A 144,179-nucleotide genomic window follows, 5' to 3' on the forward strand; every position below is an offset into this window, starting at 1 on the left:
GACCCGAACACCCACCATCCGGTAACGCTTGTTTACCAATGGCGTCTCAGCTACTTATGTCTCTTCCTTGTATATCAACTGACTGTTCTACGTCTATCTCATTCTTGTATCGCCCCTGACGATGTGATCATTACACGAAAGTGCACTTGGGAACTTACCATGTTTCATTTTCCCGTGGTTTTATGCATATACTAGATCGACCATATATATATATATATATATATATATATATATATATATATATATATATATATATATATATATATATATATATATATTTATTTATTTATTTATTTATTTATTTTGCTTTGTCGCTGTCTCCCACGTTTGCGAGGTAGCGCAAGGAAACAGACGAAAGAAATGGCCCAACCCACCCCCATACACATGTATATACATACACGTCCACACACGCAAATATACATACCCATACATCTCAATGTACACATATATATACACACACAGACACATACATATATGCACATGCACACAATTCACACTCTACCTTTATTCATTCCCATCGCCACCTCGCCACACATAGAATAACATCCCCCTCCCCCCTCATGTATGCGAGGTAGCGCTAGGAAAGACAACAAAGGCCCCATTCGTTCACACTCAGTCTCTAGCTGTCATGCAATAATGCCCGAAACCACAGCTCCCTTTCCACATCCAGGCCCCACAGAACTTTCCATGGCTTACCCCAGACGCTTCACATGCCCTGATTCAATCCATTGACAGCACGTCGACCCCGGTATACCACATCGATCCAATTCACTCTGTTCCTTGCCCGCCTTTCACCCTCCTGCATGTTCAGGCCCCGATCACTCAAAATCTTTTTCACTCCATCTTTCCACCTCCAATTTGGTCTCCCACTTCTCCTCATTCCCTCCACCTCCGACACATATATCCTCTTGGTCAATCTTTCCTCACTCATTCTCTCTATGTGCCCAAACCATTTCAAAACACCCTCTTCTGCTCTCTCAACCACGCTCTTTTTATTTCCACACATCTCTCTTACCCTTACATTACTTACTCGATCAAACCACCTCACACCACATATTGTCCTCAAACATCTCATTTCCAGCACATCCACCCTCCTGCGCACAACTCTATCCATAGCCCACGCCTCGCAACCATACAAGATTGTTGGAACCACTATTCCTTCAAACATAGCCATTTTTGCTTTCCCAGATAATGTTCTCGACTTCCACACATTCTTCAAGGCTCCCAGGATTTTCGCCCCCTCCCCCACCCTATGATTCACCTCCGCTTCCATGGTTCCATCCGCTGCCAGATCCACTCCCAGATATCTAAAACACTTTACTTCCTCCAGTTTTTCTCCAGTATATATATATATATATATATATATATATATATATATATATATATATATATATATATATATATATATATATATTCATTTCTATTATGCTTTGTCGCTGTCTCCCGCGTTAGCGAGGTAGCGCATGGAAACAGACGAAAGAATAGCCCAACCCACCCACATACACATGCATATACATACACGTCCACACACGCACATATACATACCTATACATTTCAACGTATACATGCATATGCATAAACAGACATACACATATATACACATGTACATGATTCATACTTGCTGCCTTTATTCATTCCCGTAGCCACCCCGCCACACATGAAATGACAACCCTTTCCCCCCCGCATGCGCGCGAGGTAGCGCTAGGAAAAGACAACAAAGGCCACATTCGTTCACACTCAGTCTCTAGCTGTCCTGTATAATTCACCGAAACAACAGCTCCCTTTCCACATCCAGACCCCACAAAACTTTCCATGGTTTACCCCAGACGTTTCACATGCCCTGGTTCAATCCATTGACAGCCCATCGACCCCGGTATACCATATCCTTCCAATTCACTCTATTCCTTGCACGCCTTTCACCCTCCTGCGTGTTCAGGCCCCGATCGCTCAAAATCTTTTTCACTCCAGACTTCCACCTCCAATTTGGTCTCCCATTTCTCCTCGTACCCTCCACCTCTGACACATATATCCTCTTGGTCAATCTTTCCTCACTCATTCTCTCATGTGACCAAACCATTTCAAAACACCCTCTTCTACTCTCTCAACCACACTCTTTTTATTACCACACATCTCTCTTACCCTTTCCTTACTTACTCGATCAAACCAACTCGCACCACATATTGTCCTCAAACATCTCATTTCCAACACATCCACCCTCCTCCGCACAACTCTATCTATAGCCCATGCCTCGCAACCATATAGCATTGTTGGAACCACTATTCCTTCAAACATACCCATTTTTGCTTTCCGAGATAATGTTCTCGACTTCCACACATAAATACATTTATGTGTATTTATGTGTATATGTTGATATGTATATGTGTATGTGCGTGTATGGGCGTTTATGTAAATATATGTGTATATGAGCGGATGGACAATTCTTCGTCTGTTTCCGCGCGCTACCTCGCCTTGAACCATGAACCTGCTGTGATGAGACAGTACTAGATAGTGTTGATCCCAGGACCAGCTGTAATTTACGTCAGTACATGCAGTGTTGACTTCCCCAGGCGGTTGCCGCTTCGTCAGCTGGGATGATGCTTATGGCCATGGTCATCACCTGGGTATTCGCCGCTGTTGCCCTACCACAGATGGAGGAACCTGGATCAACAGTCAACTTGGCCAAGGAGGAGGCCAGCTGGTTCGGTCAGTAATTACCTTTCTCTTACATATACCATTCCTGTCTGTTCCCCCATCTGCCTACCATACCCTTACTATAATCCATCATCTGTTCCTCAGTCATCTCGCTCTTTGCTGTGACCTATCGTCTGTTCCCTAGCCAACATGGTGTTACTGTAGCCCATAGTCTGCTCCCCCAAGCCATCATACACTTATTGTAAACCCACGATCTGTTTCCTAAAGAACATAATTTTGCAGTGGCCCATTGTGTTCCCATGCAACATAGTCTTGCTTTAAGCCTGCATCTATTCTGCAACCACCATACTTTTGCTTTAGCCCATAGTCTTTTTCCATCTTTCATAATATCTCTGCAGCCATTCGTCTGTTCCCCAGCCACCTGCTGTAACCCATCACCTGTTCCCCAGCCACCTGCTGTAACCCATCATCTGTTCCTCGCCTACCTGCTATAACCCATCATCTGTTGCCCAGCCACCTGCTGTAACCCATCATCTGTTCCTCGCCTACTTGCTATAACCCATCATCTGTTCCTCAGCCACCTCCTGTAACCCATCATCTGTTCCCCAGCCATCTGCTGTAACCCATCATCTATTCCCAGCCACCTGCTGTAACCCATCATCTTTTCCGCAGCCACCTACTGTAACCCATCATCTGTTCCTCAGCCACCTGCTGTAACCCATCATCTGTTCCTCAGCCACCTGCTGTAACCCATCATCTGTTCCCCAGCCACCTGCTGTAACCCATCATCTGTTCCCCAGCCACCTGCTGTAACCCATCATCTGTTCCTCAGCCACCTGCTGTAACCCATCATCTGTTCCTCAGCCACCTGCTGTAACCCATCATCTGTTCCCAGCCACCTGCTGTAACCCATCATCTGTTCCCCAGCCACCTGCTGTAACCCATCATCTGTTCCTCAGCCACCTGCTGTAACCCATCATCTGTTCCCCAGCCACCTGCTGTAACCCATCATCTGTTCCCCAGCCACCTGCTGTAACCCATCATCTGTTCCCCAGCCACTAGACTCTTGCTGTGGCCCGTAGTGTATTCCCCTGCCACCAGACTTTTGCTGTAGCCTTCATTCTGTTCCCCTAGTCACCATACTGTAACCCACCATCTATTCTCCAGCCACCATAATATTACTGTAAACATCCTCTGTTCCCTCAGCCTCCTTGCCGTTATTCCTGGGCATTCCCGGGTCAGCGGTGGTGGGGATGCTGTGTGAGCGTTTCGGGCCAAGAAAGCTGCTGCTGGTGCTGTCCCCGCCTCTGTGTGCGTCTACAGCGATGATGGCTGCGGCGTCCTTGGAGGCGATACAGGCCGCAGGGGCGGCAGAGATACTGCTCCTCGTCAGTAGGGTTCTGCAGGTACGCTCTCTCTCTCTCTCTCTCTCTCTCTCTCTCTCTCTCTCTCTCTCTCTCTCTCTCTCTCTCTCGTCAGTTCGGACCTCAGGTATGGTATCACCCATCGTAGGAGAACCCATCACCAAATATGCTCCCCACATCATGTCCCTTGCTTTAAGATGGCTTACCCATACATAGGCTTCAGTATGGGTAAGGTACTCAGTCGAGAGATAACGAGAAAGATACATATCGTGTGTATGTGTGTGTGTGTGTGTGTGTGTGTGTGTGTGTGTGTGTGTGTGTGTGTATGTTTGTGTGTGTGTGTGTGTTGCGGTTTATTCCCGAAGTTGCGTCTAGAATTTGGGATACACCGTGTGCTTTTGAGGCACATGAGGATGAATAATGGATCGCTCCCAAGAATGTGTACTTAGAGGAAAACAACTGTAACTGGTAAAGTAGACAGTTTAATGCCTAACATCTGCAGCCATGTTCAGTAGACAACTTCACCAGTCTCTCAAGAAGCTTGTGGATTTAGTGTCGTGGCTGCGGTCGCCTAGACATTATAACACTGGATTACTGAACCAGCGACTCAGTCGAATGTTCTAGAGCGTTTTAGATGGTCAGAGGTGCAGTTACCTGATGTACACAGCATGAAACACACATATCAGCACAGTCCTCCTCATGTCGCCTCATAATCAAGGCCTCCTCCCATCTCAAACCTCCACTGACTGACGTGTCATCGCAATCGCCTTGGACCAACCAGTCCTCCTCGTACACGGTTGCGAAGATGGTCCTGTACCTACTTTTGCCAGTGCTATTGTTGACCCATGAACAAGTGCCCAGCTAAGCAAGCAGATCGCTTCATTTTTCCTTAATTATGCCTATGTCAACTACCATATTACTCTAAGTCGACCAGCGTGGTACTGTTCATCACTTAATGTTTACGATCATGATACCGAATGTATGTCTGTACTACTGTGATTCAGCTAACACGTAACTTTACACGTCACGTATGTTCAGCTGATCACCACTAGATGCATAATGTATTTTGATATCGCGATTTTAATCCATCCCACCAGAAATGTTTACGTGACAGTCTACGTTGCCTATACTAATTCAGTGTTCAAACATTTTTCATCGCGACCCAGTTCGCTCTTATGTCTTATCTCCACGACCCTGTTTGCACGTCTGTTGTACCTTTCTCCCTCCGGCATGAAAACGTTTAACCAACGCATACAGACATACATACATACATTCATATACATACATACATACATGCATACATATATGGATTAAATATAATTGCGTATGTTGAAAGTATGCTACTGTAAATTTTATTTATAGAAAAAATAGTATTACAAAATATTTAGAACTTTTTTTTTTTTTTGCCGCTGTCTCCCGCGTTTGCGAGGTAGCGCAAGGAAACAGACGAAAGAAATGGCCCAACCCCGCCCCATACACATGTATATACATACGTCCACACACGCAAATATACATACCTACACAGCTTTCCATGGTTTACCCCAGACGCTTCACATGCCCCGATTCAATCCACTGACAGCACGTCAACCCCGGTATACCACATCGATCCAATTCACTCTATTCCTTGCCCTCCTTTCACCCTCCTGCATGTTCAGGCCCCGATCACACAAAATCTTTTTCACTCCATCTTTCCACCTCCAATTTGGTCTCCCTCTTCTCCTCGTTCCCTCCACCTCCGACACATATATCCTCTTGGTCAATCTTTCCTCACTCATTCTCTCCATGTGCCCAAACCATTTCAAAACACCCTCTTCTGCTCTCTCAACCACACTCTTTTTATTTCCACACATCTCTCTTACCCTTACATTACTTACTCGATCAAACCACCTCATACCACATATTGTCCTCAAACATCTCATTTCCAGCACATCCACCCTCCTGCGCACAACTCTATCCATAGCCCACGCCTCGCAACCATACAACATTGTTTGAACCACTATTCCTTCAAACATAGCCATTTTTGCTTTCAGAGATAATGTTCTCGACTTCCACACATTCTTCAAGGCTCCCAGGACTTTCGCCCCCTCCCCCACCCTATGATTCACTTCCGCTTCCATGGTTCCATCCGCTGCCAGATCCACTCCCAGATATCTAAAACACTTTACTTCCTCCAGTTTTTCTCTATTCAAACTTACCTCCATACATATATGGATTCAAAATAATTGCGTATGTTGAAAGTATGCTACTGTAAATTTTATTTATAGAAAAAATAGTATTACAAAATATTTAGAACTACTATCGTATAAATTACAACAGACAAAAATAGTTTGGGGTTACGTGCTTAGCTTGGAAGGTCCCAGCTTAGCCTGCAGGTGAATAATACCACACGTGTTACGGCAGTAGGATTAAGTCGATGTCTTTCTTTGTTTTTATCTTTGTCAGGGTTTAGATGAGGAAGGTCATTTTCTTGATCAGTTGTTAGGTTTGTCTGCAACAGCCTCTGGTCTTTCAGTTGCGTAAGTGGTCTTTTAAAAACCCTGTGCTTTTCTGTCATATCTTTAACTTTTCTATAGTGATGTTCAAAACTCGCCTACAAAGAATGAAGGTGTAGCTGTATATCGCATTCAATTTTCTTCAGATTTTCTTCACCGATGCTGTTTTCTTCACTATGCTGCAGAAGTGTTGGGAACTTGTAGTAAACAGGGCGATCAACGACAAGCCTAGCATGCCACAGTATTAATGATTTTTTTTAAATGTCTCTTCTTCCTAACTGTCGAAATATAGTCGTTTTCTTTCCCTTGCAGCTTCAGATTAAGTTCATTTAGCTTTGAGAAACTGTCTGCTAACTATGAAACAAGTATACCATGCTGGATTTTTTTCTCCAGAAGGAATATACGAATCTCCATCCTTAGGTCGTAAACCCTTGTTAAATTCTGCTACGGAAAAGCCACCGAATTTCTGTATGATATAACAGTTTGAATGATCAGCTGCCATCTCCAGGCACAACATTTCAAACAACCGTCTGTTAAGTGAACTTCCTTTGATTATGATGATAATTTTCACCGCCTCATTCAGAACACCTCTTTGGCAGCCAGCACTTTACGGTGAATGAAGCAATGTTTCAGGTAATATCATTTAATCTGCCGCTGATATTTTTGTCCAGTTCAATTTGTGTTTTCCAACTACACAGTCATTCAACACTGTATATCTGTGATCCTGATGTGTGTAGGTAAGGTTAAGTAACAGAGCAAATCTTCCAAGAAGTCATCTTTCCATACCTATCTCACATAAACCGAGAGTATTGCACACTTAGATATATCAGTAATTTCGTCGAGCTGAACAGCAAATTCTCCAGCTGAAATTCTAAATTTTCCGCATCATCACTTTTACGCCGTGACAAGTGTGTTTCACGATGGACACATTTGATCTGGTCTGTCGACTTCTCTCATCAAAAACCTCACACAATACATCCACAGCATCGGATTGTAAAATAAGTTTCTCACCGTACGTGCGTATATGATGGTACTTTCTCTTTTGCAATGCGATAGGAAACTATGCAATGTGCCGTTGTGCTTTGTCTTTAAGAGTAATGATTGCTTTACTGAGAACTTTCACTGACATCTTCATTTGCTTCTTTTTTTTTTTTTCTCCTACTCGAGTGGTTTCCCAGCGAGGTCAGCAGCTTTGTCTCATGATGTCTTTCATTTTAATGGTTTCAAACTTTCATTTGCAAAAACTTCACTGCAAATCACACACTGTGACTGGTTTTCCTTTTTTTTTTTGTTCACACCTAATAAAATAATACTTCAGAAATCCATGGCAGTACCGCCTTGTACACAACAACATTCTTCTTGGTAGGCAGCTCAGAGGAGGAGGGAGGCTGATGAGGATGAGGCCTTTCCCACACACGCCTCTCTGCTTGTGTGCATTGATCAGGTGCTGCACATTACATACTTGACCGAGCAACCACTTGACTTATTAGAAATCGATCCATTCCGTCAAAGCTCTCTCTCTCTCTCTCTCTCTCTCTCTCTCTCTCTCTCTCTCTCTCTCTCTCTCTCTCTCTCTCTCTCTCTCTCTCTCTCGTATATTATGACTATTTTTGGACTACTACTATGATGTTTATGATTATTATTATCATTTTTATTATTATTATTAGTAGTAGTAGTAGTAATAGTAGTAGTAGTAGCAGTAGTAGTAGCATCATTACTGTTAATGCATTTCACTTATTATCTATGTATCTTTCACGATGTGGCGACCCGCTGGGTCGCGACAAATACTTTGAAGAACCCTGGCCCTGTATAGTGTATTACATTACATCGCATGAAATTCACCATATATGTTTCCTTGCGCTACCTCGCAAACGCGGGAGACAGCGACAAAGTATAAAAAAAAAAAAGAAAAAAAAAAAAATATATATATATATATATATATATATATAAATATATATATATATATATATATATATATATATATATATATATATATATATATATATAAAGAGTATATGGTGTGGGAGGTAATTTGCTAGAAACTGAAAAGTTTTTATCGAGGATGTAAAACGTGTACGAGTAGGAAGAGAGGAAACTGATTGGTTCCCAGTCAATGTCGGTTTGCGGCAGGGGTGCGTGATGTCTCCATGGTTGTTTAATTTGTTTATGGATGGGGCTGTTAGGGAGGTAAATGCAAGAGTTTTGGAGAGAAGGGCAAGTATGCAGTCTGTTGTGGATGAGAAGGTTAGGGAAGTGTCAGTTGTTGTTCGCTGATGATAGAAGCGCTGGTGGCTGATTCGGGTGAGAAACTGCAGAAGTTGGTGACTGAGTTTGATAAAGTGTGTGAAAACAGAAAGCTGAGAGTGAATGTGAATAAGAGCAAGGTAATTAGGTTCAGTAGGGTTGAGGGACAAGTTAATTGGGAGGTAAGTTTGGATAGAGAAAAACTGGAGGAAGTTAAGTGTTTTAGATATCTAGGAGTGGATTTAGCAGTGGATGGAACCATGGAAGCGGAAGTGAGTCACAGGGTGGGGAAGGGGGCGAAGGCTCTGGGACCATTGAAGAATGTATGGAAGGCGAAACGTTATCTCGAAGAGCAGAAATGGGTATTTGAAGTAATAGTGGTTCCAACAACGTTATATGGACATCAACAAGTGATCAGAAATCCCACCTGCTGCCCCTCTCATCACATTCACCAACATTCTTCCTCTATTTCTTTATATTCAGTGTACATATGATACCATAAACCATATACTCTATTGCAGTGGGAGATGCCTGTTAAATGATTTATGCATGTTATTGTATCTGTCCATTAATTTGTGACGAGTTTCGAATCATTATATGTTCTGTTAGGAAATTTTGAAATAAACCTAATTTTGTTATTCAGAGCATAACTGATGTTCTACCTATAGTTATTTGAGTAAAAGCCGATCGAAAGTACTTTTAATTTTTTTCAATGTATGTGTTGCTTGCTTGATCATTTCAGCTACCATATCGCTCTTGCAAAAAAAAAAATTATGGTTGATCTCTTCTCATAAGAAATAACTTAATCACGAAAAAATAGAACTAAACTATGAAGGCAATATAGATCTGGAATAATTATTTGGAAACAGATGACACTAAAATCTCTATTAAGTATATAATGAAAATAAAGCTGTTCAAGATTTTTTTTAACTGTATGTGATGTAAATGATGTTCCATGTAAGATTTATGCTTTTGATGCAAATAATTTGTCTAGTCTGTTACATGTTTGTACTGAAAGAAAAAAACTTGAATAATTTCATTTATTTTTAGGGAGGAATTGGATCACTGTTCCTTATGCTGGTAATAGTGTACACATACGAAGTGTGTGACCGCCATCTACGCGGAACCTTCATCGCCATAACGGATGTCTGGGCGTCTCTTGCATATATATTCTGCTACTTATCGGGGGCCTACCTGCGTTGGTACACGCAAGCTTGGCTTCTCCCTGTATGTACATTAGTGCCTGGCTTCTGTGGTGCCCTGTTGTCTCCAGAGTCTCCCATGTGGCTTGCAAGAAAGGGGAGGGACGAGGCGGCCATAAAAAGCCTGACGCTTGTACGGAACTCAGTGGAAGAAATGACAGAGGAACTACAAGTTGTGCGGAACTCCAACACACAAGAAGACAATACAACACTCTACAAGTCACTTCAGCTGTGTGGGAAGAAGTTCAATTTAATACCAATTATTCTTTCCTCAACGATATTGATTCTCAAAGAATTATGCGGCGGGATGACTTTAGGGATGTATATTGTATTTATTTTTCAGCAAGCTGGGGTGGGCTTAAGCCCCATTTGGAGTTCAGTAGTGATAGGGTTGTTAAGACTAATATGCAATGTCTTCGCCAGCACTCTCCTGCATAATGCACCACGCAAACCGACGTTGTTGGCTGGGAATATTCTAATCACCCTTTCTCTGGTAGCACTTGGCACATTCTTCTTCTTGCAGTCTCAGGGTCAAGACTTATCCCGGTTAGAGTGGCTGCCATTATGTGGGTTGGGTATTTATATAGTCGGGTATGCTGGGGCATTGGGACCCACAACGTGGATTGTGGCTTTAGAGATCTTGCCCGGTGCCGTTCGTTCTCTGGGACTCAGCCTTTCTAATGTGTGTTTCTTATTCTCTGCTTTCATTATTTCGAAAGTGTTTGATGCTACAAAGGACCAGATTGGTATGCATGGGGTGTTTTGGAGTTACAGTGTAGCCAGTCTTCTCTATATGATACTGATTCTCGTTTGCATTCCAGAAACTCGTGGACTCTCCCTCGAAAAGGTAGAGTCTTACTGGAAAAAGATATAAGACAAAGAATCAAGTATAGAACTCTTATCACTCTACACATGAGTCATATGTATATGTTGTATCTAATGAATAGTAATGACATGTGCATATATTCTGTATTTCATTTTTTATTGTATCTAATGAATAGTAATGTCAGAAATGTTTATAGATTCAAATTAATGCTAAATTTGGAAGACTACTGGTGTGGCTCATGTAGTAGTAAAGTTGTTATTTGCTTTCACTCCAACTGGAAAATACTTATAACTTTTATGCTTTGGGCTTACCAAACTATGAAGTTTATGCAATACAGTGAAATTATGAGGTAAAATGTTCCTATTGTTGTTTAACAGCAGATTACCAAAGTTGATCACACAGGTCATTGTCAGTACCTTATAATTTTGACTTCTCTAGATTCCAGCAGGACATTTCATTTTTCAAAATACATGCATTACTTTTGAAAAAGTTTATCATAAATTTCAGAAATATGAAAATAAATATCTGATTTGAACAATACTTGTTGAAGCATGAATATAGAAAAGGGAAAGTTGTACGAATGTTAGCTAGGAGATTTGAAAAACTATCTCTAAACCAGATCTTTAGAGGATTAGAGATCACTTAGTCAGACGAGCTTAAAAACTACTTTACTCCCTGAAATACAATATCTTTGCCAGGATTTCACCACCTTTGACCACCATGATAGTCTATCCATCTATATACCTTTTTCTTATTTTTCATACTTGATTGCAATTTCCCAAGTTAGCGAGGTAATATCAAGATCAGAAAGAAAGGCTACATTCATTCACATCCATTCTCTACCTTTCTTATGTAATGCACAAAAAACATAACTTCTTATCCACAATCAGGCCACACGAACCATTCCATGGTTCATTCCAACCACTTTACATGCTCAGCTTCAGTCCACTGACAGAACATCAACATCTGTATACCTCACTGTTCCATTTCATTGTATCACATGCATGCCTTTCGCCCTCTTGCATGCTCAGGCCCTGTTCACTTCAAATTTTTTCACTCCATCCTGCCATCTCCAGTTTGGTCTCCCCCTCTAAGCATTCCCTTCACTTCCAACACATTTATTTGTTAACCATTCCTTACTCATTCGCTCTGTATCTCCAAACATTTCAGCACACCCTCTTCAGCTTTCTCAACCATGCATCTTTTATTACCACTTATCATTCTTAATCTTTTATTAATCAAACCACCTGACACCACATATTTTCAAAAATTTAATTTCCAACACAATTACCCTTCTTTGCATGTCCTCATTGTCAGCCCTTGCATCCATATAACATTGCTGGGACTACAATACCTTCAAATATACCCATTTTTGCCCACTTAGATAATGACCTCACTTGCCACATGTTTTTCAATGGTCCCAGAACCTTCTCCCACTTACCAACCATGTGACTTACTTCCCCTTTCGTGGTTCTATTTGCCATCACATCCTCTCTCAGATATCTAAAACGTTTCACTTTCTCCAAATTTTCTTCATTCAAATACACCCAAACTAACCTGTCCTTCTACCCTGCTAAACCTAATAACATTGGTTTTATTCACATTTAACATCCTTTCTCATACCCTCCCAAACTCAGTCACCATCTTCTGCAGTTTCTCATTCAAATCTACCAACAGCATTGTGTTGTCAGCAAACAACAACTGATTCACTTCCCAAGCTTCCACAACCCCTGCAGACTGTATACTTGCCGTTCTGTCCAAGACCCATGCATTTACCCACTTCAACATCCCATTCATAAACAAATTAAACAGCCATGGTGACATCACACATCCCTACCACAGACCATCCTTCACTTTGAATCATTCACTTTCCTCTCTTCTTACTCGTATACATGCCTTACACCCTTGATACAAACTTCTTACTGCTTCAATCTATCTATATTTATCTATCTGTTTTTCTTTCTCCAACTTTCTTTCTGTTTGTATGTCTGTCTGTCCATCTAAGGCTTGTGGTTAATACCACTTGTGTATATTAAAGATGTTTCAGTAGATTAAAGTCCTAGTTGATCACATTGACAATATCATTAGCCTTGAGGATTGAGTGTACACACTTCGCAGCTAATGTGATGGCTGAGGTAGAGACAAGAGTATCTGAAGAAGTTTTCATCAATGATGTTGCTAATACTTCCCTTGCAAACATTGATTCCAGCATGGGTTTCCCCATAGGCATGTCTGTTATGCAATTCAATCACTGTTGAGATGGGACTTAGACCAGGATTTTCAGCCAATATAGCTGGAATTTAATGGGGTGAAAAAGCCTCTGCAATCCATCAAACACACCCTCAACCCATGTTTAGAGGGTTAAAGTGAAAAATGGACTTCTACACGCCCATAAAAATGCTTCTTACTTTTCACTGCAATTTTCCCCACACTTCCTTCATACACAAAACACTTCCATTGTAGCCAATCCTCAGTTGTTCGTATAGCACCTTCATCTGAAATATTGTAACATTACCCTCTTGATCTAGGATCCCCTTCTGTGGGAACTCCCAACTAGTAACATGAACCAAGTGAGACCCTAGGTCAAGAAGTGTGGTGATTTTGTGATTTCATTTTTGGTGCACAACATGTGTGAAGTAAAGGTTCAGCATCTTCAGTGTGGAGGTTGTGTCTAAGACATGAGGGATCTTGTGGTATGTTAAAACAATGTGATGCAGAGATGATTGGTGTTCAGAATGCAGATGACAAAATTGCAATTTTGATAAGTTTGGGAAGTGTAGTTTTTGATGGTTGCATGTCTCATGGAGTGATGTTGAGTGGTGTTTAAAACTGAGTTAGGGAGGGGGGATGCTGCATAGTGCTTTGCCAGGATTTTTTTTGTTGGGAGAAGGGGGGGGGGGATATTCAAGCGTAGGTTGCTAAAATTTAAGACTAGGGTGTTCGTTCATTTCTGCTTGGGTGGGACAAGTGTTATTGCAAAGAATTGGGTACCAAGATATCCTAAGTCTTGACTAATTATTTCATTAGTACACAGTCAAACCCACTTCTTAAGTTCTGCTGTACTACAAGACATCGCATGGGACAAATCAGTCACTGTCCAGTGCTACCCATGCAATGTCATTATCAAAGCTGTCTCTCTCAAAAAAAATTACTTTCAGTTGAGAATATGTCCTTAAGACTTAATGACATGCCTTTCGGCAATCTTGTTGGGTCCATGACTTTGATATGATGCAAGCTGAATGTGATGAATTTAACAGTTTGTACCATCATGCTTGAGCCAAGAAACATTTGATTGTTAGCTGAACAAACTATGAGTGATATTGACGAAAATTACAACTAACTTCAGAGAACTTATCAGTGATTCAATAAAATCATGGGCCTTCTAATGACCGATTTAATATATTTAATATATAGAGAACATTGTCTCGGAGATCAAAAATAGGTATGTTTGAAGGAATAGTAATGCCAACAATATTATAAGGTTGAGAGGTGTGGGCTATAGATAGGGTTGTGTGGAGGGTGGATGTATTGGAAATGAAGTGTTTGAGAACAATATGTGGTGTGAGATGGTTTGATCGAGTAAGTAATGAAAGGGTAAGAGAGATGTGTGGTATTAAAAAGAGTGTGGTTAAGAGAGCAGAAGAGGGTGTATTGAAATGGTTGGACATATGGAGAGAATGAATGAGGAAAGGTTGACAAAAACGATATATGTGGCAGAGATGGAGGGAACAAGGAGAAGTGGGAGACCAAATTGGAGGTGTTAGGATAGAGTGAAAAGGATTTTGAGCAATCAGGGCCTGAACATACAGGAGGGTGAGAGGCATGTAAGGAATAAAGTGAATTGGAACAATGTGGTATATCGGGGTCTATGTGCTGTCAATGGACTGAACCAAGGCATGTGAAACGTCTAGGGTAAACCATGGTAAGATCTGTGGGTCATGGATGTGGATAGGGAGCTTTGGTTTCAGTGCATTACACGTGACAGCTAGAGACCAAGTGTGAATGAATGTGACCTTCTTTGTGTGTTTTCTTGGCTCTATCTTGCTGAAGTGGGATTAGCACTGCTGTTTCCTGAGGGACGGGGTGGCACCAGGAATGGATGAAGGCAAGCATGTGTGGATATGTACATGTGTATGTATGTATATGTACACATATGGGCTTTTATGTATTTATATTTGTATATGAGTGGATGGATCGTTCTTCATCTGTTTCCTGGCACTACCTCATTGACGCAGGAATTGGCGATCAAGTACAATAATAACAAAAAAAATTCCAAAGCTTAGGTGTAAAACACTTCTGTTTCCCTAGCTTATGTTTAGTGAATCAATATAATCATGGCATACTAAGCAGTGATTTCATGACTCACCAGTTATATTGGTTATATATTTCTTCTTAATGTTTTTTCAAGACCCCTATATTCTTGTGCAGAGGGTCTGTCAGGTTCCACACTACTCTTTTCTGGAAGAAGGCACCAATAATTGCTTCACTAGTCATATTTTAATGATCAGTGAAAAAACACAACTGATTTTAATGATTTAGAGTGATGTTATTGATCTGGTGTCCATTGAGCCTCTGAGCTAGATGGGTTAGCAGGGGGAGAACCCTCTCAACTGCAAAGCAACCTGCTACCCTCTACCCTCCCAGTGAATTGTGCAATGAAAGTACCCTTGGTGACAATGTGTAGGGAGCCAGCACTTTATTGGTTGTTAAATTGCACTCCTCTGATCCAGGTAGCTCTCTTTTGTTTCTGCTTCACCCACACATGGACTGCTGGCATTCTGTCCAAAAATATGCATGTGTCCTTGTCATTTATAACGCTTGATAAAACTACACACACAGCTCATTCTTTGTAACTATGTTTTCCTGTGGTGAGCACTATGCACTATCCCTGCCTTTTAGCAAAATGGTTAGAGCAATAGAGAGTAGTAGTAGTAGTATGTAGGAACATTTAGGATGGAGCATTTGGTAGAAGTGGTAGGTAAGAATATTTAGACAGGGGCATTAGGTAGAAGTAGTAGGTTGGAACATTTGGCAGGAGCAGCAGGTAGCCACAGGTAGAAGTAGTGTGTATGAACATTAGGTAGGAGCCTCTAGAACACTGCACTAAAGTTGTCCCCAGCCAGTGGCCTGTTAAGGGTGAGGCACTAAAGGCTAAGAAGGCATTGGAGTTCACCAGCTATGGAGACTTCTTTTGTTTTTTTACCTTCATGAACTTGTATTTCCCATCCACACTTCAGAGTTAGGACAAGTACTCCTTTGTGTTAGCACCAAATTCTTATCTCTAGCATGACTACTCTCACTCCCATCCATAGTGAATTTATAATGGACTTTACTTCTAAATATCTAAATTCGTCCATAGCATCATAGCAGTAACGGAAACCTAGGTTCATGATGCAAATATTCATATTTAAGCAGAATTAGCAGCATCAGGACATAAACTTTTCAGAAAATTAGATTACATATTAAGTTTTATGATTGAAATTCTTATGTAACTGAGCTACATACGACTTATAACCCACTTTGCATGAAACTGATATGTGTGACATTGAAATAGGTATTGGAGTAGCATGTAAGACCCCCAAAACAATTTTAATAACACAATTTACTTTATAAAAATAAATGAAAATTGTCCTTGGGTAGGGGAGAAAGAATTCTATATCCATTATTCCTTGCACATTTTAAAGGGTAACTAAAAGGATAGGAGAGAGGGTTGGAAACCCTCCCCTTTTTGTATTACAGTATCTAAAAGTTGGAACAGATGCCAAGTGGGGAGTAATCATCCTCTTCGAAGACTGAGGCTGGGTTGTCTACATGTATGTGGATGTAACTAAGATGAGAAGAAACATGGATGTTCTGGTTCTGATTGAAGCAAAGCTTAAGGATAAAGTGGAAGAATGGATTGGAAATGTCTTGTTGGTAAGAGAACGAGCTACGGAAGGGGTAACACTACTGCTGAAGCCGAAGTTGCGGGAGTGTGTGAAAGAGTGTAAGGAAGTGAGCTCCAGACTGATGTGGGTAAATATGAAAGTGCTAATACACTTAGCCATGAGAAGAAAGATCATGAGAGGCAAGACCTCTCTACATTTCAGTTAAGGCCCAGCCTTGATGTGGATATTTGTCTATAACTGGAAAGCCATGAGAAGAAAGATCATGAGAGGCAAGACCTCTCTACATTTCAGTTAAGGCCTGGCCTTGATGTGGACATTTGTCTATAACTGGAATGTCCAACTTAAAAAAAAAAAAAAGTATTTCAGGAGCAGGTGATTGAGTCTATTAGCTGTTTTGATGCAAGAGACCAGGTATGAGTGATGGGTCATTTAAATGTGAAGTGAGTAATATGGCAGTTTAGGGTATAATTGAGGGGCATGTGGTTCAGGTACACTACCAATTTTCTGGCACTCTTTGTTCCAAGGCCTTACCGGATTAACAATTTTGCCGGACAAACCGTGGTCACGTACTGATAATTCATCAACACACTTCTAACCCACTAATTATACATCTCCCATGTGCATAAAGTATACCATGGACTGCTAGAAATTTGAATTAAACAAATAATAAATGTTTGAGCACCCTAAGATGGTAAGTCTGTCCTTAGATTGTTTGAATCCTGTGGGGTCTTCTTCGTCTTCTGTTGTTAGTGTTTTCCTAGGTGTGCATCTCCAGAGTAATGCAGTTTTATATAATGTATGCTCAGGACTGAGTTGCTCGTCAGCTACAAGTTTTGCAAATTCATCAACATACTTGGCAGCTCCTTCGTGGTTTGCAGAATGCTTTTCTCTACACACTTTATTCATGGAAATTCCATGATGCTTCTTGAATCTTTGAAGCCATTTTTCACTATAGTCATGCTCATGTTGTAACTTAAGTTCTTTATGGAACAACTTAGTCTGGTCCATTATCATACTACCTGACAAGTCCACTCCATCATTCCAACGCTGTCAAAACCATTCCAGCATCACTTGATTGTGCTCAGTACTATTACCATCTTTCATAGTTTTTTTAATCTTCATTTGCTACTTGGAATCGCTGTCTGCATAGAATTTCAATATTTTCTCCCTTTGCTTCTTTATATCATAAACAGTTGATGAACCAATACTGTAGATGTCACACAGTTTACGCACCGAAACACCACGGTCCATATGGACTGGTGTTTACGTTTGACACCACGACTGACACTCTCATATGTCTTAGAAGCCATAGCTAGGGATAAATTTAAGCAAAATGAGCTAAGAATCTCGCAGAATTGCGGTCTCACCACCAATAAGTGCTGTGTAAAGAATGTGAATAAGCGTGCCCTACACACAGTGCCATCTGTGGCCACCCATGTAAACTAGTCTGGTGGCCACGGAAATTTCAAGTTCCCTCACCTAATTTTGTCTGGACTAAAGGAGGCACTGAATCATCAGTTTCTGGAAAATCAGTGGTATACCTGTATTCATTATTGTGAATGGAAATGGTGAACAGCTTGTGGTGCTGTATGCTGGAAAAGTATTGAAGATTTGGAATACCTAGGACATTCACAAGTATATGTATGTGAGTTGGAAGGATGGTCAGCAGGCATTCTTGGATTACATACCAATTGTTAGGCATGTTAAAAAGACTTTTGTTTGTGAATATACTGAGAGAGGCCAGCTAGTGGATGTCTGATCATTACTTTGTGGAGGTAAGGTAAGGGTAAAGGTTTATAGAGGTTTTTAGAAAAGATTAAATGATATAAAAGAGAAAATGGTAGGAGTAAATGAGCTTGGAAAAAGAGATGTGTGAAGAAATACCAAGAGATTGAGCATAGAATTGTAAAAGGACAACAAACAAAGCTTGGGGAGTGGGTGAGGAATGGGAGGTATTTAGGGAAGCAGTGCTGGCATATGCGAGAGATGCATGTGGTATGCATGAAGTTGGAGGGAGTCAGATTAGAAAGGATAGTGAGTGGTGGGATGAAGAAGTAAAGGTGCTAGTGGAAGAAAAAAGAGAGGTATATGGGAGGCATTTACAGGGAAGGAGTGCACATGATTTGGGAGATGTATAAGGGAAAGCACCTGGATGGCAAGGGGAAGGTGCAAAGGTGGAAAAAGAGGGCAAATGTTAGTTGGAGGGAGTGAGTATCAGTAAATGTTAGGATGAATAAGTGTTTGGAAGGATGTTAAATAGTGTGTGAAAAAAAAAGAATTAATGGGAACATCAGAAAAGGGGGCAAATGAAGAAGTGGTAACAGGAGTATGTGGAGAAGGAGTATTTTGAGGCACTGTTGAATGTGGATGATGACAGGGTGGCATGTGTAGATTCTTTAAGTTGAGTTGATATGCAAAGTGATTAGAGTCATGGAGAGTAGTTTAGTGAAGAGAGAAGAGTTGATGAAAGCCTTTATAAGATGAAATGTAGCTATGCAGCTGGAGTGGATGGTACTGCAGTTGAATTACTTAAGGAAGGGGATGGCCTTGTTACTGAATGTTTAGTTAGGATTTTCAGTGTATGTATGGATCACAGCGAGGTGCTTGAGGAATTGCAAGGGGGATAAAGGTGTGTTCATACTTCAGAAGTATAAGTTTGTTGAGTGAACCTGATAAGTTATATGGGTGGGTGGTGACTGAGAGGGTGAAGGCATGGACAGAGCTTCAGAATGGGTAGGAACAGTGTGGTTTCAGGAGTGGTAGAAGATGTGTGGATAAGATGCTTGCTTTAAAGAATGTGTGAAAAATACGTAGAGACGAAGGTAGGCTGCAGTGGATACATGCATGGGTATGGAGGATGGAAAAAAAAGGACACAAGTATATGGGCCTGTAGTAAGAAGGGAGGTAAAAAGGGCAATAATGAGGAAGGTTGTAGAGGCACCTGGAGAAAATTGGATTACATTTGAGATGCTGAAGTATAGAGGAGAGAAGTGTGATAGAGCAGATACTTTTAATATATAGTTTAGCATGGAAGCTCCATCTCCAATTTGGTCTCTCCATTCTCCTTGTTCCCTCCACTTCTGACATATATCCTCCTTGTGCCAAAGGATTGGGTGAAAGCTATTATTGTTCCTTCATTCAAAGGAAAAGGTGCTAAGGATGTATGTAGCAATTATAGGGGAATATGTATGGGAGATGTATAAAGGAAAGAGGCAGGAGGTTAAGAGAAAGGTGCAAGAGGTGAAAAAGAGGGCAAATGATAGTTGGGGTGAGAGAGTATCATTAGATTTTAGGGAGAATAAAAAGATGTTTTGGAAATAGGTAAATAAAGTGCCTAAGACAAGGGAACAAATGGTAACTTCGGTGAAGGGGGCTAATGGGGAGGTGCTAACAAGTATTGGTGATGCGAGAAGATGGAGTGAGTATTTTGAAGGTTTGTTGAATGTGTTTGATGATAGAGTGGCAGATATAGGGTGTTTTGGTCGAGGTGGTGTGCAAAGTGAAAGGGATAGGGAGAATGATTTGGTAAACAGCGAAGAGGAAGTAAAAGCTTTGCGGAAGATGAAAGCCAGGAAGGCAGCGGGTTTGGATGGTTTTGCATTTGTGTGCTGAAAAAGAACTGTTGATTAAGAATACCTGGTTTAAAAAGAAAGATATACATATGTAAGTGGTAGAGATGGCCAGAGAGTGTTATTGGATTAAGTGTTAATTGATAAGCGCATGAAAGAGAGACTTTTGAATGTTAACATACTGAGAGGGGCAACTGGAGGGATGTCTGATCATTATCTTGTGGAGGCAAAAGTGAGAATTTGTAGAGGTTTTCAGAAAAGAAGAGAGAATGTCGGGGTGAAGAGAGTGGTGAGAGCAAGTGAGCTTGGGACAGAGTCTTGTGTGAGGAGGTACCAGGAGAGATTGAGTGCAGAATGGAAAATGTGAGAGCAAAGGACGTAAGGGGAGTGGGGAAGGAATGGGATGTATTTAGGGAAGTAGTGATGGCTTGTGCTAAAGATGCCTGTGGCATGAGAAAGGTGGGAGATGGGCAGGTTAGAAAGGGTAGTGATATTGGGATGAAGAAGTAAGATTGTTAGTGAAAGAGAAAACAGAGACATTTGGACAATTTTTGCAAGGAAATAATGCAAATGACTGGGAGATATATAAATGAAAGAGGCAGGAGGTCAAGAGAAAGGTGCAAGAGGTGAAAAGAAGGCAAATGAGAGCTGGGGTGAGAGAGTATCGTTAAATTTTAGGGAGAATAAAAAGATGTTTTGGAAGGAGGTAAATAAAGTGCATAAGACAAGAGAACAAATGTGACCATCGGTGAAGGGGGCTAATGGGGGGCTTTTACAAGTAGTGATGATGTGAGAAGGAGATGGAGTAAGTATTTTGAAGGTTTGTTGAATGCGTTAGATGATAGAGTGGCAGATATAGAGTGTTTTGGTTGAGGTGGTGTGCAAAGTGAGAGGGTCAGGGAGAATGGTTTGGTAAACAGAGAAGAGTAAGTGAAAGCTTTGCGGAAGATGAAAGCCGTCAAGGCGGCGGGGTTAGATGGTATTGCAGTGGAATTTATTAAAAAAGAGGGTGACTGTCTTGTTGACTGGTTGGTAAGGATATTCAGTGTATGTATGGTTCATGGTGAAGTGCCTGAGGATTAGCAGAATGCATGCATAATGCCATTGTACAAAGGCACATGGGATAATGGTGAGTGTTCAGATTACAGAGGTATAAGTTTGTTGAGTATTCCTGGGAAATTAAATGGGAGGGTATTGATTGAAAGGGTAAAGGTATGTACAGAGCATCAGATTGGGGAAGAGCAATGTTGTTTCAGAACTTGTAGAGGATGTGTGGATCAGGTGTTTGCTTTGAAGAATGTATGTGAGAAATACTCAGAAAAACAGGTGGATTTGTATGTAGCATTTATGGATCTGAAGAAGGCATATGATAGGGTTGATAGAGAAGCTTTATGGAAGGTATGAAGAGTATATGGTGTGGGAGGTAAGTTGCTAGAAGCAGTGAAAAGTTTTTACCAAGGATGTTAGGCATGTGTACGAGAAAGAGAGGAAAGTGATTGGTTTCCCATGAATGTCGGTTTGCGGCAGGGGTGCATGATGTCTCCATGGTTGTTTAGTTTGTTTATGGATAGGGTGGTTAGGGAGATGAATGCAAGAGTTTTGGTGAGAAGGGTAAGTATGAAGTCTGTTGTGGATGAGAGGGCTTGGGAAGTGAGTCAGTTGTTGTTCGCTGATGATAGAGCACTGGTGGCTGATTAGGGTGAGAGACTGCAAAAGTTGGTGACTGAGTTTGGTAAAATGTGTGAAAGATGAAAGCTGAGAGTAGACTTGAAGAAGAGCAAGGTTATTAGGCTCATTTGGATTGAGGGACAAGTTAATCGGGAGGTAAGTTTTAATGGAGAAAAACTGGACGAAGTGAAGTGTTTTAGATATCTGGGAGTGGATTTGGCAGTGGATGGAACCTTGGAAGCAGAAGTGAGTCACAGGGTGGGGGTGGGAGCCAATGTTCTGGGAGCGTTGAAGAATGTGTGGAAGGCGAGAACATTATCTCGGAAAGCAAAAATGGGCATGTGTCAAGGAATAGTGGTTCCAACAATGTTATGTGGTTGCAAGGCATGGGCTATAGATAGGGTTGTGCAGAGAAGGGTGGATGTGTTGGAAATAAAATGTTTGAGGACGAATGTGGTGTGAGGTGGTTTGATCAAGTAAGTAATGAAATGGTAAGAGAGATGTGTGGTAATAGAAAGAGTGTGGTTGAGAGAGCAGAAGAGGGTGTATTGAAATGGTTTAGTCACATGGAGAGAATGAGTAAGGAAAGATTGACAAAAAGGATATATGTGTGAGAGGTAGAGGGAACGAGAAGTGGGAGACTGGCATATCTAAGGTATGGCAAGTAGGGCAGGTACTCTGGACACCACTTGAATGGGGTCGCCACTCAACAGGTTTGTTTTTTGACATATGCTACCCGATTGACATTTTTTATGGTTTGGTTTTGTGACATAAAAAAGAAAATTGCCTACTTTTCAATTATAGGAATATTTTGCTACTGTCAGTTGCATTACCACTTCTACATGACAATTTTGATCAAAAAAGTCTTCAACTTTAAGTCTTTAAGAGTTTATATAAATTTAAGTTTGGCCTAATTCTTCAACAGTTTATAATTTCACTGTATGTATTTTTATATACATCCACTGTAGGTACATTTTTAATCAAGCCCATTGTGTATATCCGGTACATTATTCTTAATATGGCAAATATCATTTGGATTATAGTTGGTTTTGTTCAAAATATACTATCAGCTAATTTGTAGAAGGATTAGATAAAGATTTTGGCAGTATGTCTGGATCTGTTCTAGTTCTAGGTAGTAATCTGCAGGGCCTGCAGAATCTGAGACTTGAGTAGTAGTATGACTATGAAGTAAAATTTTACCATGGAACCAAATATCTTGAATTTGCTTCTGTGAGAGATACCACTTAGTACAAATGAAATGTAATGTTCTTATTGAAAAGTGTTACTTCTTTATTTTAGGTAATTTTAAGAAGACCATAAAAAAGTTTTTTCACAGAGAAGAAAAGTGGAGCTGAAGGGTGAAAGAGATGAAAGTTATTTTTTTTTTTTTTTTAGTTAATTTTAAGACCATGGAACGTTTTTCACAAAGAAGAGAAGTGGAGCTGAAGGGCAAAAGAGACGAAAGGTGGAGGCAGAGGAAGCCAAAAAATCAGCCAAGTTCTTCATGCCCTTCTTTGAAGTGCCTGGATCAAGTAGTTTGACAAGTTCCATGGAGACAACTGCGCCTGCTACAAGTTTGTTGGAATCTGGAGATGGATCGAGTGCAAATGTTTCACAAGCTAAAGAGGAAGTAAAGTCAGATAAAACTGAGTATGATGAGGTTAAGAATGAGGGTGCCAGAGAGGATGTTAACATGACAGGAAGGGAAGACAATGGAGTTGGTGATGATGTTGAATGTTTTTTTTTTTTTTTTTTTTTTTTTTTTTTTTTATACTTTGTCGCTGTCTCCCGCGTTTGCGAGGTAGCGCAAGGAAACAGACGAAAGAAATGGCCCAACCCCCCCCCCCCATACACATGTACATACACACGTCCACACACGCAAATATACATACCTACACAGCTTTCCATGGTTTACCCCAGACGCTTCACATGCCTTGATTCACTCCACTGACAGCACGTCAACCCCTGTATACCACATCGCTCCAATTCACTCTATTCCTTGCCCTCCTTTCATCCTCCTGCATGTTCAGGCCCCGATCACACAAAATCTTTTTCACTCCATCTTTCCACCTCCAATTTGGTCTCCCTCTTCTCCTCGTTCCCTCCACCTCCGACACATATATCCTCTTGGTCAATCTTTCCTCACTCATTCTCTCCATGTGCCCAAACCATTTCAAAACACCCTCTTCTGCTCTCTCAACCACGCTCTTTTTATTTCCACACATCTCTCTTACCCTTACGTTACTTACTCAATCAAACCACCTCACACCACACATTGTCCTCAAACATCTCATTTCCAGCACATCCATCCTCCTGCGCACAACTCTATCCATAGCCCACGCCTCGCAACCATACAACATTGTTTGAACCACTATTCCTTCAAACATACCCATTTTTGCTTTCCGAGATAATGTTCTCGACTTCCACACATTTTTCAAGGCTCCCAAAATTTTCGCCCCCTCCCCCACCCTATGATCCACTTCCGCTTCCATGGTTCCATCCGCTGACAGATCCACTCCCAGATATCTAAAACACTTCACTTCCTCCAGTTTTTCTCCATTCAAACTCACCTCCCAATTGACTTGACCCTCAACCCTACTGTACCTAATAACCTTGCTCTTATTCACATTTACTCTTAACTTTCTTCTTCCACACACTTTACCAAACTCAGTCACCAGCTTCTGCAGTTTCTCACATGAATCAGCCACCAGCGCTGTATCATCAGCGAACAACAACTGACTCACTTCCCAAGCTCTCTCATCCCCAACAGACTTCATACTTGCCCCTCTTTCCAGGACTCTTGCATTTACCTCCCTAACAACCCCATCCATAAACAAATTAAACAACCATGGAGACATCACACACCCCTGCCGCAAACCTACATTCACTGAGAACCAATCACTTTCCTCTCTTCCTACACGTACACATGCCTTACATCCTCGATAAAAGCTTTTCACTGCTTCTAACAACTTGCCTCCCACACCATATATTCTTAATACCTTCCACAGAGCATCTCTATCAACTCTATCATATGCCTTCTCCAGATCCATAAATGCTACATACAAATCCATTTGCTTTTCTAAGTATTTCTCACATACATTCTTCAAAGCAAACACCTGATCCACACATCCTCTACCACTTCTGAAACCACACTGCTCTTCCCCAGTCTGATGCTCTGTACATGCCTTCACCCTCTCAATCAATACCCTCCCATATACTTTACCAGGAATACTCAACAAACTTATACCTCTGTAATTTGAGCACTCACTCTTATCCCCTTTGCCTTTGTACAATGCACGCATTCCGCCAATCCTCAGGCACCTCACCATGAGTCATACATACATTAAATAACCTCACCAACCAGTCAACAATACAGTCACCCCCTTTTTTAATAAATTCCACTGGAATACCATCCAAACCTGCTGCCTTGCCGGCTTTCATCTTCCGCAAAGCTTTTACTACCTCTTCTCTGTTTACCAAATCATTTTCCCTAACCCTCTCACTTTGCACACCACCTCGACCAAAACACCCTATATCTGCCACTCTGTCATCAGACACATTCAACAAACCTTCAAAATACTCATTCCATCTCCTTCTCACATCACCACTACTTGTTATCACCTCCCCGTTTACGCCCTTCACTGAAGTTCCCATTTGCTCCCTTGTCTTACGCACCCTATTTACCTCCTTCCAGAACATCTTTTTATTCTCCCTAAAATTTAATGATACTCTCTCACCCCAACTCTCATTTGCCCTTTTTTTCACCTCTTGCACCTTTCTCTTGACCTCCTGTCTCTTTCTTTTATACTTCTCCCACTCAATTGCATTTTTTCCCTGCAAAAATCGTCCAAATGCCTCTCTCTTCTCTTTCACTAATACTCTTACTTCTTCATCCCACCACTCACTACCCTTTCTAAACAGCCCACCTCCCACTCTTCTCATGCCACAAGCATCTTTTGCGCAATCCATCACTGATTCCCTAAATACATCCCATTCCTCCCCCACTCCCCTTACTTCCATTGTTCTCACCTTTTTCCATTCTGTACACAGTCTCTCCTGGTACTTCCCCACACAGGTCTCCTTCCCAAGCTCACTTACTCTCACCACCTTCTTCACCCCAACATTCATGTTGAATGTATTGACAAAAATTTATCTAGTGAAGTGGATGGTGCCAAAGAGTCTCAAACCACCATACCAGAAGTAATTAAACAACATGACATTGGACTTCTGAAGTTTGACAGGGATACTGGAAAAGCAATTCTGTCTGATGCACTAAGAACAGAAATTATAAAGTTGGGTTCAAAGTATTTCCAGAAGTGATGGGCCTTTCCTACCAACAAACAACCTCTCAATGAACAAATCTTGATTCAAGAGAAAACTGGGAAATGGTCATGATGAGGAAGTGACTCACTCATGGCTGGTCTATTCCCCTTCTAAAGTCAGCATTTTGCATGTTATCTTCTCTATTCCAGGTCAGACCATCAATCCTCATTGGAGCAAGAACATGGATTCCACCAGTGGAAAGCACCTGAAAGGTTTAGTACTAAGTTCATGAAAATGCCATTAATCACCAGAAGTGCCTCACCCAGTGGAAATAAATTTAGTTGAGAACAGAGTTACTGACATGGAACTTCAATCACAGATTGAGAAGGAAAAGCAGAAGTGGCGTGATATCTTGACAAGAATCCTTCATGGCATAAAATTCCTTGCAACTCAGACCCTGTCTTTGCGAGGACACAGAGTCACTAGCTAGACGATGATCATGATGCCAATGTGGGAAATTTTTTCAGCTTAGTGAAACTACTGGCCATTTTTGACCGTCATGAAAGAACACTTGACCTATGTGAAAGGTCATGCTGGATCCACATCTTATCTTTCACCAAGTGTTCAGAATGAATTCATTCACCTGATGGTATCCACTGTTTGCCAGAGTTTAGTGAGAAGCATTCGTAGAGCCAAGTACACTGGTCCCATGTTCAACTCGACCCCTGATCAAGCACACTGTGAGCAGATGTCAGAAGTAGTGAGGTATGTGGAAGTTGATTTTGAGAGGAAAGTAGTCTGTGTTAAAGAGTCCTTCCTTGGTTTTATCCAGATAAGCCAGAAGGATGCTGAGAGCTTGGTCGAAGACATCTTGAAACAACGAGAGAGGGACGAAATGGAGCTCCAAGACTGTCGGTCACAGTGCTGTGACAACGCTGCTGTGATGGCTGGGCACAGAAGTGGTGTCCAACAAAGAATAAGTGAGAAAGATAAGTTGGCAGTGTATGTCAGTTGTGATAATCACTCGCTCAATTTGGTAGGTGTACATGCAGCTAAGCAGGATCTAATGATGGTCACATTTTTTGGAACTATCCAAGCTCTCTGTGTGTTTTTGTCTTGTTCAACACAGCATTGGGAAAAACTCAGAAATACTCTTCTCATGTTGTTAATTCATAGTCTGAAACCAGGTGGAGTGCAAGGACAGAAGCAGTACACCCCTTCTACAAATACCTTAAGGAGATACTGCAAGTCCTCCAGGATACGATAGACAATAAAAATTAGACCAGTGAAACAGGAAGTGAGGTGAGGCAGCTGTATAACTGCATGTTGAGTTTAGATTTTCTGACTGCTAGGATTTGGTGACAAAATACTCATTTGCATTTACCATGTTCGAAAGAGGCTACAGGATCCTTGCATGAACTTTCATGATGCTGCCCTGGATTTGAAAGCCCTTTGAGATCATTTTGATGATAAACAAGAAGTGTGGGTCAGTAAGTTGAGTCACTTGAAGGACTTAATCTCTGTCAAGAAAGGAATGTCGAAGTCGAAAAATGTTGGAGAGGAAAGAAACAAATGGCTGATAACTCAAGAGATGCTAGGTTAATAGACAAGGAGGAAATTGAAAGAGTCATGAGGGTAACGCTTGACTGTCTTCACAGAGAAATGGATGAAAGGGTCACTCATATGCTTGACACAGATGCCAAGTTTGGGTTTCTTCTCGATGTCGAGGGACTGCATTACAGCGTCGACAGCAGTGTCCTAAAGAAGTGTGAAGGTTTATGTGAACTGTACAGCTCTGATATTGATAGACAGCAGCTATATGAAGAAATTTTCAATTGAAGAATGCTGCTGTCAAGTCATACCAACATAAAGATAATTCGACCTGAAGAACTTCTCAAATTCATTGTTCAGTATGGAGATGAGTGTTTTTCCTAATCTTCGCATTTCTATTCAGATAAAGCTAACCATTGCAGTTACCATTACCAGCTGTGAGAGGTCATTTAGCAAGATGAAACTTTCATGTCTGAGAGCTTTTATGGGTCAAGACAGACTCTGTGATCTTGCTCTGCTCATTGTAGAAAAAGGAGAAACTAAGAAAACTGACTTTGAGCACATCATAGACCAGTTTGCATCAGTAGAAGCAAGGAAGATGCAGTTGTAGTTTTAATCTCGTGTCATGATTTGTTAATCAATGAGCTGTTAATTTGGTCTGAAAAGAAATGAAAAATTTAATGAGTTATGAGAGTCAAAATGTGAGTACATGTTTTTAGGACACCTTGTATTTTTATTTGAATATCTTTATACATATATTTCCAAAAATACTTTTGTGTTACTAATACTTTTTTATGTACTATTCAAAGAACCAGTGGTTTTCAGCATTAATTTTACAGTGAAATTTTCATAGTTTGGGTACCTATGGCTTAAGTAGGTTATAGTTTAATTTATGTTCTGGTGAGTCTTTCTGCTTAACCTAAATATTTTTTTTTTTTTTTTTTTTTTTTTTTTTTTTTGCTTTGTCGCTGTCTCCCGCGTTTGCTAGGTAGCGCAATGAAACAGACGAAAGAAATGGCCCAACCCACCCCCATACACATGTATGTACATACATCCACACACGCAAATATACATAACTACACAGCTTTCCATGGTTTACCCCAGACGCTTCACATGCCCTGATTCAATCCACTGACAGCACGTCAACCCCGGTATACCACATCGATCCAATTCACTCTATTCCTTGCCCTCCTTTCACCCTCCTGCATGTTCAGACTCCGATCACACAAAATCTTTTTCACTCCATCTTTCCACCTCCAATTTGGTCTCCCACTTCTCCTCATTCCCTCCACCTCCGACACATATATCCTCTTGGTCAATCTTTCCTCACTCATTCTCTCCATGTGCCCAAACCATTTCAAAACACCCTCTTCTGCTCTCTCAACCACGCTCTTTTTATTTCCACACATCTCTCTTACCCTTACATTACTTACTCAATCAAACCACCTCACACCACACATTGTCCTCAAACATCTCATTTCCAGCACATCCATCCTCCTGCGCACAACTCTATCCATAGCCCACGACTTGCAACCATACAAAATTGTTGGAACCACTATTCCTTCAAACATACCCATTTTTGCTTTCCGAGATAATGTTCTCGACTTCCACACATTCTTCAAGGCTCCCAGGATTTTCACCCCCTTCCCCACCCTGTGATCCACTTCCGCTTCCATGGTTCCATCCGCTGCCAGATCCACTCCCAGATATCTAAAACACTTCACTTCCTCCAGTTTTTCTCCATTCAAACTCGCCTCCCAATTGACTTGACCCCTCAACCCTACTGTACCTAATAACCTTGCTCTTATTCACATTTACTCTTAACTTTCTTCTTTCACACACTTTACCAAACTCAGTCACCAGCTTCTGCAGTTACTCACATGAATCAGCCACCAGCGCTGTATCATCAGCGAACAAACAACTGACTCACTTCCCAAGCTCTCTCATCCCCAACAGACTTCATACTTGCCCCTCTTTCCAAAACTCTTGCATTCACCTCCCTAACAACCCCATCCATAAACAAATTAAACAACCATGGAGACAACACACACCCCTGCCGCAAACCTACATTCACTGAGAACCAATCACTTTCCTCTCTTCCTACACGTACACATGCCTTACATCCTCGATAAACACTTTTCACTGCTTCTAACAACTTGCCTCCCACACCATATATTAATACCTTCCACAGAGCATCTCTATCAACTCTATCATATGCCTTCTCCAGATCCATAAATGCTACATACAAATCCATTTGCTTTTCTAAGTATTTCTCACATACATTCTTCAAAGCAAACACCTGATCCACACATCCTCTACCACTTCTGAAACCAAACTGCTCTTCCCCAGTCTGATTCTCTGTACATGCCTTCACCCTCTCAATCAATACCCTCCCATATGATTTACCAGGAATACTCAACAAACTTATACCTCTGTAATTTGAGCACTCACTCTTATCCCCTTTGCCTTTGTACAATGGCACTATGCACGCATTCCGCCAATCCTCAGGCACCTCACCATGAGTCATACATACATTAAATAACCTTACCAATCAGTCAATAATACAGTCACCCCCTTTTTTAATAAATTCCACTGCAATACCATCCAAACCTGCTGCCTTGCCAGCTTTCATCTTCCGCAAAGCTTTTACTACCTCTTCTCTGTTTACTAAATCATTTTCCCTAACCCTCTCACTTTGCACAGCACCTCGACCAAAACACCCTATATCTGCCACTCTATCATCAAACACATTCAACAAACCTTCAAAATACTCACTCCATCTCCTTCTCACATCACCACTACTTGTTATCACCTCCCCATTTGCGCCCTTCACTGAAGTTCCCATTTGCTCCCTTGTCTTACGCACTTTATTTACCTATTACATAGTCTTAGATATGTACTTGAACCAAAGTCTTATATAAAGCCTAGATATATATTTATTTTATTTTGCTTTGTCGCTGTCTCCCGCGTTTGCGAGGTAGCGCAAGGAAACAGACGAAAGAAATGGCCCAACCCACCCCCATACACATGTATATACATACACGTCCACACACGCAAATATACATACCTATACATCTATACATCTCAATGTACACATATATACACACACACAGACATATACATATATACACATGTACATAATTCATACTGTCTGCCTTTATTTATTCCCATCGCCACCTCGCCACACATGGAATAACATCCCCCTCCCCCTCATGTGTGCAAGGTAGCGCTAGGAAAAGACAACAAAGGCCCCATTCGTTCACGCTCGGTCTCTAGCTGTCATGTAACAATGCCCGAAACCACAGCTCCCTTTCCACATCCAGACCCCACAGAACTTTCCATGGTTTACCCCAGACGCTTCACATGCCCTGATTCAATCCAATGACAGCACGTCAACCCTGGTATACCAAATCGATCCAATTCACTCTATTCCTTGCCCGCCTTTCACCCTCCTGCATGTTCTGGCCCCGATCACTCAAAATCTTTTTCACTCCATCTTTCCAACTCCAATTTGGTCTCCCACCTCTCCTCGTTCCCTCCACCTCCGACACATATATCCTCTTGGCCAATCTTTCCCCACTCATTCTCTCCATGTGCCCAAACCATTTCAAAACACCCTCTTCTGCTCTCTCAACCATGCTCTTTTTATTTCCACACATCTCTTACCCTTACATTACTTACTTGATCAAACCACCTCACACCACATATTGTCCTCAAACATCTCATTTCCAGCACATCCACCCTCCTGCGCACAACTCTATCCATAGCCCACGCCTCGCAACCATACAACATCATTGGAACCACTATTCCTTCAAACATACCCATTTTTGCTTTCCGAGACAATGTTCTCGACTTCCACACATTCTTCTGGGCTCCCAGGATTTTCGCCCCCTCCCCCACCCTATGATTCACTTCCGTTTCCATGGTTCCATCCGCTGCCAGATCCACTCCCAGATATCTAAAACACTTTACTTCCTCCAGTTTTTCTCCATTCAAACTTACCTCCCAATATATATTTGAATAAAACTTTTATTCAACGAAGGGTGGCTCGATTTGGTTATTTTTCTTAATAATCTCATCCTTATTGCACATTTACCTCACTATTCCTCAATTCAGTTTTCTGTTTCACAAAGTCTGTTGGATTCTTTAATTTTTGAATAGTTCTTTCTATGTCTACCACAGTACTCTTTTAGTTATTTTTTTTTTTTTTTTTTTTTTTGCTTTGTCGCTGTCTCCCGCGTTTGCTAGGTAGCGCAATGAAACAGACGAAAGAAATGGCCCAACCCACCCCCATACACATGTATGTACATACATCCACACACGCAAATATACATAACTACACAGCTTTCCATGGTTTACCCCAGACGCTTCACATGCCCTGATTCAATCCACTGACAGCACGTCAACCCCGGTATACCACATCGATCCAATTCACTCTATTCCTTGCCCTCCTTTCACCCTCCTGCATGTTCAGACTCCGATCACACAAAATCTTTTTCACTCCATCTTTCCACCTCCAATTTGGTCTCCCACTTCTCCTCATTCCCTCCACCTCCGACACATATATCCTCTTGGTCAATCTTTCCTCACTCATTCTCTCCATGTGCCCAAACCATTTCAAAACACCCTCTTCTGCTCTCTCAACCACGCTCTTTTTATTTCCACACATCTCTCTTACCCTTACATTACTTACTCAATCAAACCACCTCACACCACACATTGTCCTCAAACATCTCATTTCCAGCACATCCATCCTCCTGCGCACAACTCTATCCATAGCCCACGACTTGCAACCATACAAAATTGTTGGAACCACTATTCCTTCAAACATACCCATTTTTGCTTTCCGAGATAATGTTCTCGACTTCCACACATTCTTCAAGGCTCCCAGGATTTTCACCCCCTTCCCCACCCTGTGATCCACTTCCGCTTCCATGGTTCCATCCGCTGCCAGATCCACTCCCAGATATCTAAAACACTTCACTTCCTCCAGTTTTTCTCCATTCAAACTCGCCTCCCAATTGACTTGACCCCTCAACCCTACTGTACCTAATAACCTTGCTCTTATTCACATTTACTCTTAACTTTCTTCTTTCACACACTTTACCAAACTCAGTCACCAGCTTCTGCAGTTACTCACATGAATCAGCCACCAGCGCTGTATCATCAGCGAACAAACAACTGACTCACTTCCCAAGCTCTCTCATCCCCAACAGACTTCATACTTGCCCCTCTTTCCAAAACTCTTGCATTCACCTCCCTAACAACCCCATCCATAAACAAATTAAACAACCATGGAGACAACACACACCCCTGCCGCAAACCTACATTCACTGAGAACCAATCACTTTCCTCTCTTCCTACACGTACACATGCCTTACATCCTCGATAAACACTTTTCACTGCTTCTAACAACTTGCCTCCCACACCATATATTAATACCTTCCACAGAGCATCTCTATCAACTCTATCATATGCCTTCTCCAGATCCATAAATGCTACATACAAATCCATTTGCTTTTCTAAGTATTTCTCACATACATTCTTCAAAGCAAACACCTGATCCACACATCCTCTACCACTTCTGAAACCAAACTGCTCTTCCCCAGTCTGATTCTCTGTACATGCCTTCACCCTCTCAATCAATACCCTCCCATATGATTTACCAGGAATACTCAACAAACTTATACCTCTGTAATTTGAGCACTCACTCTTATCCCCTTTGCCTTTGTACAATGGCACTATGCACGCATTCCGCCAATCCTCAGGCACCTCACCATGAGTCATACATACATTAAATAACCTTACCAATCAGTCAATAATACAGTCACCCCCTTTTTTAATAAATTCCACTGCAATACCATCCAAACCTGCTGCCTTGCCAGCTTTCATCTTCCGCAAAGCTTTTACTACCTCTTCTCTGTTTACTAAATCATTTTCCCTAACCCTCTCACTTTGCACAGCACCTCGACCAAAACACCCTATATCTGCCACTCTATCATCAAACACATTCAACAAACCTTCAAAATACTCACTCCATCTCCTTCTCACATCACCACTACTTGTTATCACCTCCCCATTTGCGCCCTTCACTGAAGTTCCCATTTGCTCCCTTGTCTTACGCACTTTATTTACCTATTACATAGTCTTAGATATGTACTTGAACCAAAGTCTTATATAAAGCCTAGATATATATTTATTTTATTTTGCTTTGTCGCTGTCTCCCGCGTTTGCGAGGTAGCGCAAGGAAACAGACGAAAGAAATGGCCCAACCCACCCCCATACACATGTATATACATACACGTCCACACACGCAAATATACATACCTATACATCTATACATCTCAATGTACACATATATACACACACACAGACATATACATATATACACATGTACATAATTCATACTGTCTGCCTTTATTTATTCCCATCGCCACCTCGCCACACATGGAATAACATCCCCCTCCCCCTCATGTGTGCAAGGTAGCGCTAGGAAAAGACAACAAAGGCCCCATTCGTTCACGCTCGGTCTCTAGCTGTCATGTAACAATGCCCGAAACCACAGCTCCCTTTCCACATCCAGACCCCACAGAACTTTCCATGGTTTACCCCAGACGCTTCACATGCCCTGATTCAATCCAATGACAGCACGTCAACCCTGGTATACCAAATCGATCCAATTCACTCTATTCCTTGCCCGCCTTTCACCCTCCTGCATGTTCTGGCCCCGATCACTCAAAATCTTTTTCACTCCATCTTTCCAACTCCAATTTGGTCTCCCACCTCTCCTCGTTCCCTCCACCTCCGACACATATATCCTCTTGGCCAATCTTTCCCCACTCATTCTCTCCATGTGCCCAAACCATTTCAAAACACCCTCTTCTGCTCTCTCAACCATGCTCTTTTTATTTCCACACATCTCTTACCCTTACATTACTTACTTGATCAAACCACCTCACACCACATATTGTCCTCAAACATCTCATTTCCAGCACATCCACCCTCCTGCGCACAACTCTATCCATAGCCCACGCCTCGCAACCATACAACATCATTGGAACCACTATTCCTTCAAACATACCCATTTTTGCTTTCCGAGACAATGTTCTCGACTTCCACACATTCTTCTGGGCTCCCAGGATTTTCGCCCCCTCCCCCACCCTATGATTCACTTCCGTTTCCATGGTTCCATCCGCTGCCAGATCCACTCCCAGATATCTAAAACACTTTACTTCCTCCAGTTTTTCTCCATTCAAACTTACCTCCCAATATATATTTGAATAAAACTTTTATTCAACGAAGGGTGGCTCGATTTGGTTATTTTTCTTAATAATCTCATCCTTATTGCACATTTACCTCACTATTCCTCAATTCAGTTTTCTGTTTCACAAAGTCTGTTGGATTCTTTAATTTTTGAATAGTTCTTTCTATGTCTACCACAGTACTCTTTTAGTTATTTATTTTTATTTTATTTATTATACTTTGTCGCTGTCTCCCGCGTTTGCGAGGTAGCGCAAGGAAACAGACGAAAGAAATGGCCCCCCCCCCCATACACATGTATATACATACGTCCACACACGCAAATATACATACCTACACAGCTTTCCATGGTTTACCCCAGACGCTTCACATGCCTTGATTCAATCCACTGACAGCACGTCAACCCCTGTATACCACATCGCTCCAATTCACTCTATTCCTTGCCCTCCTTTCACCCTCCTGCATGTTCAGGCCCCGATCACACAAAATCCTTTTCACTCCATCTTTCCACCTCCAATTTGGTCTCCCTCTTCTCCTCGTTCCCTCCACCTCCGACACATATATCCTCTTGGTCAATCTTTCCTCACTCATTCTCTCCATGTGCCCAAACCATTTCAAAACACCCTCTTCTGCTCTCTCAACCACGCTCTTTTTATTTCCACACATCTCTCTTACCCTTACGTTACTTACTCGATCAAACCACCTCACACCACACATTGTCCTCAAACATCTCATTTCCAGCACATCCATCCTCCTGCGCACAACTCTATCCATAGCCCACGCCTCGCAACCATACAACATTGTTGGAACCACTATTCCTTCAAACATACCCATTTTTGCTTTCCGAGATAATGTTCTCGACTTCCACACATTTTTCAAGGCTCCCAAAATTTTCGCCCCCTCCCCCACCCTATGATCCACTTCCGCTTCCATGGTTTCATCCGCTGACAGATCCACTCCCAGATATCTAAAACACTTCACTTCCTCCAGTTTTTCTCCATTCAAACTCACCTCCCAATTGACTTGACCCTCAACCCTACTGTACCTAATAACCTTGCTCTTATTCACATTTACTCTTAACTTTCTTCTTCCACAATAAAATAGATATTGCATATTGCATTCTGCCCTTATGGTCTTGTTAAGTCGCAAAATTTAGATTTTTTCCATGAAAACATATCTTTGGCATTTGGAATCACATTGATATCATAAGTTCAATAGTTACTCACAAAAATTTATATTTCTGTAATGGCATTCGGGATCCAGACAATGATTCAGATCACTACCAAAATCTAATCAATTGGTCCTTGTGTCATTTCTGACTTTCCCTGAAAATTTCATCAAAATTTGTTCATAACTTTTGTTGAAAGTTGCTCACAGACAAACAAACAAACGCCGGTAAAAACATAATCTTGGCGGAGGTAATAAAAATAAAAAATATTGGTTCATATTGGTCATATATTTGGACAGGCACAGTTTCAGTGCTTGCCATGGGCACTATTTCCCCTAGATACGCCCCTGGAGGTGGAAGGATGGAGTGAAAAAGATTTTGAGTGATCAGGGCCTGAAAATGCAGGAGGGTGAGGCGTGCATGGAATAGAGTGAATTGGAACGATGTGATATACTGGGGTCGATGTGCTGTCAATGGATTGAACCAGAGCATGTGAAGTGTCTGGGGTAAACCATAGAAAGTTTTGTGGGGCCTGGATGTGGAAAGGGAACTGTGGTTTCGGTGCATTACACGTGACAGCTAGAGACTGAGTGTGAATGAAAGTGGCCTTTGTTGTCGTTTCCTAGTGCTACCTCGCACATGCATGGGGGGGGGGATGCTATTCATGTGTGGCAGGGTGGTCACAGGAGTGGTAGCAAGTATGATTATGTATATGTTTGTATACATTGAAATGTATCGGTATGTATGTGTGCATGTGTGGGCTTTTATGTATATACATGTGTATGAGAGTAAGTGAGCTTGGGAAGGAGACATGTGTGAGGAAGTACCAGGAGAAACTGAGTACAGAATGGAAAAAGGCGAGAACAAAGGATGCAAGGGGAGTGGAGGAGGAATGGAATGCATTTAGGGAAGCAGCGATGGCTTGCACAAAAGATGCTCGTGGCATGAGAAGCGTGGGAGGTGGGCAGATTAGAAAGGGTAGTGAGTGGTGGGATGAAGAAGTAAGATTATTAGTGAAAGAGAAGAGAGAGGCATTTGGATGATTTTTGCAGGGAAATAATGCACATAAGTGGGAGATATATAAAAGAAAGAGGCAGGAGGTCAAGAGAAAGGTGCAAGAGGTGAAAGAGAGGGCAAATGAGAGTTGGGGTGAAAGAGTATCGTTAAATTTTAGGGAGAATAAAAAGATGTTTTGGAAGGAGGTAAATAAAGTGTGTAAGACAAGGGAACAAATGGGAACATCACTGAAGGGGGCTAATGGGGAGGTGATAAGTAGTGGTGATGTGAGAAGGAGATGGAGCGAGTATTTTGAAGGTTTGTTGAATGTGTTTGATGATAGATTGGCAGATATAGGGTGTTATGGTCGAGGTGGTGTGCAAAGTGAGAGGGTTAGGGATAATGATTTGGTAAACTGAGAGGAGGTAGTAAAAGCTTTGCAGAAGATGAAAGCCGGCAAGGCAGCGGGTTTGGATGGTATTGCAGTGGAATTTATTAAAAAAGGGGTGACTGTGTTGTTGACTGGTTGATACGGTTATTTAATGTATATATGACTCATAGTGAGGTGCCTGAGGATTGGCAGAATGCTTGCATAGTGCCAGTGTACAAAGGCAAAGGTGATAAAGGTGAGTGTTCAAATTACAGAGGTATAAGTTTGTTGAGTATTCCTGGGAAATTATATGGGAGGGTATTGATTGAGAGGGTGAAGGCATGTACAGAGCATCAGATTGGGGAAGAGCAGTGTGGTTTCAGAAGTGGTAGAGGATGTGTGGATCAGGTTTTTGCTTTGAAGAATGCACGTGAGAAATACTTAGAAAAGCAAATGAATTTGTATTTAGCATTTATGGATCTTGAGATGGCATATGATAGAGTTGATAGAGATACTCTGTGGAAGGTATTAAGAATATATGGTGTGGGAGGCAAGTAGTTAGAAGCAGTGAAAAGTTTTTATCGAGGATGTAAGGCTTATGTACGAGTTGGAAGAGAGGAAAGTGATTGGTTCTCAGTGAATGTAGGTTTGCGGCAGGGGTGCGTGATGTCTCCATGGTTGTTTAATTTGTTTATGGACAAGGTTGTTAGGGAGGTGAATGCAAGAGTTTTGGAGAGAGGGTTAAATATGCAGTCTGTTGTGGATGAGAGAGTTTGGGAAGTGAGTCAGTTGTTGTTCGCTGATGATACAGCACTGGTGGCTGATTCAGGTGAGAAACTGCAGAAGTTGGTGACTGAATTTGGTAAAGAGTGTGAAAGAAGAAAGCTGAGAGTAAATGTGAATAAGAGCAAGGTTATTAGGTACAGTAGGGTTGAGGGACAAGTCAATTGGGAGGTAATTTTGAATGGAGAAAAACTGGAGGAAGTGAAGTGTTTTAGATATCTGGGAGTGGATACGGCAGTGGATGGAACCATGGAAGCTGAAGTGAGTCATAGGGTGGGGTAGGGGGCGAAAGTTCTGGGAGCGTTGGAAAATGTGTGGAAGGCAAGATCATTATCCGGTAAAGCAAAAATGGGTATGTTTGAAGGAATAGTGGTTCCGACAATATTATATGGTTGCGAGGCATGGGCTATAGATAGAGTTGTGCGGAGGAGGGTGGATGTGCTGGAAATGAGATGTTTGAGGACAATATGTGGTGTGAGGTGGTTTGACCGAGTAAGTAATGAAAGGGTGAGAGAGATGTGTGGTTATAGAAAGAGTGTGGTTGAGAGAGCAGAAGAGGGTGTTTTGAAATGCTTTGGTCATGTGGAGAGAATGAGTGTGGAAAGATTGACCAAGAGGATATATACGTCAGAGGTGGAGGGAATATTCATACTTGGTGAGCAAGTATGAATATGTGTAAACATTATTTCATTTTATTTATTTATTATACTTAGTCGCTGTCTCCCGCATTAACAAGTTAGCGCAAAGAAACAGACGAAAGAATGGCCCAACCCACCCACATACACGTTATATTTATTATACTTTGTCACTGTCTCCCGCGTTAGTGAGGTAGCATAAGGAAACAGACAAAAGAATGGCCCAACCCACCCACATACACATGTATATACATACACGTCCACACACGCACATATACATACCTATACATCTCAATGTATACATATATATACACACATACAGACATATACAAATATACACATATACATAATTCATAGTCTGCCCTTATTCATTCCCATCACCACCCCGCCACACATGAAATGACAACCCCCTCCCCTTGCATGTGCGCGAGGTAGCAATAGGAAAACACAACAAAGGCCACATTCGATCACACTCAGTCTCTAGATGTCATGTATAATGCACCAAAACCACAGCTCCCTTTCCACATCCAGGCCCCACTAAACTTTCCATGGTTTACCCCAGACGCTTCACATCCCCTGGTTCAATCCATTGACAGCACGTCGACCCTGGTATACCACATCATTCCAATTCACTCTATTCCTCGCACGCCTTTCACCCTCCTGCATGTTCATACCCCAATAGCTCAAAATCCTTTTCACTCCATCTTTCCATCTCCAATTTGGTCTCCCCCTTCTCTTTGTTCCCTCCACTTCAGACACATATGTCCTCTTCTGCTCTTTCTGCCACTTTCTTTTTATTCCCACTTACCTATCTTACCCTTTCATTGGTGAAGTACGTGTAAGTTACATCACAAAATGTGATGTAACTTGCACAAATGTTTTATGTAAGAAAGTACACACATTAATTAAAGACATGAATAAGTACTACAAGTTCATGAGATCTAGAAAAAACAGAGCTGTTCCTTGAAAAACACTCCAGTACTACAGGAACAAGCTCAAAAAACTACAAGTTTTTATGCTTGTGTTTTTATTAATTTCTGTGCTAAAACTGCAAATGTGGGAGAGTATCTTTGATTATTAAACTGGGCATTATGATATAACTACTACATTATAACATGTCTCTCCCTTGCTGCAGTAATACATTAAAAAAAGAACCTATCTATCTATCATTCATTGTGTATGCTCCCAAACCTGAACTCGCTGCTGTGTAAAGGTGTCGGGTTTGGAACCTATAAACGAGCTCGCAAAGAAAAAGTACCAAATTTTACTCTTTTTGCAATATTATTGTCGAATGTGAAGAAATTTTTGATAAAAGTTATTTCAACCATTCACTATTTCATTTCGAACTACATATGATGATCTGACCTATGTAGTAATTCATTTTCACATATACCGTCAATACCTGTACATTTAAACCATGTAGGACATTTTTTGTTTCACTTGGCCCCTAGCTATTGACTTGATCTATGACATGAAGCACATCAGTACATTGCTAAACAAGCATCAAATACAGTACATGCTTGGAGCTTATGAATTTTTGCTTGTTCTTATAATTGCCACTTCAGGAGGAGGAGCCTATTCATCCTCATATTCAATAAGAACATTTGGTCTTTCAGGTGTCATGCATTGGTTCATCCAAATCTGAGGGGTTAACAAGAGAAGATGAAGGTTGAGGGTCCAAAACAGAGGTTGAAGGTGATGATTTTAAAATTTTATTCTCAAAAGAAAAGGAACCCCATCCACAATATGGTGAGATGCCTGCATTACAATTTTACCACTTACAACTGGCAACACACTTGTAAGCATTAAGTAACAACATTCTATATACATTACCTCCAGACTTTAACAGCCTTCTTAATGTGATGTATAGGCTAGAAAGCATTAATGATCACATCTTTTCTCCTCAATCTACACCTAGACAGCATGTTACAATCTTAAAATATAATGCTGAAGGGTATCTTTTTCTTTAGCCAAACATATCTTACATTTTTTGTTTTCCTCAAAACTTGCTCCATTTTCCCGTCCATTAATGTATTCTAATCTGAAACAAACCACAATAACATCCCCCCACCTATTTTTGCTATGTGTATAGAATCCAGAACCTTCACATACTTCGTCATACCTCATTATACTCCTACTGTTGTCATTCATATCATCTCTCTCCAATAGCTCCTCCCAAAATTTACTTTGGACAATGTTCTTTGTCCTGTATGTTTAGGAACATGAAAGTCTACCTTATCCCTGTTCTTTGTCCTGTATGTTTAGGAACATGAAAATCTACCTTATCCCTCATACATCCATCTTTTGCTGTAGTATGAGCATATTCACTTCCAAAAAGTCCAACATGTACATGCATCCAGAGGAATGAACCTTGTCATCCCTGTTTTGTAATAACATAAACACTGCATCTAATTTTCCAAGGAAGCATATCATCCAAATTAGTCACAACCAAGATATTATCAGAATTTAGCTTTTTTTCTTTACAGCCTCAGTTATAACAACTAGTTCTGCCTGTGTAAACTCCAAAATAATCTATCTCCTTAATCCATGACCCATTTTTCCATGTCAAAATCTCATTCCACTTCTCACATTTACTTGAAAACTGCTATTTGTAAGACACCCATCTTCTATTGTGATAATACATTATAAATTTTCAGATCACTAATAGTAATGCCTTCATCACAGACAGTATACTCAGTAACATCATCCTCAATACCATAATCTCCATTATTGGATACAATAGTCTTGGTCCATTTCCCCTTGGATTTTATGAAGGCAATGAGATTAGCTGAGCCACTTAGGGGAATGATGATGGTGATTTCATTGGGGTACTGCAGCAAAGTAAAGGAGAGGGAAGTGGTACATACATGGATGTACTCACCCCCCTGAGGGAAGAACATGTCCCACTGTCTTAAGCAAATGCCAATCTCTTTTTTTTTTTTTAACAAATCTCTCCTGTGGCTTTATAATTACTCTGATCCTCATCTCCCATGTGCCATATCATACAGTGGATGAAATCCATCATCATCCATGTTATGGGTAACAAATCTCACAATCTCATCCACCTTCCTAATCTTTGATAATTTGATGTTAAATCTTGTTAGCTTCCCATTCTTCATCATCACCTTCCTATATGGAGATGTTTGTGCTGTTCATACTGAGATGTTAGCAGTAATTTATACCACATTCTCTTCCACCTCCATCCCGTCCTCAGCAGCTTGTTCCTATACTTTAGCATCCCCAATCTTTTGAATGAAATCACTGTACTCCTGGACAGCAAAATCCCCATCTTTTGCCTTCTGATCCACATCCTACACCAGTCTGCTGGATAAAATTCTCAAGGAATCACTAGGGTTTTAGTGTCAAAAAAATCCCAACTGGATTTGTTATTATAAACACAGAGATTGAACGTTAATAATTTCCTGGGTTCTCTTCCCTTATCTCCCTCCACAACTGGGCAGCCATCCATCATATTTCTCTTATATCCCTCTCCACAGTTAAAATGATGCCATAGTCTACAGGCTAAAGCACTTAGCATTTAAAATATGGCTTTATTATGACCAATAATAGCATTTAAAATATGGCTTTATAAAGCTGGTCAGGATTTCCTTCAGTGGTTGCCAAGTTGCACTCCTCAGACCTAGGTAGCTGTCTTTCTGTCACACCTGCACTGAATTGCTGATATTCTGTACACAAACATACAATCCATGTTATACAGAAAACTTGACATCACCTAACTCGCACAACTCATTCTTCATGACTAGATTTTCCTGCAGTGAGCACTATGTGCTAGACCTGCCTTTTGGGAAAAATGGTAGAAACCAGATGGAAGTAGTAGGTATGAACATTAAGTAGAGCTAGAAGGGTGGAACATTAGGTAGATATATTAGAAGTAGTAGGTAGAAACATTTGGTAGGAGCCTCTGGAAGCACGGCACTAGAGTTGCCCTTTGCCAGCGCCTGTAAGAGTGAGGCATTAAAGGCTAAGAAGTGGCACTGGAGTTTACCAGTTAAAGACTTTTGTGTGCATTTCCTTTACTTCCCAATAATTCTTCTATTTAAACTCTTTGACTATATGACTTCTTGCTATGAAGCTTTGCTCTCTTCACATCCATGCACCAAGATCCCCTATGCAGATTTCCATGTACACCACAAGGGTTGGTTACATTTTAACCAGTACAATCCTGGTGGAGTTAAGGCCTTTTTTTTTCTCTCCTTAATGAGCTGGAGCAATTAATTAAACGTCCTACATAAGGTAACACCCATAACAATTACTCTTCTAACACACTTGACTTTTTTACTGCTGAACCCTCCCACTATTCATATACCATTTCTGCCCCCCTTCAGATATTCTACTACTTCCTATTTCCTCACCCCTTGAAACACCAACTGTGACACTTTGGAAGAACTCAGAGGTATTCCCTGTATTATGCTAAACACATAGCAAGAGGTCATCTTTCAAATCTTTTTCTACTAAAATGTAGTTTGATCACTCCTGCTTTGGTATCTTTCATGCCAAGGATGGTTTGTTCCAGACTATGAAACTTTTCCCTTCCCCAGAAACCCACTCCACTTTCATTTCTGCTCAGAATCATTGTAGAGTTGTTCCTCGAAGAGCCAAGTGCACCTTAATAAAGAGTGTGCAAATTTTACTTCTAATCACAAATATTTTTGGTTCTTAACCAAAAGCATCTCCAAGAATTGTAATTCAACCTTTTCTCCTCTTCTGACCTGATCAATCTACTGCTACCTCTCCAACTCATATATCCATTCTCTTTGGTTCCTTGTCTTCCTTAAACTCAACTTTTGATGATTCAGCTTCTAATCCTCTACCCTCATCTCTTCCCACTGAACCTATGCCATCTGCATTTCCCTCACACAGAGTCTTCCAGGTACTCTCCCAGCTTCAGGTTGACAAGGTGTATAGCTCAGATGGCATAGCTCCATGGGTTCTTCGGGAGTGTACCTCTAAGGTAGCACCAAACCTTGCTAGCCTATTTCACCTGTTTAAAAACCCAGACTTTCTCTTCCACTTGAAAGCATGCCTTGCTACAGCCCATCCCTAAGATAGGTCACTGCTCTAGGCCCTCCAACTAACCCCCCACCTAATAGCTCACACTTCTGCTAACTCTCTCAAACACTTAGAATCTCATTTCCTTTTAGATAACCCAAGTGTATTCTATAGAGCTAGGTCAGTTGATCTCTGATATGTGACTCACCTTTTGTCCTTCTCTCTCAGGGATTTTGGTGAAACTTTTGTCTAGCCTCTAAAGGCCTGTCTACACGAGCGGGCCTGATCGGCGGGTTTGCCCGATAACGGGCAAATTCTGGCGGGCCTGCCCGTGAATGTTGTCCACACGACCGAAGTGATGAACAGCCGGGCCTGCCCGACAATGTTACCAGTAGCGGGTGGAGTGTGGTACAAGAACCATGGTGCCTAACACTGTCAAGAAAAAGATTTTGTGCTCTATGATAATAGTTTTGTGTCTCAAGAAGAGAAGGATATGGTGTAAAGACTGGTTAAAGAAAAGAAGTATGTTTGGAAGCACTGCAACAATACTTCATGAACTACAAAGTAGTGAGGAACACAACTTCAGAAATTACTTGAGGATGAGTGTAAACACTTTTTACATCTTGTTATCAAAGGTGGAGCCATACATAGTGAAGAAAGACACAGTTATGAGAAACAGCATTACAGCAGAAGCTCGTCTGGAAGCAACCCTGCGATTTTTAGCAAGTGGGGTCTACTTATTCAGAGTTGTAGTACAGTACACGCATATCAAAGCAAAGCTTGTCCCCTATAATACCAGAAACATGTAGGGCCATATACGAGGTGCTGAAGGCTGACTACTTAAGACGTATCCTCACCATTCCCAGTGTTTTGGCTTGTGTCCAAGTTTGACAATGAAGGTCTTGGATTATCACTGTCATGGAGGAAAATCAGGTCATAGAAGCACCACAATTTAGGTACATAGATATCTTCACTCCCAGCTCCTGACTTCTGTGAATGCTTTACTTTCTTGCATTCATGCCAAAATTGGTTACGCAGCGTGTCTATTTTCTTTTTTATGTCATCCGTCGTAACGGAAGTACCATGCTCTCTCATCTCCGCAGCAATAGCCTTCACTGTTGTTATGTGTTTGTCTCTGTTCTTATAGCATTTCAGCTTCACATTCCATAAACATGGATTCTTACAATAAAGGTCAATCAAAGTACTAGTAAGTGCTTTAGACCAAAAAATTGTTGGTGGCTCACTAGAGTTATCCTGGGCTGCCATCGTTAAATGTTCACTGTGCTACTATGCCGTGGGATGTGGGATGAAGGCCCGCCGTGGGTTCACGATATTATCTTGCGTCTGGCAGGGTAGAAAATCCAGCTACCTGGCACCAGCTCAGTGATTTACGGCAGGCTTTTGGGCAATTTGATCGTTTGCCTGTCAAATATGCCCGTTAACGGGCAAGCCTGCCGATCAGGCCCGCTCGTGTAGACAGGCCTTAATACCTCCAAAGCATTTGACAGTATGGCATGTCTTTGCTTTCTAAATTCCTTAACTTTAAAGTCACTGCTTCTCTCACTTCTCTGATGCATAGTTTCCTTTCTGAACATTCCATCACAGTAGATGTTGATGGAGCAACTTTCCCCTCCTATCCTATTGGTAGTGGTGTTTCTCAGGTTTCTGTCCTATTGTCTACTCTCTCTCTCTCTCTTTCATCTCTCTATAAATGATCATTTCTCTTCTACTTCTAACATTATTCACTCTTATGATGATTCCACTTTATATACAATATCCTTCTTTTCTTTCCCTTCTTTCTCACACCAATCATATTTCCTCTCCAATGTTTCAGAGTGGGGAAGCAATGATGAATGTAAAAATTCAATAGTCCTAAAATGCAATTTTTCCCTGTATCTCTTTCTAGGAATCATTTTATTCTCTGTTCAATTTCAAAACACATTTCAGCCCTGCAGCAACATAACACATGATGGGCAAAACCATATCCTCCACTCTGTAACATTTAGAATGTGGGGTTTCCAGAACGAAGTCTGCTTCCCAAAACTTGGGAGTATTGTATAGATGCCATGATTATTTTTCTTGTGGACATCAATTTCGTATCTACAGGGGTTTTATTCACCCAAGTTTGGAATACTGCTAAGTTGGCTCATCCTTCACGTCTTTGTTAACTAGAGAGGAATCAAAAAGTCTTCCATCCCAATAATTCTCCTAGCATCACCTCCTTCCAATCCTCCCTTTGCATATACCACGATGTTCTTGCTATTTCTCTATTCTATAGATAACATTTTGGCTATTGTTCTTGTGAGATGTCTGCATTTGCCCCCAACCCTAAAGTTTGGATCCATGGCATGTGTTTGGCAGATGCTTCTCACAGTTTCTGTTTGGAGTCTGGCCTCTCAAGGACTGGCTGTTATGATACCTACTTCTTTCCAAAAAAAAACTAAGCTATGGAATTTTATCCTTCTTTTGTCTTTTTCTTTCCATATAAACTTATTTCCTTTAAGAGACAAGTCTACAAGAATTTACAGAGCCCTGATTAATTTCTACTTTCTTTTAATTTTACTTATACTCAAGATTGTCTCAATTGGAGCATGTTTTGCCCATCCCATGAAAAATATCTATTAACTTCACAGGAAAGAGTTGTGAGCCCTAGGCACAATGAAACATGCAGCAGGACTGGGATGAGGGAGATTGTGAAAAAGCTAATGGGAGTGCCAATGACCAACTAGATGCACACCTATGAACCATCAGCTAGCCAGCACAAAGTTTTGTAATGGAAAAGCTGTGCATCAGTGACTTCATTCAATCCAGACAAAATGTCCAAGCCAAAAAGATCTCTTTTTCCTGTAATCCAATGACTGGCAGGTCATCATAACATAAGAAGTGCTTTGTTCCCCACACAGTCTACTTCATACATACCAAGAGATTCCTCCTCATAAGGTGCAAATCTGATCTCTTTTGTCACTGGTTTAACTTTCTGGGAATCATGGTACTGTATATTCAGAATATTCAGATATAGGATACATTGTACTTAAAAGATAAACTTAATAAATAGAGAGTAATGCCCATGTGTGAGCCCTCACTGACTACAGAATATTCTACATGAACATGCCTTTGTGCTTTACATCTGGCTCTATAAGTTTAACTGATAGAACTGTCTACGAATTTCATAGAGAATTATGCCTGCAGCTACACTTGTATTCAGGCTATCCATACCTTTTTCTTGAGGAATAGTCACCTGAATACCTTCATTGACATACGCAAATTTTTTGGCAGCAGTACTAATGCCAGCTTCTCCACCAATGATGATGACAGCACCTGTGCTTGAATTAGAGATCTTTTGGAAAACCTCTACTTTATCATAGTAATAAACTGGAAGCTGAACATTTTCAAAGTTACGGAGATGTTCCTCATCAACATAACTAGGATCAATAAATACTTTGTTCCCCTCACTGTCAACTTCATACATGCCTACAGATTCCTCAACATAAGGTGCAGATCTGTTCTCTTTTGTCACTGGGTTAACTTGTAGAGCATCATGCTGCTGTGTATTTACATTCATATTTCTATTTGGATCCAGTTCTTGACACACATCAGCTAAGAGAAGTGGAGCATTTTCTGGTATGTAGTTGTTGAGAATATCCCAGGTTACCTTGGATATCAACTTTATCCGGAAATGTGCACCACATGCTGCCCGTAAGACTTTAGATTCCCATGGATCACAACATCCTGAAAATAAATACCAAGCTTAGTTTTCAATTTTCTCTTTAGCAGATTTAAATGCCACCAACACATCTTAAAAATTAACTAAGGAGACTTTGGAATCATTATCTTCTATTCCTTGACATTATTAAATAAGGTAACATCTGAGAACGATTTGGTGAACAGAGAAGAGGTAATGAAAGCTTTGCGGAGGATGAAATCTGGCAAGGGGGCACGTTTGGATGGTGTTGCAGGGAAATTTATTAAGAAAGAGGGTGACTGTGTTGTTGATTGATTGGTAAGGATATTCAATGTATGTATGGACCATGGTAAAGTGCCTGAGGATTAGCAGAATGAATGCATAGTGCCATTGTACAAAGGCAAAGGGGATAAAGGTGAGTGTTCAAACTACAGAGGCATAAGTTTGTGGAGTTTTCCTGGGAAATCATTAGGGAGGGTAATGATTGAGAGGGTGAAGGCATCAGATTAGGGAAGAGCAGTGTGGTTTCTGAAGTGGTAGAGGATCTGTGGATCAGGTTTTTGCATTGAAGAATGTATGTGAGAAATACTTAGAAAAACAAATGGATTTGTATGTAGCATTTATGGAACTGAAGGCATATGATAGAGTTGATAGATGATAGAGATGCTTTGTGGAAGGTTTTAAGCGTATATGGTGTGGGAGGTAAGTTGACAGAAGCAGTGAAAAGTTTTTACCAAGGATGTAAGGCATGTGTACAAGTAGGAAGGGAGGAGAGGGATTGGTTCCCAGCGAATATCAGTATGCGGCAGGGATGTGTGATGTCTCCATGGCTGCATAATTTGTTTATGGATAGAGTGGTTAGGGACGTAAATGCAAGCATTTTGGAGAGAGGGGTAAGTATGCAGTCTGTTGGGGATGAGAGGAACAGGGAAGTAAGTCATTTGTTGTTCGCCAATGATACAGCTCTAGTGGCTGATTTGCACAAGAAACTGCAGAGGTTGGTGACTGAGTATGGAAAAGTGTATGAAAGAAGTTGAGAGTAACTGTGAATAAGAGCAAGGTTATTAGGTTCAGTAGGGTTGAGGGACAAGTTAACTGGGATCTAAGTTTGATTGGGAAGAAATTGGAGGAAGTGATCTAAGTTTGATTGGGAAGAAATTGGAGGAAGTGAAGTGTTTTAGATATCTGGGAGTGGACTTAGCAGCAGATAGATCCATGGAAGCGGAAGTGAGTCACAGGGTTGGGGAGGGGGCAAAGGGTCTGGGAGCAATGAAGAATGTGTGGAAGGAGAGAACATTATCTCAAAGAGCAAAAATGGGTATGTTTGAAGGAATAGTGGTTCCAACAATGTTATATGGTTGCGAGGCATGGGCTATAGATATGGTTGTACGGAGGAGGGTGGATGTGTTGGAAATGAAATGTTTGAGAAAAATATGTGATGTGAGGTGGTTTGATCGAGTAAGTAATGTAAGAGAGACGTGTGGAAATAAAGAGAGAGTAGAAGAGGGTGTGTTGAAATGGATTGGACATATGAAGAGAATGAGTGAGAAAAGACTGACAAAGAGGATATATGTGTCAGAGGTGGAGGGAGCAAGGAGAAGTGGGAGACCAAATTGGAGGTAGAAGGATGGAGTGAAAAAGATTTTGGGCAACCAGGGCCTGAACATACAGGAGGGTGAGAGGCATGCAAGGAATAGAGTGGATTGGAACGATTTGGTATACCAGGGTTGATGTGCAGTCAATGGACTGAACTAGGGCATGTGAAGCGTCTGGGGTAAACCATGGAAAGGTGTGTGGGGCCTGGATGTGGATAGGGAGCTGTGGTTTCAGTGGATTGCACATGACAGCTAGAGACTGAGTGTGAACGAATGTGGCCCTTTTGTCTGTATTCCTGGCGCTGCTTTGCTGAAGCAGGGGATAGCGATGCTGTTTTCCTGTGGGGTAGGGAAGCGACACGAATGGACGAAGGCAAGTCAGTATGAATATGTACATTTGTATGTATGTAATGTCTGCATATGTGCATTATATGTATGTATATGTTGATATGTGTATGTATGTATATGTGCATATGTGGGTGTTTATGTGTATATATGTGTATGTGAGTGGATGGGCCATTCTTCGTCTGCTTTCTGGCGCTACTTCGCTGAAGTGGGAAACGGTTGATTATGTATAATAAATACATACCAACAACAATAATATCAAAAGTAAAGGGATCAAAGGGAACAGGGGGACCAAGAAGGAGTTGGAAGGATTGATTATGGAGACTTGGGGTATCAAGACCAGAACATTCATGAAGGCAAGGTGAGTGCAGAGGATTGAACATATTGGATGATGTGGTATATGTTGGGAAACTTGTTCTCAATAAGCTCAACTAGGGAAGATAACGTGGTGAAGATAAACCATGGAGTGGTCACTGGTATTTGGCTGTGGACTGTGGTTCTGGTTTTGGCATATCATGGATACTTAGAAATTGGATGTAAGTGATGCAATCTTGCTAAGACAGAAAAGACAATTAGGAATAAAATAAATTTCATCTGATGTTAACATGCCTAGTATCTACGGTGTACTGGGTTTAAATGACTGGTTGTCTGAATGACTATGAGTACATCTTTTTAATATTTCAAATTTTGCACATTTTTGCTTCTCTCTGGGAAACTCCATTTTTTAAATGACTGGTTCTTTGAATGACTGATTATGAGTACATCTTTTTAATATTTCAAATTCTGCACATTTTTGTTTGTCTCTGGGAAACCACTTTTTTAACCATAGCATCTTACTATTGCTAAATTGGCTAACACAGTAAATTATTTTGAAGACATTTTTTTCATACTATTCACCATTTCCCGCATTAGTGAAGTAGCATTAAGAACAGAGGACTAAGCCTTTGACGGAATATCCTCACTTGGCCCCATTCTCTGTTCCTTCTTTTGGAATATTAAAAAAGAGAGGGGAGGATCTCCAGCCCCCCCGCTCCCTCCCCTTTTAGTCGCCTCCTATGACATGCAGGAATACATGGGAAATATTCTTTCTCTTCTATCCCCAGGGATAATTTTGAAGACATAAAATTCTTTTTTTTTCATACATCACCATTTCCCACGTTAGCGAGGTAGCGGTAAGAACAGAGGACTGAGCCTTCAAGGAAGTCTCCTCACTTGGCCCCCTTCTCTGTTCCTTTTTGGAAAATTAAAAAAAATGGAAGGGGAGTATTTCCAGCCCCCCACTCCCTCCCCTTTCAGTCACCTTCTACAACACACAGGGAATACGTGGGAAGTATTCTTTCTCCCCTACCCCAGGGATAACATAAAATTCATGTTTACGATATTATCTGAAAAGAAATTTGTGTAAATATGCTGCACAACATTCCTTAATATAAAAATGTATTTATATTCCTTTCTAGTTACAATTAGAACTACTAAGACTAACACCATATACCATCTAGTCAGCTACTGTGTACAACCAACTAGGAAACAATGACTTAAAGGGCTGCCTATAGAGAGTAATGTGTGGAGATATGTAATGAAGTGGTCTTTTCAATAGATTTCTCTAGGGAAACTTTGCTATCAAACATGGAAATGAACAAAAGATATCAAGCAAAATACCTATCTTAAGAATCATACGTAACACTGACTGCATACCTTTCATAAGAATTGCATGATCGATTCCAACTGATGCTAATGTGCGCAGAATCCCACCAATGTTCCCTGGTTCTCGTACCTGATCCAGGATAACAGTAACTGGAAGGCTTTTGTGGGATGAGTAATTCTTACATGATTCTTGATGCTTAAAAACACCTGCAAGTAAATAAAGTATAATACAATATTAAACAATATATGGAGAGAATGAGTGAGGAAAGATTGACAAAGAGGATATACATGTCAGAGGTGGAGGGAAGAAGGAGAAGTGGGAGACCAAACTGGAGTTGGAAAGATGGAGTGAAAAAGATTCTGAGTGATCGGGGCCTGAACATGTAGGAGGGTGAAAGGCGTGCAAGGAATAGAGTGAATTAGAACGATGTGGTATACTGGGGTAGACGTGCTGTCATTGGATTGAACCAGGGCACGTGAAGCGTCTGGGGTAAACCATGGAAAGTTCGGTGGGGCCTGGATGTGGAAAGGGAGCTGTGGTTTTGGTGCATTATACATGACAGCTAGAGACTGAGTGTGAACGAATGGGGCCTTGGTTGTCTTTTCCAAGTGCTACCTCGCGCACATGCGGGGGAAGGGGGTTGGTATTTCATTATGTGGTGGGGTGGCAACGGGAATGAATAAGGGCAGACAGTATGAATTATGTGCATGTGTATATATGTATATGACTTTGTGTGTATATATATGTATACGTTGAGATGTATAGGTTTGTATATGTGTGTGTGTGGACATGTATGTATATACATGTGTATGTGGGTGGGTTGGGCCATTTTCTCGTCTGTTTCCTTGCGCTACCTTGCTAATGCGGGAGACAGTGACAGAGTAAAATAAAATAAATAAATAAATATATTATTCATCTATTTATTATACTTAATCACTGTCTCCTGCATTAGCTAGGTAGTGCAAGGAAACATACGAGAAATGGCCCGACAAAAAGGCCACATTTGCTCAAACTCAGTCTCTAGCTGTTATGTGTAATGCACCAAAACCACAGCTCCCTTTCCACATCCAGGCCCCACAGACCTCTCCATGGTTTACCCCAGATGCTTTACATGCCCTACTTCAATGCAATGACAGCATATCGACCTTGGTATACCAAATCGTTCCAATTCACTTTATTCCTTGCATGCCTTTCACCCTTCTGTATGTTCAGGCCCTGATAACTCAAAATCTTTATCACTCCATCCTTCCACCTCCAATTTGGTCTCCCACTTCTCCACGTTCCCTTTACCTCTGACACATACATCCTCTTTGCCAATCTTTCCTCACTCATTCTCTCCATTTCAATACACCCTCTTCTGCTCTCTCAACCACACTTTTTATTACCACACATCTCTCTTACCCTTTCATTACTTACTCGATCAAACCACCTCACACCACAGGTTGTCCTCAAACATCTCATTTCCAACACATCCACCCTCCTCCACACAACCCTATCTACAGCCCACACCTCACAACCATATACATTGTTGGAACCACTATTCCTTCAAACTATTCACTTCCCAAGCCCTCTCATCCACAACAGACTGCATACTTGCCCCTCTCTCGAAAACTCTTGCATTCACCTCCCTAACAACCCCTTCCATAATCAAATTTAACATCCATGGAGACATCATACACCCCTGCCGCAAACTGACATTCACTGGGAACCAATCACTTTCTTTCCTCTCTTCCTACTCATACACATGCCTTACATCCTCGATAAAAACTTTTCACTGCTTCTAGCAATTTGCCTCCCACACCATATACTCATAATACCTTCCACATGCGTAAGACAAGGGAGCAAATGGGAACTTCAGTGAAGAGCGTAAGTGGGGAGGTGATAACAAGTAGTGGTGATGTGAGAAGGAGATGGAATGAGTATTTTGAAGGTTTGTTGAATGTGTCTGATGACAGAGTGGCAGATATAGGGTGTTTGGGTCGAGGTGGTGTGCAAAGTGAGAGGGTTAGGGAAAATGATTTGGTAAACAGAGAAGAGGTAGTAAAAGCTTTGCGGAAGATGAAAGCCGGCAAGGCAGCAGGTTTGGATGGTATTGCAGTGGAATTTATTAAAAAGGGGGTGACTGTATTGTTGACTGGTTGGTAAGGTTATTTAATGTATGTATGGACTCATGGTGAGGTGCCTGAGGATTGGCAGAATGAATGCATAGTGCCATTGTACAAAGGCAAAGGGGATAAAGGTGAGTGTTCAAACTACAGAGGCATAAGTTTGTGGAGTTTTCCTGGGAAATCATTAGGGAGGGTAATGATTGAGAGGGTGAAGGCATCAGATTAGGGAAGAGCAGTGTGGTTTCTGAAGTGGTAGAGGATCTGTGGATCAGGTTTTTGCATTGAAGAATGTATGTGAGAAATACTTAGAAAAACAAATGGATTTGTATGTAGCATTTATGGAACTGAAGGCATATGATAGAGTTGATAGATGATAGAGATGCTTTGTGGAAGGTTTTAAGCGTATATGGTGTGGGAGGTAAGTTGACAGAAGCAGTGAAAAGTTTTTACCAAGGATGTAAGGCATGTGTACAAGTAGGAAGGGAGGAGAGGGATTGGTTCCCAGCGAATATCAGTATGCGGCAGGGATGTGTGATGTCTCCATGGCTGCATAATTTGTTTATGGATAGAGTGGTTAGGGACGTAAATGCAAGCATTTTGGAGAGAGGGGTAAGTATGCAGTCTGTTGGGGATGAGAGGAACAGGGAAGTAAGTCATTTGTTGTTCGCCAATGATACAGCTCTAGTGGCTGATTTGCACAAGAAACTGCAGAGGTTGGTGACTGAGTATGGAAAAGTGTATGAAAGAAGTTGAGAGTAACTGTGAATAAGAGCAAGGTTATTAGGTTCAGTAGGGTTGAGGGACAAGTTAACTGGGATCTAAGTTTGATTGGGAAGAAATTGGAGGAAGTGATCTAAGTTTGATTGGGAAGAAATTGGAGGAAGTGAAGTGTTTTAGATATCTGGGAGTGGACTTAGCAGCAGATAGATCCATGGAAGCGGAAGTGAGTCACAGGGTTGGGGAGGGGGCAAAGGGTCTGGGAGCAATGAAGAATGTGTGGAAGGAGAGAACATTATCTCAAAGAGCAAAAATGGGTATGTTTGAAGGAATAGTGGTTCCAACAATGTTATATGGTTGCGAGGCATGGGCTATAGATATGGTTGTACGGAGGAGGGTGGATGTGTTGGAAATGAAATGTTTGAGAAAAATATGTGATGTGAGGTGGTTTGATCGAGTAAGTAATGTAAGAGAGACGTGTGGAAATAAAGAGAGAGTAGAAGAGGGTGTGTTGAAATGGATTGGACATATGAAGAGAATGAGTGAGAAAAGACTGACAAAGAGGATATATGTGTCAGAGGTGGAGGGAGCAAGGAGAAGTGGGAGACCAAATTGGAGGTAGAAGGATGGAGTGAAAAAGATTTTGGGCAACCAGGGCCTGAACATACAGGAGGGTGAGAGGCATGCAAGGAATAGAGTGGATTGGAACGATTTGGTATACCAGGGTTGATGTGCAGTCAATGGACTGAACTAGGGCATGTGAAGCGTCTGGGGTAAACCATGGAAAGGTGTGTGGGGCCTGGATGTGGATAGGGAGCTGTGGTTTCAGTGGATTGCACATGACAGCTAGAGACTGAGTGTGAACGAATGTGGCCCTTTTGTCTGTATTCCTGGCGCTGCTTTGCTGAAGCAGGGGATAGCGATGCTGTTTTCCTGTGGGGTAGGGAAGCGACACGAATGGACGAAGGCAAGTCAGTATGAATATGTACATTTGTATGTATGTAATGTCTGCATATGTGCATTATATGTATGTATATGTTGATATGTGTATGTATGTATATGTGCATATGTGGGTGTTTATGTGTATATATGTGTATGTGAGTGGATGGGCCATTCTTCGTCTGCTTTCTGGCGCTACTTCGCTGAAGTGGGAAACGGTTGATTATGTATAATAAATACATACCAACAACAATAATATCAAAAGTAAAGGGATCAAAGGGAACAGGGGGACCAAGAAGGAGTTGGAAGGATTGATTATGGAGACTTGGGGTATCAAGACCAGAACATTCATGAAGGCAAGGTGAGTGCAGAGGATTGAACATATTGGATGATGTGGTATATGTTGGGAAACTTGTTCTCAATAAGCTCAACTAGGGAAGATAACGTGGTGAAGATAAACCATGGAGTGGTCACTGGTATTTGGCTGTGGACTGTGGTTCTGGTTTTGGCATATCATGGATACTTAGAAATTGGATGTAAGTGATGCAATCTTGCTAAGACAGAAAAGACAATTAGGAATAAAATAAATTTCATCTGATGTTAACATGCCTAGTATCTACGGTGTACTGGGTTTAAATGACTGGTTGTCTGAATGACTATGAGTACATCTTTTTAATATTTCAAATTTTGCACATTTTTGCTTCTCTCTGGGAAACTCCATTTTTTAAATGACTGGTTCTTTGAATGACTGATTATGAGTACATCTTTTTAATATTTCAAATTCTGCACATTTTTGTTTGTCTCTGGGAAACCACTTTTTTAACCATAGCATCTTACTATTGCTAAATTGGCTAACACAGTAAATTATTTTGAAGACATTTTTTTCATACTATTCACCATTTCCCGCATTAGTGAAGTAGCATTAAGAACAGAGGACTAAGCCTTTGACGGAATATCCTCACTTGGCCCCATTCTCTGTTCCTTCTTTTGGAATATTAAAAAAGAGAGGGGAGGATCTCCAGCCCCCCCGCTCCCTCCCCTTTTAGTCGCCTCCTATGACATGCAGGAATACATGGGAAATATTCTTTCTCTTCTATCCCCAGGGATAATTTTGAAGACATAAAATTCTTTTTTTTTCATACATCACCATTTCCCACGTTAGCGAGGTAGCGGTAAGAACAGAGGACTGAGCCTTCAAGGAAGTCTCCTCACTTGGCCCCCTTCTCTGTTCCTTTTTGGAAAATTAAAAAAAATGGAAGGGGAGTATTTCCAGCCCCCCACTCCCTCCCCTTTCAGTCACCTTCTACAACACACAGGGAATACGTGGGAAGTATTCTTTCTCCCCTACCCCAGGGATAACATAAAATTCATGTTTACGATATTATCTGAAAAGAAATTTGTGTAAATATGCTGCACAACATTCCTTAATATAAAAATGTATTTATATTCCTTTCTAGTTACAATTAGAACTACTAAGACTAACACCATATACCATCTAGTCAGCTACTGTGTACAACCAACTAGGAAACAATGACTTAAAGGGCTGCCTATAGAGAGTAATGTGTGGAGATATGTAATGAAGTGGTCTTTTCAATAGATTTCTCTAGGGAAACTTTGCTATCAAACATGGAAATGAACAAAAGATATCAAGCAAAATACCTATCTTAAGAATCATACGTAACACTGACTGCATACCTTTCATAAGAATTGCATGATCGATTCCAACTGATGCTAATGTGCGCAGAATCCCACCAATGTTCCCTGGTTCTCGTACCTGATCCAGGATAACAGTAACTGGAAGGCTTTTGTGGGATGAGTAATTCTTACATGATTCTTGATGCTTAAAAACACCTGCAAGTAAATAAAGTATAATACAATATTAAACAATATATGGAGAGAATGAGTGAGGAAAGATTGACAAAGAGGATATACATGTCAGAGGTGGAGGGAAGAAGGAGAAGTGGGAGACCAAACTGGAGTTGGAAAGATGGAGTGAAAAAGATTCTGAGTGATCGGGGCCTGAACATGTAGGAGGGTGAAAGGCGTGCAAGGAATAGAGTGAATTAGAACGATGTGGTATACTGGGGTAGACGTGCTGTCATTGGATTGAACCAGGGCACGTGAAGCGTCTGGGGTAAACCATGGAAAGTTCGGTGGGGCCTGGATGTGGAAAGGGAGCTGTGGTTTTGGTGCATTATACATGACAGCTAGAGACTGAGTGTGAACGAATGGGGCCTTGGTTGTCTTTTCCAAGTGCTACCTCGCGCACATGCGGGGGAAGGGGGTTGGTATTTCATTATGTGGTGGGGTGGCAACGGGAATGAATAAGGGCAGACAGTATGAATTATGTGCATGTGTATATATGTATATGACTTTGTGTGTATATATATGTATACGTTGAGATGTATAGGTTTGTATATGTGTGTGTGTGGACATGTATGTATATACATGTGTATGTGGGTGGGTTGGGCCATTTTCTCGTCTGTTTCCTTGCGCTACCTTGCTAATGCGGGAGACAGTGACAGAGTAAAATAAAATAAATAAATAAATATATTATTCATCTATTTATTATACTTAATCACTGTCTCCTGCATTAGCTAGGTAGTGCAAGGAAACATACGAGAAATGGCCCGACAAAAAAGGCCACATTTGCTCAAACTCAGTCTCTAGCTGTTATGTGTAATGCACCAAAACCACAGCTCCCTTTCCACATCCAGGCCCCACAGACCTCTCCATGGTTTACCCCAGATGCTTTACATGCCCTACTTCAATGCAATGACAGCATATCGACCTTGGTATACCAAATCGTTCCAATTCACTTTATTCCTTGCATGCCTTTCACCCTTCTGTATGTTCAGGCCCTGATAACTCAAAATCTTTATCACTCCATCCTTCCACCTCCAATTTGGTCTCCCACTTCTCCACGTTCCCTTTACCTCTGACACATACATCCTCTTTGCCAATCTTTCCTCACTCATTCTCTCCATTTCAATACACCCTCTTCTGCTCTCTCAACCACACTTTTTATTACCACACATCTCTCTTACCCTTTCATTACTTACTCGATCAAACCACCTCACACCACAGGTTGTCCTCAAACATCTCATTTCCAACACATCCACCCTCCTCCACACAACCCTATCTACAGCCCACACCTCACAACCATATACATTGTTGGAACCACTATTCCTTCAAACTATTCACTTCCCAAGCCCTCTCATCCACAACAGACTGCATACTTGCCCCTCTCTCGAAAACTCTTGCATTCACCTCCCTAACAACCCCTTCCATAATCAAATTTAACATCCATGGAGACATCATACACCCCTGCCGCAAACTGACATTCACTGGGAACCAATCACTTTCTTTCCTCTCTTCCTACTCATACACATGCCTTACATCCTCGATAAAAACTTTTCACTGCTTCTAGCAATTTGCCTCCCACACCATATACTCATAATACCTTCCACATGCGTAAGACAAGGGAGCAAATGGGAACTTCAGTGAAGAGCGTAAGTGGGGAGGTGATAACAAGTAGTGGTGATGTGAGAAGGAGATGGAATGAGTATTTTGAAGGTTTGTTGAATGTGTCTGATGACAGAGTGGCAGATATAGGGTGTTTGGGTCGAGGTGGTGTGCAAAGTGAGAGGGTTAGGGAAAATGATTTGGTAAACAGAGAAGAGGTAGTAAAAGCTTTGCGGAAGATGAAAGCCGGCAAGGCAGCAGGTTTGGATGGTATTGCAGTGGAATTTATTAAAAAAGGGGGTGACTGTATTGTTGACTGGTTGGTAAGGTTATTTAATGTATGTATGACTCATGGTGAGGTGCCTGAGGATTGGCGGAATGCGTGCATAGTGCCATTGTACAAAGGCAAAGGGGATAAGAGTGAGTGCTCAAATTACAGAGGTATAAGTTTGTTGAGTATTCCTGGTAAATTATATGGGAGGGTATTGATTGAGAGGGTGAAGGCATGTACAGAGCATCAGATTGGGGAAGAGCAGTGTGGTTTCAGAAGTGGTAGAGGATGTGTGGATCAGGTGTTTGCTTTGAAGAATGTATGTGAGAAATACTTAGAAAAGCAAATGGATTTGTATGTAGCATTTATGGATCTGGAGAAGGCATATGATAGAGTTGATAGAGATGCTCTGTGGAAGGTATTAAGAATATATGGTGTGGGAGGCAAGTTGTTAGAAGCAGTGAAAAGTTTTTATCGAGGATGTAAGGCATGTGTACGTGTAGGAAGAGAGGAAAGTGATTGGTTCTCAGTGAATGTAGGTTTGCGGCAGGGGTGTGTGATGTCTCCATGGTTGTTTAATTTGTTTATGGATGGGGTTGTTAGGGAGGTAAATGCAAGAGTCTTGGAAAGAGGGGCAAGTATGAAGTCTGTTGGGGATGAGAGAGCTTGGGAAGTGAGTCAGTTGTTGTTCGCTGATGATACAGCGCTGGTGGCGGATTCATGTGAGAAACTGCAGAAGCTGGTGACGGAGTTTGGTAAAGTGTGTGGAAGAAGAAAGTTAAGAGTAAATGTGAATAAGAGCAAGGTTATTAGGTACAGTAGGGTTGAGGGTCAAGTCAATTGGGAGGTGAGTTTGAATGGAGAAAAACTGGAGGAAGTGAAGTGTTTTAGATATCTGGGAGTGGATCTGTCAGCGGATGGAACCATGGAAGCGGAAGTGGATCATAGGGTGGGGGAGGGGGCGAAAATTTTGGGAGCCTTGAAAAATGTGTGGAAGTCGAGAACATTATCTCGGAAAGCAAAAATGGGTATGTTTGAAGGAATAGTGGTTCCAACAATGTTGTATGGTTGCGAGGCGTGGGCTATGGATAGAGTTGTGCGCAGGAGGATGGATGTGCTGGAAATGAGATGTTTGAGGACAATGTGTGGTGTGAGGTGGTTTGATCGAGTAAGTAACGTAAGGGTAAGAGAGATGTGTGGAAATAAAAAGAGCGTGGTTGAGAGAGCAGAAGAGGGTGTTTTGAAATGGTTTGGGCACATGGAGAGAATGAGTGAGGAAAGATTGACCAAGAGGATATATGTGTCGGAGGTGGAGGGAACGAGGAGAAGAGGGAGACCAAATTGGAGGTGGAAAGATGGAGTGAAAAGGATTTTGTGTGATCGGGGCCTGAACATGCAGGAGGGTGAAAGGAGGGCAAGGAATAGAGTGAATTGGAGCGATGTGGTATACAGGGGTTGACGTGCTGTCAGTGGATTGAATCAAGGCATGTGAAGCGTCCGGGGTAAACCATGGAAAGCTGTGTAGGTATGTATTTTGCGTGTGTGGACGTGTGTATGTACATGTGTATGGGGGAGGTTTGGGCCATTTCTTTCGTCTGTTTCCTTGTGCTACCTCGCAACCGCGGGAGACAGCGACGAGGTATAAAAAAAAAAAAAAAAAAAAAAACCTTCCACAGAGCATCTCTACCAACTCTATCGTGTGCCTTCTCCAGATCCATAAATGCTACATACAAATCCATTTGCTTTTCTAAGTATTTTTCACATACATTCTTCAAAGCAAACACCTGATCCACACATCCTTTACTACTTATGAAACCACACTGCTCTTCCCCAATCTGATGCAGTACATGCCTTGACCCTCTCAATCAATACCCTCCTCATATAATTTTCCAAGAATACTCAACAAACTTATACCTCTGAAATTTGAACACTCACCTTTATCCCCTGTGCCTTTGTACAATGGCACTATTCATGCATTCCACCAATCCTCAGGTACTTCACCATGAACCATATATACACTGAATATCCTCACCAACCAGTCAAAAAACATTCACCCCTTTTTGATAAATTCCACTGCAATACCATCCAAACCCGCCGCCTTGCTGGCTTTGCAAAGCTTTCGCTACCTCTTCTCTGTTTACCAAACCATTCTCTCTGACCCTCTCACTTCGCACACCATCTCGACCAAAACACCCTATATCTGCCACTCTTATCATCTAACACATTCACAAACCTTCAAAATACTCACTCCATCTCCTTCTCACATCACCACTACTTGTTTTTACCTACCCATTAGCCCCCTTCACCGATGTTCCCATTTGTTCTCTTGTCTTACGCACACTTTATTTACCTTCTTCCAAAACATCTTTTTATTCTCCTGAAAATTTAATGATGCTCTCTCACCCCAACTCTCATTTGCCATCTTTTTCACCTCTTGCACCTTTCTCTTGACCTCCTGCCTCTTTCTTTTATACATCTCCCACTCATTAGCACTATTTCCCTGCAAAAATCATCCAAATGCCTCTCTCTTCTCTTTCAGTAATAATCTAACTTCTTCATCCCACCACTCACTACCCTTTCTAATCTGCCCACCTCCCATCTTTCTCATGCCACAAGCATCTTTTGCACAAGCCATCACTGCTTCCCAAAATACATCCCATTCTTCCCCCACTCCCCTTACGTCCATTGCTTTCACCTTTTGCCATTCTGCGCTCAGTCTCTCATGGTACTTCCTCACACAAGTCTCAAGCTCACTTCTCTCACCACTCTCTTCACCCTAACATTCTCTCTTCTTTTATGAAAACCTCTACAAATCTTCACCTTCACCTCCACAAGATAATGATCAGACATCCCTCCAGTTGCCCCTCTCAGCTCATTTACATCCAAAAGTCTCCCTTTCACGCACCTATCAATTAACACATAATCCAATAACACACTCTGGCCATCTCTCCTACTTACATACGTATACTTATGTTTATCTCTCTTTTTAAACCAGGTATTCCCAATCACCAATCCTCTTTCAGCACACAAATCTACAAGCTCTTCACCATTTCCATTTACAACACTGAACTCCCCATGTACACCAATTATTCCCTCAACTGCCACCTTACTCACCTTTGCATTCAAATCACCCACCACTGTAACCCGGTCTCATGCATCAAAACTGCTAACACACTCATTCAACTGCTCCCAAAACACTTGCCTCTCATGATCTTTCTTCTCATGCCCAGATGCATAGGCACCAATAATCACCCATCTCTCTCCATCCACTTTCAGTTTTACCCATATCAATCTAGAGTTTACTTTCTTACACTCTATCACATACTCCCACAACTCATGTTTCAGGAGTAGTGCTACTCCTTCCTTTGCTCTTGTCCTCTCACCAACCCTGACTTTACTCCCAAAACATTCCCAAACCACTCTTCCCTTTTACCCTTGAGCTTCATTTCACTCAGAGCCAAAACATCCAGGTTCCTTTCCTCAAACAAACTACCTATCTCTCCTTTTTTCTCATCTTGCTTACATCCACACACATTTACACACCGCAATCAGAGACTTTGAGGAGGATGAGCAACAGCAAAACAATGGAAAGGTGCAGAGAAGGGGTGTGGTAGTGAAGTGTCATGGCTAGTGACCGGACTATTTGCAGATGATACTGAGTGAAGTAGAGTTGCAGGGGGTTGTAAGTGTGTTTTATTACGTGTGTAAGCATAAGTGATCGAAGATAAATGCTAGTAAAATAATGGTATCTGAAAGATACAGAGTGAAAGTATAGATTTTGCAAAACCCTACAGAGTGAAAAAGTATACTAAACTGTGTTACAGATATTAGGGATGCAACATTGGAAGAGATCTGAGAATTTAAGAATTTATATGCTTAGTGAGATAGAGAAAAGGGAGAAAGCTGTACAGGCTAGAAGAGTGATTGGGTCCCTTAAAAGAATGATGAAGGGTATGGAAGAGAAGAGAGGATTAAGGAACTGCATAGTCCTCTTGACCCTGACCTGTGCAGCCAAAACATGGACAAGGAATGAGTCACAGAGGCCAAGAATTCAGGCTGTGGGAATGAGCTAACTGAGAGGAGCATGTGGTATGACTAGACAGAATGAAGAAAGAAATGAAGGGGTGTATGAAAGATGTGGTATGGTAGGGGATGAATTGTGGAGTGGTATAGTGGGTTAAACATAATACTTTGAGGTGGTATGGGCATGTAGAAATAATGCAAGATGGGGAGTTTACAAGGAGAATGTATAATAGTACAATTAAAGGGGTTGATGTGATTGACGGAAAGGGTCAAAGACTACTGGTGGAAGAATGCATGGAATTATGTATGTAAGGGAGGCATGTCAGGACAGGGATACATGGAGATTCTTTTGCCACCCCTTGATGGGAGTTCCTAGAGGTAAAGGGCACCAGGGAAATAGACAGACAATTTCGTCCCTCTAGTGTATCTAGTGAAATAATTACATGTCTGTTAGAATGAAAACGCTCTCTTCTGGGGTAAAGAACAGAGGATTCAGTAAAATGTCTTAATCACTTCCAAATGCATATGGATAAGCAGTTAAAAATCTCATACCCAGAATGCCAGGACAAGTTGTGAGTGAGGACCAAGTCTGCAAAGTCTTGTAAGGAGTCTTATACAGTGGCAGGTTATTTAGGGCAGCGAGTTCCTCTTGCCCTAAACAAGACGATCTAGACTTCAGCTGAAGTAGTAGATGAAGTTGAGAAAAGAAGATTGCTTCGGGAGTAATACCAGCATCCAATGCTTCTCGAATTATGTGAAGTCCCTCCACCATAAAAAGTTTATTTTTGTCTCTGAACTTCCGGGAGTTAACATTCGTAAGGAGTGCTCTGAAAGGAAATCAATAAACAAATACAAAATCCTGTAAAACAATTAGGATACATTTGCTACACTTACTTCAGTGCAAAAACACATCTTCACTATGGCACTCTATTTGCAACTAACTTCAGTTTCAATATGTCCAACAAACACCATACTGAATACAAGTAAATGGAACAATAACAGAAAAAAATACTTTGCCCATTAGAAAGGTTTATGAAGTGTACCATAAAAACAATGAAAATTACAAATGTAAGGTGAGTAGAATGAATGTTTTACGTCTTTTTCAATGTAAATTTTTAAATTTATATATTGACAAAAAGAAATGGTCTAAAATTTGGTCTAAATGGTCTAAAATTTCAGAATGCATCATAAATTCATTCATCAATGATTACTCATAAAAGTTAAGTCACAAAGCAAAGAGGGGACTGTACTTTGGTGGTAAGAAAATAAGATGAAGGGTTGTAAATGAAGAGTACTAATCAAATGTCAAGCCTCAGAATGGCTATAACTAATAAATGGAATACTGAAGGGATCAATTTTGGGACCAAATATTTCTCTGACAAGCATATCATTATTGGTGATGATAGATTGATCATGTTATAAGGTATCAAATTCACTGATGACCCTAAACAGGAAAGAAAAAACAAGAATTTGAATGTCTACAGCTGGTAGCTGATTTAAACTAATAAACTGGGCTTACAAATGCCAAATGAATTTTCCTCTTGACATGCAAAGCCTGACATAACAAACAACGGCATGAACTCTGTTAAGCTATCTATCTAGCATTAGTTCTGACATCCACTCCTTATGGGAACTCACTAAAAGAGGGTAGCCACAGCAAAAGAGTCTTCATTACTGGTGAACTCCAGTTAAGCTACATAATAAAGATGAAGACATATATGTACTTTAAACACCAACATCCACAAGCAAATTCAGTACTCTTGAAGTGATGATACACAGGGTAGGGTAAACAAAAGCCATCTTCACTACAAATCTATCTACACTCCAGCCTTATGGATCAGGTAAAGTTAATCGTTACACATCTACCTTCACTGCACTCAACACAAATGGCAGTAACCTTACTTCATAGATCAAGTCAAAGTACATCTTCACTGTACCCTCATCTTCAATACATTCTCATCTTCATCAAACCTTTGACATCATAAGCATTTGACTTGACCCTTACAGAACAGGTCAAAGGCAATCTTCACTACACCCTAATCTTCAAAACCCTCAATTTCACTATACCATCAATACCACTAGCCTTTTGTGAAAATGTGTCTGTCCAAAACTTTATTGTCAAATTCAACTTCAGTATCCTAAGGTTAAATAAAAGACTAACTTCATGACACCACCTTTGGTACACTCTCAAACACCAGTGGCCTCTGGCCATACTTTTAAAGGTTAGGATAAAGGTCTTAGTTTGTTAAAAATGCATTTAATCTGATCCTTGCATGTCAAACACATCTTTATTAAATCAGGGTTAGGGTGCTGATTTTGGAAATAATAGGAAATAACAAGAAGAAACATAGGGCACTCAAATTGAAGTCCAAGAAATCACTCTAAATTCTGCACATTCTATATCATTTACAGGTGCTTCCCCTCATCTGACCCTTGAATGCTACTTTGGTTGCTGTACTTGAGAAAAGACACAGGGAAAATAACAAGTACAACAACCAACCACTATGATGATTCCCAGTCCAAGAAAAGGGGAGCATGAATTCTACCCATATATCTCCTTGTGAGAGGCAACAAACAGGGGAAGGAAAGGAGGACTGGAAACCTTCCCTCTTGTATTATAATTTTTTAGAATTAGGAACTGAAGAAAGAGCCAAATGAGGAGTTGTCCTTGAAAGTGCAGGATGGGGTGTCTAATGATATGGCTGTAACCAGAACAAAAAGAAGAAAAGGAAGTCCGAGGTCAGTGAGAAGGAACAAAAGTGGGGTTGGCACTTCTGATGAGGAAGGAACTGTGAAACAGGGTTTATTCTCAAGGGTCTCAAGCCATATCTGAACAGTTTATGTTTACTGTACCTTAACTACCTTCTCCCGCTATCCACCACCATTCATACGGGCCTTTAAACATCAAAACCACTAAACCATAGCCATATACTTTGTGTTAGCTCTCGTTTTTGTAATAACCTTTCTTTTTACGTGTATTTCTTTCGCTGTATAATGAGAAACAGAAAATCTGTGGTTAGTTCATTTTTCTGTACATAGCCTTTCCTTTTACATGTATTTTATTTCATTATTTAATGAGAAACAAAATTTGTGGACCTTGTTTTTGTCGATATGATTCACAAACAGAAAATATTCAACCAAATAATCCCTATGTGGTCTAGCCCTGGAATTTTAGGAGGGTGCACAGGACTGGGGTTTATATGAAAAAAAACTTAGTTTTATCAATTAATAGTAAATATGAAAAAAAGTCCTCGATAAAAGCTTTTCACTGCCACTTGCAACTTACCTCCCACACCATATACTCTTCATACCTTCCACAGAGCATCTCTATCATATGTCATCTCCAGATCCATAAATGCTACATACAAATCTATCTGCTTTACAAAGTATTTCCCACATACATTCTTCAAAGCAAACACCTGATCCACACATCCTCTCCCACTTCTGAAACCACACTGCTCCTCCCCAATCTGATGCTCTGTAACATGCCTTGACCCTCTCAATCAATACCTTCCCATATAATTTCCCAGGAATACTCAACAAACTTACACCTCTGTAATCTGAACACTCACCTTTATCCTCTTTGGCACAATGTCGGTTTGCGGCAGGAGTACTTGATGTCTCCATGGTTGTTTAATTTGTTTATGGATGGGGTTGTTAGGGAAGTGAATGCAAGAGTTTTCGAGAGAGGGGCAAATATGCAATCTGCTGGGGATGACAGGGCTTGGGAAGTTAGTCAGTTGTTGTTCGCTGATGATACAGCGCTGGTAACTGATTCAGGTGAGAAACTACAGAAGATGGTGACTGAATTTGGTATTGTTGCTAAGCATTTATCTGCGTATATATTTGCCTTTTGCTATGTCAGACTTTAATTTCATTCTTTTCTGCTGTGGTGTATATACATTTGTCTGTCCATTGACATATTTGTCACACCATCGGGACCATGTGAGATTAAAGTCCATGTTATCTCCACCGAGATGAGGTTGGGACACACATAAAACACTAGAAATCTAGTGTGTGTATGTCTTTTAACCTCCATGTAGCCGAGGTAGCCAGATGCCCTACCCAGGGTTCAAAGCCAACACATGGTGTATGTACATCTGTCCGTCCATCGACATACTTCCTCATCACCTTTTCCTTCGAATAAAGGAACAATAATAGCTTTCAGCCAATCCTAAGGCACAACCTTCTGTTTCCATGCTAAATTACATATCAGATGCATCCACTCTATCACACTTTCTCCTCCATACTTCAGCATCTCAGCCATAATCCCACCCACTCCAAGTGCCTTTCCTACCTTCAGCCTCATTATTACCCTTCTTACCTCTCTTTTTCTTATAGGCCCTTGCACTTGCATCCTCTTCCTTCCATCCACCATACCCATGAATGTAAAAGCTGCTGCCGCCCCTTCTCCCACATTTGTTAGTTCTTCAAAATACTCTTTCCATCTTCCTTTCACTTCTTTTTGATTTAACAATTCCCCTTCCTTACTTCTTACATCAACATTTCCACTCTTACATCCACCTCTCCTTCCTCACCTCCTTCCAGGGAAAATGAGTGTTGGGGTTGAGAGTGTATCATTAACCTTTAGGGAGAATAAAAAAAATATTTTGGGGGGAGGTAAATAATGTGCAAAAGACACGAGAGGAAATGGGAACATCAGTGAAGGGGGCAAAAGGGGAAGTGATAATAGGTCATGATGGAGTAAGGAGATGGGGTGAGTTTTTTGAAGGACTGTTGAATATGTTTGATGATAGAGTGGTAGATAAAGGGTGTTTTGGTCAGGGTGATAGGCAAAGTGAGAGTTAGGGAGAATGGTTTGAAGAGAGAAGAGGTACTGAAAGCCTTGTGGAAGATGAAATCCGGCAAGGCAAAGAGAGTGGATGGTATTGCGGTATTATTCATAAAAAAGGAGGGTGACTGTGTTGTTGACTGGTAGGTATACAGGCAAAGGCCATAAAGGTGAGTGTTCAAACTACAAAGGTATAAGTTTGTTAAGTATACCTTATAAATTATATGGGAGGGTACTGATTGTGAAGGTGAAGGCATATGCAGAGCATCAAGTTGTGGAGGAGCAGTGTAGCTTCAGAAGTGGTAGATGTGTGGATCAGGCATTTGCTTTTAAGAATATGCATGAGAAATACTTCGAAAAACAGATGGTTTTGTATGTGGGATTTATGGATCTGGAGAAGGCATATGATAGGGTTGATAGAGATGCTTTGTGGAAGGTCTGAAGAATATATGGTTTGGGAGGTAAGATGCTAGAAGCAGTAAGTTATTAACATGGATGTAAGGCATGTGTAAGAGTAGGAAGAGGAGAGTGATTAATTCCAAGTGAAGGTCAATCTGTGGCAAGGGTGTGTGATGTCACCATGGTCGTTTAATTTGTTTATGGATGGGGTGGTGAGGGAAGTAAATGCAAGAGTTTCGGAGAGGGGTATATATGCACTCTGTTGGGTATGAAAGAGCCTGGGAAGTGAGTCAGTTGTTCTTTGCTGATGACAGAGCACTGGTGCCTGATCATGTGAGAAAATGCAGAAGTTGTTGACTAAGTTTGTGAAAGGAGAAAGTCGAGAGTGAATATAAATAAAAGCAAGGTTCAGTAGGGTCGAAGGACAAGTTACATGGGATGTAAATCTGCATGGAGAAAAATTGGAGGACGTGAATAATGGTTTCCATAAGTTTTCCAACAACATATGTTAAGCTAACAGGATGATAATTTCTGGGAAGTGACTTGTCACCTTTTTTGAATACTGGTGTTACTTAGGCAAACTTCCATTCATTTGAAACTTTTCCCATAATATGCGACTTACTGAAAAGGCTAATCAAGGACTTTACAATCTCATTTTTTGCCTTGCAGTTATTCTCCTTGAATTATCCATATGCCTTCCAACTTTTACCACAATGATCTATGAGTTTATGATGTCTTCCAATATCACAAACAGCTTTGAAAGGACCCAAAGGTCTCTTGCTGTTTGAATTCCTTTGTATTTTTATGGATTATGATAAATGAAACATGCTCATAATGATGAACAACTGTAAGAGGGCCAAACAAATAAAAGTAATGGATTTAAAGGGGTGCTAAGTTCAGTGTTGCCAAGCCATAAACACTTATTAAAAACATTGTAACTTACCATTAATATCTATCTTCCTATCTATCTGTATCTTTGACGCCTGTTCCCAACTGGTACTCCCTCAAGGAGGTAGCCATAGCAATCGAGTCTCCATCACTAGTGAACTCCAGTGCTGCTTCTTAGCCTTTAATGCCTCACCCTTAACAGGCCACACACAAAGGACAACTTAAGTGTAGTGTTTGCAAAAGTTCCTTCCTCATGTTTCTACAGACTACTTCTACCTAATACTCATTACTTATGCATTATAATACATAATACACATACAAAGAACATCTCAACATTATAACATCCACAAAGTACAGTACCTCAATAATACTGAAAACGAAGTAAAACAGAAAAAAAGATAAATGAATCCCTAGGTGAGTGACAGTCATAAAATGATTGAGTTACTCTATATGTAAGAAGTTTCAGATAGCTGCTGCATGGGGGAAGCACCTCAAAGGAGCCCTGAGCCATTTCCTGGATGAAAGACAGGTTGTGAACCACACGTGACCTTCAAACTAGTTTTTGAAAACTAATGAGAAAACCCTGTTATCACAGCTAATTGCAAGTTAACTTCTCAGGAATTTCTCTGCTATTACAGCAAAAGGGTTGAAAGGGAATGGTGATTGGACACCCTGTTTAAAAAAGTGCATACTCAAGTATACAGTTTGAATATTAGTGTTGTTCAGGGTCAATGGGCATCAAAGAACTGGATTATGTGCTGGTAAGCAACCTGGGAAAGGAAGCCTATGTGCAGTTACCAAAAGCAGTCAGATGAAAAATGATATAGGGTGAAGGCAAATGAAAGGTTAAAAAGCTGAAAAACAGCACAAATGAGAGATGAGGTGAGTGTATCAATGAAATTCAGAAAGAATAAAAAAAGTGGCATGATATGAGATGATTAGCATGAATAGAACAAGAGAATAAATGGTGCAACAATGCAAACAGAAGATAAGTAAATAGTAAAAGGCTTAGAAGTTGAAAAGATACAGAGTATTCTGAGAGAATACAGAATGTAATAGCTGAAAATGTGGTGAATGTGTTTGGACTGTGGTGGCATAATAAGTGACAGACATGGCAAATGATGCAGTGAAAGGAGATAAGGAAGTGAAAGCCCTATACAAATGAAGTTTGGCAAGGAAGCAGGATTGAATGTAAATACAGTGAATTTCTCAAAAAAGAGGGTAACAGAGCCCTTAATTGGTTAGTCAGGCTATTCAGCATTTGTTTAGCCCATGTGCTGGCAAAATGTATGTACAGTGCTCTTATAAAAAGGCAAAGGAAACAAAATGTGGAGGGATTGAGTATAACTGGTATCTAAGTGCATGGGAGAGTGATGACTGAGAGAGTGGTGGCATGTAAGCAACATCTTATTGAGAAGAATCAATTTGGCTTCAGGGAAGGTGTGTGGCCCAGGTATTTGCTTTGAAGAAACTGCATAGAAAATACTTAGAGGAAGTAAATGAACTGTATGTGGCATTATGGATCTGGAGAAAGCATATGAAAAGGATGGCAGTTACATTTCATGGACTGAGAGGCTTACTTCAGCTTTCAAGGTTCCGTGCGTTACCATGTCCACACCCAGGTACAGTGTCTAAAACACTCCACTTCCTCCAGGTTCTCTCCACTGAAACCCAAACTCCAACCAACCTGCCTCTTTCCCCTGCTGCCAAGTAACTGCAAACATCTAACACCTATGCTGTGAATAACACATCTTTCACACCATAAGCTACCTTTACCACCACCCTCCCAACAGCTAACCAGTTATATACCATCTCATTATTCTGGAAAGCAGGCTAAGGAGCAAGCTACCCAATTAAATAATTTTTCTGCATAGTTGCTGCAGTCACTCTGGATAACAAAGGATTTGTGTGGTGGCAGCCTCCTCAGAATATGAAAAACTCTAATCAGTCGGTTGACCATAGGAAGGGAACCTCTGTGCAAGTGATAAGTGGTTCTCAATGCCTCCCAGTAAAGGCCTAGACAGAATCAAAACATTAGTTAAAGACTTGCCTGGGCCAAAGCAACACTATCAACTCAAACCAGCTTTAAGAGCAGAAACAAGAAATCATAACATATTAGTGGGTGTGGTGTGACTGAACAACAAGAACTGATTTTATGCCTGCAAAAGCCCCAATGCTAATCCACAGAAGCAAAACCAACGATCTATTCCATATGGCTTCACTGTAGTATGCAACCCAAAACATAGCTTGGCTACATTTTTACATAGTGTATACAACTCCCATTGAAATTCCATACTACAGCAACATATCTAAGTACCTAAAATACTTGGCCATCATTAAAAGCTTTGGTTCTACTTACTGCATACTTCCAAAGCTCAGTTGAAAATAAATGACATGTGGCAAGGTATGCAAGATTCTAAACATGTTGGGAACAAGACAATCTTTGTACTGAACACAACTAAAGGTCTGTTGTGGTTTCAAAGGGAACAGCCCCCCAATAATTAGTAAAAGATTTCTCCTAGGTAGACATCCTCGGATTTGGATTCCCTAGGCCCTAGGATATCACTTACACTCTAGAGGGGGAAGTGGGATATGAACCTCAGGCCTCAGAATCTGTCTTTGACTCCACCATTGATGAAACAGAGTTGCTGTATCCAATGTTATCTATGTCTGTTTTACAATATTTCTTCAAAAAATACTTAATAATCATGTTGGTGTTCTCTGGACACCTTCTAGTCCACAATGGAGCCATTTCTATGTCAGTCCTCTCAATGACATTTATTACACATTCATCTGTCCATAAAACATGGGAGCATTTCACAGTCATTTCACTTCCCTTTTGATGTGTAATGCTTCATAAAATCCTCAAGCTTTTAAAGTCAATTGTAATCTCCAGTACTTAATTCACCCTTTAACTTCATGTGCTGTATGTTCTTTGCTGCTACTGTAGACATTTCTACTAACAATATCATATCAAAAACTAGCAATCTTTTACTTGTGTTTATATATTTATTTATTATTTTATTATTTTGCTTTGTCGCTGTCTCCCACGTACCGAGATAGAACAAGGAAACAGACGAAAGAATGGCCCAACCCACCCACATACACATGTATATACATACACATCCACACACGCAAATATACATACCTATACAACTCAATGTATACATATATATACACACACAGACATATACACATATACACATGTACACAATTCATAGTCTGCCTTTATTCATTCCCATCGCCACCTCGCCACACATGGAATAACAACCCCCTCCCCCCTCATGTGAGTGAGGTAGCGCTAGGAAAAGACAACAAAGGCCCCATTCATTCACACTCAGTCTCTAGCTGTCATGTAATAATGCACTGAAACCACAGCTCCCTTTCCACATCCAGGCCCCACAGAACTTTCCATGGTTTACCCCAGACGCTCAACATGCCCTGGTTCAATCCATTGACAGCACGTCAACTCCGGTATACCACATCGTTCCAATTCACTCTATTCCTTGCACGCCTTTCACCCTCCTGCATGTTCAGGCCCCAATCACTCAAAATCTTTTTCACTCCATCTTTCCACCTCCAATTTGGTCTCCCACTTCTCCTCGTTCCCTCCACCTCTGACACATATATCCTCTTGGTCAATCTTTCCTCACTCATTCTCTCCATGTGACCAAACCATTTCAAAACACCCTCTTCTGCTCTCTCAACCACACTCTTTTTATTACCACACATCTCTCTTATCCTATTATTACTTAGTCGACCAAACCACCTCACACCACATATTGTCCTCAAACATCTCATTTCCAGCACATCCACCCTCCTGCGCACAACTCTATCCATAGCCCATGCCTCGCAACCATACAACATTGTTGGAACCACTATTCCTTCAAACATACCCATTTTTGCTTTCCGAGATAATGTTCTCGACTTCCACACATTCTTCAAGGCTCCCAGAATTTTCGCCCCCCTCCCCCACCCTATGATTCACTTCCGCTTCCATGGTTCCATCCGCTGCCAAATCCACTCCCAGATATCTAAAACACTTCACTTCCTCCAGTTTTTCTCCATTCAAACTTACCTCCCAATTGACTTGACCCTCAACCCTACTGTACCTAATAACCTTGCTCTTGTTCACATTTACTCTCAACTTTCTTCTTTCATACACTTTACCAAACTAAGTCACCAGCTTCTGCAGTTTCTCACATGAATCAGCCAACAGCACTGTATCATCAGCAAACAACAACTGACTCACTTCCCAAGCTCTCTCATCCACAACAGACTGCATACTTGCCCCTCTTTATCACAGTCAATTCCATTCTCTCAATTTTCCAGTCCACCAATTTCTGCAGTCCTGAAATGCTTTTCTGTTTTTTCCCATACAAATTTCATCAAATTTTGTCAAGATTTTAATCTCAGCCTTTGTCACAATCATCAGCCACCATTTCTGATAATTACAAAATATAAACCTTTTACAGCCAGAAGGATCCATGATCTCCACCACAGTAACCATACTTCCAACTCATTAAGCTAATTTCCACTATCATGCAAGCCTACAGAATTCATATCATGTGTCAAAAACTTAGTCACTGCAAAAGTATGTCTTTATTTACAGACTTATATGAAATTAAATCCTAAACTTGCCCAAGTGCTCTACAATGTAACACTAATTATTCAATGTGGTTTTTCTCCATATAAGTTCACAAATAAGGGGATATTCTTTAGTTAGGCATGATAAGGTTACATGTTTTTTGTATAGTTTGGAAATGTGTATTATTTCAGACTCAATTACACGGTTCAACAATTTATGTGAAACTATCTCATATGTGAAAAAACTGTATGATATGCATTTCAACAACATAAGTCAATAAATGGACATGTATCTTTAAATCATATTTTCAAAATTTTCCTACCTGATATGGTCCCCAGCATCATCTAAATTTTTGTACTGAATTTCTTTTCTTAGATCTAAAGTACCAATATCTGATGGAATCCCAGAGGTGCCAGAGAACCTTTCATTACTTGTGATATCCTTTTGTGGTTTTGACCCTGGAATTAAACAGATTTTTCAAAACTTGTGACTACTGGATATGAAAAAAGAAGAAAGTCTGAGAAATTACATATTGTACTGTAAACTATCTATGCAAAACAAAAGGTATCTGGAAATACAGTCACTCTAAATGAACCAGAGAAAGCATAATAAGACCATGAAAAAAATGGTTAATTCACCAACATGATTACTAATTATATAACCCAGAAAACCCCTTTACAGGGCTTCTGCAGCTTCAAGGCTGCTCTGCAATCAGTTACATGAAAAAGATGGGCTATTTTGGAAAAAAAATTTTTCATCAAGGTTGTACTTTTCATCCACAGGCGATGATAAAACTTCATCAAAGAAGAATTTTCAGTCTCAGTGTAACCTCACCCAGGAAGAGTCCACTAAACACTTGCATCAGATCAAGATCAAGAACAATACAGCTTCAGGAGTGGTACAGGATGTGTGGACAAGATGTTTGCTTTGAAAACTCATGTGAGAAATACTTAGAGAAAAAGGAATTTGTACGTGGCACTTATGGGCCAAGAGAAAGCACATGATAGGCAATATATCATGTGGGAAGATCACAAGTAAAGGTAAAGAAAGGAATTTTTATCAAGAGAATAAGGTGTGTGTGCAAGAAAATGAAAGAAGGTAAAGGGTTCCAAGTGAAGGCAGGTTTGTGTCAAGGGTGTATGATGTCACCATGGCTCTTTAATCTGTTTATGGATGAGGTGGTGAAGGATTTTGGGGAAAGCAGCAGACCTGCAGTCAGCTGGGAGTTAAGGTATGGGGAGGTAAGCCAGATGCTGTCATACTGGCAGACTCAAGTGAAAACTGCAGAGGCTGGTGTCTAAGTTTGGGATAGTGTGCAAACAGAGTACGGTGAGAATTAATATTAACAAAAGTAACGTGATGAGGTTTATCAGAGAACAGAGATAGTTCTGTTTGAGTGTAAGTTTGAACAGAAATATCCTGGAGGAAGCATGTTGTCTTAGATACCTGGGGATGGGTGTTAATGGACAGTTCTATGGGAGCTGAAGGGAATCAAAGAGTAGGTACAGGGATAAACATCTTGGATACATTGAGAAGTGTGTGTCTATGAGGGATATATTGAGTGTGTTCCATAGTACAGTGGTCCAACTGATACTTCGTGGATGCAAGTCATGGATAATAAATGAAAAGTACCTGGTGAGTACCCAGTGAAGTCTTCTGGGGTCTTCATCCCCACAGACTGCTGGACCAGGTCATTAGACAACCAAACTGGTGGAAGCCACAGCCCTCAGGCCAACATAGCTTCCACAGGCTGGCTGGTCTATTGCACTTTGTAAGTACCTGTCCAGTGCACTCTTCAACTTCTCTACTGTGCATCCCATCCTGTTTCTGATGTGAGCTGGTAAGGTGGTGAGGAGTCTTGGGCTCCAGATGTTTGAGGTGTTCTCTCTTTTTGTGAAAATTACTCCTTTGGACTTCAGAGGTAGTATCTTACAAAGTCTTCTATGCCTGGCATGCCAGTATCAAAAGTAGATGAGTTAGATATGAAATGCTGGTGGACAACATGTGATGTGAGGAAGGTTGTTTGAATAAAAAGTGACATTGTGAGAGAGAGAAGTGTGGCATCAAATGGAGTATGTCTGGGAAAGTTAAGCAGGGTGTACAGAAATGGTAAGGAAATATGGAAAGGATGAGTGAGGAGAACTTAGAATGAATATACAAGCACCAAAAGTGAAAGGAATAAGGAGGAGGGAGATACTGAGGATGAGATGAAAGGATGGAGTGAAAAAAATCTTGACTTATTGGGACCTGAACTTGGTGGAGGGTATAGGCCATGAGACAGAACAAATCAGAGCGACATGGTATACAGGGGTGATGTGGTGTCAGTGAGCAGAACTGATGCATATAAAATGGTCAAGGAAAACAGAAAAAAATCTGTGGAATTTGGCTGTGGATAAGGAGACCAGGTTTGGGTGCATTAGAAATGACAACTAGAGATTGAATATGGGAAAATGAATGCCATTTCTTCATTTGTTCCTAGCATTACCTCGTTAATGCTGGAAAGAAGACTTATGCATGTATGTATATATGCATGAATGTGTGTGTGAGTGTGTATGTGTGTGTATATACCTACTTTTGCCCTTCCAGATAACGTTCTCTCATTCCATCCATTCTTCAGTGCTCCCAGAATCTTCACCACTACCTCACCCTGTGACTCATTACTGCTTCCATGGTTCCATTCACAGCCATTTCCACTCCCAGATATCTATAACACTTCACTTCTCCCAGTTTTCTCCATTCTAACTTATAGCCTAACTATCTTGTCCCTCAACCCTGCTGAACCTAATTATCTTGCTTTTATTCACATTCACTCTCAACTTTCTCCTTTCACACACTCTACTAAACTCAGTCACCAACTTATGCATTTTCTCACTTGAATTTGCCAGTATCATCAGCAAACAACATATGATTCACTTCCCACTCTCTTGCATCCCCTACAGACTGCACACTCACCCCTCTCTCTAAGCCTCCTGCATTCAACTCCCTCACCACCCCATCCATAAACAAATTAAACAACCATGGTGACATCAAACATCCCTACCATAGACCAACCTTCACTTGGAACCATTTACTCTCCTAACTTCCTACTCATATACAAACCTTACACCCTTGGTAAAAACTTGTCACTGCTTCCCTCCCACACCATATATTCTCAAGACCTTACATAAAGCGTCTGCATCAACCCTATCATATGCCTTCTCCAGATCAGTAAATGCCACATACAAATCCAGCTGTATTTTCTAAGTATTTCTCACACACACTCTCCAGAGCAAACATCTGATCCATACATCCTCTATCACTTATGAAACCACACTGCTCCTCTCCAGTCTGATGCTCTGTGTATCCATTCACCCTGTCAATCAATACCCTCCCATACAATTTACCAGGTATACTCAATAAACTTATGCCTCTGTAGTTTGAACATACACCTTTATCACCTCTACCTTTACACAATGGGACTATACATGCATTTTGCCAATCCTCAGGCACTTCACAATGATCCATACATACACTGAAAATCCTTACCAACAACACAATCACCCCTTCTAAATAAATTCAACTGTAATGCCATCTACTATCACCACTTTGCTGCATTTCATCTACTGTGAGGCTCTCACCACCTCCTTCCTCTTCACCAAACCACTCTTCATGACTCTCTCACTTCGCATACCCAGACCAAAACACTCTATATCTGCCACTCTATCATCAAACATATCTAACAATCCTTCAAAATACTCACTCCATCATGACCAATTATCACTTTCTCTTTTGCCCTATTCACCAATGTTGCATTTGTTCTCTGGTCTTTCGATCATTATTTACTTACTTTCAAGACATCTTTTTATTATCCCTAAAGTTTAACAATACTCTCTCATCCCAACTCTCATTTGCACCTACCTACTGACCTCCTGCCACTTTTTCCTATGCATCTCCCAATCACATGCACTTCATTGTAAGTACTGACCAATCACTTCCCTTTTCTCTCTCACTAGCAACTTTACTAATTCATCCCACCACTCACTACCCTTTCTAATCTGCCCACCTCCCATCTTTTGTATGCCACATCCATCTCTTGCACATGCTATCACTGCTTTCTTTAATATCTGCCATTCCTCACCTACTCCCTTCACTTTATTTGCTCTAACCTTTCACCATTCTACACTCAATTTCTCCTGGTGTTTTCTTCACACAAGACTCCTTTCCAAGCTCACTTACTCTCATCAATCTCTTCTCCCCAACAATGCCTCCTATTTTTTAAAAACCTCTACAAATCTTCACCCTCGCCTCCACAAGACAGTGATCAGACATCTCACCAGCTGCCCCCTCTCAGCACATTTAATCCAGAAGTCTCTCTTTTACATGCATATCAATTAGTACATAATCCAATAATGCCTGCTGACCATCTCCCCTACTCACATACATATATTTGTGTACATCCCTCTTCTTAAGCCATGTATTCCCAATCACCAGTCTTTTTTCAAAACACAAATTCACAAGCTCTTCACCATTTCCATGATACTGAAATATCCCATGCGCACCAATTATACCCTTAACTGCCACATCAATTACTTTAACATCTAAATCACCCATCACTAATACCCGAACTCATGCACCAATACTACTGACACTCACTCAGCTGCTCCCAAAACACTTGCCTCTCATTATTTTTTCTTCTCATGGCAAAGTGCATTAGCACCAATAATCACCCATCACTCACCATCCACGTTCAGTTTTACCCACATCAACCTAGAACGTACTTTAATACATTCTATCACACACTGTACAACTCAAGCTTCAGGAGTAGTGCTACTCCTTCCTTAGCTCTTGTCCTCTCCCCAACCCATGACTTTACTCCCAAGACATTTCCAATCCATTCTTCTTCTTTACCCTTGAGCCTTGTTTCATGGGTGTGTGGATCAGGTATTTGCCTTGAAGAATGTATGTGAGAAATACTTAGGAAAACAGATGGATTTGTATGTAGCATTTATGGATCTGGAGAAGGCATATGATAGGATGGATAGAGATGCTTTGTGGAAGGTTTTAAGGTAAATTGCTAGAAGCAGTGAAAAGTTTTTACCAAGGATGTAAGGCATGTGTATGAGTAGGAAGAGAGGAAAGTGATTGGTTCCCAGTGAATGTCAGTTTGCGGGAGGGGTGCGTGATATCTCCATGGTTGTTTAATTTGTTTATGGATGGAGTGGTTAGGGAGGTGAATGCAAAAGTTTTGGAGAGAGGGGCATGTATGCAGTCTGTTGTGGATGAAAGGGCTTGTGAAGTGAGTCTGTTGTTCTTAGCTGATTCGGGTAAGAAACTGCAGAAATTGGTGACAGAGTTTGGTAGTATTAGAAAGAAGAACGTTGAGAGTACATGTGAATAAGAGCAAGGTTATTAGGTTCAGTAGGATTGAGGGGCAAGTTAATTGGGAGGTAAATTTGAATGGATAAAAAATGGAGGAAGTGAAGTGTTTTAAAAATCCGGGAGTGGATTTAGCAGCTGGAACCATGGAAGCGGAGGTGAGTCACAGGGTAGGGGAGGGAGCCAATGTTCTGGGAGCATTGAAGAATGTGTGGAAGGCGAGAACGTTAGCTCGGAGAACAAAAATGGGTATGTTTGAAGGAATAGTAGGTCCGACAATGTTATATGGTTGTGAGACATGAGTTATAGATAGGGTTGTGCAGAAGAGGGTGGATGTGTTGGAAATGAGATGTTTGAGGAAAATATGTGGTGTGAGGTGGTTTGATCAAGTAAGTAATGAAAGGGTAAGAGAGATGTGAGGTAATAAAAAGAATGTTGTTGAGAGCAAAAGAGGGTGTGTTGAAATGGTTTGGACACATGGAAAGAATGAGTCAGGAAAGATTGACAAAGAGGATATATGTGTCAGAGGTAGAGGGAAGCAGAAGCAGGAGACCAAATTGGAGGTGGAAGGATGGAGTGAAAAAGATTTTGAGCGATTGGGACCTGAACATACAGGAGGGTGAAAGGCGTGCAAGGAATTGAGTGAATTGGAATGATGTGGTATACCGGGGTCAACGTGCTGTCAGTGGATTGAACCAGGGCATGTGAAGCATCTAGGGTAAACCATGGAAAGGTCTGTGGGGCCTGGATGTGGAAGGGGAGCTGTGGTTTCGGTGCAATACAAATGACAGCTAGAGACTGAGGGTGAATGAATGTGGCCTTTTTTGTCTGTTCCTGTTGCTGCTTCGCTGGAGGGGGGGGGGGATGCTCTTTCATGTGTGATGGGGTGGCGACAGGATTGGATGAAGGCAGCAAGTATGGATATGTACATATGTATATGTCTGTGTATGTATACGTTGAAATGTATATGTATGTACATGTGTGTGTGTGTGGGCGTTTATGTATATACCTGTGTATGTGGGTGGGTTGGGCCATTCCTTGTCTGTTTCCTTGCACTACCTCGCTAATGCAGGAGCTGTGGTTAAGTAAAATAAAACAAAATAAAAATTTTCAAAGAAAATACTTGATCTGCACATACTCTACCACTTCTGAAACCATACAGCTCTTCCCCAATCTGACGCTCTGTACATGCCCTCACTCTCTCAATCAATACCCTCCCATATAATTTCCCAGGAATATTCAACAAACTTAAGCCTCTGTAGTTTGAACACTCACCTTTACTCCCTTTGCCTTCGTACAATGGCACTATGCACGCATTCTTCCAATCCTCAGGCACTTCACCATGGTCCATACATACACTGAATATCCTTACCAACTAATCAACACAACACAACACAACACAGTCACCCCCCCATTTTTTAATAAATTCAACTGCAGTACCATCCAAACCTGCTGCCTTGCCTGCTTTCATCTTCCGCAAAGCTTCCACTACCTCTTCTCTCTTTACCAAGCCATTTATCCTGGTCCTCTCACATCGCACACCATCCGAAACCTTATATCAAAAACATTCCCTCAATCACTCAAAATATTCACTCCATCTCCTTCTCACTTCATCACTACCTGTTATTACCTTCCCACCTGCCCATTGCAACAATACTCCCATTTGCTCTCTTGTCTTATGCACGTTATTTACTTCCTTCCAAAACATCTTTTATTCTCCCTAAGATTTAATGACACCCTCTCACCCCAACTCTCATTTGCCCTCTTTTTCAACCCTTGCTTCTTCCTCTTTACCTCCTGCCACTTTCTTTTATACATCTCCCAGTCACTTGCACTGCTTTCTGCAAGTATCATCCATACACCTCTCTTTTTTCTTTCACTAACAACCTTACTTCATCCCACCATTCATTACCCTTTCTATTCTGCCCAACTCCCACCATTCTCATGCCACAAGCATCTTTTGCGCATGCCAGCATTGCTTCCCTAAATATATCCCATTCCTCACCCAATCCCCTCACACCATTTGCTCTCACCTTTCGCTATTCTACACTCAATCTCTCCTGGTACTTCCTCACACAAGTCTCCATCCAAGCGCACTTACTCTCACCATTCTCTTCTCCCCAACATTCTCTCCTCTTATTGTTTATTGTTATCTTAGTATGGTTGCTAATATGCTCTCATGACATGTTTGTTATTGTGCTTATTGTTATCTTTGTATGGTTGCTAATATGCTTTCATGACATGTTTGCTATAGCACTTCTTGCTATCTCAGTATGGAAGCTAATAAGCTTGCAGCAAATGTTTGTTATTTCTCACTAGGTAGGGTAGGTTTTACATTACTTGCTTCTTGGTTTTAAATTTCTTATTTGATGATCTTTCTTTTCATGACATAGAAACTATTTTCAACTTTACATGAAAAAACTTAAATTTTTCAAAGACCAAAATGAATGACATCACAGTATTAGGCAGGAAATCATATGGTAATTTCATAAAAATAATACAGACAAGAAATATTGAAGATATATACATAAATTTCACTAATCAACTGGGTTTTCTACATTAATATAGGTGTATTTCACTGACAATGAAAATTCCATTGAATTCTGGTGAGATCTGTTGTTTTGGGATACTATTAATAAACTTTGTAAAATATCACTGAAACCCACAAAGCCATTATCTAGAGGCCAAATGATAGCGCATGCAGAAATATATCATAAAATTGTCTGTTGCTTGGCATTACATGGCAACTTGTTGTGTCATCTGTTTATTGACAATGAGCACCACTCCTGCATTCTCAAAGCTGTACTAAACAATAAGTTAAACTTGACTGCTAGGAAAGTTAGCTTTGATTTTTGTAAGTTCTATTGATTTTTAAGAAAAGTAATACCTACTTTTACAATTTCCCTGTTACTTTTGCCATACCTTGTATCACCTAATAATATATAATGTGCCAAATCTTACTCTGCAACTGATTGTATTCTGGAAACACTACATTAGTACCAAAAAACATCGCTATATCCATAATTAATAAGATTTTCGAGCTCAACTGTACTTCAACCTATATTTGTATAACACCAATGCAAACCTAAAGTACACACTTATCATTACAAAATGTCAAAACAATGTCATACTGGAAAGAAAACACATATAACTTATCACTAAAAATATGCAAGACTAAAGCTGTACCAGTTCGTAGTATAATGCTTGCTACAGTTACTTGTCTCTTTAGATGACGAGGCACATTTCAATTTCTCATCACTGTCATATCTTTTCTTAAATTGGCTGATGCTGCCTCAACTACCTATGTAGTTCAAAACCTGATGCCAGCCATCCACTACTCTCAGACAGAAGTGCTTTTAATGTGTTTCTTACTTTGCAACTTATGAAGTTTATGTATATTCTCAAATCATTCTTATTTTCTTCAAAGAATTTTGTCTACATACCGGTAAGCTTAGCTGGGATGTATGTATATATGTGTTATTCATAAGGTTAAGGCATTGTATATAATCTAGATAAGGAGAAAAAACAACACTGAAAAGAAAATAGTAATTACAATATCACATGAAAATAGTCTCACCTGAGGTAGATTGAGGTGAAGGGTCGCCAATGAGGGCTGACGACTTCTTGCTTTTCTTCTTCATATTCAACTTATTCTTTGAAACGTGATCTTCGTAATATTTCAGAGTACTTTCTGCATCGCTGACTACGGGCATGTGAACCCGCACTGGCTTCCTCGCTAATTTACGATAATACCTTAATGCTAAACATGGCTTGGATGAACATAATCGTAACCCAAAACGATACATTCTGGGTGCCTTTCAAAAGGTTGCCGTTTCTATCTACACCACCTGATTGTTTCGTCTCAACACGTCCCTCCTAAAGTCAAGAAACAATCTTGTTTCAGTCTGACTTACCAATTCATTCTAATTCTCATTCAGGCACTGTCACTGAAGAAGTATCGAGGTCTTATTTCAATGGATGAATCACCGTACATGATCTATGTTTACTTTCAACCTTTGCATTTTCATCTCCTTTGAACATTCACTCGCTGCTGTATTCGGCTGCAGCTCGTCTTTCACTCGTATATGTCCTAAATTCCATAAAAAGCAGATAATTCTACATTCAACTAGGACGGTAACCGTCACACATGCACTCGATAGATGTAAACATAGTTTTTGCTACTCTCTAGCGCACTTCGCTATACCCATACTTCCTGAATAGCAAACACCGCTAAGTCTTATACCCCATCCCATCACCTCTCCCTTAATAACGAAGTCCGCCGAATAAATTAACATAATAATAATAATGATGATGATAATAATAATGATGATAATAATAATAATAATAATAATAATAATAATAATAATAATAATGAATAGTGGTTCCGACAATGTTACATGGTTGCGAGGCGTGGGATATAGAGTAGAAGGGTGTATGTGATGGGAATGAGATGTCTGAGGACAATATGTGGTGTGAGGTGGTTTGATCGAGTAAGTAATGAAAGGGTAAGAGAGATGTGTGGTAATAAAAAGAGTGTGGTTGAGAGAGCAGAAGAGGGTGTTTTGAAATGGTTTGGTCACATGGAGAGAATGAGTGAGGAAAGATTGACCAAGAGGATATATGTGTCAGCGGTGGAGGGAAGAAGTGGGAGACCAAATTGGAGGTGGAAACATGGAGTGAAAAAGATTTTAAGTGATCGGGGCCTGAACATGCGGGAGGATGAAAGGCGTGCAAGGAATTGAGTGAATTGGAACGATGTGATATACCGGGGTCGACGTGCTGTCAATGGATTGAACCAGGGCATATGAAGCGTCTGGGGTAAACCATGGAAACTTCTGTGGGGCCTGGATGTGGAAAGGGAGCTGTGGTTTCGGTGCAGCTAGAGACTGAGTGTGAACGAATGGGGCCTTTGTTGTCTTTTCCTAGCGCCACCTCGCACACATGAGGGGGGAGGGGGTTGTTATTTCATGTGTGGCGGGGTGGCGATGGGAATGAATAAAGGCAGACAGTATGAATTATGTACATGTGTATATATGTATATGTCTGTGTGTGTATATATATGTACACGTTGAGATATATAGGTATGTATATTTACGTGTGTGGACGTGTATGTATATACATGTGTATGTGGGTTGGTTGCAACATATCTGATGACATAAAGTTTACTTGTAAATCTGGAAAGATAACTGGGTATGCTGTGTTAAATGTCATAAATTCAATATTTGAGCACTTAGAATGTATTGGCACTTTTATTTGGGACTTACTCATTGAATTTAGCTTAGAATTTGACACAATCAAGACTACCAGTTGATAAAGCTGAATTTGTCTTCACCAATAATTTCGGATTTTGTATAGACTATTTTATCAAACAGGATACAATGAGTTCAAGTTAGGAGTACATGATCTTTCATTATTGTTGTTGATACAAGTTCTGGGCTTTGTTTTGTCAACACTATTGTTCACTTTTATACAATCATGATCTGAATACTCATTTCAGTGATAATAGAATTGAAACATATGCTGACAACACTGATTATTGTTTTATAATGGTGTAGATGGGTCTGTGGCAAATGTGTGTCATGTGAACATGGCTTTTTAATCTGTTTGTGGATGGGATAGTGAGAGGTAAATGTTAGGGGTCTTGGAGAGAGGCAGATTTTCAGTATGATGAGGGGGGCAGGGGCTTGGGATGAGTCTTTTGCTATTTGCTGATGACATGCCTCTGGCAGTAGACCTGAGCACTTAATGTTATAATGAGATCTCATGGCAACATTATAGTTTTCTCTTTATAAAAACAAAAGTACTATTATATATGGCTTGAGCTCGGCATGAAGCTCCTCCTTTATCTGGGTAGTTTACAGGAATAGCCTTCAGTCTTTTTCTACCACATGAACCTAGAGTGCTTATCCACCATACATGTATGGTCTTTAATTCCTGTGTTCACTTTCTTACATACAAGGTTTGCATGATTTACACCACCACTTTCTTACATACAAGGTTTGCATGATTTACACCACCACCAATAATCATAATCTTCATATTCTCATGAGATGAATTAACTGCTCCTTTTCAGTTTGCCTATAATTTTTGTTGATTAGTTTTGTCAATTTTGTTTCCTGAATTCCACAAAATAATGAAATTTGTGATAACATTTCATTCACTAGAATTATTAAATCTATACAAATTATGTCATTTTCATTAAAAGATCTCAATATGTATAAAAGCTAGTTTGTCTACATTTGCTAAAATTGTATTTTATGTGATCAGAGCACATAATATTTTTGTATATTACAACACCCAAGTGCTTCACTTATGAAATAGCAACTAGATCACCATTAACTGTTCATGCCCAGTCATTCTCTTTCTAAAATTGAATATCAAATACAAGGAAGTTACTCTAATAATTGCTGTCATAATTTTGTCTATTTCACTATTCTTATATGGGACTCTGGCGCCAGGTTAGGGATGATGTCTTCTTCCAAGTTCTCCTCACACACGCAATCCTTAAGCTTTTTTCCTGTAAGGTAACAATCATGTTGAGGCCATCTTTTGCATTGCCCCCTCTTCATTACTCACTCAGGTTGAATTTCATCAACCATGTTTCAGGCCAACTTTAGAGTCTTTAGTTTCCCTTGTAACTGTTGCAATTCTTCTTGCTTTTCATTAACCCTTATAACCTTTGTATTGGCAGGAAACAATTTAGGATAGGATTCCATACCTTCATACAGGTCATTAAAATCAATCAAGAAGAGTAATGCTTCCAGAACAGACCCCTGTGGCATTCTGTTGGTCATCTCAACCCATTTGGAAAAGGCTCCTTAAACATGCATGCTTTGTTCTCTCCCACCAAGATCCAGCTTCTTGATCAGCCTCCTTTGTGGTACTATGTCAAATTCCTTTTGGCACTCTAGATGCAGACATTCCACCCACCCTTCCCCTTTGTCTAGGACTGAGCTCACTCTCTCAAAGAACTCTAAGAGGTTAGTTGCATGAGCTCCTTTCACTAAAACCATGTTGTCTCTCACCTGTGGAAGTTTCCCCTCCATAGAAAGTCATCCACTTGCTTTCTAATTATCTCTTCCAGAGCCTTGCTTTTCATACTTGTGAGTGGTCTGTAGTTTTACACCTGTTCCTGGTTATATAGGTATAATGTTTGCCCTTTTCCATTTCTTTGTCCCTATGCCTCTTTTCATGACATCTTGAACAGCAATTCACGGGGTTCATCTATTGCATATGCACGCATCTTTGGCACATATGATAAACTTTCATCAGGACCATGAGCCATCTTTGGGTCATCCTTTTAGTAATCTGATAACATCTTTTTTAGATATCTCAACGACTTCCAAAATCTACCTATTCCATCTCAATCATGTTGGATCTGTAATGTCTTATAGTGAAAACACTTTTGAACTCATTATTCAGTTCCTCACATAACCTTACATTGTCCTTTGCAATTTTTCCCTCCTGAATCCCATAGCCTGATTAGCTGCTCATTAACTGACAAGTTGTCAGTGACTTCTGATGAATTTATGGAAAAGTTTTGGAAATTGAGCTGCCTTGTTCACAAAATTCCTTGCAGTTTCTTTATTTCTCCTTTGTTGTCATTCTGCATGCTCTTATACCTAGCAGATGCTGGTTGGCTAGTGTTGTCTATGTCTTTGCTAATGCACATTTTGAAGCTCCTTTGCTTTATGATATCTTTATTCAAACCATTCCAACTCTGTTACCAATAATTACTACATTGCAAATGTCACAAAATTTCTTAACACAAAGCTCTGCTCTGGTTCCTTAGAAGACACATTATTCAGTTTCTCACATATCCTTACATAATCCTATGCAAATTTACCCTCTGAATCTTTTAGCCTGATTAGGTGCTCCTTGACATTTGACTCAAGAATTTATGGAAAAGTTCTGGATTTTCACCTACCTTTTGCACATTATTCTTTACAAAATTTCTTTGCTTCTTTCTTATCCTGCTCAGTACTTTCTTACACCTTGCAGGTACTGGCTGGCTGAAGGGCAGTCTATATCTTTGCCACTGCCAAAACACCATAATGGTGCATCCATTGTTGACAGTTGCTTCCATTACTGGTTTGTTTATGGTTTATGGTATCCCCAAATGCCATATAATTGGTTCTTCTTTTCAAGAGCCCACATAAAGAATCTTAAAAATTTTCCACTTCTATTAAGTTTCCTTTCCATCCCTCTGAATCTCACATTTTTCAAGTTGTTTAATAAATGAAGTGAGCTTTACATTTTCAAAGATACTCACATAACTATGAAAAGAATCACTTCAGAAATATACAGGTTGAGCCTCTTTAATCTGGCAACCTTTGGATATGGCCATTGCTGGACCACAGAAAATGCCAGAAAACAGAAATTGACCCTTAAAGGGAACCCCTTGTGTAAATAAATGCCTGACCCTTAGTCTTGCCAGCTCATTCCACATACATATTGCTGTTATCAGAGGTAGAACAAAGTTTAAAACAGGAAATCATACAACCATTAATGCTTCCACACAAGGCTTTTATTATATCAGATTGCATTACAAGTACCCCCAGATGAAGACCTTGATATATTTTGGACAAGGGTTTATTTCGTGTGGCATATGATGCCAATACAGGGCGGACCAGCATTATGCACTTTTTCTGGGGCTAAGTTTTCCGCTACCACTAACTGTGCAAATTCATCCACAAACTTTGTCATAGCTTTGTGATGAGTAGTTAATGTAACGAATGATCATAGGTTGGTAGTTAGCTTTGGTCAACTCTTGTTACTATTGTTGTCAGCAAGGCAGCCAGCCTACGCTGAAGCATCAGTCCAAGACAGGCAGCTGGCTCGTACTCTCTCTTTCGTCCTGTACATATTGTTGTTAGTTGTTTGATAGAGAATTGGAGTTCTTATTCTTTTAATATGACCTTACACTACAAGCTTCCATGTCAGCACTACACTTTTCACCACACACACAGACTATGTGCTGAAATTCCATATCTCCACTTAAACATGTGTAACCGTCTGCAGCATAGTCTAGCTTTAGTTCTCTATGAAAAACTTTGACCTGCTTGATAAGCACAATAAGTGCTTACACCTTCATTACATGGGAGCTTAGACCACTTTAAAAGTGCAGTCTAATTCTGTACTCCTGGTACCTTTCAAAGTTTTCCGAAATTTTAAACCTTTTTGGCTTTCATTTTCAGTAAAAAAACTGAATATAAGAGGTTGACATGACTGTTAATTAGCTTGGCTGCATTGTAAACAGATTTTGGTGCCTTAACACTGCTAACAGCACCACCTTGGCGGCAGATCCACAAACTAATGGCAACAGATTCAAAATGTATCAGACCATGGGAGTTACTGGGCCACAGAGCTCCAGATTAGAGAGGTACAACCTGTGTTTCATACAATACTACATCTCTGGTGATGTGCAGAGTTCTAGTAGTTGTGGCAACACATGGTAAAAAGTGTAGCAGCAACCAAGGCCTAAGTGTCAAGTTGCCACTATGCATCTATCTCTGACTCTTGTTCCCAACTGGAACTCCCTCAAGAGGGTGGCCGTGGCAATAGTTTCCATAACTTGTAAACTCCAGTGCCATTTCTTTGCCTTTAGTGCCTCATCCTTAAAAGACCAATGGCAGCGGGTAAATCTAGTGGACTGTTTGCACAGGCTCCTACGTAATGTTTCTATTGACTGCTACTACCTAATGGTCCTGCTTAATGTTCCTACCTGCTACTACTACCTAATGCTTCTGCCTAAATGTTCCTGCAGACTACTTGTATCTACTGCATCTATCATTTTGCCAAAATGCTGGGCTGGTGTATGCCACTATGCATGTTTTATCACCTACCTTATGCAAAAAATTGTATTAATGATTTATCTTGTTATAAATCTTTTATTCTCATAATCAGTGTGATTCATTGATGAAACTTCATGACAGGAAAATTATATAAAAGATTCTAAATTCATCAGTTGCAACAAGCAGATGATGTCAAGGCTTGCAAGCAGTAGCAACACTGTCTCCACTTGTGCCAGAATCTACCTCTCCTGCCCCATCTTGGTCAACTTTCAGTGCTGGAAGACTCAGTGTCCATAAAATCATATTCCACATGATCTGAGGACAAATCATCACTGTCAAATAATTCTGATTTATCTAATTATGACTGATTGTGGGAAGTTAGTTCTGTCTGGTGAGAAAATAAAGGTGTTTATAGAAGTGTGTGTCATTGTCATGCATTTTTGTTTTTCTGAACCTCAAGGACTCCTAAAGCTTTTCAGATTTTCACTGTATGCCTTTTTGCTACCTTCAAGATCTTATGACTGAACATCATCCATGCATGTATTTCAAAATGTAGGATGAAAACTTCAGAGAAAACAAACTTTATCGAGTCTTCATTATTTAACAAACCAACATCAGGCTATGATTCATAATTACCTGCAGTGATCATATGCAACTTGATCATTTATCCAATCAAATTGTATTTTGTTCTAATTGGCCATGATAATATGATTACATACTTTTTTTTACATTCCACAACCACAGTAGTTTCATACAAGGACACATACTGAGCAATATTCAAGCTCACTATGTCAAGACTATATAGATGGTATAATCAAGCAGAAAATACATTTCAGTATTTACTCAACTAACCTTCAGCCACTGCCTTCTTATGTATAGACAATCATAGTTTTCAAGCTTAACAGAAGTCTCTTGGTCCACAATGTCTGTACATTCCTGTAGGTTTATTGTGACCAGCTAGTTAATTAGGGTTGGCCAACTCTGTGCAGCTGCTGGATATAAAGGCAAAATTCTTAATTGAGAAAGTATAAAAATTTCCAGGCCTCTTTGTCCCCTCAATCACCAAAACTTTTTCCATCCTTATGGGTCAAGTCGATGGCAAACTGATAGCCCTATTCAGTCACCTTTTATGAAAGCCAAGGGGATGCTGAGGGTGTTTTTTTTAACTTGAATTTTCATTGGGTCACAGAGGAATAGAAAATAAAACAAATGCTAATAGGAATCGTTTAATAAGGCACCCTTTGAGGAATCACACATGTAGGGTTTTAATGTACTATGGGCATCTAAACTTGCCCAATCATACAGTGTCATCCCTTTACAGTGGAAAACAATTGGTTAACGCAATGTAGCACACAATGTATGTAGCACACAATTCAGGAAACAATTTGCATGTCAGCTTCATTCACTCCCCTAATCTACAGTTCATAAGTATTTGATGGATACAGAACATTCAAATGAAATTATTTTCAAATTCATACATTTTTTTCTCAGTATATCTGTACATCATTTATCAAATTTATACTTTAAACTTAAGAATCATACTTTATACTCTTGATAAATATTTTAAGTACTCGAATCCTTACACACTAGGACATCTCTGTAGCATATTTTGCATGCAAATGCTTTATGCCTTTCATTAACCTGTTAGTCAATTTTATTAGCATTGAACACAGACCACCTCAATGATAGTGTGAACCCTGGAAAATATACTATGTATTTGAAATTTTAGATTCTTGATATAACAATGTGCATATACAGATGTCACATCCCACATACATTCTCAGGGCTAATGAATTACTCTTGAATGGCGATATTAGATTATCATAATATTCACTGGTCTCTTTTTATACAGTATTCAAATATTCAGAAGGTACCTACTGATTGATATAAGGTAACTTACAGACTTCACTTTTACTAAAATACAATGTATATTTGTATAATATTCACTCGTCACAGTATTTAACATTCAGAGGGTACCTGCTGACTGAGTTAAGCTCTTTCAGGCAATGATCACACATTTGTTGAATGATTTTAACCTAACAAAATATTTAAGAGTTCTCCTATGACAGTACAATCTATCTCCAAGAAGGCAACAGATTGCAGCTGAATATTCAAGCTATCATTGGGCATAATTTGCCTGTATTTTGGTACATCAAAAATCTTCCAGATCTGCATTGATATTGATATAGTACTGCTTCTATGAAAATCTTGAGTGATCTAATGTTACACTCACAAGGAAAAGTGATAAAAATAAAATTATATCAAATATGTGTCAACTTTTTCTTTTATGTATTAGTTGCAGATCTCCCTTTATTGATCATCAACTGTAAGCAATTAAATAAAAAATATAAAAATTTATTAATATTCAATTCCTTATCAATGACACTTTGTGATATAGACCCTGATGTATTACAGTGAAAACTCAAAAAGAACAAATATACCAACAGTGTAATCACAATAGATTTCTTTTTCATTAATACATTAACATATAGTAGTTGTGAATAAGAATATAACAATCCTCATTTATGTAGTTACTAAGAAATACATTCAATAATTGTGGAGGCAGCTGAGAAAAAGAATTGGCTACTGCTATAAATTTTTGGGGGGATTTGAAGAGGTCTGTGGATAATTTATCTATAAATGTTCAATATTTCAATCCTTAATTATCATTTTTCATAGAAAAAGAACTTGTAACAACCTCTGTTTTTCATAATAATATTGAACCATAATTATTCTGAAACCACCTTTATATTCTGGTTTACAGAACTGAACTTTAACCCTCTAACCACTCAGTAAAATTTTATCCCCACACCTACATAACATTTTTTTCCTAGTTGTATGAAAGACACTTTCAACCATACGAAAGATATATAAACAAAGTAAAATCAAATTTTGATGTGTAAAGTTTCTGAACAACTTGTACACCATTAGCGTTATGGAAAACAATGACAGTTTAGCCAGCATGCAAGTCTTATTGTTTCAATATATATTAGCAGAATGATTATTTATCTTTCATTGTTATAATTCTCTCTCTCTCTTTCTCTCTCTCTCTCTCTCTCTCTATATATATATATATATATATATTTTTTTTTTTTTTTTTTCATACGATTCGCCATTTCCCGCATTAAAGAGGAAGCATTAAGAACAGAGGACTGGGCCTTTGAGGGAATATCCTCACCTGGCCCCCTTCTCTGTTCCTTCCTTTGGAAAATTAAAAAAAAAACAAGAGGGGAGGATTTCCAGCTCCCCTCTCCCTCCCCTTTTAGTCACCTTGTACGACACGCAGGGAATATATGGGAAGTATTCTTTCTCCCCTATCCCCAGGGATAATATATATATATATCTATTATCCCCCACACATCCTCGCAAACGCGGGAGACAAAAAAAAAAAAAAAAAAAAAAAAAAAAATCTATTATATTATTTTGCTTTGTCGCTGTCTCCCATGCCTGCGAGGTAACGCAAGGAAACAGACAAAAGAAATGGCCCAACCCACACCCACACACACACACACATCCACACACGCAAACATACACACCCACACATCCCAACGTACACACATATATACACACACAGACACACACACATACACACATGCACACAATTCTCGACTTCCACACATTCTTTAAGGCTCCCAGGATTTTCGCCCCCTCCCCCACCCTATGATTTACTTCCGCTTCCATGGTTCCATCCGCTGCCAGATCCACTCCCAGATATCAAACACTTTACTTCCTCCAGTTTTTCTCCATTCAAACTTACCTCCCAATTGACTTGACCCTCAACCCTACTGTACCTAATAACCTTGCTCTTATTCACATTTACTCTTAACTTTCTTCTTTCACACACTTTACCAAACTCAGTCACCAGCTTCTGCAGTTTCTCACATGAATCAGCCACCAGTGCTGTATCATCAGCGAACAACAACTGACTCACTTCCCAAGCTCTCTCATCCCCAACAGACTGCATACTTGCCCCTCTTTCCAAAACTCTTGCATTCACCTCCCTAACAACCCCATCCATAAACAAATTAAACAACCATGGAGACATCACACACCCCTGCCACAAACCTACATTCACTGAGAACCAATCACTTTCCTCTCTTCCTACACGTACACATGCCTTACATCCTCGATAAAAACTTTTCACTGCTTCTAACAACTTGCCTCCCACACCATGTATTCTTAGTACCTTCCACAGAGCATCTCTATCAACTCTATCATATGCCTTCTCCAGATCCATAAATGCTACATACAAATCGATTTGCTTTTCTAAGTATTTCTCACATACATTCCTCAAAGCAAACACCTGATCCACACATCCTCTACCACTTCTGAAACCACACTGCTCTTCCCCAATCTGATGCTCTGTACATGCCTTCACCCTCTCAATCAATACCCTCCCATATAATTTACCAGGAATACTCGACAAACTTATACCTCTGTAATTTGAGCACTCACTCTTATCCCCTTTGCCTTTGTACAATGGCACTATGCAAGCATTCCACCAATCCTCAGGCACCTCACCATGAATCATACATACATTAAATAACCTTACCAACCAGTCAACAGTACAGTCACCCCCTTTTTTAATAAATTCCACTGCAATACCATCCAAACCTGCTGCCTTGCCGGTTTCATCTTCCACAAAGCTTTTACCACCTCTTCTCTGTTTACCAAATCATTTTCCCTAACCCTCTCACTTTGCACACAACCTCAACCAAAACACCCTATATCTGCCACTCTATCATCAAACACATTCAACAAACCTTCAAAATACTCACTCAATCTCCTCACATCACCACTACTTGTTATCGCCTCCCCATTAGCCCCCATCACTGAAGTTGCCATTTGCTCCCTTGTCTTACGCACTTTATTTACCTCATTCCAGAACATCTTTTTATTCTAAAATCTAATGATACTCTCTCACCCCAACTCTCCTTTGCCCTCTTTTTCACCTCTTGCACCTTTCTCTTGACCTCCTGTCTCTTTCCTTTATACATCTCCCACTCATTTGCATTTTTCCCTGCAAAAATCGTCCAAATGCCTCTCTCTTCTCTTTCACTAATAATCTTACGTCTTCATCCCACCACTCACTACCCTTTCTAATCAACCCACCTCCCACGCTTCTCATGCCACAAGCATCTTTTCCGCAATCCATCACTGCTTCCCTTAATACATCCCATTCCTCCCCCACTCCCCTTACCTCCTCTGTTCTCACCTTTTTCCATTCTGTACTCAGTCTCTCCTGGTACTTCCTCACACACGTCTCCTTCCCAAGCTCACTTACTCTCACCATCCTCTTCACCCCAACATGCTCTCTTCTTTTCTGAAGGCGACTAGAGGGGACGGGAGCGGGGGGCCAGAAATCCTCCCCTCCTTGTATTTCAACTTTCTAAAGTGGGAAACAGAAGGAGGAGTCACGCGGGGAGTGCTCATCCTCCTCGTAGGCTCAGATTGGGGTGTCTAAATGTGTGTGGATGTAACCAAGATGTGAAAAAAGGAGAGATAGGTAGTATGTTTGAGGAAAGGAACCTGGATGTTTTGGCTCTGAGTGAAACGAAGCTCAAGGATAAAGGGGAAGAGTGGTTTGGGAATGTCTTGGGAGTAAAGCCAGGGGTTAGTGAGAGGACAAGAGCAAGGGAAGGAGTAGCACTACTCCTGAAACAGGAGTTGTGGGAGTATGTGATAGAATGTAAGAAAGTAAATTCTAGATTAATATGGGTAAAACTGAAAGTTGATGGAGAGAGATGGGTGATTATTGGTGCATATGCACCTGGGCATGAGAAGAAAGATCATGAGAGGCAAGTGTTTTGGGAGCAGCTGAATGAGTGTGTTAGTGGTTTTGATGCACAAGACCAGGTTATAGTGATGGGTGATTTGAATGCAAAGGTGAGTAATGTGGCAGTTGAGGGAATAATTGGTATACATGGGGTGTTCAGTGTTGTAAATGGAAATGGTGAAGAGCTTGTAGATTTATGTGCTGAAAAAGGACTGGTGATTGGGAATACCTGGTTTAAAAAGCGAGATATACATAAGTATACGTATGTAAGTAGGAGAGATGGCCAGAGAGCGTTATTGGATTACGTGTTAATGGACAGGTGCACGAAAGAGAGACTTTTAGATGTTAATGTGCTGAGAGGTGCAACTGGAGGGATGTCTGATCATTATCTTGTGTGGCGGGGTGGCGATGGGAATGGGTGGGGACGGGCGGTGTGAATTGTGTGCATGGGTGTATGTGTGTGTGTCTGTGTGTATATATATGTGTACATTGAGATGTATGGGTATGTATATTTGCGTGTGTGGACGTGTATGTATATACGTGTGTATGGGGGTGGGTTGGGCCATTTCTTTCGTCTGTTTCCTTGCGCTACCTCGCAAACGTGGGAGACAGCGACAAAGCAAAATAAATAAAATAAAAATAAAATATATATATATATATATATATATATATATATATTTTTTTTTTTTTTTTTTTTTTTTTTTTATAATTTGTCGCTGTCTCCCGCGTTTGCGAGGTAGCGCAAGGAAACAGACGAAAGAAATGGCCCAACCCCCCCCATACACATGTACATACACACGTCCACACACGCAATATACATACCTACACAGCTTTCCATGGTTTACCCCAGACGCTTCACATGCCTTGATTCAATCCACTGACAGCACGTCAACCCCTGTATACCACATCGCTCCAATTCACTCTATTCCTTGCCCTCCTTTCACCCTCCTGCATGTTCAGACTCCGATCACACAAAATCCTTTTCACTCCATCTTTCCACCTCCAATTTGGTCTCCCTCTTCTCCTCGTTCCCTCCACCTCTGACACATATATCCTCTTGGTCAATCTTTCCTCACTCATTCTCTCCATGTGCCCAAACCACTTCAAAACACCCTCTTCTGCTCTCTCAACCACGCTCTTTTTATTTCCACACATCTCTCTTACCCTTACGTTACTTACTCGATCAAACCACCTCACACCACACATTGTCCTCAAACATCTCATTTCCAGCACATCCATCCTCCTGCGCACAACTCTATCCATAGCCCACGCCTCGCAACCATACAACATTGTTGGAACCACTATTCCTTCAAACATACCCATTTTTGCTTTCCGGGATAATGTTCTCGACTTCCACACATTTTTCAAGGCTCCCAAAATTTTTGCCCCCTCCCCCACCCTATGATCCACTTCCGCTTCCATGGTTCCATCCGCTGACAGATCCACTCCCAGATATCTAAAACACTTCACTTCCTCCAGTTTTTCTCCATTCAAACTCACCTCCCAATTGACTTGACCCTCAACCCTACTGTACCTAATAACCTTGCTCTTATTCACATTTACTCTTAACTTTCTTCTTCCACACACTTTACCAAACTCCGTCACCAGCTTCTGCAGTTTCTCACATGAATCCGCCACCAGCGCTGTATCATCAGCGAACAACAACTGACTCACTTCCCAAGCTCTCTCATCCCCAACAGACTTCATACTTGCCCCTCTTTCCAAGACTCTTGCATTTACCTCCCTAACAACCCCATCCATAAACAAATTAAACAACCATGGAGACATCACACACCCCTGCCGCAAACCTACATTCACTGAGAACCAATCACTTTCCTCTCTTCCTACACGTACACATGCCTTACATCCTCGATAAAAACTTTTCACTACTTCTAACAACTTGCCTCCCACACCATATATTCTTAATACCTTCCACAGAGCATCTCTATCAACTCTATCATATGCCTTCTCCAGATCCATAAATGCTACATACAAATCCATTTGCTTTTCTAAGTATTTCTCACATACATTCTTCAAAGCAAACACCTGATCCACACATCCTCTACCACTTCTGAAACCACACTGCTCTTCCCCAATCTGATGCTCTGTACATGCCTTCACCCTCTCAATCAATACCCTCCCATATAATTTACCAGGAATACTCAACAAACTTATACCTCTGTAATTTGAGCACTCACTCTTATCCCCTTTGCCTTTGTACAATGGCACTATGCACGCATTCCGCCAATCCTCAGGTACCTCACCATGAGTCATACATACATTAAATAACCTTACCAACCAGTCAACAATACAGTCACCCCCTTTTTTTATAAATTCCACTGCAATACCATCCAAACCTGCTGCCTTGCCGGCTTTCATCTTCCGCAAAGCTTTTACTACCTCTTCTCTGTTTACCAAATCATTTTCCCTAACCCTCGCACTTTGCACACCACCTCGACCAAAACACCCTATATCTGCCACTCTGTCATCAGACACATTCAACAAACCTTCAAAATACTCATATATATATATATATATATATATATATATATATATATATATATATATATATATATATATATATATATATTTTATATTATATATTATATTTTTTTATATATATTATAGTATATATATATATATATATATATATATATATATATATATATATATATATATATATATATATATATACTATTCGCCATTTCCCGCATTAGCATGGTAGCATTAAGAACAGAGGACTGGGCCTTTGAGGGAATATCCTCACCTGGCCCCCTTCTCTGTTCCTTCTTATCCCAAGGTAGTGCCAGGCACAGGCAAGGTAAGGCTGCATTTGCTCACATTCATTCCCAAACAGTCATGTGCTATCTATCTATATCTCTGACACCTGTTGCAACCAGAAACTTCTATCAAGGGGGTGACCAAGGCAAAGAGTCTCCACTTAACATTATCCTTACATGCCTCCCTTGCATACACCATTCGACATATTCTTTTCCCTCAAGTACTGCTCCACTCTATTTCCTTATCTCACAGGTGAACTACCTTTCTCACTAACACCTTTAATTATAGCATAATAGACTCTTTTGGTATATTCCCTGTCTTGCATTCTTTCCACATGTCCAAACCACCTCAAAGTATAATGTTTCCTCCACTCTTAAACTCCACAACTCATTCCCTTTGCATTCCCTGCCATACCCTCTTACCTATAATGCACTAAAACCACAGCCCCATATAAGTAACATTTATACAAGCATTTTACATGTATGAAAAAGAATTGAGAAATTTTGGCATTGGTGGCAAAATCTATACAAACTGCACAATAACTCCCTCTCTCATGCTTGAAAGGTAACTGAACATGATATGTCCAGCATATGCATTTGGCATCCACATGCCTCATTCCCATTACCCTACCAAGAACAGCCTTAAAACTGTGGTAGGAAATGACAGTCCATACATACAGGCAGAGTGGTTATCCAGGAACACATACAGATGGAGTGGTTGAAGGGTTAACAGTTTTAATAAATATATGAAAGTGTGGCATCCTGAATGTTATCTAAATTTCTGCTAAATATCATAAATATTTTAACCACTATAAAACAAGAAGAAAAAATATAAACAAATTGGTCTGAATAAAATGTGTTTAACTAGCTGTTTGTATATCTTATAACTTTTTCATTTGTGGATTGGCAAGACCAGTATGCATAATTCTCACATGAAAGTGTAAAGTTCTGCCCTTGAATGTATGGTGATCACAGAAGGTGACCACAGAAATTTAGTTGGATTCTATATAAGCCATTATCCCTTAAACAATAGAAATGGCAAACAGCAGAGTAAATTTCTATAACAACAGGTAATACAGAACTACAGAATATACTGCCTTACAAAGATCGACATTTAGGTAACAATTTTTTCTGATCATCTATAATAAGATTACTCAGGTCACACAACCCTATCAACAGCTGTAACTCATTCATCTCATTAATGAATGATATGTAAATTGGCATCATTGCAAATTAATGTATGATATGTCAAATATTTTTACATATTAACATCTGGAAAGAACTATCAATTAATTATATACAAAAATGGGGCTACAGCACTACTCTGGAATGATAATGGAATGTTGTAGTAAAATGATGGGAATGATTCAGAACAATTCCCATGATATATCAGATTTTATATTATTAAAAAAGATGTAATCAAACACTTTATAAAATCTAAACAATGTTAGTCAATAAATAAAAAATATATCAGTGTATTTCATATGTAAATTAACAGTTATTGGATTAAGCTCTCTCAATAAATATTCAAACTTTGTAACTGTTTAAATTGCTTTGATTTGAGAACTGTTGGAGGATTTAAAAATTTTTTGTCCAAGTGATACTTCAATTCAGAAGGTAAATATTTTCTAACTAGTTAAGGAATTCTATGTTGCAATGTGTCTGTTTTAAACTACTTGAAAGTTTTCCATCAGATGGAAAATAGTTGATATATAACTTACCATACCAAACATATGTATACCGTTCGCACTGACAATAACACGAAATTTATTTACCAGTCTTTTGTACTGTAACAACCAGAATGTTTGGATTTAAAAATTCTCTCCCTGTAAATAATATAATAATAATCTTTAACCCTGCACAACCTACTTGTTAATTTCTTTTTACAAAACAGAAACAAAACTTGATAGTTTTCAAAACTTAAATCATAACACACAAAAATATAAATGGATACTTAGAAGGCAAGCCATACAGCCTTATACTTCTATCATTTTTTCTATTGGTTCCATTAATTTTTTTATGAAAATCATATATCATTTGGACATAAATTAATAACAAATATATGGAGTACACACACACACTCCTAGAAAATTACCTGTACTTAGCTATTCATCATACCTGGTTATTTTGTAACTAATGCAGTGTACAATGATTATGGAAGAATGGTTTAAGTGATGATGAAATGGTACAACATGATGCATCCTGAATGAAAAAAGTTGGTGAATGATATAGAGAAAGACATTATCTAACAATCTGGTCATGCAAAAGTTGGAATTAAAGATGAACAAATAGCTCTAGAAAGGACTGTTACCATATATATATCTTTGGCCAAAAGACCATCATAATCACCTTATGCCCAAACTGGAATCTAGTAGTAATGTCAAGAGTTTTTTGAGGTGATCATACCAACTTTATTAGGACTCTAACATTCACCCACCAAAATAAGATTGCAATGAGATATGATATGGGTGTATTTAAACCATTCATTGTCAACAATGCATATGAATGTATGGAAAATTAATCAAAAGTAAGCATAATATGTCTTATGTTTTCTACAGAACTTATTGATATATATAGACAATCTAGCCAGTATAAATTGTCAAAATACATCTTAAAATTGAATCTGTGTTGCACAACCTCTCACTCTACATTTGTATTCCCACACAGTGGGAAACGGCCTCAATATTTTTCATTTACTAATGATCCTAAGATTTATCCCAGGATCTACTAAGTCATTACAAAACTGTCTATCTTTAAGATACTGATAGTAATTCCCAAGCACCAATATAAAAGAGCAATAACTTCAGTAACCAGTACTGGAGCTAAGAACACAAAATAAATGAGGTACACTTTTCATGTAATTAATTGTCAAATCCTTTACATAATGACAGGCACATCCATAACAATATTACTGTACTCCGGTCAATAGCTCTCTGTTTACTTGAACACAGTCAGTGATAGCACAGGAGTGTTATATTAAGACAATAAACAGATTTTTCCCAAGGCCATATGGCACATAAGATAAGGGTTATCAATCAAACAGGAATACTATGAGAAGAAATGTCAGGATTTTGAGTGAAATGGACCTTGCAGAAATCAGGCTATCACTGAGAATGTTTCAAACATCCTGGCTAAGTTATCTGAGGCACACATGACATACAATTGTCACTGGCACAAGGTAATGTTTGGAGCACAGACTCCAGAAAATGTTGCATGTTTCTTATAACTGGTTGCTTTCTTTCACAAAACTGTAGGATCCACATTGCCTAACCAGTCAGCCATGCCATAACACCATGTATTTGCTCTTACAACACATTAAGATATGTTTATCAAGACATTTAACTGACCTATACACTTATTAAAATAATTGAGCTTACTGTTGCTAGATTTAATTTCAAATGCTTTCCCCTACCTTAGCCTTTAACATATCATTTTGGTTGTCAGACTGCAAATTTGTCCATTTTCAGATCATTTCATCAGTAATTTAGTCTCTTACTCACATCACCATCTCTGAAGGAATTGTTAGACTGAATGTTTAAGACTTTCTCAAAGAGTAACAGCATACCTAACCTTCATAACTATATATAAAATATAAGCTATGTCCCTATGATGCCTTTCCAAGTTCCTTCAGAATTAAGTTCATAATTTTCACTGTTGTTACTATGAGAGAACCGATTAATCTATTTAAAGCTAAAGGAAGAAATTCCTTGTCACAACCTTAGCTATGTATAAAAGATTGACAAAACGTATGCCCTGTCATTGGTACACATTTCAAATTATATTAAGCTTCACTGTTTCATGATGTAAATATGAATATCAGCCAACTATGGGGCACAATGCTAGATCCAAACACCAGTGATATTCCACAGTAAGAAGAAATTATTGCTAGGGAAGGAAAACATTAATGTAAAAAAGTTCTCATCAGGCATGATACAAAATGCAATAAACCTACATTATTGTTATTTTAGTCAACTTAGATTTCTTTGCCATATTTGATATTTACCTTATAAAAAATACAGAGAGGCACTTGAAAAATAGAAAACCAAACAAAGTTTACTTTAAATTTAGACCAGTTTTCATAGTTTTTTGCTGGGATCATAATTTTCAAATTTCCATTTTTGTCTTGATTCCTCTAAGTTACAATCTTCCATGACAAGTTTCTTTCTGTCATTAGATATGGCAAGACACTTTTTACTGCTACCATGAGTAATGCGGTTTGTCTGAAAAATAAAGCTTTAATTACCAAAAAATATAGAATAAATATGCAAATAAGCTCCTCCTATCCTATTCAATCAATCCATTTTCTTTAAGTACAGTCCCATTTATACAGGATATATTAAATCCATACAACCTCTAAGTTCACAACTTCAATCCATGTCCAGTGAGCTAAAGAGACTAACTTCCTCAACAATACAATCACTTCTTGATTAAAATGGTTCTTCATGTTGAAATTAAAATCTCCATTCACATCTCCACTTTCAGACTCATCTTATTTGAAGACATACAATCACAATCATTCCTCAAACACCATATGAAGTAACTCATTCCAAATTAACTCTCAAGGTATAACTTTTTTTCCTCTTCCAAGTGAGCAAAAAACAGCAAAATAATTTCTTTTATTCATGAGCAGGGTCTGTTCAAAAGTTTCCCTTGTACCTGTGTAGTACCAGGAATTGAAGAGCAGCCTCATTTGTTCACATCCACTCTCTAGTTATCATGTATAATTCACCAAAACCAAAGCCCTCTATCCAGAGCTAAGCCCCACACACCAAGGAAAGGTCTGTGGGGTTTGGGTGTGGATAGTTGGCTCTGGTTTCAGGGTATACATGCCTTACTCTCTCAAGTAGTTTTCCTCCCTCACCATATATTCATCAAACCTTCCACAAAGCATCTCTATTAACCTTATCATACATTTTCTCTAGACCCATTCCTCTGTTTCTCAAAGATTCTTCAAAGTAAACACCTGATCCACACATCCTCTTCTACTCCTAATGCCACATTCTTCCTCCCTAATCACCACTCTCCCATTCAACTTAGCTACACTTAAGAAACTTGGAGCTATGTAATTCAAACATACACACTGGTACCTTGTCTTCATAAAATGGTACTATACAGGTATTTTGCCAATCCTCATCTTGAGCCATGCCAACAAGTCTCCAGTTGTTTGGAGTTTTATTGTGTACCCGGAAGTGATTGAAGATTATATATTCTTGGGACACTAATGAGCTGCACTGTATAATATGTAAATTTGATATGTTGACAGAACCTGCCATGCAGTTCTTTAGGGTTCTTTAGTTGAGCAGCTTTGTCAAGGTGGAATTTATCTAGATCTATTTATAACTGTTCAGTGTGCTTGGTTTGTGGCTTGTTTTCGAGTACTGTTACACAAGTATATTTGTGTCATCTCTAAAACACTAGATGTCATTAGTTTGGATTCAAAGCACTTCATGTGTGGGAGCAATGTGGTGTGAAGTGTCTTCATCATATGCCTGTCATCCTGCTAACTGGAAGAGAAATGCAATTTCTTATAATATGGATGATAATATTAAAAGGTAGTGGGTTTGGATGGTATTGCAGTGGAATCTATCAAAAAAGGGGGTGACTGTGTTGTTGATCTGTTGGTAAGGATATTAAATATATGTGTGGATCATGGTGAAGTGCCTGAGGATTGGTGGAATGCATGCATAGTGCCATTGTACAAAGGCAAAGGGGTTAAAGGCGAGTGTTCAAATTACAGAGGCATAAGCTTGTTTAGTATTTTTGGGAAATTACATGGGAGGGTATTGATTGAAAGGGTAAAGGCATGTACAAAGTATCAGACTGGGGAAAGGCAGCATGGTTTCAGAAATGGTAGAAGATGTGTGGATCAGGCGTTTGCTTTGAAGAATGTATGTGAGAAATACTTAGAAAAAAAGATGGATCTGTCTGTAGCTTTTATGGATCTGGAGAAGGCATATGATAGGATGGATAGGGATGCTTTGTGGAAGGTTATAAGAGTATATGGTGGTGGAGATAAGTTGCTAGAAGCAGTGAAAAGTTTTTACCAAGGATGTAAGGCATGTGTACGAGTAGGAAGAGAGAAAAGTGGGTGGTTCCCAGTGAATGTCGGTTTGCTGAAGGGGTGTGTGATGTCTCCCTATTTAATTTGTTTATGGACGGGGTGGTAAGGGAGGTGAATGCAAGAGTTTTGGAGAGAGGGGGAAGTGTGCAGTCTGTTGTGGATGAGAGGGCCTGGGAAGTGACTCAGATGTTGTTCACTGATGATACAGCGCTTATGGCTGATTCGGGTGAGAAACAGCAGGGGTTGATGACCAAGTTTGGTGAAGTGTGTGAAAGAAGAAAGTTAAGGTTCAGAAGGGTTGAGGGACAAGTTAAGTGGGACGTAAGTTTGAATGGAGAAAAACTGGAGGAAGTGAAGTGTTTTAGGTATCTGGGAGTGGACTCGGTAGTGGATGGAACCATGGAAGCAGAAGCGAGTCACAAGGTGGGGGAGGGGGCAAAGGTTTTGGGAGCGTTGAAGAATGTGTGGAAGGCGAGAACATTATATCGAAGAGCAAAAATGAGTATGTTTGAAGGAATAGTGGTTCCAACAATGTTATATTGTTGCAAAGCATGGGCTTTATTCATTTATACTCAGTCTCTAGCTGTCATGCGTAATGCACCGAAACCATAACTCCCTTTCCACATCCAGGCCCCACAAAACTTTCCATGGTGTACCCCAGATGCTTCACATGCCCTGGTTCAATCCATTGACAGCACGTCAACCCTGGTATACCACATCATTCCAGTTCACTCTATTCCTTGCACGCCTTTCACCCTCTTGTATGTTCAGGCCCCGATCACTCAAAATCTCTTTCACTTCATCCTTCCACCTCCAGTTTGGTCTCCCACTTCTCCTCGTTCCCTCCACCTCTGACACATATATCCTCTTTGTCAATCTTTCCTCACTCATTCTTTCCATGTTTCCAAACTATTTCAATACACCCTCTTCTGCTCTCTCAACCACACCATCTTTATTACCAAACATCTCTCTTACCCTTTCATTATTTACTTGATCAAACAACCTCACACCACATATTGTCCTCAAACATCTCATTTCCAACACATCCACCCTCCTCTGCACAACTCTATCAATAGCCCATGCCTCACAACAATATAACATTGTTGGAACCACTATTCCTTCAAACATACCCATTTTTGCTCTTTGAGATAATGTTCTCACCTTCCACACATTCTTCAATGCTTCCAGAACTTTTGCCCCCTCCCCCACCCTGTGACTCACTTCTGCTTCCATGGTTCCATTTGTTGATAAACCCACTCCCAGATATCTAAAACACTTCACGTCCTCCAGTTTTTCTCCATTCAAACTTACCTCCCAAATCATTTGTCCCTCAACCCTACTGAACCTAATAACCTTGCTCTTATTCACAATTACTCTCAGCTTTCTTCTTTAACGCACTTTACCAAACTCAGCTACCAACTTCTGCAGTTTCTCACCTGAATCAGCCGCCAGCACTGTATCATCAGCGAATAACAACCGACTCACTTCCCAAGCCATCTCATTCACAACAGACTGCATACTTGCCCCTCTCTCCAAAACTCTCGCGTTCACCTCCCTAACAACCCCATCCATAAATAAATCAAACAACCATGGAGACATCACGCACCCCTGCCACAAAATGACATTCACTGGGAACCAATCACTTTCCTCTCTTCCTACTCGCACACATGCCTTACAACCTTGATAAAAACTTTTCAATACTTCTAGCAACTTACCTCCCACACCATATACTCTTAATACCTTCCACAGAGCATCTCTATCAAGTTTTATCATATGCCTTCTCCAGATCCATAAATTCTACATACAAATCTATCTGTTTTTCTAAGTATTACTTACACACATTCTTCAAAGCAAACACCTGATCCACACATCCTCTACCACTTCTGAAACCACACTGCTCTTCCCCATCTAATGTGCTATACATGCCTTTACCCTCTCAATCAATACCCTCCTATATAACTTCCCAAGAATACTCAACAAACTTATACCTCTGTAATTTGAACACTCACCTTTATCCCTTTTGCTTTTGTACAATGGCACTATGCATACATTCCCCCAATCCTCGGGACTTCACCATGAACCATACATACAATGAATATCCTTACCAACCAGTCAACAACACAGTCACCCCCTTTTTTAATGAATTCCACTGCAATACCATCCAAACCCACCGCCTTGCCGACTTTCATCTTCTGTAAAGCTTTCACTACCTCTTCTCTGTTTACCAAACATTCTCCCTGACCCTCTCGCTTCACACACCACCCCAACCAAAACATCACTTTATCATCAAACACATTCAACAAACCTTCAAAATACGCACTCCATCTCCTTCTCACTTCACCACTATTTGTTATCACCTCCTCATTAGCCCTCTTCCCATTTGTTCTCTTGTCTTATGCATTTTATTTACCTCCTTCCAAAACATCTTTTATCTATTATCTATTTATATATCTATCATACTTTGTCACACTCCTGCGTTAGCGAGGTAGCGCAAGGAAACAGACGAAAGAATGGCCCAACCTACCCACATACACATGTATATACATACATGTCCACACACGCACATATACATACCTATACATTTCAACTTATACATATATTTATATACAATGATATTAGCCCTATTCCCATTTGTTCTCTTGTCTTATGCATTTTATTTACCTCCTTCCAAAACATCTTTTATCTATTATCTATCTATATATTTATCATACTTTGTCACACTCTCCTGCGTTAGCGAGGTAGCGCAAGGAAACAGACGAAAGAATGGCCCAACCTACCCACATACACATGTATATACATACATGTCCACACACGCTCATATACATACCTATACATTTCAACTTATACATATATTTATATACAATGATATATATATACATACATAGACATATACATATATACAAATGTACATAATTCATACTTGCTGCCTTTATTCATTCACACTGCCACCTCGCCACACATGAAATGACAACCACCTCCCCCCGCAAGCGTGCAAGGTTGCACTAGGAAAAGACAACAAAGGCCACATTCGTTCACACTCAGCCTCTAGCTGTATTGTATAATGCACCGAAACAGCAGCTCCCTTTCCACGTCCAGGCCCCACAAAAATTTCCATGGTTTATCCCAGATGCTTCACATGCCCTGGTTCAATCCATTGACAGCACGGCAACGCCAGTATACCACTTCGTTCCAATTCACTCTATCCTTGCACACCTTTCACCCTCCTGCGTGTTCAGACCCTGATCGCTCAAAATCTTTTTCACTCAATCCTTTCACCTCCAATTTGGTCTCCCACTTCTCCTTGTTCCCTCCACCTTGGACACGTATATCCTCTTTGTCAATCTTTCCTCATTCATTCTCTCCATGTGACCAAACCATTTCAATACACCCTCTTCTGCTCTCTCAACCACACTCTTTTTATTACCACATATCTCTCTTATCCTTTCATCACTTAATAATAATGATATTTATTTATTCATTTGTATGTAGCATTTATGGATCTGGAGAAAGCATATGATAGAGTTGATAGAGATGCTCTGTGGAAGGTATTAAGAATATATGGTGTGGGAGGCAAGTTGTTAGAAGCAGTGAAAAGTTTTTATCGAGGATGTAAGGCATGTGTACGTGTAGGAAGAGAGGAAAGTGATTGGTTCTCAGTGAATGTAGGTTTGCGGCAGGGGTGTGTGATGTCTCCGTGGATGTTTAATTTGTTTATGGATGGGGTTGTTAGGGAGGTGAATGCAAGAGTTTTGGAAAGAGGGGCAAGTATGAAGTCTGTTGTGGATGAGAGAGCTTGGTCAGTTGTTCACTGATGATACAGCACTGGTGGCTGATTCATGTGAGAAACTGCAGAAGCTGGTGACTGAGTTTGGTAAAGTGTGTGAAAGAAGAAATTTAAGAGTGACTGAGTTTGGTAAAGTGTGTGAAAGAAGAAAGTTAAGAGTAAATGTGAATAAGAGCAAGGTTATTAGGTACAGTAGGGTTGAGGGTAAGTCAATTGGGAGGTAAGTTTGAATGGAGAAAAACTGGAGGAAGTAAAGTGTTTTAGATATCTGGGAGTGGATCTGGCAGCGGATGGAACCATGGAAGCGGAAGTGAATCATAGGGTGGGGGAGGGGGCGAAGATCCTGGGAGCCTTGAAGAATGTGTGGAAGTCGAGAACATTATCTCGGAAAGCAAAAATGGGTATGTTTGAAGGAATAGTGGTTCCAACAATGTTGTATGGTTGCGAGGCATGGGCTATGGAGAGAGTTGTGCGCAGGAGGGTGGATGTGCTGGAAATGAGATGTTTGAGGATAATGTGTGGTGTGAGGTGGTTTGATTGAGTAAGTAATGTAAGGGTAAGAGAGATGTGTGGAAATAAAAAGAGTGTGGTTGAGAGAGCAGAAGAGGGTGTTTTGAAATGGTTTGGGCACATGGAGAGAATCAGTGAGGAAAGACTGACCAAGAGGATATATGTGTCGAAGGTGGAGGGAACGAGGAGAAGTGGGAGACCAAATTGGAGGTGGAAAGATGGAGTGAAAAAGATTTTGAGTGATCGGGGCCTGAACATGCAGGAGGGTGAAAGGCGGGCAAGGAATAGAGTGAATTGGATCGATGTGGTATACCGCAGTTGACGTGCTGTCAGTGGATTGAATCAGGGCATGTGAAGCGTCTGGGGTAAACCATGGAAAGTTGTGTGGGGCCTGGATGTGGAAAGGGAGCTGTGGTTTCGGGCATTACTGCATGACAACTAGAGACTGAGTGTGAACGAATGGGGCCTTTGTTGTCTTTTCCTAGCGCTACCTTAAACACATGAGGGGGGAGGGGGATGGTATTCCATGTGTGGCGAGGTGGTGATGGGAATGAATAAAGGCAGACAGTGTGAATTGTGTGCATGGGTATATATGTATGTGTCTGTGTGTGTATATATATGTGTACATTGAGATGTATAGGTATGTATATTTGCGTGTGTGGACGTGTATGTATGTACATGTGTATGGGGGTGGGTTGGGCCATTTCTTTCGTCTGTTTCCTTACGCTACCTCGCAAACGCGGGAGACAGCGACAAAGCAAAATAAAATAAATAAATAATTCATTCATTTATTTACTTTTTACTTTGTCGCTGTCTCCCGCATTAGCGAGGTAGCGCAAGGAAACATTATATCAAAAGTATCATTGAGGACCAAAAAAGGCTGGAACTATTGCAGTAAAGAGGCCATATTCAGGTCCATAAAGGGAGCCAGTGGAGTCGCTTCCTCAATATCACTTCCATTCAGCTTAGTGTTGTTTAATGACCACAAGCTATCAAATCAACAATGGAAGCTAACTGTTAAGGAGTCTAAAAGACCCAATACCTTTTTACTTTTTCTACTGAAGCATGGATGGGTGTAGTATTCAATAAATATAAGTGAAGTTAGGTAAGAAAATGTAGTGTTTATATGCAGCCTAGATAGCCTGGTCAATGCTACTGGTACATTTCATAACTTCTTTCCAGTCCTTATTCAGATCCTTTAATATTTCATTCTTTATTCCTTCTGAAGTCTTTAAACCCCAAGCAGTGTATGTTAGGAGCAGTCAGGAGGCAGGTCTTGCATTTCATTCATTGTAAGAGCTGGTGTGGAGAAACTCGGAGATCAAAAATAAACTCATGCTCAGGAGCAGCAGGCAAGGGGATTCATGATTCTTGATGTGTACAAGACAAAGGTAACTTCTAAAGCAGTTCTTGCAGTGTTTCTTACTCCATCAGGCTTTTCTTTAATTGGCTTTGCATATTGTTGACTAGAGACAGGTAATCTTTTTATACGTTGTGGGAGCTTCACTGAACATGAGTTACCTTGCAAACTGCAGATTCTGGGAGTTGCTAGATTTTAGAATTAAAGGCATTAGGATGTACTACATACTAAAAGAAAAGTTGAACGGTGAGGACTTACCTCTGGATTGTACTCCCAGTATTGATTGCCCTTGGAACCATGACAAGGGTACAGGATGACATCAGCTCCAGCATAGTCCATACATGCTTCATCTCTCCGGATTTCTCCTTCTTTGCTTAACATCCAGTACTACAAAACATTAGCATTAGTGGATGCTCTCTGTCTTCTAAATAACCACATATAATTAAAACAGATCTATGTAGTGATTTTTCTTGAGCATAATAAATTAGACAGGTATGTTTGCATACAAAGATATTCTTACTGGTACATAATGATACAAAAATGGTAATAAGTAGTATCTCAGTACACTTAACTTGAAAATTTCTTTCATGATATGCATTCTTTTATAGTTACTAGAATGTCTATTTTTAAGATAATGTTATATGAAATTATGAAATCATAAGATCTTATTAATGATTCCCATGGCAGGGTGCAGTCCTAATTCCGAGGGAATCTTATGTGATATTATTTCTATGAAATATGGAAGGCTGATCACTGTTACCTACACACTTAGCTTCCAGTCTACACTGCAATCACTTATTCAACTTGAAAATGAAAAAAAAAATTTAACTATGCCTTACAGTAAACTAACAACAGACTCTCTGTATTACAGGTACACCACCGATTTTCTGGCACTCTTGGTCCCAAAGCCTTGCCAGATTAACCATTTTGCCAGACCAACTGAGGTCACATAATAACAATTCATCAACACACCTCTAATCCACTAATTATACATCTCCCATGTGTCTAGAATTTACCATGGACTGCTAGAATTATAAATTAAACAAAAATCAAATGCAAATTGAATAAATAAATGAGGTACAGGTATTGTACAATATGTAGTCTGGATAGAAATGCAATATTATCTCCCTTTGTTCCTTTGCTTCTATATATCATAAACAGTTCATGAACCAATACTGGTGATGTTACACAGCTTACACACTGAAACACCACAGCCCATTTTTTTCAACAGTTCTACTCTATCGTGGATCAATATGGACTGGTGTTTATGTTTGACACCACGACTGACACTCATGTGTCTTAGAAGCCATAGCAAGGTTAAATCTAAGCAAAATAAGCTATGAATCTCACAGAATTATGGTATTACCACCAACAAGTGCATTTTAACGAATGTAAATAAATGCGCTACAAACAATGCCAACTGTGGCTGCCCAGTAAACTTGTCTGGTGGCCGAGGGAATTTCAAGTTCCCTCACTTAATTTTGTTTGGATTAAAGGGGGTGCTGAACCATCAGTTGCCGAAAATTTGGTCGTGTACCTGTATCAACCTCTGGAAAGTATTCACAAGGGATACTCTCAAATTAACATCTCATTTCATCATTAACTTACCACTAAACATAATCAATTCCAAACATGTGCAAAATAGCTGTCACACAAGTGTATATTTACCAAAGTCATACTCATCTTCCTCTGTTCTTGCAATTATTCTTCAGTTAATGCTTGGACTCATTACATTTATTTCTACATACTCTATCTACTTACAACCATTAGTCATAAACTACTACAATATACCCTTGGAGGTACTTTCATCTTCAAACAAATATTCCAAGGATTATATTTCTTCTACAATTACTGTCAACTAAACTATAACAATTCCTCATTTATAGAAATTCCTAGTTAAAGAAATTTCATAACCTGAGTCTAAAAGAGAGGTTACAAACTCTCCCTGATGGATTAAGACATAACAGAACATAAAAACTAAACATAGTATCTTGTTTTTTGTAAATCTACTAACATGAAAGACTTTAACAGATTTGTGTCATAAATATGCCCCTCTTTCAATACCCTGCAACTCTTCAATGCTTCTATCTAAAGATCGATTTACTATTATCATGACAATGAAAGATCTTATTTGGTATGATATGCGGAATGTTAAACATTTCCTTGATCTGATGTATACATGACTGCCAGATTCAACACTAAAGATATAAAAAATGATAAAACTCATGACTATAATATTCATCTAACATGGATTTTATTTTGGGTCTGGCCACCACAGAAACCATTCTTTTTTGACAAAATTATTCACAAAATATTGCTGATTCCATGATTACTTCATATTTTATCCAGTTCTATGTGTTACACTTTCATTATGGGTATGATAAAATGGTATCATATTCTGCTATTTCCATCTTAGTATTCTATTATTTGACTAAATGATTGTTAAACCATTAAATCATATTTTCTTTCATATTTCATTTATCACTTTTAAGTTTATATTTTGGGAAGCAAGCATGGTCTGACTGTTTAAAACTTGCTTTGATAAATGAAAGGATTCCCTACCCTGGAGTTGTAGATTTCACATCTATGACTTCCTGAAAAACCCGTCACTGTGGCCTACCTGGTCAAGTTTCCTTAAAACCAAAGGATGCATCAAAAATTCTCACACTACCAGCTAAAAAGTCTTGAACCATATACATAAGGACTGATGTGGAAGGGAACAGGTAAATTTTAAGAGACTTGGATTCTAGCTCTGAGGCAAAGGTTGTACTATGGATGGAGGAGCTGGGTAAGAAGAGGAAAATCTGAAATGTATAATTTTCTTGACTATAAAATGATTTAACTAAAAGGGACTCCCATGTAGCAGTTTAATATGTTCTAGGTTCAAAATCTATTCTGAGGGAATAGGGATGAACTCAGAAAACTGGTGTATCATAACACTCATCTTCACAATTATCTTCATGGAAAAAAAAAAGCAGGCAAGCAGGCAGCCAGATAAAGTTGCCAAGATCCAAGATCAGGTATATGACTGTGCTGATTACCCAACAATAGGGCACTATGTAAATTTCATCTACATCTTCATTCAGCCTATATCTCTAAATACTTTATAGCGACAGAAATACTCCTGTGATTATGGGACAGGGAACTGCAACCCCTTATCCACTGAGTGCAGCTACTGGTGTTACTGGCCTCTAGTTGAAAGATGTTACAATGCAATTGAAAAGTTATCTTTGATGAGGCTGCATCATTGGGAGTATAGTCTTGTTAAAGAACTATCACTTCAAAGAAGTCTACTTTTCCCTGCTACTGGAAGCTGTGCAGCCTTAGGCTGCAGGAGCCTTTAAAATGAAGTCCTGTGTCCCACCAGGACTCTTTTATAGAAACTGGTTCAGGGGTAACCATTAATAGATAAACTGTGGCTACTATAAATATCTAATGTGCTCTTAGTGTGGCCACTGAAATCTGAATCAACTATTTCTTACTGATCAAAAAAGCTTTATTTTCATCAATACAGTACCACATAATTTATATGCATGTTGAGAATAAATGTTCAGGCTGCTACTGCCAGGTGTGTGATTAATCCCCCCTACCAGCCTAATATAATCACATCTCTATGCAATGATGTTCTAATTCCAAATAACCTTTTCTTTCTTTCATACCAGTTTGCAATTTCCTGCATTATTGAGGCAGTACTAAGAACAGGAAAAGAAAAGGCCTCATTTGCTTACATCCATTCTCTAACTGCTATGTGTAATGCACCACAACCACAGCCCCTTATCTGCCACCAGAACCTACAGACCTTCTTTCCACAGTTTTCTTCATCTGCTTCATACACCTTAGTTCAATCCATTGACAGCATATTGACCCCTGTATACCACATTGCTCCAATTCACTTCATCTTGCACAGGTCTTTCACCCTCCTGCAAGGTCAGGCAATGAGCACTCAAAATCTTTTTCACTCCATCTTTCCATTTCCTTGTCTACTCCACTTTTGGCAATCTTATTCACTTTGACAATCTCTCTTCACTCAATCTCTCCACATATTCAAACATTTTCAGCACAACCTCTTCAGCAAACAACACCTGCCTTACTTCCTAAGCCTGCTCACCAACTACAGACTGCATATCTGCCCCCTTTCTCTAAGACCCTTGCATTTACCTCTCACAGCACCCAATCCTTAAACAAATTAAATATCACACACCCCTACTGCAGACCTATCTTCACCTGGAGTCACTCCGCCTCCTCTTTACCTACTTGCACCCTATTTAAATTTGTCTCCCTCACCACCTCTTCCATAAACAACTTAAACAGCCATATGGTGACATCACACAACCCTGATGCAGACCCACCTTCACTAGGAACCACTCACCCATCCCTCCACCTGCTCATACACACACTTTGATAAAAGATCCTCTGTTTCTAATAGCTTTTCTCCCATTACTTCCTAATGAAATACATTCTATTATCCATATACATTATATATATATCAATTTTCTTTGCTACCTGGGCAGTGCAAAAATGTACTAAATACCATGGGTGGTTACTGACCAGCTGAGATGAAAAAATACGGGTAAAGTATTTGTTTTTCTTCCTGACTCATTACTCCACTGTTTAATGTACCTGGGATTTTTGAATGTCCCAGACCTTATCATATGGTACACCTGCTGTAGGCATTCTCTTCCATATGTAGCACACCAGCAGTTAATGGGGTTTAAATATGCAGGGCTCTGTCTCAGTGGAAGAGACTAGCACTATAGAAAGGAGCTGATGATAGGGTAGGAATGCGAGAGGAAGATGATGCTTGACTAAAGCACACATGAAACAGTGGGTGGAAGCCCTTCCCCCACTCACCTACACAGGAAGAGTGCAGGCACTATGTTAGGTTCTTCACACAGCCTTAGACATGAATATGTACATCAGGGAGAAAAGAATTTCCTAAATATATCTATATCATGATCTTAGCCATTCTATGGCCATTCAGTCATATACTAAACAACAATTTCCCCAACAAATCTAGTGTGCTCAATATCAATATTCATTTAATTACACCATTTTCACTATGATCTCAAATCTATATAATCTAGAAAAATCTTGATATTTCTAATACACTTCATATACATTCTTTTTCCAATATTCTAGTCTTATCCTCTCTCATCTGACTATTATATAAGTTGTATTCATAATTAAGGTCAAAAACTTTAATTGTACTTCAAAAACATATTAAAGTTTTCCTGACAATAATTATACACTTAACATATCACATAAAACATGCACAGCAAAGCCTACTTACCTGAATCATTATTATCCCTTACAATTGATAACTGTACCATAATCAGATTACTTACCTGGTTCCCACCCTGACCATGGCATGGCCAAAGTCCCACTGGTTTGTGATTATCTTCTGGTTTGGCAGCCGAATCCACACACTGTCCGGTGCCCAGGTTGTGGATCTGTTGCACATAGACAACACTAACTACTACTGCCACAATTATCATGCTATAGGCAGGGTATAGTAGTAGGAGAAAGGGAACAGAGAGGGCAGAGCAGCATATCCTGCCTACATTCACGTACTACTGCTGCTACTTTTGCAAATCATAACAAATACAATGATTAAGCTTCAGATGATAATGTTGAGCAAGCAATGCCAAGAAAAAAACAGTAAAACTAAAGAAGAGGTGATGTGCAGTGAACACCCTTTTAGGACACTGTGACAAGTAAAAATCGAGAAAGACAAAGAATGAGAAATGAAATGGTGAAATATGTTACTGGGTTTTACATTTTGTAAATCATGCCACAATCCAACATGAATTACTGTAAGTCTGCTGCTGAAACATTCTGACCAAAAACATGTTTACAAATGAATAGATAACTGAAAAAAAAACCTGAATTATTAAAAACTTCAAATGATGATCTTTACCGTATCTTGTGTCTCATAAGTGAACACTAACAATCATTCACATACGGGGTACTATATAATTATCATTTACTGAAGATATCATGGGCCCTGGAGGTAGTATTTATCAACATCAGATTGTGAACATAAAAAACAAAAGTTTAATCAGATAAAAGAGTTGAAAAAATTTCACTAAGAAATGTGTACAGGAAGAATCTTAAGTCTTAAAAGTCTATAAGTAGTGAATATTAGTACAGAAAGTAGAGATAGCATGTTATTTCAATTTTAAGCCTAACAAAGGCCGAGACAGAGGGAACATGAAATGAAAAAACTTAACATAAATGACAAAGAATAACAACAATGGACTACAAAAATAAACAATGTTCAAATTCATTTTGTAGCATATCTGTTGAAACTACTCATTTTTAATCATATGTCAAAACCAAAGCTGAATTTAATCATCTACAAAAAAAATGTACAGTACATATATCGCAAGAAGAAGGGAGTACAGATCAATCCCATCTCATCTCGCCCTTGAAAAGCAACAGCAAAAGCTAATTACAGTTAATTAAGACAGGGATTAGGAGAAAGGCTGGGTCATATCATGCTCGTAACTAAACACCAGCAAAGCAATAAGGCACATGCAAACCTTCTAGTGCTGTCTGCCAACATCTCATGTTCTTGCTCCTTGTGACGACTTATATGGGACCACATGACCTGCTTCGAGGGGGACCATGGAGCTACTTTATACCTACTGCACGGCTAATGAATTGCTCTACTGTGGCTAGATTACCTGATTACCACCTTGCTTGTGGCAAGGGTAGAGGCCCACAGGTTTGTGCAAGTTAGCCCTGCGTGCAGGGGAGTCGAGGCAGGTAGACCCACCCGTGCCCAAGTTGCGGACCTGTTAGCATGGAGGACATAGCCCAGGGGCTGCATTTAATCCCCTTCCAGGTTAAGATCCCATACTATATATTTTATAAGTATAAGTGAAATTTTAGATTTTAACATCCAATATCCATATGAATGGGTATTTAATCTCAGACTCTCACAAAAGTATATCGAATTATGAAGGAAGGTTGGTGATCATATTCTATAGTGGAACAATAAGTCAATGGTAGCTTCGTGCAAAGAATGTAAATATGGAAATGGGCACAAATAATCCACAGACAAAAAACTTAGGGACTAGAGAAAAACAAATACAAATTTTTCTATTATCCAAAATGTGGGATTATGCAATCTTTAATGCAAAACTTTTTCTTATTGCACAGCAACTAGGCAAGTGTGAACTAAGAAGCTTTAAATGACACAAACTCTCTGGTAATCCTTGCTTCAATTTAAAGATAATCTACAGCACAATAAATGCCATTAGGTTTAAAGAACACATCAACAAACGTTAATAAATTTAGTTCCTGATGCACTTCATTATTCATTAAAATTTCTAAATGTTAATCGTTTGCCTCATCTAAGACTCCTATTTCATATTCTTTTAAAATACTTGGAGGGTTGTTTGTGTCAATGTTTTCATATTGCCTAATGCAATATTACCATTCACAATCAACTGCTAAGCACCTAATTTGACAAATGAGAGGATCATTTTCCTCCAGTGTGTTGATTACCACCATTAAAATCCCCTTCCGCTGCACTCACTCAGGCACCCTAATAAATTCTTTTGAAATATTGGAATGCTAATTTCAATATTCCCATCCACTATCCCCATTGTTGCCCATCAATCCCTCTATGCCCATGCACAGTTTTTCAAATTAATAATAAACGGAATTTGATGAGCTTTTGGAAATATATAACAAAAAATACAAAACTCACACACACTGGCATAGAGAGACATTGAGATGTGATGCTAAAAAGTATGAACACAAAGATATAAAGCTGTATTCACTATCCAGCCCTAAATCTTTCTTCCAGTCTTAAATTCATTGTAGTCATATGTCAATCCATGCTGACCATCAATAACTATCAATCTATCTATGAATGCTCCAGAGCACTTGAATGATAAATACAACCATCTTATTCTAATACCAAGATTTGTTTGAGTGAAGCCATATATTCTCATAGTCATATACAGTTTTTCTACACTCAAGCCATAAAGCCAGTGGCAAATTTAGACAATAATATGAAAATTACAATTCACTTTTAAGATATAAGAAAAGACATGGGGCCAAACTGTAAATGCAGATCTACTGCAATGTACTCTATCCACCTTCAATTTGTTTGTACACTTTTTACCAGTCTATCACCATTCATTAGAGAATTTGCAAGCTTACTTTATCTCTTGATTATCTAATTCTTTCTAGGTATAATCATAAGTATGTATGGTAATAGTTACTGTAGTTTTTGCTTATCCTATTGTGTTATTCTCATGACTGCCAGGATTAACAAATCAAACTGATCCCTTTGTTCATAGTGTCATATCAGCACTAACTGCCCTGTTCTTTATTGGATAATTGGCCAGTGACCTACTGTAAGTTATTGGGCCAATTATCCAGTTTGTTTTACCAACAAGTCTCTCATCTAATTACTAATGAATTTTCCCAATCATTCATTGGTTAATAAGAAAACTATGATAAATGTAGGTGTTTCTTTATATAAAGAAAGATGAAGAATACAAAAATAATACGAGGATATGTGGAGTGGCCTAAAAGTAGTGTGGAAAGATGATTGCAACCACTATCCCTCCCCGTCAGAGTTATCGATAAGAATTTTGCATTGCTGCTCCTGTCATTGAAAATATAATGAATCTAACTTAAACTTCAAATTAGTTTAACAACTATGGTGTACTGCATTTCATTTACAATATGCAAATGAGTTTTGTTTGAGCTTTGGTAGGAGACTGCCTCAACTTTGAATTATAGTCTCACAAAAGAGGATGAGAGAACAATAATTTGGCATTTTTGTTGCTGTGCTTGATTTTGTTTACTTTTATGCCATTCAGACACAAGCTGAATATGGATGTTGATGATGAGGGATGAGTGATTTCTAAAACATCTCTCAATGTTAAGTATTAATTCTATGGGTGTGTATAAGTTATTCCTACTTTGGAATGCTAATGCCTCTCTAACAGAAATAATGAATGCACAATCAATATGTTGTATGAGGCAGTAAATCAAGCCTTTCTGAGAGACTCTAAGGCTTCGAAAATGATTTAATCTAACTAAAAGGAAATCAGTTTGAAACACATGGATTTATGTAAGGGAAAAGCACTGTAGATATATCAAATCTTAGAATATATTAAAGAAAACTTCCAAAATCAACACATTACTGAACAAGTACTGGATTAATACCAGTCTTACCTTGATGAAACAAGAAACAAATCATTTGATACTTGCACCAGGAAACACTGATTTTGTAATATTTTAATTACATTGTGATTACCCAAAAGAAATCAAAAGGGGATGAGACGAAACCAAACCCATTAAAGAGATAAATAAATGGTAACTTTATAAAGCTAAACAAACTCTAAGAACATAAACTGTGAAATACAATTCCCCAGTCAAAATATACAGCAGTATTACAGGAGGCCCCACACTCTCCAGACTATGATACCATCGAAGACCATGTTAGATGAATGCAGAGATTTCTATAATTGTTCTCCTCCAAAAAAAAGGTTCCTAATGAAATGCCAAGGTAGAGGTCACTGTCCTGATATGGTGGACTTAGCAGACAAATCAGGTTGTGTCAGTAGGACCAATCTATTAAACCAAGAGACTGTTCCTTAACAAAGCAGTTTCAACATTTGAGGATGAACAAATAAATTTTCTCCTTGATAGTCTTTGGTGAGCTCAATGGGATTACTTCTTAAGTAAAACAGTTAATTTCTTGGGCAGAAACTATGGATCTGGGATAACTATGACTGAAAGAGGTCACTATCAACAAGTTTTCATAAGCAGGCATCCCCATTTAACTATTAGACCACACAATCTAGGACTCTGGAAAGCTTTCAACTGAGTTCAGAAAGTAAGATAACTGCTCTCCTCAATAAGAAGGCTCTAAGGAGCCTATTCCATGTGTGATCCAATAGGTTAGTGGCAAAACTTATCAACAAAGGCTCTTGCAAGACTTTAAACATGAGAATATCTAAATGTAGATATCCCTAAACCCAGAGCTTTCAGGTTAGGTTTTTGCTGGGTGATGGAGATACTTTAGAAAGTTGTAAAAAATAAAACGAAGCTCTGAATAATTGTACCAGTTTTTGGTACAAAAGTTGCTTATCCCACTTTATAACTCCTAGAGCTACTAAGAAAAAAGTTAATGAGGAGAACTTTTCCAAGAAGATTTACTTTGAGGAAAAAGATAAATCTGTGTCCAAGTACTCCAGTTTATCTATGGTCACAGCAACAACTGCAACTGCTCCTTCATTTAAGACCAGCTACAAATAAGTTGGCAGTTATGGAATAGCCTTGGTGGTTAACAAATCTTCTTGGGAGTTTATTTCCTTAGATCATCATCCAAATGAAGCAACTATTCTTATATTAATTTCCAGATGATACACACACCCTGAAGATAAGAGGTTTTGAATCTAGGCACTGCTCAGATGAGAAACTGCTTCAACAACTCCATGAGAGGATGAGAATGGTACAAACCTATGTCCACTGGAAAATGAAGTGCTACATCACTGTTCATCACAAACAAAATTCCATGGCCTAGCCATGAGACACTCCAGGATAGGAATGGGCAAGAAACCATTATGTCCTTTCTGTATGCACACTGGGATGTTTGTTCCTTCATTCAAAAGCCTGCTTTTGTATAACCATCTGAAGAATGGAAACCTCTCCTGAGTTCACTAAAACTCTCCAGAGCAAGGACTTTAGAAGGTACTCATTGTTAGGCCCACTTAAGCTTCACAAAGCTCTTAGGGTAATACCTTCATAAGAATGCTGTCTTCAGCTGCAAAGATTTGGTCAATCCAGATGGCTACTTCTTACCATGAAGTTTAACAATCCTGCAAAACTTAACTTTCCACTGAAATGCTCTAACATCATGATGTCAATGGCTGAGAATGTAGGGCTATCATAGATATCATGTAGGCCAAAGCCTCATCTGTTGGAAGACACAGAAAAACTGTCACAGAACATCACCTCATCTGCTGGGAGACAGAAAACCTGTCACAGAACATCAATCTTGCACCAGTAAAGTAAGATACTGACTGGAAAATTATCATAACTTGTTAGGCTGATGATAAAACATGTTTCATGTACTGCGTTAAGACTCTCTGACTTTGTCCGACACATCCTTCTTCTAATAGCAAGAGGAGGAGGGAAATTTTGAGGCAAGCAAGAACCAAGGCCTCAGAGGAAGTATGTGCAGGTAGTGAGATTATCTTCTTAAAAGCATATAACTATGTTCAAGCCAAAAGGCATAAACCTGAACAGTAACATTTTGGCACCTACTATTAATGCCAAGAACTTCCTCTTTCTGGAGTGAATCAAAATGTGTTAGTGTCAATCAAATCAAACTTATATGCCAACAAGTTTCTTTTTGAGATAATATGAATAACATCCATGTTGGGCAAACTGAAATTTTGTTGCAGGAAATACTTTTCAGGGGTAGAAAGATCCAAAATCACCCATATCATGCCTTAATTAATTTTGGGGGATTGATGAAGCTGTAGATATATCCAGCCTTATTGCAAGTTCTACGATGTTCTTGTTAGAATCTCTACAAAGTATTTCTGCAAAAACTGGGTCAAGGCTATCCTAAAGCTCTCCAAAGAATGGGTAGCTGGGATTTATGGTACAAAGCCAGACTGTTAACATCTGATAAACAACTTAATGTATTTTCTGAAGTCTTAAACACAACAGAGCCAAACCCTTACCCACAAAGAGCTACTCAAAGAAGGATATGCCTGCCATAAATTTACCTCTGCCTTTAACAGTACTGAACAAATTTTGAAACCCATTGTCCATAATTCGAGCTAACAAAATGTTCAAAACAGTGTACTCTGTCAATTTGGGTTGGCAACCATCTATTAGCCAAAATATATATTTCATATTTCATTATACTTTGTCGCTGTCTCAAACGTTAGCGAGGTTGTGCAAGGAAACAGACGAAAGAATGGCCCAACCCACCCACATACACAGACATATACATATATACACAAGCAAATAATGCATACTTGCTGCCTTTATTCAATCCCGTCACCACCTCACCATACATGAAATGACACCTCCCTCCCCAGTACGTGCGCAAGGTAGCACTAGGAAAAGACAACAAAGGCCACATTCGTTCACACTCAGTCTCTAGCTGTCATGTATAATGCACTGAAATCAAAGCTCCCTTTCCACATCCAGGCCCCACAAAACTTTCCATGGTGTACCCCAGACGCTTCACATGCTCTGGTTCAATCCATTAACAGTACATCGATCCCAGTATACCACATCGTTCTAATTCACTCCATTCCTTGCACACCTTCCACCATCCTGCGTGTTCAGACCCCAATCGCTCAAAATCTTTTTCACTCCATCCTTCCACCTCCAATTTGGTCTTCCACTTCTCCTCTTTCCCCAAACTCTGACACATATATCCTCTTTGTCAATCTTTCCTCACTCATTCCCTCCATGTGACCAAACCATTTCAATACACCCTCTTCTGCTCTCTCACCCACAAAACCATGTCAATACACCCTCTTCTGCTCTCTCAACCACACTCTTTTTATTATCACACATCTCTCTTACCCTTTCATTACTTACTCAATCAAACCACCTCACACCACATACTGTCCTCAAGCATCTCATTTCCAACACATCAACCCTCCTCCGCACAACCCTAACTATAGCTCATGCCTTGCAAACATACACAATTGTTGGAACCACCATTCCTTCAAACATATCCATTTTTGCTTTCTGAGATAATGACTCACCTTCCACACATTTTTCAATGCTCCCAGAACTTTCACCCCCTCCCCCACCCTGTGACTCACTTCCACTTCCATGGTTCTATCTGCTGCCAAATCAACTCCCAGATACCTAAAACACTTCACTTCATCCAGTTTTTCTCCATTCAATCTTACCTCCCAATTTACTTGTCCCTCAACCCTACTGTACCTAATAACCTTGCTCTTATTCACATTTACTCTCAGCTGTCTTCTTTCACACACTTTACCAAACTCAGCCACCAGCTTCAGCAGTTTCTCACCCGAATCAGCCATCAGTGCTGTATCATCAGCAAACAACAAATGACTCACTTCCCAAGCCCTCTCATCCACAACAGACTGCTACTTACCCCTCTCTCCAAAACTCTTGCATTCACCTCCCTAACAACCCCATCCATAAACAAATTAACCAACCATGGAGACATCATGCACCCCTGCCGCAAACCGACATTCACTGAGAACCAATCACTTTCCTCTCTTCCTACTTGTACACATGCCTTACATCCTCGATAAAAACTTTTCATTGCTTCTAGCAACTTGTTTCCCACACCATATACTCTTAATACCTTCCACAGATCATCTCTATCAACTCTATCACATGCCTTCTCCAGATCCATAAAAGCTACATACAAATCCATCTGTTTTCCTAAGTATTTCTTACATACGTTCTTCAAAACAAACACCTGATCCACACATCCTCTACCACTTCTGACACCACACTGCTCTTCCCCAATCTGATGCTCTGTACATGCCTTCACCCTCTCAATCAATACCCTCCTATAAAATTTCCCAGGAATACTCAACAAACTTATACCTCTGTAATTTGAACACTTACCTTTATCCTCTTTGCCTTTTTACAATAGCACTATGCATGCATTCCACCAATCCAACTGGAGGAAGTGAAGTCTTTTAGATACCTGGGACTGGATTTGGCAGCGGATGGAACCATGGAAGCAGAAGTGTTTCACCGGGTGGGAGAGGGGGCAAAAGTTCTGGGAGCCTTGAAGAATGTGTGGAAGTCGAGAACATTATCTCATAAAGCAAAAATGGGTATGTTTGAAGGAATAGTGGTTCCAACAAGGTTATATGGTTGCAAGGCGTGGGCTATGGATAGAGTTGAGCGGAGCAGGATGGATGTGCTGGAAATGAGATGTTTGAGGACAATAAGTGGTGTGAGATGGTTTGATCGAATGAGTAATAATAGGGTAAGAGAGATGTGTGGTAATAATAAGAGTGTGGTTGAGAGAGCAGAGGAAGGTGTTTTGAAATGGTTTGGTTACATGGAGAGAATCAGTGAGTAAAGACTGACCAAGAGGATATATGTGTCAGAGGTGGAAGGAACGAGGAGAAGTGGGAGACCAAATTGGAGGTGGAAGGATGGAGAGAAAAAGATTTTGAGTGATCGGGGCCTGAACATGCAGGAGGGTGAAAGGCGGACAAAGGAATAGAGTGAATTGGATCAATGTGGTATACCGGGGTTGACGTGCTGTCAGTGGATTGAATCAGGGCATGTGAAGCGTCTGGAGTAAACCATGGAAAGCTGTGTGGGGCCTGGATGTGGAAATGGAGCTGTGGTTTCGGGCATTATTCCATGACAGCTAGAGACTGAGTGTGAACGAATGAGGCCTTTGTTGTCTTTTCCTAGCGCTACCCCGCACACATGAGGGGGGAGGGGGATGGTATTCCATGTGTGGCGAGGTGGCGATGGGAATGAATAAAGGCAGACAGTGCGAACTGTGTGCATGGGTATATATGTATGTGTCTGTGTGTGTATATATATGTGTACATTGAGATGTATAGGTATGTATATTTTGCGTGTGTGGACGTGTGTGTATATACATGTGTATGGGGGTGGGTTGGGACATTTCTTTCGTCTGTTTCCTTGCGCTACCTTGCAAACGCGGGAGACAGCAACAAAGCAAAATAAATAAATATAAATTAATATATATATATATATCCCTGGGGATAGGGGATTAAGAATACATCCCACGTATTCCCTGCGTGTCGTAGAAGGCGACTAAAAGGGGAGGGAGCAGGGGGCTGGAAATCCTCCCCTCTCTCTTTTTTTTTTTTTTTTTAATTTTCCAAAAGAAGGAACAGAGGGGGCCAGGTGAGGATATTCCAAAAAAGGCCCAGTCCTCTGTTCTTAACGCTACCTCGCTATCGCGGGAAATGGCGAATAGTATGAAAAAAAAAAAATATATAGGGGATAGGGGAGAAAGAATACTTCCCACGTATTCCCTGCGTGTCGTAGAAGGCGACTAAAAGGGGAGGGAGCGGGGGGCTGGAAATCCTCCCCTATCGTTTTTTTTTTTTTTTTTTTTTTTTTAATTTTTCCAAAAGTACGAACAGAGAATTGGGCCAGGTGAGGGTATTCCCTCAAAGGCCCAGTCCTCTGTTCTTAACGCTACCTCGCTAATGCGGGAAATGGCGAATAGTTTGAAAAAAAGAAAAAAAATATATATATATATATATATATATATATATATATATATATATATATATATATATATATATATATATATATATTTTTCTGCTTTGTCGCTGTCTCCCGTGTTTGCGAGGTAGCGCAAGGAAACAGATGAAAGAAATGGCCCAACCCACCCCCATACACATGTATATACATACGTGCACACATGCAAATATACATACCTACCCAGCTTTCCATGGTTTACCCCAGACGCTTCACATTCCCTGATTCAATCCACTGACAGCATATCAACCACGGTATACCACATCGATCCAATTCACTCTATTCCTTGCCCTCCTTTCACCCTCCTGCATGTTCAGGCCCCGATCACACAAAATCTTTTTCACTCCATCTTTCCACCTCCAGTTTGGTCTCCCACTTCTCCTCATTCCCTCCACCTCCAACACATATATCCTCTTGGTCAATCTTTCCTCACTCATTCTCTCCATGTGCCCAAACCATTTCAAAACACCCTATTCTGCTCTCTCAACCACGCTCTTTTTATTTCCACACATCTCTCTTACCCTTACGTTACTTACTCGATCAAACCACCTCACACCACACATTGTCTTCAAACATCTCATTTCCAGCACATCCATCCTCCTGCGCACAACTCTATCCATAGCCCACGCCTTGCAACCATACAACATTGTTGGAACCACTATTCCATCAAACATACACATTTTTGCTTTCCGAGATAATGTTCTCAACTTCCACACATTCTTCAAGGCTCCCAGGATTTTCGCCCCCTCCCCCACCCTATGATCCACGTCCGCTTACATGGTTCCATCCGCTGCCAGATCCACTCCTAGATATCTAAAACACTTTACTTCCTCCAGTTTTTCTCCATTCAAACTTACCTCCCAATTGACTTGACCCTCAACCCTACTGTACCTAATAACCTTGCTCTTATTCACATTTACTCTTAACTTTCTTCTTTCACACACTTTACCAAACTCAGTCACCAGCTTCTGCAGTTTCTCACATATATATATATATATATATATATATATATATATATATATATATATATATATATTTTTTTTTTTTTGCCGCTGTCTCCCGAGTTTGCGAGGTAGCGCAAGGAAACAGACGAAAGAAATGGCCCAACCCACCCCCATACACATGTATATACATACGTCCACACACGCAAATATACATACCTACACAGCTTTCCATGATTTACCCCAGACGCTTCACATGCCTTGATTCAATCCCCTGACAGCACGTCAACCCCGGTATACCACATCGCTCCAATTCACTCTATTCCTTGCCCTCCTTTCACCCTCCTGCATGTTCAGGCCCCGATCACACAAAATCTTTTTCACTCCATCTTTCCACCTGCAATTTGGTCTCCCTCTTCTCCTCGTTCCCTCCACCTCCGACACGTATATCCTCTTGGTCAATCTTTCCTCACTCATTCTCTCCATGTGCCCAAACCATTTCAAAACACCCTATTCTGCTCTCTCAACCACGCTCTTTTTATTTCCACACATCTCTCTTACCCTTACGTTACTTACTCAATCATACCACCTCACACCACACATTGTCTTCAAACATCTCATTTCCAGCACATCCATCCTCCTGCGCACAACTCTATCCATAGCCAATGCCTTGCAACCATACAACATTGTTGGAACCACTATTCCATCAAACATACCCATTTTTGCTTTCCGAGATAATGTTCTCAACTTCCACACATTCTTCAAGGCTCCCAGGATTTTCGCACCCTCCCCCACCCTATGATCCACTTCCGCTTACATGGTTCCATCCGCTGCCAGATCCACTCCTAGATATCTAAAACACTTTACTTCCTCCAGTTTTTCTCCATTCAAATTTACCTCCCAATTGACTTGACCCTCAACCCTACTGTACCTAATAACCTTGCTCTTATTCACATTTACTCTTAACTTTCTTCTTTCACACACTTTACCAAACTCAGTCACCAGCTTCTGCAGTTTCTCACACACATATATATATATATATATATATATATATATATATATATATATATATATATATATTTTTTTTTGCCGCTGTCTCCCGCGTTTGCGAGGTAGCGCAAGGAAACAGACGAAAGAAATGGCCCAACCCACCCCCATACACATGTATATACATACGTCCACACACGCAAATATACATACCTACACAGCTTTCCATGGTTTACCCCAGACGCTTCACATGCCTTGATTCAATCCACTGACAGCACGTCAACCCCGGTATACCACATCACTCCAATTCACTCTATTCCTTGCCCTCCTTTCACCCTCCTGCATGTTCAGGCCCCGATCACACAAAATCTTTTTCACTCCATCTTTCCACCTCCAATTTGGTCTCCCTCTTCTCCTCGTTCCCTCCACCTCCGACACGTATATCCTCTTGGTCAATCTTTCCTCACTCATTCTCTCCATGTGCCCAAACCATTTCAAAACACCCTATTCTGCTCTCTCAACCACGCTCTTTTTATTTCCACACATCTCTCTTACCCTTACGTTACTTACTCAATCATACCACCTCACACCACACATTGTCTCAAACATCTCATTTCCAGCACATCCATCCTCCTGCGCACAACTCTATCCATAGCCAATGCCTTGCAACCATACAACATTGTTGGAACCACTATTCCATCAAACATACCCATTTTTGCTTTCCGAGATAATGTTCTCAACTTCCACACATTCTTCAAGGCTCCCAGGATTTTCGCACCCTCCCCCACCCTATGATCCACTTCAGCTTACATGGTTCCATCCGCTGCCAGATCCACTCCTAGATATCTAAAACACTTTACTTCCTCCAGTTTTTCTCCATTCAAATTACCTCCCAATTGACTTGACCCTCAACCCTACTGTACCTAATAACCTTGCTCTTATTCACATTTACTCTTAACTTTCTTCTTTCACACACTTTACCAAACTCAGTCACCAGCTTCTGCAGTTTCTCACAACACATATATATATATATATAGATATATATATTTATATATATATAGTATATATATATATTTTTTGTTTGCCGCTGTCTCCCGCGTTTGCGAGGTAGCGCAAGGAAACAGACGAAAGAAATGGCCCAAACCCACCCCCATACGACAATGGTATATACATACGCCCACAACACGCAAATATACATACCTAGACACAGCTTTCCATGGTTTTACACCAGGAACGCTTCACATGGCCTTGGATTCAATCCACTGACGATCACGTCAACTCCCGGGTATACCACATCGCGTACTCAATTCACGCTTCTTGCCCTCACCACCGACACATATATCCTCTTGGTCAATCTTTCCTCACTCATTCTCTCCATGTGCCAAACCATTTCAAAACACCCTTTCTGCTCTCTCAACCACGCTCTTTTTATTTCCACACATCTCTCTTACCCTTACGTTACTTACTCGATCAAACCACCTCACACCACACATTGTCCTCAAACATCTCATTTCCAGCACATCCATCCTCCTGCGAACAACTCTATCCATAGTCCACGCCTCGCAACCATACAACATTGTTGGAACCACTATTCCTTCAAACATACCCATTTTTGCTTTCCGAGATAATGTTCTCGACTTCCACACATTCTTCAAGGCTCCCAGAATTTTTCGCCCCCTCCCCCACCCTATGATCCACTTCCGCTTCCATGGTTCCATCCGCTGCCAGATCCACTCCCAGATATCTAAAACACTTTACTTCCTCCAGTTTTTCTCCATTCAAACTACCTCCCAATTGACTTGACCCTCAACCCTACTGTACCTAATAACTATATATATATATATATATATATATATATATATATATATTTTTTTTTTTTTTGCCGCTGTCTCCCGAGTTTGCGAGGTAGCGCAAGGAAACAGACGAAAGAAATGGCCCAACCCACCCCCCATACACATGTATATACATACGTCCACACACGCAAATATACATACCTACACAGCTTTCCATGATTTACCCCAGACGCTTCACATGCCTTGATTCAATCCCCTGACAGCACGTCAACCCCGGGTATACCACATCGCTCCAATTCACTCTATTCCTTGCCCTCCTTTCACCCTCCTGCATGTTCAGGCCCCGATCACACAAAATCTTTTTCACTCCATCTTTCCACCTGCAATTTGGTCTCCCTCTTCTCCTCGTTCCCTCCACCTCCGACACGTATATCCTCTTGGTCAATCTTTCCTCACTCATTCTCTCCATGTGCCCAAACCATTTCAAAACACCCTATTCTGCTCTCTCAACCACGCTCTTTTTATTTCCACACATCTCTCTTACCCTTACGTTACTTACTCAATCATACCACCTCACACCACACATTGTCTTCAAACATCTCATTTCCAGCACATCCATCCTCCTGCGCACAACTCTATCCATAGCCAATGCCTTGCAACCATACAACATTGTTGGAACCACTATTCCATCAAACATACCCATTTTTGCTTTCCGAGATAATGTTCTCAACTTCCACACATTCTTCAAGGCTCCCAGGATTTTCGCACCCTCCCCCACCCTATGATCCACTTCAGCTTACATGGTTCCATCCGCTGCCAGATCCACTCCTAGATATCTAAAACACTTTACTTCCTCCAGTTTTTCTCCATTCAAATTTACCTCCCAATTGACTTGACCCTCAACCCTACTGTACCTAATAACCTTGCTCTTATTCACATTTACTCTTAACTTTCTTCTTTCACACACTTTACCAAACTCAGTCACCAGCTTCTGCAGTTTCTCACACACATATATATATATATATATATATATATATATATATATATATATATATATATATATATTTTTTTTTGCCGCTGTCTCCCGCGTTTGCGAGGTAGCGCAAGGAAACAGACGAAAGAAATGGCCCAACCCACCCCCATACACATGTATATACATACGTCCACACACGCAAATATACATACCTACACAGCTTTCCATGGTTTACCCCAGACGCTTCACATGCCTTGATTCAATCCACTGACAGCACGTCAACCCCGGTATACCACATCACTCCAATTCACTCTATTCCTTGCCCTCCTTTCACCCTCCTGCATGTTCAGGCCCCGATCACACAAAATCTTTTTCACTCCATCTTTCCACCTCCAATTTGGTCTCCCTCTTCTCCTCGTTCCCTCCACCTCCGACACATATATCCTCTTGGTCAATCTTTCCTCACTCATTCTCTCCATGTGACCAAACCATTTCAAAACACCCTCTTCTGCTCTCTCAACCACGCTCTTTTTATTTCCACACATCTCTCTTACCCTTACGTTACTTACTCGATCAAACCACCTCACACCACACATTGTCCTCAAACATCTCATTTCCAGCACATCCATCCTCCTGCGAACAACTCTATCCATAGTCCACGCCTCGCAACCATACAACATTGTTGGAACCACTATTCCTTCAAACATACCCATTTTTGCTTTCCGAGATAATGTTCTCGACTTCCACACATTCTTCAAGGCTCCCAGAATTTTTGCCCCCTCCCCCACCCTATGATCCACTTCCGCTTCCATGGTTCCATCCGCTGCCAGATCCACTCCCAGATATCTAAAACACTTCACTTCCTCCAGTTTTTCTCCATTCAAACTCACCTCCCAATTGACTTGACCCTCAACCCTACTGTACCTAATAACCTTGCTCTTATTCACATTTACTCTTAACTTTCTTCTTTCACACACTTTACCAAACTCAGTCACCAGCTTCTGCAGTTTCTCACATGAATCAGCCACTAGCGCTGTATCATCAGCGAACAACAACTGACTGACTTCCCAAGCTCTCTCATCCCCAACAGACTTCATACTTGCCCCTCTTTCCAAAACTCTTGCATTCACCTCCCTAACAACCCCATCCATAAACAAATTAAACCACCATGGAGACATCACACACCCCTGCCGCAAACCTACATTCACTGAGAACCAATCACTTTCCTCTCCTCCTACACGTACACATGCCTTACATCCTCGATAAAAACTTTTCACTGCTTCTAACAACTTGCCTCCCACACCATATATTCTTAATACCTTCCACAGAGCATCTCTATCAACTCTATCATATGCCTTCTCCAGATCCATAAATGCTACATACAAATCCATTTGCTTTTCTAAGTATTTCTCACATACATTCTTCAAAGCAAACACCTGATCCACACATCCTCTACCACTTCTGAAACCACACTGCTCTTCCCCAATCTGATGCTCTGTACATGCCTTCACCCTCTCAATCAATACCCTCCCATATAATTTGCCAGGAATACTCAACAAATTTATACCTCTGTAATTTGAGCACTCACTCTTATCCCCTTTGCCTTTGGACAATGGCACTATGCACGCATTCCGCCAATCCTCAGGCACCTCACCATGAGTCATGAGGTGGTGTGCAAAGTGAGAGGGTTAGGGAAAATGATTTGGTAAACAGAGAAGAGGTAGTAAAAGCTTTGCGGAAGATGAAAGCCGGCAAGGCAGCAGGATTGGATAGTATTGCAATGGAATCTATTAAAAAAGGGGGTGACTGTATTATTGACTGGTTGGTAAGGTTATTTAATGTATGTATGACTCATGGTGAGGTGCCTGAGGATTGGCGGAATGCGTGCATAGTGCCATTGTACAAAGGCAAAGGGGATAAGAGTGAGTGCTCAGATTACAGAGGTATGAGCTTGTTGAGTATTCCTGGTAAATTATATGGGAGGGTTTTGATTGAGAGGGTGAAGGCATGTACAGAGCATCAGATTGGGGAAGAGCAGTATGGTTTCAGAAGTGGTAGAGGATGTGTGGATCAGGTGTTTGCTTTGAAGAATGTATGTGAGAAATACTTAGAAAAGCAAATGGATTTGTATGTAGCATTTATGGATCTGGAGAAGGCATATGATAGAGTTGATAGAGATGCTCTGTGGAAGGTATTAAGAATATATGGTGTGGGAGGCAAGTTGTTAGAAGCAGTGAAAGGTTTTTATCGAGGATGTAAGGCATGTGTACGTGTAGGAAGAGAGGAAAGTGATTGGTTCTCAGTGAATGTAGGTTTGTGGCAGGGGTGTGTGATGTCTCCATGGTTGTTTAATTTGTTTATGGATGGGGTTGTTAGGGAGGTGAATGCAAGAGTTTTGGAAATAGGGGCAAGTATGAAGTCTCTTGTGGATGAGAGAGCTTGGGAAGTCAGTCAGTTGTTGTTCACTGATGATACAGCGCTGGTGGCTGATTCATGTGAGTAACTGCAGAAGCTGGTGACTGAGTTTGGTAAAGTGTGTGAATGAAGATAGTTAAGGGTAAATGTGAATAAGAGCAAGGTTATTAGGTACAGTAGGGTTGAGGGTCAAGTCAATTGGGAGGTAAGTTTGAATGGAGAAAAACTGGAGGAAGTAAAGTGTTTTAGATATCTGGGAGTGGATCTGGCAGCGGATGGAACCATGGAAGTGGAAGTGAATCATAGGGTGGGGGAGGGGGCGAAAATCCTGGGAGCATTGAAGAATGTGTGGAAGTCGAGAACATTATCTCGGAAAGCAAAAATGGGTATGTTTGAAGGAATAGTGGTTCCACCAATGTTGTATGGTTGCGAGGCGTGGGCTGTGGATAGAGTTGTGCGCAGGAGGGTGGATGTGCTGGAAATGAGATGTTTGAGGACAATGTGTGGTGTGAGGTGGTTTGATCGAGTAAGTAATGTAAGGGTAAGAGAGATGTGTGGAAATAAAGAGCGTGGTTGAGAGAGCAGAAGAGGGTGTTTTGAAATGGTTTGGGCACATGGAGAGAATGAGAGGAAAGATTGACCATGAGGATATGTGTGTCGGAGGTGGAGGGAACGAGGAGAAGTGGAAGACCAAATTGGAGGTGGAAAGATGGAGTGAAAAAGATTTTGAATGATCGGGGCCTAAACATGCAGGAGGGTAAGGAATAGAGTGAATTGGATCGATGTGGTATACCGGGGTTGACATGCTGTCAGTGGATTGAATCAGGGCATGTGAAGCCTCTGGGGTAAACCATGGAAAGTTGTGTGGGGCCTGGATGTGGAAAGGGAGCTGTGGTTTCGGGCATTATTGTATGACAGCTGGAGACTGAGTGTGAACGAATGGGGCCTTTGTTATCTTTTCCTAGCGCTACCTCGCACACATGAGGGGGGTAGGGGGATGGTATTCCATGTGTGGCGAGGTGGCGATGGGAATGAATAAAGGCAGACAGTGTGAATTATGTGCATGGGTATATATGTATGTGTCTGTGTGTGTATATATATGTGTACATTGAGATGTATAGGTATGTATATTTGCGTGTGTGGACGTGTGTGTATATACATGAGTATGGGGGTGGGTTGGGCCATTTCTTTCTTCTGTTTCCTTGCGCTACCTCGCAAATGCGGGAGACAGCGACAAAGCAAAATAAATATAAATAAAAAATATATACATATATATATATATTGGAGAGAGTTGTGCGCAGGAGGGTGGATGTGCTGGAGATGAGATGTTTGAGGACAATATGTGGTGTGAGGTGGGTTGATCGAGAAAGTAATGTAAGGGTAAGAGAGATGTGTGGAAATAAAAAGAGCGTGGTTGAGAGAGCAGAAGAGGGTGTTTTGAAATGGTTTGGGCACATGGAGAGGATGAGTGAGGAAAGATTGACCAAGAGGATATATGTGTCAGAGGTGGAGGGAACGAGAAGTGGGAGACCAAACTGGAGGTGGAAAGATGGAGTGAAAAAGATTTTGAGTGATTGGGGCCTGAACATGCAGGTGGGTGAAAGGCGGGTAAGGAATAGAGTGAACTGGATCAATGTGGTATACCGGGGTCAACATGCTGTCAATGGATTGAATCAGGGCATGTGAAGCATCTGGGGTAAACCATGGAAAGTTCTGTGGGGCCTGGATGTGGAAAGGGAGCTGTGGTTTCGGGCATTATTACATGACAGCTAGAGACTGAGTGTGAACGGATGGGGCCTTTGTTGTCTTTTCCTAGTACTACCTCGCACACATGAGGGGGGAGGGGGATGTTATTCCATGTGTGGCGAGGTGGCGATGGGAATGAATAAAGGTAGTGTGAATTGTGTGCAGGTGTATATATGTATGTGTCTGTGTGTGTATATATGTGTACATTGAGATGTATGGATACGTATATTTGTGTGTGTGGACGTGTATGTATATACATGTGTATGGGGGTGGGTTGGGCCATTTCTTTCGTCCGTTTCCTTGCGTTACCTCGCAAACGTGGGAGACAGCGACAAAGAAAATAAATAATAAATATATGAAAATATATATATATATATATATATATATATATATATATATATATATATATATATATATATATATATATATATATATATATATAATGTCTGACCATTATCTTGTGGAGGCGAAGATGAAGATATGTAGAGGTTTTCAGAAGAGAGAATGTTGGGGTGAAGAGAGTGGTGAGAGTAAGTGAGCTTGGAAAGGAGACTTGTGTGCAGAAGTACCAGGAGAGATTGAGTACAGAACGGAAAAAGGCGAGAGCAAATGACTTAAGGGGAGTGAGGGAGGAATGGGATGTATTTAGGGAAGCAGTGATGGCTTGCGCAAAAGATGCTTGTGGTATGAGAAAGGTGGGAGGAGGGCAGATTAGAAAGGGTAGTGAGTGGTGGGATGAAGAAGTAAGATTGTTAGAGAAAAAGAAGAGAGAGGTATTAGGACAATTTTTGCAGGGAAATAATACAAATGACTGGGAGATGTATAAAAGAAAGAGGCAGGAGGTCAAGAGAAAGGTACAAGAGGTGAAAAAGAGGGCAAATGAGAGTTGGGGCGAGACTGTATCATTAAATTTTTGGGAGAATAAAAAGATGTTTTGGAAGAAGGTAAATATAGTGCGCAAGACAAGAGAACAAATGGGAACATCGGTGAAAGAGACAAATGGGGAGGTGATAACAAGTAGCAGTGAAGTGAGAGGGAAATGGAGTGAGTGTTTTGAAGGTTTGTTGAATGTGTGTGATGATAGAGTGGCAGATATAGGATGATTGGGTCGAGGTGATGCACAAAATGACAGGGTTAGGGAGAATGAGTTGGTAAACAGAGAAGAGGTAGTGAAAGCTCTGCGGAAGATGAAAGTGGCAAGGTGCCGGGTTTGGACAGTATTGCTGTGGAATTTATTAAAAAAGGGGGTGACTGTGTGTTGTTGACTGGTTGGTGAGGATACTCAATGCAATGAAGTGCCTGAAGATTGGTGGAATGTATGTATAGTGACATTTAAAAAGGCAAAGGGGATAAAGGTAAGTGTTCACATTACAGAGGTATAAGTTTGTTGAGTATTCCTGGGAAATTATATGGGAGGGTATTGACAGAGAGGATCAAGGCATGTACAGAGCACCAGATTGGGGAGGAGCAGTGTGGTTTCAGAAGTGGTAGAGGATATGTGAGAGGCATGTGCAGAGCACCAGATTGGGGAGGAGCAGCGTGGTTTCAGAAGTGGTAGAGGATATGTGGATCAGGTGTTTGCTTTGAGGAATGCGTGAAAAATACTTAGAAAAGCAGATGGATTTGTATGTAGCATTTATGGATCTCGAGAAGACATATGATAGAGTTGATAGAAATGCTCTGCGGAACATATTAAGAGTACATGGTGTGGGAGGCAAGTTGCTAAAAGCAGTGAAAAGTTTTTATCGAGGATGTAAGGCATGTGTACAAGTAGGAAGAGAGGAAAGTGAGTATTTCCCAGTGAATGTCAGGGTATGATGTCTCCATGGTTGTTTAATTTGTTTATGGATGGGGTTTTTTGGGAGGTGAACACAAGAGTTTTGGAGAGAGGGGCAACTATGCAGTCTGTTGTGGATGAGAGGGTGTTGGAAGTGAGTTGGTTGATGTTCGCTGATTATACAGCGATGGTGGCTGATTCAGGTGAGAAACTGCAGAAGCTGGTGACTAAGTTTGGTAAAGTGTGAAAGAAGAAAGCTGAGAGTAAATGTGAATAAGAGCAAGGTTATTAGGTTCAGTAGGGTCAAGGGACAAGTAAACTGGGAGGTAAATTTGAATGGAGAAAAACTCGGGAAGTAAAATGTTTTAGATATCTGGGAGTGGATTTGGCAGAGGATGGAACCATGGAAGCAGAAGTGAGTCACAGGGTAGGGGAGGGGGAAAAGGTTCTGTGAGCATTGAAGAATGTGTGGAGGGTGAAAACGTTATCTCAGAGAGGAAAAATGGGTATGTTTGAAGGAATACTGGTTCCAACAATGTTATATGGTTGTGAGGCATGGGTGACAGATAGAGTTGTGCGGAGGTGGGTGGATGTGTTGGAAATGAGATGTTTAAGGACAATATGTGGTGTGAGGTAGTTTGATCGAGTAAGTAATGAAAGGGTAAGAGAGATGTGCGGTAATAAAAAGTGTGGTTGAGAGAGCAGAAGATGGTGTATTGAAATGGTTTGGTCTGTTGGAGAGAATGACTGAGGAAATGACTGAGGAAAGACTGACAAAGAGGATATACGTGTCAGAGGTGGAGGGAACGAGAAGTGGGAGACCAAATTGGAGGTGGAAGGATGGAGTGAAAAAGATTTTGAGCGATTGGGGCCTGAACATACAGGAGGGTGAAAGGCGTGCAAGAAACAGAGTGAATTGGAACAATGTGGTATACCGGGGGGGTCGACGTGCTGTCAATGGATTGAACCAGGACATGTGAAGCATCTGGGGTAAACCATGGAAAAGTTTTGGGGGGGCCTGGATTGGAAAGGGAGCTGTGGTTTTGGTGCATTACACATGACAGCTAGAGACTGAGTGTAAATGAGTGTGGCCTTTGTTGTCTTTTCCTAGCAATACCTCACACTCACTCTTGGGGAAGGGGTGTCATTTCATGTGTGACAGGGTGGCGGTGGGAATGGATGAAGGCAGCATGTATGAATATGTACATGTGTATATATGTATATGTCTGTGTATGTACATGTATGTATATGTTGAAATGTATAGGTATATATTTGTGCGCAGGAGACAGCATCAAAGTATAATAAATACAATATATATCTATCTTTTTTTTATTACTCTTAGTCTGCCTCCTGCATTAGCAAGGTAACGCAAGGAAACAGACGAAAGAATGGCCTAACCCACCCACATACACATGTATATACATAAACGCCCACACATCCACATATACCTCTCTAACCACTCCATCCATAAACAATTTAAACAACCATGGGGATGTCACACATCTCTGCCACAGACCAACCTCACTGTGAACCAATGACTCTCCTGTCTTCCTACTCATACAAATGCCTTACATCCTTGGTTAAGGAAGGAAATGCAAGAGTTTTGGAGAGAGAGGTGAGTATGCAGTCTATTTGGGATGGGAGGGCTTGTGAAGTGAGTCAGTTGTTAACCGATGATACAGAACTGGTGGCTGATTTGAGTGAGAAACTGCAGAAGTTGGTGACTGAGTTTGGAAAAGTGTGAAAGGAGAAAGATGAGAATAAATGTGAATAATAGCAAGGATATTAGGTTGAGCAGGGTTAAGGAACAGGTTAACTAGGATGTAAGTTTGCATGGAGAAAAACTGGAGGAAGTAAAGAGTTCTAGAGATCTGGGATTGGACTCGGCAGCAAATGAGACCATGGAAGCGGAAGTGAGCGAAGGTTCTGGGGGCCACAAAAGAGTTTGGTACTAAATTGGATATTCAAGAAGGGATAGAAGTAAAACCTCTTCTTCAATCAAAACTTATCTGAGCAAATGGGATTTAGTGTTATGTGTATCTTTTTTAATTCAATCTATCTATCTACAACTCTGATGCCTGTTCCAATTGGAACTCCCTTAAAGGGGTGGCCATGGCATAACTAAAGAATTCCAGTGCCACATCTTAGCCTTTAGTGCTTCACCCTTAGCAGGCTACTGGCAGAGGGCAACTCTAGAGCCGTGTTCTTTTAATTGTGTTGGATTAATTGAAAGTGTCCCTCAAGGCTTTGGTCTTGGGACACTGGTTATTCTTAACTCAAGCAAATGACTTTTCAGAGGGCCCTAAATCATATTCACATGTTTGTGGATGACAGTAGGTAGTAGTGTCCAGAATCAAGATTAGCTTCAGCTTTGACTTCACATAATAAGTTTGATAAAATTCAAACTAACTCATTGAAAAGTGTTAAAGACTGGGCACTCTGAAAGGATGCATAGTATGACCATCATACTGCATGAATCTCCAAATGAAAAGGAATTACTTGACAGTAACCAGCTGAACACTAACACCACACTAGCAAAAAGGTAAATGAAATCAGAAAATATGGAAAAAATGACAGCAAACATGAATCCAAAGTTAATGTATATATCCCAAATATGGTCATCCCATTTAAGGAGACATAAAGGTTTGTTAGAGAAGATCCACGGATGGTTAACAACTATTGTACCTTACATAAGGAAACAAAATTTAAGGTGCTGGTTAGTGCCTATGAATATGCTAACACTTATAGAAAGAATAAAGTGAGGGGAGTATGATAACTTTCATATTAAAATAATGATCTTATCACTTGAAATTGCCAATAATAAAATCCTCTCAAAATCAGGAAAAAGAAATTCACTGAGAGGACCATGCAAGAAAATGCAAAAGAAACAAGTTAGAGAATATCTAAGCAAGTTTTTTTTTTTCTTTTTTTTTTGCTTTGTCGCTGTCTCCCGCGTTTGCGAGGTAGCGCAAGGAAACAGACGAAAGAAATGGCCCAACCCACCCCCATACACATGTATATACATACGTCCACACACGCAAATATACATACCTACACAGCTTTCCATGGTTTACCCCAGACGCTTCACATGCCTTGATTCAATCCACTGACAGCACGTCAACCCCGGTATACCTCATCGCTCCAATTCACTCTATTCCTTGCCCTCCTTTCACCCTCCTGCATGTTCAGGCCCGGATCACACAAAATCTTTTTCACTCCATCTTTCCACCTCCAATTTGGTCTCCCTCTTCTCCTCGTTCCCTCCACCTCCGACACATATATCCTCTTGGTCAATCTTTCCTCACTCATTCTCTCCATGTGCCCAAACCATTTCAAAACACCCTCTTCTGCTCTCTCAACCACGCTCTTTTTATTTCCACACATCTCTCTTACCCTTACGTTACTTACTCGATCAAACCACCTCACACCACACATTGTCCTCAAACATCTCATTTCCAGCACATCCATCCTCCTGCGCACAACTCTATCCATAGCCCACGCCTCGCAACCATACAACATTGTTGGAACCACTATTCCTTCAAACATACCCATTTTTGCTTTCCGAGATAATGTTCTCGACTTCCACACATTCTTCAAGGCTCCCAGAATTTTCGCCCCCTCCCCCACCCTATGATCCGCTTCCGCTTTCATGGTTCCATCCACTGCCAGATCCACTCCCAGATATCTAAAACACTTCACTTCCTCCAGTTTTTCTCCATTCAAACTCACCTCCCAATTGACTTGACCCTCAACCCTACTGTACCTAATAACCTTGCTCTTATTCACATTTACTCTTAACTTTCTTCTTTCACACACTTTACCAAACTCAGTCACCAGCTTCTGCAGTTTCTCACATATATCAGCCACCAGCGCTGTATCATCAGCGAACAACTGACTCACTTCCCAAGCTCTCTAATCCCCAACAGACTTCATACTTGCCCCTCTTTCCAAAACTCTTGCATTCACCTCCCTAACAACCCCATCCATAAACAAATTAAACAACCTAAGCAAGTACCTCTGTAATAATAGTGGTAGATGCATAAAACTGTCATTCTAAATGGTACAAAAAAGGTAAAATGCTGTATAGTAGAGAAGAAACTACAAAATGCAGGCCCATATATGTATTGTTGCTTCCCATACTGTACAAACAGGTCATTACATATAGTAATTATGTCAACAACCAACTGCAACCATTTAATGTTAAGCAAAATCTGCATGCATGGAGAAAAGTATACCACTAGATATGATCTTCCATTCATCAAGAAAACACTCTACCCCTTATCAAAGGAAATTTTCCATGTCTTGTAGGGCCCCAAAAGATGGGGACCCAGGAGTGAAAAATTCCCTCCCTACACAATACAAACAAGTAATTACAGAATGCCTGAACAGGTGGTACAGGCATTATCTACCATAGTTCTACAGCAGACAAGGGAGTTACTGACCACTAAATGTTTTTGCCTAGCCCTCCAAATCTATTTAACATTACTATAAATGATAAAAATTATTCTCATAGATAATGTACAGTCATGGGGAGTCCCCATCCTCTTCAGGCCTGGGTTTAAAACCTGTCAGGTGGTTTATGTATGTAAAAAATGAATGATAAACTTGTGTAGAAGACTCCTAGATTACAAGAGTATTTCATGATTCTACCAAAATCATGTTCAAGTGTGAGAAATTACACACCCAAACCATCATGAGGAAAGGTACAACATATTAGTGGCCAACAGAAAGAAGCTGAGCTCCAACACCTAAAGCTGCTCTCAGCCTCATCATCCACCAAGAAGCCCAGTGCTGACACTAACTTGTTACAGATTCAGTACTGAGCTGTTTTGATGGCTCATATGTAGGACTGACTAGTCTGCAGGAATGCAATCATTTCTACTAAAGAGACAAAGGTCAATGAATGCATGCAAAGTATATCCAATTTACAAAAAACTATAAAAAGTTTTGAAAACATGAACTATAAAAGTATAAAGTCTTTTGACAATAATACCTTTTCTTACTAAGTTAGTGGGATACAAAAGAAAGTGACAGGGCAATGTTGAGTACGAACAGTTTGTATACTTAAGCTATTAACAGCATTATCCACAGGTGAGGGGGTAATGTGTTAGAATTAGTCCTGTTCTGTGTTAAAGTATTAGATACAGCCTCCTCTAAACATGAACTTCAGAATCTTGCCTTCCTGAGACAAGGTAAATTTTCCTTATTGCTAAAAGACACCCCTACATCCAAAAGAATAGAGGGATGCCTTACCTTAATGTTGTATTAATGTCACACTTATATTTTAGTACTGTGTCATCTCTCCTTCGGCACTGATAACCACTTGCAGACATCTGGGCATGGAATATGTATGGTTCCTGAAGCATTCTAGGTCCATATTTTGGGTCCTTTGAAAGGTATGAGCAAACCATCATGAAGCAAAGTTGGAAGAAATACAGTGCCCAGAAGCGAAATTCCCAAAATGAAGTGGCAGCCAGGAATAGTCAAGAAAGAACATCCTTCCCTTATGATAGCCTGAAGCACACTGAGAAGAGTTGCTGATGCTCACATTAAAAAACTAGTCTCAGCAACCAGATGTAAGATGATTACACCCTGGGAACATCATATGCTAACGCCCACAATAAACCTTAGCTGGGTATCAACTTTGAAAATATATGGGGGCAGACAATGTTTTTTTGTGGACACTACACATACTGACTCATATCTATTTAGTAACTATGAAGTAGCAAACATTAACAGAAATATAAAATTTAGCGAAGGACCTCTTAAGATATGCACTATATTTTCTATCTCTTTATCTATATCTAATAGGCCACTGGCAGAGGGCAACTCTAGTGCAGTGTTTTCAGAAGCTCCTACCTAATGTTCTTACTGAATATTTCTATCTAATATGGCTACCCAATGTTGTTCCATCCTAATACTTCTACCTAATGGAGGAAGCTGTAGAAGAAAAAAGTACAATATTTGAGCTTAACAAGGGAATGTGAAGTTGTTAGAGGAATCCAAGAAACAATCCATCACAAGAAAGTTAAGAGAATGGATGTGAGCAAATAAGGCTACTCATTAGCAAAGAACATGGTACACTACTTAATATCATAACTGTTGAAAGTGGCCGCAGTGTATTGTAAGCAATATGCCGTTCGGCATACATTTCTGTTATAAGACTTTAGTTAACTATGCAGGGGCAACATGATGGGCATTAAGACTATGAGAAATTAATGAACTACCCTTATTCATCCAGACAATAATGGGGATCTCTATATTGTTCAAATCAAGGAACTTGGGTTACAGAAATGAGAAACTTAACTAAAGATTCTTCTTCTGTAAACAGTAATTATCAACAGGAAATATGAGAAATGAAATCAGTCTGAAATGGATATAGAGGATTGCAATCAACAACTGCTGCCTTTAAAGAATAAAGATATCATCATGATAAAGGAGAAAGAAGAGGACAAGTAAAGGAAGTTCATGAGTGGTCCTGAAGCAAGCATAAACAATATGGAGGGAAAATTTATTAATGGTATGGAGAACATGAGACAAATTGGAACTGAAGCTGCACATTCAAGTATAACAACTGCTTGAAAGACTGAAAAAAAAATTGGTGTGAAAATACAGAAGGAAGAAGGCATACCTGAGATAGTGGTAAATAAAATGGAGAGGTTTGCTTATATATAAGGCATTGTCATTTGCTGAAGGATGTGAAGGACATAGCAACTGTGCTGTCAGGAGAGTGAAGCGGTGACTTGGATAACATCAGGGTTGATACAGACATAGAAATTATAAATTTTTTTTCACTATTTCAGTAATGAATAAAATGCTTAAATAGGTATACTGTATAATGAGCCAGACTAAAAACAAGACGAGCTGAAGGTAAGAAATCATATCAAGTTTGCTAAACAAACATAAGGAAGCATACACAGCAGTATCAGATTTTTGGTTTACCATGAACTGATCAATCAAGACAGTAAAGGCAAATACTTAAAACTGGTAAATGATTAAGGTAGAATGGACTGTGATGATTATTGTCATACAAGGAGGAGGGAAATAAAATGGCAGTGGATGGAACCATAGAAGCAGAAGTGAATCATAGGGTGGGGGAGGGGGCGAAAGTTCTGGGAGCGTTGAAAAATGTGTGGAAGCCGAGAATGTTATTTTGGAGAACAAAAATGGGTATGTTTGAAGGAATAGTGGTTCCAACAATGTTATATGGTTGCAAGGCATGGGCTATAGATAGAGTTGTGTGGAGGAGGGTGGATGTGCTGGAAATGAGATGTTTGAGGACAATATGTGGTGTGAGGTGGTTTGATCGAGTCAGTAATGAAAGGGTAAGAGAGATGTATGGTAATAAAAAGAGTGTGGTTGAGAGAGCAGAAGAGGGTGTTTTGAAATGGTTTGGTCACATGGAGAGAATGAGTGAGGAAAGATTGACAAAGAGGATATATGCGTCAGAGGTGGAGGGAACAAAAAGTGGGAGACCAAATTGGAGGTGGTAAGATGGAGTGAAAAAGATTTTGAGAGATCGGGGCCTGAACATGCAGGAGGGTGAAAGGCGTGCAAGGAATAGAGCGAATTGGAACGATGTGGTATACCGGGGTCGAGGTGCTGTCAATGGATTGAACCAGGGCATGTGAAGCGTCTAGGGTAAACCATGAAAAGTTGTGTGGGGCCTGGATGTGGAAAGGGAGCTGTGGTTTCGGTGCATTATACATGACAGCTAGAGATTGAGTGTGAACGAATGTGGCCTTTGTTGTCCTTTCCTAGCACTACCTCGAGCACATGCGGGGGGAGGGGGTTTTCATTTCATATGTGGCGGGGTGGCGACAGAAATGAATAAGGGCAGACAGTATGAATTATGTACATGTGTATATATGTATATGTCTGTGTGTATATATATAAGTATACGTTGAGGTGTGTATATATATATATATATATATATATATATATATATATATATATATATATATATATATATATATATATATATATATATACATATTTTCCCTGGGGATAGAGGAGAAAGAATACTTCCCACGTATTCCCTGCGTGTCGTAGAAGGCGACTAAAAGGGAGGGGAGCGGGGGGCTGGAAATCCTCCCCTCTCGTTTTTTTTTTTTCCCAAAAGAAGGAACGGAGAAGAGGTCCAGGTGAGGATATTCCCTCAAAGGCCCAGTCCTCTGTTCTTAACGCTACCTCGCTATCGCGGGAAATAGCGAATAGTATGAAAAAAAAAAAAAAGAAATATATATATATATATATTTTTTTTTTTTTTTTTTTTTATACTTTGTCGCTGTCTCCCGCGTTTGCGAGGTAGCGCAAGGAAACAGACGAAAGAAATGGCCCAACCCCCCCCATACACATGTACATACACACGTCCACACACGCAAATATACATACCTACACAGCTTTCCATGGTTTACCCCGGACGCTTCACATGCCTTGGTTCAATCCACTGACAGCACGTCAACCCCGGTATACCACATCACTCCAATTCGCTCTATTTCTTGCCCTCCTTTCACCCTCCTGCATGTTCAGGCCCCGATCACACAAAATCCTTTTCACTCCATCTTTCCACCTCCAATTTGGTCTCCCTCTTCTCCTCGTTCCCTCCACCTCCGACACATATATCCTCTTGGTCAATCTTTCCTCACTCATTCTCTCCATGTGCCCAAACCATTTCAAAACACCCTCTTCTGCTCTCTCAACCACGCTCTCAACCACGTTCATATATATATATATATATATATATGAACGAGGTGGCGCGTTTCGCCATAAGCAGTTGTGCTGGCTTCATGGTCTCCTGAGTGACGTCATGACTGCCAGACTCCATGATAACTCTCCTCTCATGACGATGAAGAGTTCCTTGCTTCAGAAGCATTCTTCAAGCAGGCCAGTGATATGGAGAACCAGCTGCGGAAAAGTTTGGCCTCACCTTTAATAGGAAGAAAGTGAACTACGCGGGAAACGGCGATCAAATTTAAAGAGGGAAGTCAGCACCACAAGTAAAGCATCCTCCTCGAGGCTCAGAGTGGGGTGCCTAAATGTGTGTGGATGTAACCAAGATGCGAAGACCCTTACTGGAAAAACAATCACTCTTGAAGTAGAACCTTCAGACACAATTGAAAATGTGAAGGAAAATAGTGAAATTGGAGAAAAATGTAGCTTAGACATTGAAGCTTATTGATACAGTGGTTAAACTGATGAGAACTGCTATTGACGTTTGTGTAAATAAATTATACATTTCCTTTTTTCCATAGCCAGAGGTTGAACCATTATGTGACATTCTTTTTTTTCATTCATTTCAAGCTAGAAGTTTCAGTTTTCTAAATTGTTTCTTACATTTCTCATATGTATATATATGTATGTGTGTGTGTGTGTATATGTGCGTATGTATGTGTATGTGTGTGTATGTGTATATGTATATTTTTTTTTTTTTTTTTTTTTTTTTTTATACTTTGTCGCTGTCTCCCGCGTTTGCGA

General features: G+C 40.3%; 3 protein-coding genes and 1 long non-coding RNA gene across 7 annotated transcripts in view; 2 read left to right on the plus strand and 2 right to left on the minus strand.

Annotated features, from left to right (window-relative positions):
- Positions 1-13,104, plus strand: part of LOC139746109 (facilitated trehalose transporter Tret1-like) — a 39,463-nt gene extending 26,359 nt beyond the window's left edge. Inside the window, exons 2-4 of the mRNA XM_071656955.1 lie at positions 2,568-2,703; positions 3,859-4,058; positions 9,803-13,104. Coding sequence (XP_071513056.1) covers positions 2,568-2,703; positions 3,859-4,058; positions 9,803-10,828 — 1,362 coding nt within the window. The 3' untranslated portion in view covers positions 10,829-13,104. The remainder of the gene's footprint in view (positions 1-2,567; positions 2,704-3,858; positions 4,059-9,802) is intronic.
- A 4,654-nt stretch (positions 13,105-17,758) lies between these two features.
- LOC139746121 (uncharacterized) lies at positions 17,759-40,906 on the plus strand. 4 transcript variants are annotated; one of them, XR_011712071.1, is made up of 2 exons: positions 17,759-18,448; positions 40,548-40,906. It is a non-coding gene; the product is annotated as an uncharacterized lncRNA (long non-coding RNA). The 4 variants fall into 4 exon arrangements; XR_011712067.1 differs by having other exon boundaries at positions 17,759-18,443; XR_011712066.1 differs by having other exon boundaries at positions 17,759-18,366.
- Positions 40,907-41,948: 1,042 nt separating this feature from the next.
- On the minus strand, positions 41,949-82,936 carry LOC139746113 (rRNA methyltransferase 3A, mitochondrial). Its single transcript, XM_071656969.1, has 5 exons — positions 82,331-82,936; positions 73,721-73,856; positions 63,284-63,558; positions 56,668-56,823; positions 41,949-47,670 (listed from the first exon to the last, which is right to left on the minus strand). The coding sequence occupies exons 1-5, from the start codon at positions 82,557-82,559 to the stop codon at positions 47,075-47,077; spliced, it is 1,392 nt and encodes a 463-aa protein (XP_071513070.1). The 5' UTR covers positions 82,560-82,936; the 3' UTR covers positions 41,949-47,074.
- A 14,404-nt stretch (positions 82,937-97,340) lies between these two features.
- Positions 97,341-144,179, minus strand: part of LOC139764898 (putative polypeptide N-acetylgalactosaminyltransferase 9) — a 466,120-nt gene continuing 419,281 nt past the window's right edge. Inside the window, exons 15-18 of the mRNA XM_071691965.1 lie at positions 115,505-115,615; positions 114,164-114,268; positions 109,077-109,205; positions 97,341-101,323 (exon numbers count right to left, since the gene is read on the minus strand). Of these exons, the coding sequence (XP_071548066.1) occupies positions 101,180-101,323; positions 109,077-109,205; positions 114,164-114,268; positions 115,505-115,615 (489 nt within the window). The 3' untranslated portion in view covers positions 97,341-101,179. The remainder of the gene's footprint in view (positions 101,324-109,076; positions 109,206-114,163; positions 114,269-115,504; positions 115,616-144,179) is intronic.

This window comes from Panulirus ornatus, chromosome 4, assembly GCF_036320965.1.
Source record: "Panulirus ornatus isolate Po-2019 chromosome 4, ASM3632096v1, whole genome shotgun sequence".
NCBI lineage: Eukaryota > Metazoa > Arthropoda > Malacostraca > Decapoda > Palinuridae > Panulirus > Panulirus ornatus.

Bases quoted from the DNA above. Each gene is read 5' to 3' on its own strand.
- LOC139746113 (XM_071656969.1), bottom strand. From the start codon at position 82,559: ATGTATCGTTTTGGGTTACGATTATGTTCATCCAAGCCATGTTTAGCA. The intron at 73,857-82,330 runs GTGAGACTATTT...GTTTAATTCCAG, and splicing joins TTCACCTCAATCTACCTCAG to GGTCAAAACCACAAAAGGAT. The intron at 63,559-73,720 runs GTAGGAAAATTT...ATTTCCTTTCAG, and splicing joins GATGCTGGGGACCATATCAG to AGCACTCCTTACGAATGTTA.